At 39.9% G+C, this 144,179-nt stretch overlaps 2 protein-coding genes across 15 annotated transcripts in view; one reads left to right on the top strand and one right to left on the bottom strand.

The window, feature by feature from the left end:
* Pde1a (phosphodiesterase 1A) overlaps nucleotides 1-2,073 on the top strand; it is a 256,187-nt gene extending 254,114 nt beyond the window's left edge. For all 14 annotated transcript variants that reach the window (XM_085680911.2, XM_085680915.2, XM_048425914.3 and 11 more), the window contains one exon: nucleotides 1-2,073. This exon is cut by the window's left edge and continues 423 nt beyond it. The gene's annotated coding sequence lies outside the window, so the exon portion shown is untranslated.
* Nucleotides 2,074-24,199: 22,126 nt separating this feature from the next.
* Ppp1r1c (protein phosphatase 1 regulatory inhibitor subunit 1C) lies at nucleotides 24,200-130,610 on the bottom strand. The gene is made up of 5 exons (XM_048426028.3): nucleotides 130,132-130,610; nucleotides 128,324-128,384; nucleotides 77,782-77,816; nucleotides 72,357-72,417; nucleotides 24,200-25,224 (listed from the first exon to the last, which is right to left on the bottom strand). The coding sequence occupies exons 1-5, from the start codon at nucleotides 130,210-130,212 to the stop codon at nucleotides 25,136-25,138; spliced, it is 327 nt and encodes a 108-aa protein (XP_048281985.3). The 5' UTR covers nucleotides 130,213-130,610; the 3' UTR covers nucleotides 24,200-25,135.
* Between the last annotated feature and the right edge of the window lie 13,569 nt (nucleotides 130,611-144,179).

Genomic DNA, 144,179 nt, shown 5'->3' with positions numbered 1-144,179 from the left:
GGTGTGGTAGGACTGTCTTCTTTGAAAGGCATGGGAACAGGAGAATCGAGGTTGCTTGGTTGTTTGTGAAGTCCCAGCAGCAACTGACCATGACAGCTGCCACACAGTGACTGGATGTACACCGCACTGTATCTCTGGATGGGAAGCCACAGTGCTGTCTTCCCCTGAAGACAGAAGATCTTCCTGTTACCATCCCTGTGGTTTTAAAGCACTAATGTGTACCCCATGTGTGCGGTCACATGGCAGGTCACAGCTTGCTCTCGGTCCACAGTAACAAGGAGCATTAGTCATGGCGGAACACAGGCGCTTGAAGGGAAAACAGTGTTTCCCTTCTGGGATTTGATCCCATTAGAATATAAAAATACATTACAGGCCAATGGATAAGGAGAGAGAGAGAGAGAAAGAGAGAGAGAGAGAGAGAGAGAGAGAGAGAGTTTGTGTGTGTGTGTGTGTGTGTAAGCGTGTGCATGTGTGCTGTAGTTGTGTGTACTCATGCTCAGAGGTGTATATGGAAATGGAAACTCATACCTTTCCATATAGCTTACATTATTTGATGTGACTTCTTAATTTTGCTGAACAGAAATGAACTGCAGCCCTCCGTGGCTCTGCTTCTTGGACGTGTTTTGCCTGAGCATGTGTGAAGCCTTTCCTTGCCCTTAAGGGCCTTCACTTGTTTTTGGCTAACAAGAACGGTCAAGCCCGATAGGATGTTGTCGTTTCTCACCATCCATACCTTTCCTGGATTGTGAGCTTCATGAACGGTGGAAATTGGATGGAAAGAAGCCAGAGTAACTGTCAATTAAATGACGTGCGGAAGGGTTTGCCCATCCCAATGAGTTGCTTTTTGCACCGGTGTTCCCCCAGGTTCCACAAGGCTAAGCAATATTTCAGAGAAGGACCTGACCAGAAGCTTCTAGGCCTAAGTAGTGAGGGTGTTTATAACTCACAACCTAGATCTATCTTAATGTGTAAGCCATATTCTCTATGCATATGTAGTATGCATTATTGTAACTTAAGATATATTTGTGTGTAGAGTGTATAAAAAGCTTTTGAATGTTCTGTGAATTAGACTTTTAGTGTTAGTATTGTCCAAATCTTGTGCCGATCACAACTAAATAATTGAATTGTATCATAGGCGTTATAATGTAATGGATATTTTAAATGTCAGCAGTAAAAATCGCTCTATAATAATGTGTTGAGAAGATTTACAGAAAATGTGCATCATGGTAGCCTTTGTCCTTTAAAATGGACTTTTTTATTTCTATTTATGGAGAAACTGTAACTAGTGCTCTTAATGTCTTCTTTTTTAAAAATCGATATATTTGTCACCTAGAAAATATTCTGCTTTTACAGTAGAATCCGAGAGTCTAAGAAATCTAATTACTCTTGTTTCTAATTGAGCCAGTTGTCTTTAGGCAAAGCTAGAATCTCTGGAGGGAAGAATAAATTGTAACCCTACTCCCCTCGTGGCATAGAACACATATCCACTTTCTTTCTTTAATCTCTGTGCTTGGTTAATGTACACAGAAGGATATGCCCATTGGTCAGTGTGTGTGCTACCTGCATTGTCAAAGTGACTTATAGAGAGCACTGTGGCTGACTTGCAGGGGGACCTGGGGAGACTCACTTCTTCAGAGCCCTCACACTGCCTGGCACACTCGCTCTCCTCCCCACTTCCCTGTCTTCCTGTCTCCACCCTCCCCCGTGTTTCCTGTTCCGCCTTTGGCCATCAGCACTTCTTCCACACTCCTTCTCTCTGGAGGACCACTCCTACTGGATGCTAATTAAGCAGGAGTCAGACTGAAGGCCCCACGTGCTGTCCCTCTGCAGACAGGGGTGTGTGAGCCCACACTGTGAGGCAGGACTGTCTCCCTCCATGGGCTGCTGCACCTGCTTTGCATTCTCAGTCACAGCTACCGACCCTACACTCGCAAGTTCATCTGCCTTTTCATTTAGCCAGAACTTTGCATTTTTCACATGACAGCCTACAACTCTTGTGTTTTTATTATGCTGTAACTCTCTGTATTTCCTACTACCCATGATTGCTAAATAAATCATATTTGATGGAAATTACCCTGGGCCATTTGGTATTCAGTTTATTTTCTTTTACTGGATTGTTGAAAGATTGGTGAAACACGGAAGAAACTGGGGGTAAACCAGATGAAGAACCAACCCGAGTGTGTTCTGAGCTGCCTTTGTCCTATGAAGGAAATGATCCTTGATCGTCATATCATTAGATGCAAATGTCTGGCTAAAAGCATTGCTTACATATAGTTATAGAAATGAGAGATTTTTTCTCTAGAAATCTCAAGTTTTATAGGTGAGCCATCCCCACTGCAATTTATATATAGATTCAGAATGCCACATACAAAAGTAATATTTTCATTCTAGGTGCTTCCAAGAAGAGATAAAAGGCAGAATATGAATTGACTAAAGTAATAAATAACGAGAAAATAAAATGATTGCCTGTTTTCCACTTGTGGCTCCCATCTAAGTTATTAACAAATGCTATTTTAATTTGAATAATAATCTAGCAGTGTAGTATGGTTACACTCAAAGAAAGCCAAGTGTCAGAGAAGAATACTTGTCCAAACCCATAGAGTTCAGAGGCTGATGCCATCAGTTTGGTCTGGATAACTGTGGTACCCAAAGACCTATTTTTCCTATTGCATCTTTGTGGAGTGAGCTGGAAGCACTGAGGAGGAGAGTGCCATTTATGTGGAAAGCAGAATGTCAATGTGGCTACTTATCCACCAGTTAGTACAGATTTAAAGCAAAAAAAAATGAATACTTTGGAGTCAAAGGGTAGCAATGACACTATGCATTCCAATCGTATTTTTGTGGAAGAACTCTAAATATTTAACCTGCAAATCCTATACATGCATATCCATGTCCTACTTGGGACATTTTAATTGATTTTTCTGAAGTTGGAAAGCTCTCTATAGCTCAAATGAACATGTTTTTAATCTCAAAGAGCTGAAGATCAAATTTATTTCTTTTTCAGCATTCCTGTATTACATTATTTTCTCTTTTTTATTTTAATAGAGAACTTTTTTCCCCACAAAACACTAAAAGTTTAGGTGAATGGAAAAGAGTTTTAATCAAGGAATTCAACATTTCTCCAGCACATTCTACTTTATTGGAAATGACCTGGTGACCCATTTCACTGTAAGAGAAATCAGATAAATGTTTAGAAGAAAATATTAAAAGTCACTACATTACAAAGGTTAAGGTGAAATGAACTGGTTCTTCAGAAACCCCTACTTGGTGCTTACCATATACAAAATGAGACCAGAACAAAGAACATCCCTGATCACATCTTTCTAAAGACCCACTGGGTGGGGGGCAGAGAGTGGGGGAGCAGAATGAAAGGAGGCACAGAAGGGACTTGATGTTCACACTTGTGATGACATGTTCTTCAGAACAAAATGTCTTGTCTGTGTCATATGTTCCAAACAGAGCTGCCCCCAGGCTCTGCCTTGCCCTGAAATTTAAAAGTACCCTGACAGGGGAATAACACTTTCATCTAAGCTCAATAGGAAGCCATTTTTGCTTCCACGAACCCCTGCTTTGTAGAAGGCTGTTCTGAAATCTTTTTCATGAAAGCATCAAGTGCAGCATCCTTAGTAGATATGAGACAGGGCCCATCTAGCCCGGGGCACAGCAGAACTACATTTTCCTTGGGGGTAGCAGTGGGTCTTTTATTCTCTAGCCCCACTTTCTATGTGGTGGGCAGCAACTAACTGATCTCTGCCATGGATTTAGTGATCTATGGTTTGATAGATACTGATGGTCGCTGTGGCTTTCCCTCAGTGGTGGCTGCACTTGTACCATCTGCCTTGGGACACCGAATCAATTGCTTGGGCGAATGTATAGCTCTGAGCTCAGCCAGGGAACTAAAGGGAGGGAATTAAAAGTGGCAGGTCCAGGGGTCCAAGTGAAGGCACCAGAACTGAGTTCATCTTCCCAGGACAAGGTGAAAAGATAACTGGAAATCTCAGGGGGTATAGCCTTCATGGGGTGCCCAAGGAAGAGTGGGAGGAGGCATAGATGGAGTTAAAGAGGGAGGCAAGGCCAGTGAGGTAAGTCTGGGAGTAGCGCCAGAGGTAGAAGCTATAGTAAAAGGTCTCAGAGTTCTGTCATCCCAGGAGTTCTCAGATATGGAGGAGACACTGGAGATACCCAGGAAGGTCCGTAGGTAGATCAGGGGGTCATAAAGGTAGAGAAAGGATTGATCGGCGACATAGTGGTCCTACTATGAGAAGCGCTTTTGTTGAGGGGGAGGGGAAGGATGGGAGAGACTGCTCCCTCAAACACCAGCAGATGAGTCTTGTAATGGTAAGCCTTTTGACACCAACTTAGACAGCTTTTCTGTTTCAGATCCAGCCTTATCCGCTGCAAGGGCTTCTAGATCCTTTTCTCCTCAGGCACTTCCTAACTTGTCATTCAATGCTCCATGGACCGAAAACAAAACAGCTCCTCCATGACGGCTTCTTCACTTCCCTTTTCTTCTGTGATCTTTCCCAGCATCTTTGTCAACCACACCCTCAGCCCTGATGGGTTTCCTTCAATGTTGCTGTCTGGCACACGCTCACTGCTTGCTCAGACTCATCCACTACTCCCAGCACCAGTAATATTACTATTGTCAGACGGCCGTCATGCTGATCTCGATCCATGTTCTCAGGGTAGCCCTCATCTTCATGGGTACTGAAAACATCATTGCGGCCCCTTTGAGCCAGTTGGGGGTCTATAAAACAATTTCTATCTAGATCTAGAACAAAACCCATTTATGGTGATATGTCTGAACGACTTGGGGAGGAGATGACCCATGGAAAAGTCTGCAAGGGTTTCTGCCACCGGGCAAACATCAAAGAGCGTGCCCAAGGAGAGGAAGGGTAAAAGCAGGTCCAGTTCAAGATTTCGTAAGGAGAGATCTGCTTCAGCGTGGTGAAAACCTGTGTTAGTTTGAACGTGATTGGCCCCCATGATCTCATAGGGAAAGGCACTACTAGGAGGTTTGGTGGGGTGGACGTGGCCTTGGAGGAAGCGTGTCACTGTGAGGGCAGACTTTGAGGTCTCCCATGCTCAGGATATCATCCAGAGTCTCAGCTGACTTCCTGTTGCCTGCAGGATGTGGCACTCTCAGCTCCAGCATCACGTCTCCCGGCAAACCACGTTGCTCTCTGCCATGATACTAAAGGACCAAACTTCTGAAACTGAAAGGCAGCCCCTCTCTCCCCAGTTTTCTTTATTAGATTTGCCGTGGTCATGGTGTCTTGTCGCAGCAATAGAAACCCTAACTAAGACGCCACTCTTCCAAGAACCAAATTATTGACTCAGTTGATCCCCTCCCTGTTATTATTCTACCTCTGGTTTTATTTATTCTTTGTAAACATCTGGGTTTTATTTTTGTTCTAAAGTTGTAGAAAGTGTTCAGATTTTGCACAGTTTTTCACGCCTGCTCTTGGGGTCTTCCTCATTTTCCAGCGGCTGATGCAATGACTTAAACTCAATTTCATTCTGTTTCTCTGTGTCGTGGATAATCTTCCAAGAATCTTTCATCTTCAAACCCACAGCTTTTCTTGGACCTGACCTTGAATGGCTCAGGGATGAAGAACACAGATTGCTCTTGCTGAGGACCTGAGTTCAGTTCCCAGTACTCATGTCAAGAAGCTCATAGCTGCCTCTAACTCCAGCTCTAGCTGATATTGTACCCTCTTCTGGCCTCTGAGAACACTTCCACTCATGTGCGTACACTACCCATTGACACACTTTTACGCATAATTAAAAATCAAATCAAATATCTAAAAACAACAACAAGAGTCCACTATAGTTTATATCCTGTTTGCTGATTTTATTCCTTAGGTCTCTCTTCTGGGTTTACTTTAGAGTTCACAAGATTTCCATGCCTGGTGGCTGATACTGATGCCTGTCTTGTGTTGAGTTGATAATATGTATGGTTTGTTCATTCATTAAGAAGAAGTAAGCAGGTACCACCCACTGCTCAGGACTGAGAGAAGCAGCCACTGTCACTTCACCAGGGCCTTTGTCTTTGCAATCCTATTTTCTAATCCTGCCTATTCCCTGTATCTACTCCTCAAGAAGAAGAGTTCTCATCTAGAATCAGCAAGTGTGACAAAGTATAAAATAATTTGTGTGAAGTCATGTATCTAAGAAGAGCAAGAACCAAGGTTTGATGTCTAGGAAAGTCTGTCTCCAAAGCAGCAGGCAGCAGCCTACCCACCATTTCTATGAGTTTTCCCATTTTGCTAACATTTATTCCTAAAGCAAGTGCTCTAGGTGATTAACAATCAGTGAAGTCTTATACCCCAACACAAGCTGGTTTTGACATTCACAGGTGAGAGGAATGGTTTCCTTTGCTTAGTATGAAGATACTACCTGCAATATCCAGAGAATGTAAGCAAATTCTAAGCGTCTGCTAGGCACTTACATACAAAGATTTTTTTTTCAAATCAGAGGTGATCTATAAGAGTCCTTGACTCTTGTATGTGCCCTCACTTCCATCAACTTATTATGGACCCAAAGCTATGCTGGTTCCTTTAAAGACTTGTATAAGTAAATGTGATTCTTTATATGAGAAACTAGGGAGGACCAGTGAGGATGTTAGAAGAAGTTTGTGTGGCCATTTACTTTCAGAACCATAAATTCTAGAAAGATGGCTTAGCCATTAAGTGTGCATGTGGGTTGCTGACAATCAAGTGTGACTTCTGTCCCTGAGGCTCTGATACTACCCTCTGGCTTCTGCAAGCACAGGACATGCAAGTGGTATACACACAGAGGTGCATACACACATACACATAAAATAAGTTAAATAAACTTTTCTTTTTAAAAAAATCTGGAAATAAAATGAAATTTCCAAAACTAATTACCACCACTTACCTGGCTGCCATTGGCCTACCAACATACTGTACTTGTATTATTGAGTATACAGTGACCAATATGACCTTTCAGAAGTGACAGATGCATTGCAAAACTACTAGCCTCAAATGTGTTTCATTTTTGTCTGCCTGACTTTCTGAGAAACCTTAGAACATAGAGATGTATGCAAAATAGATTTGAAGTGTGCAGGGCAGAATGAAAGTGTATTAAAAGCATCACCCAGAATGAAAGGCAGAGGGCTGTTTTCAAGTTGGAAGAGGTAAATGATCTGAGTTAGGAAACACAAATTACAAGAAGTAAGAAAGAAAAAAAGAAAGAAAGGAAGGAAGGAAGGGAGAAGGAAGGAAGGAAGGGAGAAGGAAGGAAGGAAGGAAGGAAAGGAAGGAAGGAAGGAAGGAAGGAAGGAAGGAAGGAAGGAAGGAAGGAAAGAAGGAAGGAAGGAAGGAAAGAAGTAGGAAAGGACAGAAGGATGGATTAGTGGAAGACAGGGGATCTTGGTGCATCACAAGGTGAATAGTTCAAAAAAGCTCGGGGCTGTGCCTGGCAGACCTTGGCCTGTGATAGACTTAGTGGGACTGTAGACTGACATATAAGGAGGGAAGGATCAGAACTAGTAAATATTAGGGCGTTCTTCAGGAACAAGAGAAGTTGCTATAGACCAACATTTCTTAGGTTTCCAAAGAAAACGTGTTTTGAGGTGCTTGTGTTCAGTTGGGCAATGACTTTTACATGGTGACTACCTTCCTTGTCCCTTCCAGGGTACAGTTTTTTGTCTTTTGATTATATGTCACCCTATAATTCAGCCAAGACTGCAATTACCTCTTGTTTGGGTATGTGTCTTCTATTTTCAATTTCCACCTCGGAACGGTCTGGAGAACTTTTAAATCGCTCTAGTTAAATACAAAATCCATAGTATTAAACATAAAGCAAAGAAAACTAGCCCACAAATCACAATCCCAGAGAACCTAGACAACAATGAGGACCCTACATAGATCTAATCTACATGGGAAGGAGAAAAAGACAAGATCTCCTGAGTAAATTGGGAGCTTGGGGACCTTGGGAAAGGGTAAAAGAGGAGGGGAGAGGCAGAGAGGGGAGCAGTGAAAAATGTTGAGCTCAATAAAATAAATTTAAAAAAAAAAAAGAAATTCTCTAAAGGCAGTGGTGGCGCATGCCTTTAATCCCAGCACTTGGGAAACAGAGGCATGCAGATTAAAACAAACAAACAACCCTCATAGCCTTCTCCTCAAAGTAGAGCTAGGCACAGACAGCCCCATTACCATGACAACACCCCAACCATCCCCGCCAGGTACTTCTGTCTGTCAGATCTCAGAGTTCAGCACATTCTGGCCCATTTGGAAGTCAATATTTCAAAGGTGAAAAGAGCCTAGTCTGGAAGGAGGGATTATGTATGTATGTTCAATCTAAATTTCAAAATAACAGACAAAAAAACAAAGACACATTTTATAAACTCCCAGAGACTAAATAATAGCAACCAATCAGTACTATTGCATCTTGAAACAAATAAAGCCAAGTATGCATATCTTGAGGATGATGTAATATGATGGAGGTTCATAACCAGTAGTAGTTTGTTAGTGCAATGAATTAGAATATCCTTTACCAAAAAGGGTAGTTTACTGCGGATAGCGTTCTCTAGATCTCTGTTAAAGAGTACACAGAGGACCATCCCCTCCCTCTGCCCACAGAGGACCATCCCCTCCCTCTGCCCACAGAGGACCACCCCCCTACCCACAGAGGACCATCCCCTCCTTCTGCCCACAGAGGACCACCCCCCTGCCCACAGAGGACCATCCCCTCCCTCTGCCCACAGAGGACCATCCCCTCCCTCTGCCTGCGGAGGAAAAGGAAGTTACTTCTCTTGTTTCATTTTCAAAGTCTTTGGCTCTGGAAGATGACAGGAAGTTCAGATGTTTTCCCCTTCAACTTATTTGGACAATCTTCATGCTTGTCTAAATTATTATCAGACGCAGAAATGAGTCATCTACAGTTTCTTATATGCTCCTCCTGAATACATTAAACTATACAAGAGCCCATTTGTTAGACATGGCTATTATCATAAATACTGTACACATTTGTAAATCGTTAAGGTAGAGTTCATTTGGAGAGAGGAATCTGCACATTGTGTGTGAATGCATTTTTACTGTAGCGTGTCTTTGTGTAGTGTATATTTGTGTTTGTATGAGTACATGGAGCCTAATGACTAACTAAAATATCAGAGACTTAGAATTTCAGAACTCAGCCTGGGGAGACGGCTCAGTTGGTAAAGTGCTTGCGGTGCAAGCTGAGGACCTGAGTTCAATCCCCAGGACCCAAGTAAAGGAAAAGAGTAATGCTTACACTTGTGATTCCATCACATATACATACATACCATACACCACACACACACACACACACACACACACACACACCACACAACTTACAAACTATGTTTTTCTATCTCCTCCTCCAGTAAATTGGAATCACACCTTCCCTTTTGGAAGATGTCACCATATGAAAGTACTTCCTTTTTCAGGAAAGCTTTTTAGTAAAAACCAAAGTACCTGGAGTTCACTTGCTTTTAAACAAGTTCCATTTTTTTATTATACAGACTATTAATCAAAACAGAATGCTTCACTCTGCCTCCAAGGTAGACTAAACATTCCATGAAAGAGGAGGTTTATTTCTTGTTACTTTCCTCTCCTGTAGTCTAACAAATCTTGCAGATCTTATAGCCTAACTCATTTGGGTTGAACTTGATATGTTGAATTCAACTGTCCTTTTCATGAATGCCTTGAGGACTTATTTCTTAGAGTTGCAGTGAGGATTATAAACACAGATTCAGGTTATGTGTTCACTGGCAGGTGGAAGAATTAATTGTCCTTTTTATATCTTTATCCCCATGTAGGACAATGTAGACTCTGTTGCTTCAATACTAAGAGCATTGGCTATACTATATGCATTTGTAGTAATATTTAGTTATGGTTGTGATGCAAATATATATGAACACATAATATCTTCTATACACTGAGTACATCTGTGAAGTCCTTTTTTTATTGACTTTTATTGAGCTCTACATTTTTCTCTGCTACCCTCCCTGCCTCTTCCCTCTCCTTCAACACTCTCCCAAGGTCCCTATGCTCTAAATGTACTCAGTTCCTTGCCTTTAGCAGCGTATTAATTCCAAAAGAAACTGTAAGCGGTAACTATTATTGTAACACCATATAGAAGTAGAAAAAAACAAACAGCAGAACACTGTGTTCAAGTGTCTTCCATATTGGAAGACCCAGACTTAAAATTCAGGCTCTGGAACAAAAGGCCCGTTAATCTCCCTGCTTTCTCAAGATCAAATCATGTCTGTCTGTAAGCATAGTTCATTGGACAGCATGCATGTAACACACTTGAGGTCTGGGGTTCAATCCCCAGCATCTACTCACAGCTACCTCAAACTAAGCCCTAAAGAAACGGCTGAACTGGGCATGCTCTCTGATTTCTTCAGCTGTTGAGAAGCTTACCACAGTATGGATCACTATAAGGTTAAAAGCTCCCATTGCAGAAGGTTGATAAACTCATATCTTCTCCATTTGAAGACCTTTCCATTTCTTAGGTCTTTATAGCTTAATTGCGGTGGATATTTCATTTCTTCACAGTTTCAGATTCTTTCCCATTCTGTTAATAAATTAAAATCTCCCTACTGTTTCTCTTTTAAAGGTTTTCTCTCTCTCTCTCTCTCTCTCTCTCTCTCTCTCTCTCTGTGTGTATGTGTGCACATGCATATGTGTGTGCACACATGCTTTGTTCATGGAGCCGAAGCTAGCATTGGCTTCACCAGTCTTAAAGTTTTCTGCACTTTTGGGACACGGAATTTTTTGGTGAATGCTGAGATTAAAACTCTGATCCACTGAACCCCTCATTCCTCTTCATAAAAAGTTTCTTCATCAGAAGTTAGCCAATTTTTCTATAAGTAGAGTAAATATTCTAGGCTTTGTAGCTCTAATACCATCACACTACCTTGTCCCATTTCTCCTCCCTCTCCCCACTTCCTCCTACCACATCCCCATCTTTCCCCTCACCTCATATTCTTCCTTTCTTTTTTTTATTAAAGACAATTACAAAGCTAATCCCATTCTTATCTTGGTGGGGTAAGTGTCTAGAAAGTGACATATTGGGTCAATGGAGCACATGGGGCTACTTCAAGACAAAAACCCTGTGCCCTGTGAGACAGGCAAGAAGACTTGCTTAGCTCCCAGGACTCCACTTGGCTTGAGTTACACATGGACCTATTTCCTAACAAAGCACTTAGCAACTTTGGACCCCAACCTGCACATCCTTCTCCAGAGTCACCCGTCCCAGATGAAGATAACATAACCTGAGCTACAGACCGCACCCTGAGCACCCCTGACCGACCCTCGTCACACGCACTGCCCTCGCTGTCTAGGTGAGGCTGTCTTCATTCTGACAACCTCCTCCACACAGTATGCTGCTGTGGGTCTTTGCCAGGCCTTCCTGTGCGGTGTCTCCCTCGCCTGCCCTTGCTCTTCTCTGTGTCATCTTAACCTGGCCTCCCTCTCCTTCCTCCAAAGATGTGCACAGACATGGCTTCCCCACAGAGCTATTCTCATTGCTGGATTTGCGGGTTAGAAAGGGCTGAACATGGTTGGTATTTTGTCAATATTATTAAATAGATAACATTTGCAAAAATGTTTGCAGGCATTCATTCTTATTTTCTGATTGATTTCTGATTAATTCCAAGATTACCTTGCTAGTTGATTCAGTCGAACTGAAGGCTGTTTTAGAAGTCGACAGAGCTACCGATTCCCTAAACATTCTTGTTTTTCTCAGAGCAGACAAATGGGGAGGGCATTAATTCTTAATTCGTAATAGCTTACTAAAAGCGAGCATGAATTATACAGGAGAAGCGTTATGGTTCTATGGTTCCCCTATGGCCCTGTCTACCCTGGGGACACACGCCTGCTGTCCCACATGTGTAGCGGTCACAGCAGATCCTAGAACACTGCTCAGGAGCCAAGCACACATGTCTTAGTCGATGTCTTATAAACTCTGTGATTAAGTATAGGAACCCTATTGGACTGTGAAGCAGAACGACTTTAATTCTCAGTCACTGGTGGCTGCTAGCAATTAACACTGGCATGTCCTAACCTCTAGTCATGAAGATATTGATGAAATGGTAAAATAATAATGAAGAACATTTTCAGGGTCTAAAGAGTGCTCGAAACACTGCTGGCCCACAGTGAACAGAAATTAATATTAATTGGTATTTTTTCAGACACTTATATTTTTGTTGTTTTGAATGGAAGACCCAAGGCAGTAAATTCTTTATCTACTCCTGGAATATGGTACCAGGCTCAATTTTGGGCTTCTAATTTACCTGCTTTGTGATCTTGTCCAAGCTTTTTCTTCTCATTTAAAGATGGAGATAGCAAGAATAGTCCTCTTTTAGGGTTATTGGAACAATTAAATGTAAGGTGCTGAGAATGTTATGTGACATGAAGGAAAACATTGAAACAACAGGATTTGTGAAAGAAGGAACATTCCAGAGGCTGTATCCACTTCCCATAAAGTCACACAATGTTTATAATTTCAAGAATAGAGCCGGGATTTAACTTAGTAGCGATAGTCTAAAAGCCACACGATGTGTGTGTGTGTGTGTGGGGTGTGGGTTGTTTCATGAAATGTGTAGCACAGCCATTCTAAACTCAAGATTGGATTTTCAATAACTCAAAGCATAACAAAAGCATATGTGATATAGATGAAAATGATATGGATGGGTTGGGAGTCAGATACAGGCCGATGTACATGTGCACACAGATAAGTAGAGATGGAAATGTTGATTGATCACCACTTGGTATATCATGCAGACAGTCTAATTACAAATTTTAAAAATGTAATGCACAATTGAAGAGATAGGAAGTAACGTGAAACTAGAATAGCAGAGGTCTTTATAATTCCTTAGAGGATTGTTAAATAATGTATATTATTGGTGATCCAAGCACCCAAGAAGCAACAAAAACTGAAATTTCCCAGATTACAACAACAAAAGCAAAACAAGGCAGCTGAATTGGTGGGTACAGTGGTACACGCCTGTAATCCCAGATTTGGGGTGCAGACACAGAGGAACATTACATGTTAAAACTCAGTCTGATCTACACAGCGGTTACCAGGCCGGACCCTACCTCAGAAGACAAAGAAACAAGTATAGCTGTGGCTCTCAACCTTCTTAATGCTGCGACCCTTTAATACGCTCCTCACGGTGTGACTTCGCAACTATATAATTATTTCATTGTTACTTCATAACTGTAGTTTTTCTGCTATTATGAATCATAAATATCTGATATGCAGGATATCTGATAGGTGACCCCCAAAGGGTTCACAAGTCACAGATTAAGAATGGCTGAACTACAAGTATATACACATGTGCATACACACACACACACACACACACACACACACACACACAAAACACACATACACTCATATCATTGAATCTCATCCCCCAAATTTTTTATTAGCCAAACAAGGAAGCAGAAGGTTCTTTATGATAGTGAAGGTGCCATGCAAGAGAAGCATACACATTGTGAATCATGAGGATGACAGTCTAGAAGCCACAAATGAGTCAATACTGTAATCATAATCTTCAAACCCATCAGAGAGAATGTGTTGTTACAAACATCCAGAGAGCAACAGACTCCCTCACGTGGGGGTAACCTGGGACAGTGGGCAGAACTCTGTCAAGAGGCAGCATGTGTCAAGGGGCCAGCAGAGGGAAATGTGAGCCTTGCCACCCCTCAGTGACTCACGCCATTCTTCTCTGAGCAACTTCAACACAGAAGATTGGAAATATTTGGGGAGTATTTATTAACAAATAAGTACCTCTGTTCTTTACTTAAAAGAGAACAGGTTGTTTCTTTTCTTTCTTTAGAAACATTTTATTTTTATTTCACCACTGTGAACCATTTCACTTATTCATTGGACTTAAATGTATGTGTACATAAATACGATACAGGGACACATTCTACTTGCCAGTAGAGCACATTTAAATTTCACATTATATAAGCAAAGAAGTTGACTTTGTTGACTGTGTTTTCTCTCAAATACTATGATAAATTATTTATGCAGATATAGTTTGGGGTAATTTAATGGCAATGCCTAATCTTTAATATTTCTTTTGTGTATTCAACAAAATATTAAAGATAAGTTTATTTATCATCTATTTCCAATGTGAACTCTAATTTTAACAACCAATCTAAAGCCGACATACAAAAGCAATATTTAGTGGAACAATTCCTGTTTTAATCTCATCGACCTTCATGCCAAGGCTCCTGTTTTTGACCATATTTGATTCTCAAAATCAAATAAGGAGCCTCGTAAATGTTTCAAACACTTGACAAATGCAATAACCAAGTAGCAAATTTAAACTAAGAAATCTATGACCCATTAGGACAAAAGAAGAAGGCAGACAGCAACATATGGTAACATAATTAGTAAGATTAGGGAATCCGATCCACAGAGACCACACTGCAGGGCCACTGAAATAAGAAACCTGCCTGTCTGTGTGATGTCCTGGAAAATGTTTCTCGAAACAATAAGAAAACAAAGAAAAAAAACGACCATTTCAAATAACTGAATTCTTCAGCCGTCCTCCAGCTATGGTGTTTACGGTGTCCTGTTGGTGTCATTCATGTAAAGAAAGCCATACCTTTGTACTTTTGAGCAACTTGGCATCTTGAAACACAAATTCTTAGAGAAGTAAGTGAAAATTATCATGTCTCAAGACCCGGGCAGAGTAGGACTAAAAGCCCTGATGTTTGAAACAATCTTCATGTTTATTTTGTAATTTATAATATATTATCTTCATTACATATAGACACAAACTCAGCAATGTTCTCCTTTTGAGATAGTGTTTTCTTAAAAGTAACTTTATTTTATGTGCATTGGTGTGAGGGTGTCAGATCCCCTGGAACTAGAGTTACAGAGAGTTAGTTGTGAGCTGTCCTGTGGGTGCTGAGAATTGAAGCTGGGTCCTCTGGAAGAGCAGTCAGTGTTCTTAACCAATGAGCCATCTCTCCAGCCCTAGAGATAGTGGCTTATTTTCAAGAATACATTTTGAAATGTGTGTGGGTGTTAGTGTATTAGTGTGTGTGTGTGTGTGTGTGTGTGTGTGTGTGTGTGTGTGTGTTTGGGCAGAGGGTGATGCTCATGGATACACGTGCAGAAGCCAGAAGAAGATCTCAGGTGTTTTCCTCTGTGGCATTCATTTTACTGCTTTGAGACTGGGATTTTCACTGAACTAGAAGCCCGCACTTACTCTAGGCTAGATGGCCACCCACTTTTGAGAATCCACTTGTCTCTGTTCCCCAGTGCTGGAGTTGCAGCTATTCACAGCCATGCTTGACTTTTAACTTGCAGAGTGGGGTTTGAACTCAGGTCTCCATGCTTGCAGAGCAAGGACTATCGCCCACTGACCTATCTCTCCAGCCTTCTGAAAATAGAAAATATTTAAAAATGAAATGCTAAGTAAACATGGTGTGGTACCCAAGTTTAATTTCAGCACTACACTGAGGCAGGAGAATCTCAATGAATTCGAAGCCAGCTTGGTCTATGCAATGAGTTCCAGGGCAACTGAGGCTATGTAGTGAGATCCTGTGTCAAAAGCAAAAAGAAGATAAAGAGGAAGAAGAGGAGAAGGAAAAGAAAGAGTTAAAGGAGAAAGAGGAAGAGGAGAACAAGGAGGAGAGAGAGGAGGAAGAAGGAACTGCCCAGCTAATTAAAAGTTTGCTTTACATGTTTGGTTTTGCACAGATTGCCTTAGTTTAAGTCAATGCTAAAGAATTTAAGAACTGAGAATCTTTTCCCCACCCTAGCCACATGAGGAAGATTATCTTGTGTTTTATCCTTGGGATGTGAGAACTTTAGTTATGAGTCGGTGTAGAGGCCCCGTTGCAGGAAATAAGGGAGCCTGTGGGTCCTAAGGAAGTGGGCTTTTCTGTCCTTACAACTCTGACAGTCTTACACATGGATCATAGCTATGGAAAGACTTGTGGAATTATGAGTTCACTTGAGGTCACTCCTTATCTCTGGAGTTAAGTCTGTATCTACAAAGTGAATCTTACCTTTTATACACATGTGATGGGCTTACTAACTGAGAAACGTTAAGTGAAGCTGCCTTATTAACTGCAAAGAACTGAATCAATATTAAGTAGCATAGTTCACTGGCTATAGTTACAATAAGGGCAATAGGATCCCTTTTCACTTTACAGCCCCAAGCGCTTAATCATGTAAACTTCCAAGAGATCTGTGGAACTAAACTGAATCAAGACCAATGGAATTTGAAAAAGCAACAAGGGGATAAATAAATACAGAGGAATTTGAAACAGAAACAAAGGGATTGTGTTTGAAAGCCTTCCCCGTTATTAGAGGAGTCTCAGTTTTCACAAGTAGAATGAAAATAATTCAGTTAAAATGTATCCAAATTCAAGTTCTCCTAGTTTTTGAGGGAAGCCGGGAAGCAGAGCTGGACAAACAGTTCAGCACAAATAATAATAAACTATTTCTGAAAAACATGTCCACATTATGCATAAAATATCAAAAGCACTCCAGAAGGCCATCCTGTTTGTTGTTGGCATGGGGAGGGGCCGGGGCTGTGGCTTTGTGTTGTACTTTTCCAAGCTCAGGCAGGAGCAGAGCTTTGACAAGATTCTGGTTGTTATCAACTTGCTTTTTGCACCTGGAGGAGGAAAAGAAAATACCCCAGAACACAGTGGAAGCGTTCCAGAAACTTAATACCACACCGCATAAATCTTTGTAAAAGAAAAAACCTGGTACGCGACGCTTTACAGCAACAGTTCACACGCTAGGCAGAGTAAATTATCCAGTCCGGGGTTTGCAGCTGAGTCGTTTTCCTGCAGAAGGTTCCGAAAGAGAAAACAGAAACAAACAAACCAAGCAAACAAACAAAAAACAGATTGCAGTCCTGTAGGTCATTTTCCTAGGACAAATTTTCAAAGATAGAATGCTCAGCTACAGCATTTATGTCATTAGACTCTATGCACTCCTATGCCTCTAAATAACAGTTTTATTCTGTTGACTGTAGCGCAGCCATAGGAAGGTGTCCCTTTTCTGATTCCATCTTCCCCTAATGCAGGCGCCTCTTAGCTATTCCCATCTCTTCTTTTCTCCTTGGTTGCTTGTTCCTGTAAAAGAATTAGAAGTGAGAAATGTCTAACTAAGAGTCAGAAGGAATAGCGCATGGTCATTCATCTCCCAGGTGTAGAGTTCCACGGTGGGTATGGGTCGGCCTGATTCTGCTCTATACAGTTGAAAGACCCCTGCCTGGCTGTTTAGCTGCTGTAACGCCATTATAAGCAAGGCTTGAACCAAAAACTGGGGGTTCATAACAAGATCTTGGGGCTCATAACAAAGGCACAGATGTTATTGTCAAGTCTGCATAACAGGATGCCTATGGTTTGACACCAAGAGCTATGCCACTCGCAAGAACAAGATTAAGGGGGAGGAATGGAGAGTCCCCAAACTGTCAGGCTCCCAGTGGAACGCTGACACCTGTCTTAGACATGACCTCATGGCCTCATTAAAATTGACCAATGAGACCCCTGTAACAATGCATCTGCTTCTGTATGCTCTCTTCTGCCTGCCCCTTCCCTATATAATCTGCCCCAAAACCCAGCCCGGGGTGCTCAGTTCTCCAGGTGACTGCAGCACCCATAGGCCCTATGTGAACAATAAAAAAAATTGCCTCTTACTTTTGCATCCAGTGGCTCGGACTCTGTTCTTGGGCGAGGGTCTCCATGTGGTTAAGACCCTCAGGGTGGTCTTTCACAGTGAAGACATCACCTGTATTTCCTGCAACTTAGCATTACCTGAAATGATGTCTTTTATATATATATAATTGGTATATACATTGATTATCCTAACCACTTAAATATATACCAACATATTAACAAAAACCTAAGCAATATTATTAGTACCTATATCCTGAACATGTAATAAATGTGGAGAATGCCAGAAACATTTATATATATTTATTGAAAGATAAATTTTGGTCACTTGTTCACCAAATATGCTTTTAAAAATTACACTAAGCAATCTTGCGTGAGCAGTATGGAATAATTAAGGTTATCTAAACTGTTTTATCCAGCTATTTATCTAGATTAAGCATTACCTCACTTATACATATTTAATTAACGCAAAGATCTGTTGATTAGTAATGTCTTCCACTCCCCGTCACTCACATGCTTGTGAGCTTTCCAAGCCCCGGGAATGAGGTAAGTCCCAAAGCTCTGTTCATTGGGAACCAGATACAGCTTACTTTTCACCAATAGCAACAAACCACTTATACCATGAGAACCCAAATTTAGTTGGGATGAGGCAAGAAATCCAATAAAGTCCGGTAGTGGGAGCATACATCTAAGAAAGGATTAACCCAGCACTAGAGAGGCAGAGGCAAGTGGATCTCTGTGAGTTCGAGGCCAGCCAGGCTACAGATCTAGTTCCAGGACAGGCAGAGCTGTTACACAAAGAAACCCTATCTCAAAATACCAAAATAAATAAATAAATTTTAAAAAGAGAAAAGAAAAAAGAAGAAATCCAATCAAAAACATTTCCTTTTTGGAACAACTTTCTACCAAGGTCTGCCTTGTGCCGACACTGTTCTGGCAACCAGCCAGTGACTGGGGGCCTCTCCCTCTTCGTGGTCCCACTGCACTCTCTACCTGAACATGATGCGAAGGAAGCCCCCCATTCTATTATCTCCATCCTGGGCATTCCACTGCCTCACAGAATCCAACCTGGGTACCTCTGTGCCGATTTACCCACAAGTGCTTTCTTTCCTGACTTTTTTTTTAATTTCTTGAGTGAGATATATATTTCATAGAAAGTTCTATGCTCAGCTTTTCCCATTGCTTACATGAAGGATGCAAACCAGAACTTGGTAATGTTTTCTAATTCAAAACTTCCCAGGGCCTTGATATTGGCCTTCTCCTGTAATCAGATTGAAGACTGCCTTAATTGTCATCTTAGAACCTTCAACCAGCAACTGATGGAAGCAGAAGCCATAGGTCGATCTACCGGAGACCAGCCCAAAAGAGAGAGGAGCAATAATATGAGCAAAGGGGTCAAGACCATGATAGTGATACCCACAGAAATAGCTGACCTGAGCTAGTGATTGCTCAGGGGAACCTGCATAGGCCCAAACTAGGCCCTCTGAATGTGGGTGACAGTTGTGAGGCTCCAGCAGTCTGTGGGGTCACTGGCAGTGGGACCAGGATTTATTCCTAGTGTTTAAACTGGCATCTAGGAGCACGATCTTTTTGGAGGGATACTTTGCTCAGCCTAGATATGGGGGCGGGGGCAGGGAGGGCCTTGGTCTTGCCTGGAAGTAAAGTCTCAGACTTTGTTGATTTCCTCGTGGGAAACCTCACTGTTCCTGAGGAGTGGATGGGAGGGGGCAGAGGGGAAGGGCGGAGCAGGAGAAGGAAAGGGAGTGGGAATGGGGGTAGCTATGTAAAATGAGAAAAGATTGTATTTAAAAATTCTTAATAAAAAGGAAAAATAATTAAATATTAAAATTAATAAGAAAGAAAAAGCTTCCCAGCGGTGTTACCTCTGGGATACAAAGGCAAGGTCATGTGTCATCCAAGCATTCTGAAAGTTCTTTCTTTCTTTCCTCCCTCCCTCCTCCCACCATTCCTTCCTTCTTTCCTTCCTCCTTCTGGTCTTTCTGTCTTTGTAAGTTAACACCTGTTCCCAAAAGCCATGTGCTGAATGCCCCTACAGTTCTGATATTTGTGAGGATTTTGATATCACAATAACATCACCAAGCTCATCCCTCAAATTAATTATCAACATTATATGTCAAAGAAAGGAAGAAAATGTGGTCTTATTAGAAGAATAAGATTTAAAGATAAAGATGAACCCAATGTCTTTTAAATTATCTTACGATTTGTTCTTCAGGCTTCAAGAACCCGCCTTCATACACTTTTCTTTCTTTAATGTACTTGTGCTATTTCTAGGTCAAATCTCTGTTGTCCATGTAAAACCAGACAGCTAAATACAGTGGGGAAGTGGCTAAGTCCACGTTTGCATGACAAAGCAAATGTCAGAAAAAAGATGCATGGGAAAATGGCAGCCTCTTTCTCAATGTGTTTATTCATTGGTGTAGATGATTTCACTGTGGTCGCTTCCTGTTACGGGGTCGAAAGCTCTATCCCCACAGCTCTCCAGTTATGGGGACATTTGTGGAACTCAGTCCCTTCATTATTTATGATGCCATTTTCATCTAAGCAGAAGAGGGAGTGGGAAGATTGTAGGAGCCGGAGGGAGGGCCGGGAGCTGCTGTAAGTAAAGTAGCCTCATAAAAAAAATAGGAGGGGAGGGAGTGGACCTGGGGAAATTAGAGAAGGAGTGAACTGAGCGTAATCAAGCAGTGTTGTTTGAAATTCTCCGAGTTAATAAAAATATAGTAAAGGAAATTGTCCTTCAGTCTTTTTTTTCCTTTTATTGAAAATAGACTCCCTTCCCATACAATACATCCTGATTAGGTTTTTCCCTTCCTTCTCTCCTCCCAGTTCTTCCCCTCCCTTCCTCTCCCCTCTGCTCCCCTCCCCTCTAACCCACTCCCCTTCTTTCTTTTATTAGAATAGAACAGGCCTCTGAGAGATGACAACCGAACGTGGCAACATAAAATTTAATAAGATCAAGCAAAAACGATCATATCAAAGTCGAACAAGGCAACCCAACAGGAGGAAAAGAGTTGAGAGAGCAGACACAAGAGTCAGAGACCCCCTCTTTCTCACATACCAAGCAAAAAGCTATCGCAGGTACCAAGAGAACCTGATGCAGGATCATGTAGGCACCTGCTGGCTGCCCTGGCTCCTGAGTTCCTAAGAGGCTTCCTTAGCTGATGCAGAGGGCCGTGTTCTCCTGGGGTCCTCCATCCCCTCCGGCTCTAACAGTTTTTTTTCCTACTCTTCCTTGGGGCTCCCTGAGTTCTGAGAGAAAGGATTTAATAGAAACATCCCATCTGGACTCTCTTTTGTTTATATTTAGTTATTCAGGCTGCATAACGTTCTGAAATGTAATCATGTAATTTCTTTAAGATATTTTCCATTTCAGCAACGTATTTATTAACGAATAAACATGATGACTCTGAGGGATTTTCTTTTGGGATCAGTGACTTATAAAAATGATAAAGACAATTTCTTCTTGTATCCACTTTATGCCAAATTGTATAATGGCATAAACACTTTGGTACAAGCAGTATTCATTTGCCTTTCCTAGTATTCATTTTGCACTTCAACTTTGCTTTTAGATGCAGACGAGAAGTGCATAAGGTGTGTGGCTTGTTTATGACTTAGCAAGTCTATATTGCAGTTCGATAGACTCTGAAATGCTTACACTTAAGTTGCTTGTTACGACAGTATCCAAGGCAAATGCTTATTAAACTTCACTCCGTTGTATGCTATCTTATGTTTGTGATTTGGAGTCATACTACAGTCATTGAATGTATTTTTAAGTGGACTTGAAATATACATTTCACTTTAAATTTCTCCATCCTAAACAATATCCACTTAAAAATAATAGATGTGAATATTTTCTACATGTTTTGATCCTATGCATAAAACAAACATAATTTGATCATGACTAGCCTAAAACAATTTACTCCATAATATAGAAAACATGGGAAATTCAAAGTGAAATCATGGAAATTTGTTTAGGAATACAAATTAGTTTAGAATTCTGTTTTGAAGTACAATTCCTTAACTCAAACCACAAATCTATGATCCAGTACTGAGGTCTCTGATTTAGACATCTGAAATATGACATTCTTTGCCCATTTTTTTTCTGTTTGAGATATAAAATATCATCTGTAACCTTTAACCTTTCTTACATCCAGCATAAACAACCAAGCATCCCCAAATGAGCGACAAGGATGCTGCAGACAGTTTGGGGAGAAGTGATGACGTTTTAACTGATAGCTGCATGGTTGACAAGGGAAAGAAGAGAGGAAATGCTGAGTCTTCCATGGTGACAAAGGGGGAACTGCAGGGGTGCAGAGAATGGGGGACTGTGCAGGGGTGCAGAGAATGCTCAGTCTGGCACAGAGGAGCAACGACAATTCTTTGGTCAGTTGGGACATGGTCAGAGTTGTTGGAGAGTGAATGAGAACTGATCACTTTACCCTTTCGTTTAAAAAAAGGGCACACACTAGGAGAGGTTTAGACACTTTCTGGTCCTTTGTACCTGGCAACAGCGCCCACTTGGCTAATCTAGGCATTCCATAGATCTTCCATCACTCAAGTCTCAAGAACAATGTACGTTCAAAATGAATGTTCTTATTTTGCAAATGGAGATTGAATCTGAATCTATGTCAGCGTGATTCAAAACCTATCTACTAACCATAATGTCATCTTATGAATGAGGTTGGGCATAAGGGAGTACTAGGCAGAAACTTTCTTGGCCTATTCAACCAAACTAAAGCCACACTATCTCCTTGAGGATACCAAAAACAACAACAAGGAAAAAAAAAGCTTTCATTGTCGACTATAATTGTTTGAAAAGGAAATAGAAAATCCATTATCTTGGCTCTCGTTTCCTTCAAATCTCTGAGAATGCCACTTGTTTCCCAAGGAAACCTTAAGTTTAAGCTGCTCTTGATTTGTTTGAAAGTGGACAGAAGAACAGAAGGAGACAGCATTCCCAAGGAGAACTGCACCCTAGTGTTCCATACCTGTTCTAAGAACAGAGAGTGAGAGGAAGTGATTCAAAAGTCATGCTGCTTGGCTCCAAAGCTGAGGGCGCATAATCAAGAAGGAATTTGGATCCTTCTTGTTTGCCTGTGTGTGTGTGTGTGTGTGTGTGTGCACGCACGCATTTGTGTGCACGTGTGTGTGTTGCTTTTATAAAAGTCTCTAGCCAGCTAAAAGGAAAGGGTGGCTTTTATTTTGTTAGTACAGCAAGGAGTCACAAACCCTCTCAACGGGTGTAACCGATGTTTTGAAACATAAATAGCTCAAAAGCATTTACAAGAAATATGAACCTCAATGATGTTTTCAGTAGAGAGAAACTTAGGAAGACAAATAGTCATGGAAGGTGATTAAAAAAAACCTCTAAAGGTCTGGAAAAAATTGATTTAGCGACAATAGAGAGGAGAGAAGGAGAAGGAGGAGGCAGAAAGGAAGGAAAAGAGAAGGGGGAAGGAAAGAGATAAAAAGGGAAAGGAAGGGGAAGGAAAGGAAGAGAAGGGAAGGGGAGGGAAGAGGAAAGGAGGGAAAGAGAGAGGAGGGAAGAGAAGGGAAGGGGAGAGGAGGAGAGGGAATGGAAGGGAAAGGAAACAGGACAGAGGACAGTATGGAAGCCGAATAGTACTCATAGTCTTGGGATGCCTCTCACTGAGGGACACTGTTGGTTTCACTGCATTTATGAATACTTTCACATAGTTCTCTTAATTGCTAGATTATAAAATTTATATTCGAACTAAAACTCATTTTATCCCTTTGTATTTGCATTTAAGATTTTTAGTAAATTGTACATTTTATTTTTCTCTTTTTCTCAATTTCCCCTTAATAATATTTTATGGTTATGTAGGGTGTGTGTGTGTGTCCCCGTCCATCCCACATGCCAAGGTGTGTGTGTTTGTGAAGGAACAATACCTCTCACAAAGCGGGGGACAGTTGGCTCTCTCCTCCTGCCCTGTAGATTTCAGGGCTTTGCCACCAAGGAGAGGTAGGGTGGCAGGGTCAGCAGGTGATCTTGATCTTACCCCCTGCCCTATGCCACCAGAGCTCCCTTCAATGGCTCCCAAAAAATCTTCTTTACATTCATGAAGTATTTGACCCTCATTAAAACCAACAGTGTAGAAACAAAACTACCTATCCTCACTAAATTGTGCATTCATATATCATAAATAATTAAAATTGGTCAAAGGTTAGAACTCTGAGTGAAAGTCATGCTTGCAAATGCCCACTGTCTTCCAAAAGCTAGCAGTATTTCAACTCCAGAGAAGAAATGAGTTTTCCTTTCCCTTCATAACTTCCAAAAGAGTAATATTCTGGGAAAGAACTCAATTAAAAATAGCTGTTAGTAACCATGTGACAACAACTAATGAAAAAGGGGACCACGAATTTGAAAGGGAGGGAGGGCTGGTGTATGGGAGGACTTAGAGGGAGGAAAGCGGAGAGGGAGATGGTGTAACCATAATCTAGAAAGTAACAGAAAAAAGTTAAGTATCCACAAAAAGCAGTTGTCGAATTAATGGGCGAGTCTACGCTGAATTGATGAGAGTTTCTTTTTATTCTGTCACAGAGAGGAATAATAAAACACTAAGGATTTATTAAAATGCAATATGACTGAGGGCATAGCCTAGTGGGTGAATATTTGCATATACAAAGCCCTGGCTTCATTCTCAGCACCAAGGAAAGTAAAAGAGACAATCAAACCCCCCAGACAAACAAAACGAATGCATAACAGATGGCTTAACTTCACATCGTTAGAAAGGAAAGCACAGAAGAGATCGGCCATGTTTTATTAGAAATTTAGCATTTCCTTCTCGATGATTAGATGGTGCCAAGAAGCCAACATTGCAGAGCTGAGGGAATGAAGAGACATTTGTTTCTTTAAGTAACCATTAATGCACTGCGGGAGGAGAAACGTTTCATATCTGGTGTGCTGTTCTGAATCAAGATAACTGACATCTACCTATTGTTGTCTCCTTGAAGTAAACTCTGGTCTGATCTATACACAGAAGCAGGCTAAACGCAGGTACTATCTCAGAAGCTTCCACAGACATTCCTCTTCCGTTAATCCCCACACATTCATTCCAAGTGCATTTGATATCTAGTTTGTACTCTTCGAGTACTGCCCTCTACATTGACTTTGGAAAGTAAATCGTATTTGCAGGCCAGGGGGAGTTCAGCTTTGGTAGTATCAAAGGGAGAACATATACACGGTAGCAGATTCCCAGGTATTGTTAGTTTAAAAGAAAAATTGTTGTACAACAAGTGCCCATTCTTTGCTGCGAATGGTACACTACAATCCGCACTAGGCTTCCCGGTTCGGTCATGGAGTCCTCCGGGGGGGACCATAACTGCTGCGGGTGTGGGGATGAGGCAAAAGAGCCTGCGGAGGTGGGGCTTGGGAGAACCGCCGGATATTCAGAAGAGCATTCAGTCCAGCTAACCCCACGGAGTCCTCTTGCGGTGGGTAACTAGTGGGCCCACTTGTCTTCTCTTTCGCTGGCACTTTCTTCTTCTTCAGGGAATGCCGATCCATTCTGGCCTTTCAGATGCTTAACCCCTGAAATTATAGAAATGGTGCAAAATTCAAGTGAATTTTATTTCTGGTAGATCCACTGCTGAAAGAGTTAATGAAAATGTGGAATGGAAAACTTTTCGTTGTGTGTGTTTTTTTCTCCGAGAATCTCAACCACGTGGCCTATATAAATCTTTTCATTCACTGAGCAGTAAAAATACACCCAGACAAATTTCCATTAGAGACAGGGTATCTTTTATAATTGCATCTTCTCCATTAAGGACTGCATCACAGTCTATTAAAACCCTGTTGACTAAAGATCTGCTCAGAGGCCCTTATTATTATTCTGATGTATCATTTAGTGAAAATATTGCTTTTGGCATCACCGAACTCAATTACAAGGAAGGCCTTTCAAAGTCATAATACCAAAAAGGATGTGTGCCATTTCTGTAATGTATAAACAAAAAAGTAACAGTCACGACATTGTTACCCATATGCTTGGACCCACAATGTACCCACTGGCTTATGGAATTCTCTTATTCAAAATCCTTCACTAAGAATGCCTACAGAGCAGAGAAATGTATAAGCATACTTTTGCCGATAGCTGCAACTCAGATGGCCTGGCTTTTCTTTGCCTGGTGGTATTCATTTTTCACAGGGTTTTATTTCCATTTTCCACAGTAATTCTGCTCTAAGTGTGCTCTAACCCCCCCCCCAGGCTCACTTACGCCTCTAAATTTTTCTTGTTCTGTAGCCAGCACCAACAATCTTTCTCCTCCTCACACATCTGATCATCTTCCACTCACTCTTCAGGTATCAGCTTGTCTCTCCTGAAGGAGAGCACACTCCATGTGGAGTTAGAAAGTGGCTTCTCATAGCAACCTGCTGCTCTTGATCCTTTCTTGTGTCTGTTCCCTTATAGAGCTTCCTTCACTGTTCTCACTACACAAAACTCGCTGATGTCAGAGAATATGTCATTTCATTTTGGAATCCCAGATAGAATGTCTACCCAGTAATAAGTGTTCATTAATAAATAGTCTAATCCAATTGACTGAACTAATGCAGAAACAGTTTAGTACGTCTCCTGCCAATTTCACAATAATTTAACTTCAGATTTCTTCCGTTATTCCAAATCTTAAGTACAATATTAGAAGATTACCACTACATCCACATTTAACCTGAAGACTTATCTTCAAGATAACTTGTGTGCATTTTTATATTTTAGATAACTGGTTTATGAGATTTTCTTAAGAATTATGAAAAACATTCAAGTTAGAATTGAAAAATAAAAGTAAGGCTTGGCTTGTGTTTTCAGTAAAACCAAGACTCAAGCACTATGTGAGTTTGTACGCCCTGCTACCCCCAGGCTTAGTGTACAATTTGGCAAGAAATGATATCTGGACTTGGTGCATTATCTTGCAACAATATTTGAGCAGGAGTAATAATATTTAAATATTTTAATATGCCTATGCAGATCCCGCACAACTTCTGTTGACACAAGTCTGTAGGGAGAAACTTATTATTAGAAACTGAAAATTACTTCAGGTTGCAATAAGTTACATAGAAAAGAGGGATAATTTCTGAGGGGAAGGAAGGGAGCACACTGACTCCAAGCAGAATTTCTGCGGGAGTTTTGCACACAGAGCTCAAAAGCCTCAGAAGTACATGATGTAAACACCTGAATAGGGTGTTGAGATTCTGAGAACACAAGTGATTGGCTGTGCACTTTAAGGGTCCTTAGGTGACTTCTAGCACATCCTAGTGTGTGAGTTGGGTGTATAAAATGCAGGGTGCCACTGTCAAGGCATCTCAGCCGAATTTCAACTTTAACTTTTAAGATGCCAATCCATACTCTCTGGCCATTCTCTAAGACAGGTCCTAGGTTTACAGTACCAATACTGCCCTGGTGCAGAAGGCTCTAAGCGTCCTTTTGACATTGTTGGGTTCATGTTGCCACCCAACACTCATTTTCCTGAGCAGAGGTTGACGGTCCCTTCCCAAGTGTGCTGAAGCCCCATTGACTCCAGCATGCTTTCCATTCAACTACAAGGTAATGAAAATGTGTTTGGGAATTTAAATGAGGAATGCCAATATTAATTTGGGTAGGAATAATAGAAAGAAAAATGTCAATACTTATACATTATCCAATCTATCCTCACATTTGAGTACATATCTGTTTCTTAACGTGATTTTAATTCTGTTAGTTTTTATAATAACAGTTACCATAAATTTACATGAAACACACATTTTCTGAAATGAAACCACTTCGAAATGAAATATTTTCAAGGGAAAAGCTTTAATGAGGCAGAGCTGGTAACACGTTACCACAAAGGTGTCCTGTAGAACACTTACCACAAATCCTCTAGTTTCTAAAGTGGATTGCCCTAAAGCCTCTTTCAGTTGAAGAATGTATAGTTGATTAATTTCTGTATTGAAACCCTTTTGAGCCACTATTTTCCCTTTTCCCATCAGCAATATTCATTTGGTTATAGGTCCAATGATGTTGAAATTAAAGTATACAGTCATTTGGTATATATTTTATGTCTTTCTCTACATAGTTTTAATTTATGTTTCATACTGCAATTTTCTTTAAATTTATATGCAATACTTGATGAACCCCTACTTGAGATTAGTCTTAGATAGAGACTAAGCTATTCTGGAGGTATTCGTGCAATTCCAAGACTCCATGCTGACAGATGTATGACGAAAGTATCCCCTGTACACAGCCTACAATGACTCACATCTCCGTCAGAATCCAGTACAAATGTGGACTCGGTCATTACTGCACACAGGCAGGAGACAAAGGAACCCCAGAAAGCACAATGGAGAAGCCTTTTCTACAATAACGTGAACACACAGAAAAGGGGTCATACAGAAGACTAGGCTGTATAGCATGTATCTGTAAAATTATGAAAAAAATGGAGTTGAAGGTAGACAAAGTAAACTGAGTCAAAGAAGAAAACAGAAGGAAAGAAAGGAAGAGAGGGAGGGAGGGAGGAAGAAAGAGGGAAAAACAACACCCACAGGCAGAGCTCTGTGTGTGCTCCCCCTTTACTCTGTAAAGCAGGTGGTTTGGCAGGCCAAGACTGGAGCTGCCAGTTTATTCTCAGGATGGTCTACAAAGTGAGTTCCAGGCTAACTAAGGACACATAGCTAGATGACCTCTCTCTCTCTCTCTCTCTCTCTCTCTCTCTCTCTCTCTCTCTCTCTCACACACACACACACACACACACACACACACACACACACACTTATGAAGCCACTTTGGTTGTTTGTAACTAAGTGACAAGTTTCCACATGACACTATGGGAGCTTCTGTTGCCAGGAGCTGAGCATGTGGTTTTATGTGCCATGGCCCCAATGACAGAGTCAGCAGCAACTTAGGAAAGAGACTTTACCTCTCACTTGAAGGCTGTATGTATCAGAAGAACTATTCTATAGGAACTGTACATGAAAACAGAAAGTTTGGGAAATAGAAAATTGAGAAAAGATACCAGAGACTCTGACTTCATGAAGATGTGGAGGAAAGTTGAAAACAGATCTGTATAGCTCCCATGAACATAAACAGGGCCAGTGACTGACAGTGAGGTAAGGAGTGGGGTGTGTTCAACACTGGAAAGGTAGTTTCCAAATCTCCTGCTTCTGCAGCAAGAAATATACATGATTTTTTCCTATTTGCTTGTTTTGTTTTTTGAGCAAGAGCAACACATTATATGTAGTCCAAGCTGGTCTGGAACTCATTGTGTAGCCCAAGATGACTTTGAGTTCATGGAATTTTTCTACCTTGACCTCCTGAAGACTGCTGAGCTTGCAGACTTGAGCTAGCATGCTTGGCTCAAATACATGTTTTAAAAACAGAGTCACAAATTCACTGGGCAAATGTAAAATTAGATTCTTTTTTTTTCTTGGTAAAAGCACATTCTTTAGGTGTTAGCAATCACTTTACGGTCCTAAGGGAATCTGTGGACATATTGTGAAACATCCATCACCCCCGTAGAAGTCTATTTTTTTAAAAAAATATTGCATTTGTGCCTTTTCTAGGAAAAAGTCCCCACAATATATATCCAGCAGATCTTGGCCAGGTCTCTTATCTCCAAATAATTATAAATATGAATATTAAGCAATAAAATCCCTCCAGCTTAAATAAGAAAGTGAAGTTTCTTTTTGTGTTCACTGAGACACTGTTGAATGACCATGGCGCAAACTTTAGGCCTTTGCTCTTGCTGGGAGCTCTTTGCCTGGGCAACAAGGCTATCATCCTCCGCTATCAATGATTTTTACAAAGTGAGAACCACAAGGAACATAGAGTGACTCAAGATCATGGGTTTTTTTTTTTTCCCCAACAAACAAATGTATTTGAATGTAACCTATCCCATTCTGCTGGTTTTAGCGGAATCAAGAAGATGTTGAGTTTACTCCAACTTGTAGACACTCTTTAAACATAACCCTAGGTCACAAATAGTCATGAAGTAAAAGGAAAGAGGAAGCTTTCTGTCTGTTGTATACAAAACTTTGGACTGGACTCTAGACATGAAAAATGTGGTCATTTAATCTTCATAGACAGAACCAAGCAGTTTGATTTAAATATAATAAGCCTCATCTGGGAAAGAGACAAAACTAGAGATCAGACAGGATGGGGGATTAGAAGTGATGATGTGCACATGATTTAATTTAGTGAAAAGTATTACAGATGAGTATAACAAGCCATGCTGATGAGTATAACAGTGCTCCGATTCGAGGAGCAGCAATTTAGACAGCCATTTATAGAGCAATAAGCTGGTTAACAGCGAGCTTGATGTCAAGGCAAACACTACTTGCAAAATATGTTGAACAATCCTTAGTTTTCTGAAAGCCTTCTGTGTACAAATGAATGATTTCTGTGGTCTTAGCAAGACCACCTACTAATGGTTCATCTTATTTAAAATGTAATGTTAGATAAAGTCCATTTAATCTCTAATGTGGTACTCAGAATGGCCTCTCAATAAAACACTACCGTTTTTAGATGAGAAATGTGTTTTGCATTTTATAATATATTTTCATATATTAAATATTGTTTAATACTTTACCATTCCCTTATAATAGGCATATATTAATATACTTAAATCACAGAGATCAAGTGATATATCGATACTATTCCCCCAAAAGGTATATGTATCATGCCTTAGACAAATCATAAATCTGTATTCTCCCACTTTATTTGAAGTAAACTTGGTGTAGGTGACACAGTCCACCACTGCTTTAGTACAGGAAAGCAACATAGTCAACCTACACTCTAAAACAATGAGCACTCCACAGCATGAACTCCTGGTCAGTGCATGGCCATTTTATTTAACTCTCCATCACTTAAAAACACACTTCTCTGCATAGTAAATGTGGAAAATGGTTCTGCATGCCACATGGGGGCAGGGGCATAGTTATATATTCGTGCGCATTTTTATCTATCATGTACTTTGCCAAAGCCGTTGGACAAAAGTGAAGTCAAGAAAAGGGTAATAGGAGGCGATAGAAAACCATTGAAGAGCACACTTCAAAAACAATGTCAGATGTGAGCCCAGGTAACACCTTTGGACAACCCAGTGTCACATGGTAAACTGTGAAGAGTCACAAGTTCATCAGCAAGTCTGAGGCTTGGGTTAGGCAATACAAAAATGAACATCTCTATGTGTTTTGGAGAGCCTAAGACCCTCTTAGAATCATATATATATATATATATACATATATATATATATGTATATATATATACATATATATATTGTCTCAGTTAAGAGAAAAATAACCAAAACAGAGATATAAAATATTATATATTTATATATTTAATTGTGTGAGGATTTTGCTGTCCAGTCTAGAGAGAAAACCACCTTGATAGGCCAAAACTTTTTGTGCCTTCCATAGTTTAGCTTTCATCTGATACCCTTTTCCTTTGAAGCTAATGGATTTCCCCATGAATTGTAAAGTAGACATAAATTTTTAAGCCTTCATATAATGGTGCCGAAAAGTATCAGGCAATTTTACTTGAGAAAGAGATAAAATAGCTCCCTTTTCCGTAAGCCTTCCTTGGGATTGGTTGTCTGCAATAAGATGCCTCCAATTAAAAACAAATGAGTCCGAGACCAGCGGTAGTTAGCCTCCACAGCCTTATAAGCAAAACAGAAAAAGAGCTTCATTTAGAGCCACAAATGCAACGGTGTTCAGGGGAGAACTTCTAATGCCAGCAGCGTAGAGAGTTTTATCTTCCAGGCAAGGTGTTTTCTACTGGGGCGGTACTTACCACAGCTTCGTGTCAGTGGGTCCTCTGGTTGAGTCAGATCACCAAGCTCTGAACGCAGCTTGCTCAGAGAGTCCCTTGGTAACCTCATCTCAAGGAGGGAAGGCACTGAGTAGTTTAGATGTCTTCATCCAATGGTAAATTTTCTGATTTTGAATTAATATTTTTTCATTCTAGTGTTAAAAAACCAGTCCTTGGTGTACTTTTTATTGAGTTTTAATATTTCGAGTTCAGCTGACTCAGACACCATGGAGAAGAGGCATTTTGAGAACCTGTCTATCTCAAAGGATGGTTTTTTTTTTCTTTTCATCTGGAATTTGTCAATGTAACAATGTGGCGAGATAGATCTCTGGAATGAGAAAGTAAATATTACCTGACTCAAAGCTTCTGTAAATCTATAGCAACCAAGATTGTATGACATTGTTGAAAACTAGCACATCCAAATGTGGAACAGAAAAAACTCTATGTATGGTGTGGGAGGTCCTTCTGTCTGTGTGGTGCTTTGATTGGTTAATGAGTAAGGAACTGTTTTGAGCCTATGTCAGGGAAGAACAGAGCTAGGTGGGAAAAGCTAGGCTGTATGCTGGGAGAAAGAGGGCGGAGTCAGAGAGAAGCCATGGAGCCATCAGAGACAGACATAGGTTGGAATCTTGCCGGTAAGCCACAGCCACATGACAATACACAGATAAATAGAAATGGGTTAAATTAATATGTAAGAACTAGCCAATAAGAAGCTAGAGGTAATGGGCTAAGCAGTGATTTAAATAATACAGTTTCTGTGTGATTATTTCAGGACTAAGCCATCTGGGTGTCCAAGAACCAATATGACAAAGGAAGAAAAGAAACAAAATGCAGCAAAGATAGTTTTTCCAACAGATCACCCAGAAAAACTCAACATTAATATGCAAATTATTCCAAACTTAATATGAAATGCAAATTTTAAAACTCCTAGAAAACCACACAGGAACAAATCTTCAGTCTGGCAACGACTTTAGACACAGTAACAGAGACATGGTCTTAGAGGAAATCACTGGATAATCTGGTCTTTTTCACAATTAGGAAATTCTGCTTTGTAGATCCAAAGTCCAGGAAAAGAAGACAAGCTACAGACTGTAAATAGGAACTCTAACAAAAGACACGTCTGTCAAAAGTCTGTTGTGTACATACCCAAAGACCCCTGAACCCCAACAACAAGACACAGAACAACATAACTGAAAATAGGTAAATACATAAATGGCCTTTACAAAAGAAAATATACAAATAGCTCATGAGCATACCCAAAGATAATTCCATATTACATACCAGTAGGAAACTTCAGATTAAAACAATGAGATGCCACTATGCATACACAAGACTGGGAACCACTGAAATTACTAATAATGATGGAGAAGACAGAAGAACATTTACTCTGCACTGGAAGAAATGAAAACTGGTATACACATTGCAAGACATTTTAAATGACATGTTTCAGGAACTAATCACACTTTTGGGGCTGGAGATATGGCTTATCCTTTAAGAGTACGTACTGAGCTTCCAAAAGACAAGTGTTCAACTCCAAGCATGCAAATGGATGCTCACAACTGTCTTTAACTTCGATTCCAGGGGATTCAAAGTCTTCTGACCTCAGCATGCACCAGGCACACATGTGATATACAGACATGTGTACTGACAAAACAGCTATACAAGTAAAATAATAATTTTAAAATAATCAATAAAATAAAAACTAATCGTACTCTTACCCTATCATGCAAACATTTCTCTGAGGTATTTACTAAAATGGATTAAAAAACTTGTGCCCAGAAACACACAAAATATAGTCCAAATATGGGATTATCAAGAGCTCTTTTGGTAGATAAAGAATCTGTGATATATTCAGGGAATAGAACATTATGCAGTGCTAAAAAAGAGAAAGAATAAAAAAAAGTCACAAAAAGACAAAGCATGAATTTGTAAGGGTATTACTAGATGAAAGAATCCAATATGAAAATATGACACACTATAACTTCAACTATGTGACCTTCTGGAAATAAACAAGAATATAGAGACAGGTTAGTGATTCCTAGGGCTACATAAGAAGGGATGGACAGACAAAGCCTTTTATGACAGTGAAGCTGGCCTGTACTACATCACACTAGTAGATACACATAGCATGCATTGTTCCAGATTCATTGCATGCACACAGGAGTAGCCCCGATAAGTCCATGGGCTGGATGCAGTGAGGCTGTCAGTGTCAGCGCATCAACTGTAACTGAGATCTCCCTGTCTGCGGGATGTGGATAAAAGGATATGGTCCAGGTGTAGGAACATAGGTTATGAGGGACTCCATAGTTTCTGCTCATTTATTTCTGGAAGCCTAAACCTACTCTAAAATTAGTTTAGTGATTTAAAAACTGCAGTAGATTTGATGCTAAGAATAGTGTGCTCTGAGGCCAAGGTTTGAGAGTCTACTGCAGGAGGAACGTGAGGGCGGGCGCTGAGCTTCAGTTCCCACGGAGGTCTCTCTTTGGTGTGAGGTCACTCACTACTAGCTCAGTCATTCTACTTTCCCCATATTTTTCATATTTTTGTAATCCAGTCGTGACCATCTGTATATTTCTAGAACTTTAATCTTCTTAATCATATAACCTGTAGCTATTCTATTTTGATCTGCTGCATTTGTACAGTACTATTTGTCATGTCTCCTTTTGGATTTTTATTTTTATCTGTGTGAGTCCTGTTGCTTTTAATCTGAGTTAATATAAAAATATTCTCAAAAGCCAACACTTCATTCTGCGGATCTTGACTGCTGTGTGTAAAGTCTTGATTGTGTCTCTTTATGCTTTGATCTTTACTAATTCCTTCATTCTGTTTGCTTTAGATTTAGTTTGTTTTTTATTTTTATTTTTCTAGTTATTTGAAGTGCACCATCGGGCTGTCTATTTGGACTCCCCTTTTCCTTAATGTAGGCTTTTATCCCTAAAACTCCCCTTTTATCATTATTTTTCAGTATTCCACATATTTGCTAACTTTCCACAATTTCTTTAATTACTGATTTCCATTTTCTAATACTATGGTATGAAAAGATACTTCATGTTGAAGAAAACTCTGGATGAATTCTTGTTATCTTGCAAATTAGAATCAGACTTCTTTATCAGACCCTTGAAGAATCTTCATAATTCGGCTCTGGCTCCTGACTCATCTACCTCCACTCGGTGAGATACTGCCTCTACACACACTCTACACTGACCTTCTCCAATCTTGGGGCTGTGTTCCTCTGTGCCCTCTCCACTGAGTTCCTCATCTTTCGAGGCATCCATATGGTGTGCTCCTTTACTGCATCCAAGTAGGCAGCTTATCATTTCAGAGTGGCCTCCCTCAATAGCTCACCTAAACACTCGTTTTGTTCTGTGGGGGTCATTGAGACCACTGCAGCCAGCGTAGTAATGATCTGTTTAGTTCAGTGTGATTCAGTAGCCAGTGTTGGTTCAATCTCTGATAGCCAGACCCAGAATTGTCTATTTTAGGCATATTTAAACACGAACACACATTTCCTGGTGATAACTCAATCCTGTGTACACAACAAAGCTTAAGACATGACTACATCAAGATTCTTTGTAAACCACGAGTGATGTTTTCCATAAAGATAGGTGGTATAGATTGACTGAGACGAACAAGCTCAAGATTGCTGTGTGATATTTTGAATGGGTTCTGACAAATAAAGCTTGCTTGAAGTCAGGAGGTGGAGCCAGCCAATAGCTCACCAAAATTAGCCATAGAGACTTGGAGGACTATAGAAGGAGGTGACAGGAAGTGGTCAGGCGGGGCAGAGAGAGAATCTTGGCCCATTTTGAACTGGAAAGGTCAGAAGCGACCACGACTGCTCCCCTGCTCCTCTGATCTTTCAGGCTTTTACCCAATACCTGACTCATGAGTTTTTCATTCTTAAGATTAATTAAGTTAACACTTCACAAGATCTCCTGGGAGAGGGTCCGGTATGATCATGGATGAACACACAGTGCAAAGGTCACTGGGCTATTAACCGCCTCCATTTTCAGCTCTTTGGGAAGACAACAGGTTATGCATTTTTCTCTTTGAAGAGATAAGCCTGTGTTTTTAACATTCTTGGTTCCCCGAGTCCGTGAGCACAAAGGCTTACATACCTCCTTCGCTGCTCTTTCCATCTCGGGATAGCGTATCTGTTTGTTTGGGCGCCCGGGGAACCCGCTTTCCTCCCTCAGAGTGTCATCAAGGTGCGATCAGAACCAAGGCATTCCTTCATTCACCAGCTAATGAGGTAGAGTCTAGATGAAGCACTGAAGATGCCACACACCCAAGGTGTCCTCACTGATGAAGTGAGTAGCTTTGGTTTTACTTTCACGGAGACCCTTTCCTATTTGGGGTATGAACAGATTTAAATGGAAGATTTTTTTTTTTGAATGAGTAAGCTTGTTTCCAATTAATTTAATCTTGATCAACTAATCATCTGTATATAGAACACGATAGATTATCTGGTCTGTATTTAGTTTGTTCATCTTGACCTACCCCCTAACCTCAGTTCACCAATCCAGACCTTCTCTGCACTTCTATTTGGTGGCAAAGAACCTTCAAAAAGAAAGAAAAAGAAGGAAATAAAGAAAAATAAAGAAAAAGAGAGAGAGAGACTCATAAAGCTGTAGACAAGAAATAATACATTCTCTGTATTTATTATTGCCTTGATCAGTAAGCACAATTAATCTCATTGTATATATGGCTTTTTTCCAGAGAAGCAGTGTAAATGAATCTAAGCATTTTGGTCACCTCCGCAATTCTTCCATTACTAAAAGCTCTTTCATTGGAAAGCTAACGCTGATGTAGTGATTCAGTGTCTCCCCAGCTCTCTCCATACCCCGAGGCTGTTTTCCTCCTCTCTCTGTGGCTGCTTCAGCTCAACTGATCTCTCATTCCCCAGCCTGCTGACCCCCAGGAAACTTCTGAATGAGCAGATTGTTATGTTTTTTGTCCTCTGTTTGACCGATGGATCCACAGGTCAGGCAGCTGCTTGGTTGACCTGGCTCTCCTGCCAGATTTACAGCTGTTCCCAGGCAGGCTGCTCCCTGACTGCCCTCTCAATAACAGGAATTCACTGTTCTTGCCACAGAGCTCCCTGACCCACTTCCCCCTCTGGTTTGCCGCCCTTCGTTGGCCTGGTTCCTCATTGACCTCCATCCAGAAAAGCACAGCCCTCCTTCCTTTCAGAAAGATCGTAAACTAGCTCCCATGAGCCAGGGCCTTTATTTTATTTTATTTTATTTTGTAAGATTTAAGCATATTTGATACAGAGGAACATTTATTACTCAAGTTTTCTGAGGGATAGTAGGTTTACACTGACTTCATGAAGACAAAAATTAACAGAATCTTTGCTTAAAAGATAGTTTCCTGTTTTTTAATGGTAGTAACTAGAAAAGACAGTGTTCACTCACCTCATTTACTTGATCTTCCAATACTATCATATTTTATTTGGGATTGATTTTTTCAATCATTCATTTATCCATTTAGATCTTTTGACAGAGTCTTATATAGCCCAGGCTGGCCTCCAATTTACTATGTAGGCAAGGATGACCATGACCTCTTGACCCTTACTCTACCTCTTAAGTGCTGGGATGATAGGTATGGACAAATATACCCAGCAGGGATTTTTTTTTTAAAATAACAAAATAGGAACCATTCCCCACCTCACTCACAAGCATTATCCTAATAAATTTATGGTTTTAAAATAAATATTTTTGAATTCCAAACTACTTATGGAAAAGAAGACTGTGTTGCTTTCATTGTAGATGTGCTGCTTTGTTGGGAAAATTTTACCATCGCCCATAGGTGGTTTGGAAAATCTCAGACGATATCAAGAATATTGGTGTCTTTTCAAAGCCCAGGCAGAATTTCACTTAAACTCCAACTGGAAGAAGAGATCTCCTCTAGCAAGCTTGTCAGTTATTACTCCCTAGGTAATCCAAGTCATTACAATTCATTCCTCACACTTCCTATGCGCCTAATCTATTTGCCTCGATTTGGAAATTTATTCTTAGTTTGCAACGTCTGGAGGATGACCTTGAACTTTGTCCTTCCTCCTCCTGAGCCTACCTGCCAAGGGCTGCGGTTAGAGGCTGGTCACTGCAATGTGGGGCTGTGAGATACTGGCGATGTATCGAAGTGGTAGAGCGCTTGCTGAACATGCACAAAATCAAAGCCCGTGACTCGCCAGCATCCACTGCCTGGCTCTTCTGTTGTCTTGCTCTGACCACAGGGTGAGTCCTTGTCTTTCCCCGTGACCTTGCTGAAGCACTTCACCATTGCAGAATATTGAATTATAGGAGTAAGACGTCACTTGTTTTTGATTTAAGGAGAGAGCCAAGGACTAGTGACGAGGTTAAACTGGCAAACAAAGATGAGAGAGAGAGAAAGGGGCAGGCTTTGAGTCTTTTTCCTGAGGCTCAGTTTTTTTCTCTAGCAGTTTTATTTCCTTTAATAACATAAAAAAACTGTGTATTTTTTAATCATCTCACTTTGGCCTAAGCTAATTTTGTTAGGTTGTTGACATGTGAAACCCATCCATCTAATACTTTCCCGTTACTTTCTATGTTCATTGGAGTCTCCTTCTGAGGTGGAAAGGGAAAAGGAAAGGCAAAGTTTGTGTGTGTGTGTATGTGTGTGTGTGTGTGTGTGTGTGTCTACAAAGATGGAGGCCACAGGACAACTTCTACCCAATGGGGCATCAAAATTGATTTTGAGACAAGGTCTCTTGCTTGGCCTGGAAACCCTCTATTTGATTTCACTGTCTTGCCTCACCAAGTCCCAGAGATTCATTCATCTGCACTTCTTCAGTGCTGGGATATGACTATGTGACATCATACCTAATTTTTTGCATGAGTTCATATACTCATTCTTATGTAGTAAACTTTTACCAACTAAGACATCTCTCCAGCCCATGAATATTTTATGTTTTCTTCTTTATATCCAGCTTTGAATAAAACTTTATTTTGAGATAGAAATCAAAGATATAAATGGCTGTGTTATAAATCAGAAATATCTGCCAACTCACATGGAAACTTCTAACTTGTGAGTAAAAGTAAAGTATCAGCTTGGTGTAAAAGGAATGTGTTTGGCATTGTTGAAATTTGCTTGATAGTGGAAGGAATTCTTAATAAATGAGTACGTTATGCATCATTTATTGTGAATTTCTCACTTTAGTTTTTGCTAATGATTTGTTGGGGTTTATTTTCTACTATGGAAATTGTGTAAGACAAGAAGCAAATTTCAGCAATTTAATTATTTGAGTTTATAATGGGTCATAAAGCAGGAGAGATAGCTCCCTTAGTTGGTAAGTCATTTGGCCCCAAAACTGATGAAGAGCGTACAGTGTGGTGGTAGTTCGGTAGGCACTGTGAGGGCGAGGAGAGCTCGGGCATGAGGATGTGATGACCTGGCATTGGAAGCTGACAAGGACCAGTGGAGAGCAAGGGTCAAAACTGACCCACTTACAGCTACCTACCTGAGAAGTTTGCAAAGGATGCACTGCAGAACTTTAAATGCTCAGAGGATGCTTGAAGCAACCCGAAAAGCTGGAAAAGCTCAAATAAAGGAGCATCCATTCACGGGTTGATTAAGTTTTTTATAAAGTATTGTTTTGGATCGTTATCCTCTCTTAGTCAATGGAACAAACCATTTCCTGATAAGACTGTGACATGCCACGAGTTGACTGTATATGACAACCAGAGAGGACCCACTCAGTGACTGAATGAGGACGTTACAAAGCCAAACTTGCACCAGTGTGTTTGTGTGTGGCGGGGAGGGGGGCGGTGTCTAGATGGTTGTGAGTCATTTTGTGATTGCTGGGAATTGGACTCAGGACCTCTGGAAGAACAGTCAGTGCTCTTAACCGCTGAGCCACCTCTCCAGCCTCTCCAAATGTCATTGGCTATAGAGATGAAGATCCCACCACTGTGCTTGTTCTTACAGAAAATCCCCATGGCAGATCACAATCATCTGTGACTTCAGTTTTAGGGGATCTGTCACTGTCATCTGGCCTCCATGGGCACTGCACACAAACGGAACACACATGAACACAAAACACTCATACACATAAAAGTAAACAAATCTGGTGTGGGAGGTCCTTCTGTCTATGTGTTGCTTTTATTGGTTAATGAATTTAAAAAAAACTGGATTGGACTAAAGCATGGGAGAAAAAGGGCAGAGTCAGGGAGAAGCCATGGAGCCTCTGGAGATAGACACTGGGAACTTTACCTGGTAAGCCACAGCCACGTGGTAATATACAGATTAATAGAAATGGGTTAAGTTAATATAAGAGTTAGCCAATAAGAAGTTAGAGCTAATAGGCCAAGCAGTGATTTAATTAATCAAACAGTTTCTGTGTGATTATTTTGGATCTAAGCTAGCTGGGCAACTAGGAATGAACAAGCAGCCTTCTCCAACACAAATCTTTACAAAACAAACTATAACCTCCTTGATATAAGAGTGAAACTTGACCTTAAGCCAGGCTTACCTCAGTCTACCCACAGGCAGCCAATTTTCATGGAAGAATAAGGGCTAATTTGGAAATTTCATTTTTTTTCTTTTTAATTTTATTTTTATTTTGTTTATTTTTTGAGACAGTGTCTCACGTGTCCCAGGCTAGCATCAGATTTGGTGTACAGCTGAGGATGGCCTTGAACTTCTGATCCTCTTGCCTCTCCCCCTCGTATTGATATTACAGGCATAAGCCACCATGCCTGGTGTATGCAATGCTTGAGACTGAACCCTGAACTGCATACATGGTAGGCAAGCATTCCACCAGTTAACTGAGCTACATTCATAACTCTTAATACTATTATTTTACACTGTCATTTATGGTTAGCATCATCCAATTTAAATCAGGTTTCCTTCTTTTTTATCTAATTATAGAATTTTTAAAAATTTATCAATGCAAAAATATATTATCAGTTTATGTATAGTGTCACCCTGTAAACTCTGAGGGCTACAGCTACCCAGTCCATTTCACAGCTGGAGACATCGTGGCTGCAGAAGAGTAAGTGAATTAATTGATCAGGACCCCTCAGCAAGCAAACATCATGGTGAGTACTGGAATCCACAGTTCCCGAATCCTAATTCATTTTCTCAGTCACGACAGCATCCATGTCTTTAGGGTCAGAATCCCATCTGAGTCACAAGTTACTTCTAGGTGATTGTATCCATTCCTTCTGCTCTATCTCAGGATTAATGAACCTTCTCGTAACTTTTCTTTCCTGAAGAGTACGAATTCCTTTCTGAGACCCCAAAAGAAAAGGTCAGATAACAACAGTGTTAGACTGGGTATCCAGAAAGTCCTTGGAAGACCCAAATGGCTCAGGATCTTAACACTTCACACTGCCTTCCATCATAGCTGATGGCCGTACCCTCTCTGACTATGTGTGGATAACTTGTTACTTAGGAGAAAAACCAGGCATTTTCTAGGATAGTACTAATTTAAAATACTAAGAAATGTTTTCCCATAAGTAGGGAAATGTCTCAGGAATTCCAACATCTCTTGAACTAGTTCCTCTCCAAGACTGTTACAAAATTGCAAATGTTCCTAATCCTTATTTTTTTTTCTTCTAGAAAACATGGTCACCGATGGATCATGGGGAGACAGAGTACATATGTTTATAAACTTCCTGGAATCATTCTTTTCCCCCACAAAGTTATTTTTGGGAGATTATTGTGCTCTCTGTTATTTTTAGCTCTTTATTTTTAAGTCAATACTTTCTATGTAAGTGGCAGTGTCCCAACGGTGTGTGTTGGGACAAAACAGCTTGTACCTTTTTGTTACATACCACATGCTGCTGTAAGAAGCTACATCCATCCATCATATGTGAAAAAAACTCCAAAAGTTCCCTCAAATGAGAATGGGAGATTCTGCTTTCTGTTTCCATTCTTCAATAAAACTCTTAAGAAGTAGTTATGTCCCCAGTGTATGCACGGTGTTTGAAAATCAATTTGCATTTCCATGTGTACGGATTCTACAATGGAGGGGATTGTGTTCGTGTTATCTGATACAATACAAAGCTTTCAAAAGCAAAGACTCACATTTGCTATTATATTGTTCTCAGCGGAGTCGGCCTTTTTTAATCCCCTGCATGCTGGGGCTCTGGAGACCCTGCTATCAACTAGTATCTGGTATTAAAAGAGAGCATTAGAATACCCTGTATTATAATCCAGTATTAAGCAATATTATGGATGTTAAGGAGAAGCACACTTTTCCTGAGAGGAGAGAAGGTGGGGCACAAGTAGCAATAGAGCTTTGTCTGAGAGGAGGAAAGATGGCGAGAGCTCTGGTTTCATAATGTGGGAGGTAGAAGTAACCTTGAAATGGAAGACAACTCAAGGGCTTTATGAATTTGTTTAGGGGCACCTGACACCAAACCTCAACCTGAGCTACGATTTTGTCAGTCATGTCTGCACTGCTCCCTCACATTAGTGCACAGTGATTTAGTCACAGAACTCAAAGAGGAAAATGGAGACAGGAACATAAGCTGAGCTTGTGATGGCTATTTTGGAGAACTCTCCAGTGCCTCTCAACACATTGTGATCCGGGGACTCAGCTCAAGCCCCAGCAAGGCTGTCCTCGTTTCTGTGACCAAACATGTCGCAAGTGAGAGGCATACAAACAGTAACCATTTTCTCAGGTCTCCCTATTGCCAAGGAAAAGATTAAAGAACGTCCTTCAAAGTCCTAGTAACAGAGCAACTTTTTATTCCCACGTCAACACACTACGGACCAATACGTGTGGTGGAGAAGAATCTCAAGTCACTTGTTCTCTGTATGAGGGATTCATACCATTATGTTTCTATGTTGACATCTGGGCACAGAATGTTACATAGTGAATGAACCTTTTCAGAAATGAAGTGTTTTGGGGGGGCTGCTTAACTGCATTCCAAAGGTAGTTAGTGTGTGGATGAGTCTAGTACAAAGCCTCTTTCAGAAAACCACTCCTTATGTCTCCAATCAACACCAGAAGTTCACTAGTTAAAATACATTGCACTAAAATACATTAAAAGTATTTTCTTCTGAGAAATGAGAGGTATTTAAGAAATGTCTGTTTATTCGATGTACTGAACTGGCACCTTTGCTCTTGCAAAGATAGTGTTCAAAAAATCTAGCAATATCTTGTCTTCCTCAGAGTAGAGTTCAATCTCTTTTGTGCAAGCATTTCACGGACTCTGGATGTCTCTTGACCTATTAAGGAAGAGGGATGACATCATCGAAACAGAAAAATAGGAGTTTGTATAAAGTCACATGCTTAATTACAAAGACAAGTCAGGTTGCCCAGAAGTAGTCCTGGGATTCTCACCCCCAGAGGTGCCTGCCCTGGACCTGGAGACCAATGGAGTCTGAACAAATAAGGACTGGCCAGTTCCTGTCAGTTTGTTACAATTACGTTACACACACAATTGTCTTTTTTTGTCCCCACAGACTTCACATAAAGTCACCTTTCCCCAGGCCTACGGTTCCTCTTTCCTGCAGCCTGCTTGCTCACAGGGTGCTGTCGTTGAATGAGTTTGTTCTGAATTCCTCTCGTTGCCCCATCTTTGGTCACAGGAGCGCCAGCTGTGAACCTTGGGATGAGTGAAGGGAAGACGTTATTTATTCCCCTCTGTGCCTACACAGAGACACAACTGACTCACAAGCTGAGTACCATCAGCCTCATGACTTCTGCGCACTACCAGCTAACATGGCCAAGCCAGTATCCTAAGTGGGTGAACTAGCTATAGTATAGAATATGGTAGCTAGAACAGAAAAAGCAGCTGTCCTCACAGATTTGAGGATACAACAGCAAGCAGTGGGAACATTGCAATAAAAACCCTCTGCTTTCTTTTAGTGAAATTGTGCCTGAGAGGTGCTGGGGAATGCTTCAACTCAAAGACAAGAAAACCACATCATGCTTTCCAAGTTGCACCTATCATTTTGTGTTAAATCTAATGTTTAATAATGGCAACTACTTAAATATAAAATACTGCATACCGTAAATAAATCATGGCATTCTTTAAGTGAAGGTGTGACTTCCCACAAATGTCCATTGATCTAGGTTGTGAATAAGAAATTTTCAGTATATTTGGAGTCTCTCTTTGCACACTCTTCTTTACAGTTCAACTATTTCTATTTTGTGTAAAAATTAAGACGTTTGGTAGTCTGGTGGTACAGTGTTTGTCTAGAAGGTTTGAGGCCATGCATGAAGTCAGCCAAGAGTAAGCTAAATATTTCATTTCAATTTAAGAAGTATTTGTTGAATGCCACTATGCATGCTAGGAGCTTGGAATTTATGAACAAACTAAGATGAAAATCTCTTCCTTCTGAATTTCCCAAAGCCTTGGTGAGCACTTGTATCTAGACAGTGAGCAGTCATCCTGGAAAATGGAAGGATGCCAAGAAGAATGAGAGTGGAAAAGAAAGAAAGAGGAGAAGAAAGAAAACCATCTAACTCACACGGGGGCCACACAACCTTTTCACCCATGCTATTAAGCCAGGAGGAAGTGGAGTAGAGGAGGGGCAAACGGAGTGTGACAGGCATCTGGAGGGTGTCCACACATCTCCAACTTTTGTCATCTCTTCTGTCTAGAACTAAACTCTATTCTATTCTATTTTTCCTCTGTTTATGAAATATATTCAAGTATCTTCTAGCCTAAAGACAGGAAGGCAAACGAAAGCTCAGAAAGTTTTCTTTAAGGCTACATATTTTAAGTTTGACCCTTTAAAAAAAAAGAAGTTGCCACCACTACCTCCACCCTCTTGTGTCTTCTAACCCACCCCCCATATATTTCAGTGTGGCTCCGCCCCTTGCCAAACCCCACCTATACCCAACCGCCTACCTCGTGATCATTTTACATTCTTTACTGAAGGTACAACTGCTCTTGTTTTCTAAGATATACTTGTCCAGGCGGTTTTCCCTACAGCATTGAATGACTCACTAGTTACCCATATACCCTTTCCCTGCATTACCTATGCAGCTGTTGAATGGGAGAATTCTCCCAAGTGCAAATCATCACGACTTTTGGGTTGGAAAAGTGCCCTTGACCAGTATAGAAACTATAAACTCAACATGTCAGAAACTATGCACTCCTTCGCTCCCTTTTAATCCTGGTAGTGGTTAGCTGCTTTCAGCATTTCTGGAAAAAGAAGATAGAACTTTGGAGAACTTCCCCTGCCCTTGGAAGCAGGATGCCTATTTTTACTTTGAAATCCAAAAGGCTTTTTATTTTAAATAATGCTTTGTCTCCTCATCCCACTGGGAAGACTGTGCACGTATGGACAGAGACCTTTTATTTTAATATTTTAGATGGAAGTATCAAATGTTTAGGGAAACATAAACTTATTAGCTATCCTCTGAAAATACTTGACTTTGAACTGGCATGCTATTTAAATTTATTCTTGAGGAAATTAAGATTACAGTGTCATTGGTGGAAGATTGTATCTGGAATGTTTTATTTAGACGTTCTGACTAACTTTTCAAATAAGAGTCAGCATAAATATTAAGCACAGTATTTAAGGAGACTGAGCTTATCTGTTCATCAGAGGCTTCGAATGCTCGACTCAGAAAGTTACAACAGAAAGAAATCTCATCTGGTCTCCATCTGCTATAAATAGAAAATGTCATCCAACGTCCTACTTGTTTAAGGTTGGGAAAACATTCCTTACCAATTAACTTCTCACAGCCTTGTTTTAAAAGAGAATATTGAACTACATAAGTCTAGCTTTCTCCTTCAAAATTTATAGCTGGAGAGAATTGTTTAACAGGAATTTGACATAATATTAGGTGGCAAAATGAATTTGGGCTCCAAACTTCTACCCAATCATAAACAGTATTCATTTTCATACCAAGTCATTTTATCAGACAGATTTGTTAAGTCTACATGGATAAGAATGTCCCAGTCAAATGTATGGCACGTATACTTGGGGAAATTAATCCATATCTTCTTAAGAGACTATTTATGTTTGAAATAAGTTGCCTTTGGCTAGGCTTTCAAATGAAAACTAGGTTCAAATATATAATTTATGAATATGTGAATATGAAAAGAGAATACATTAAAACCACGTAAAATTGTAATATATTTAAATGAATAAAAATCACTATGTTGGGAGATAATGCTAGAACAGAATTAAAACATCGAAGACTTTGGACCCAGAGAATAAAAATCATTAAATCTAATTTTCAGAAATTGACCTGCACTATTATTCATTATATTAATAAAGAAGTGGGTGACTAAGACAGAATACTACAGGTTAATTAACAAGGTGGAGAAGATTATCAACAGTAAAGGAAGCAATCCTGGGTGTATCTACCATTTCTTCTCTGCATGTTTATAAGTTCACAGAGCTTGCTTTGCGCAGTGCAATGCAATCTAGCTACCAAAATCAAATGTGGAAAATCTAAATAGGAGGGAAAATACTCCTTGGGGTAGTTAATCTTGATTGTCAATTTCAGAGGAGTCAGGCACATTCAGGAGGTAAACCTCCAGGGTACGCCTGTCCTGTCCAAGTGTTTCCAAGCAGTTTGAGTGACCAAACAGGACCCACCCTGAATCCTGAACTAGGGAGCATTTGTGAGTGGGCTTAAGGCTCAGGCAGAATAAAAAGAAAGGAAGGGAGAAATCAAGAAACTCAGCGGATCCCCAGCCTTTTCTCACAGCTTCCTGATTACAGAAACAACGTGATGAGCCCTGTTGCTCCTGCCTCCTATCTCCCCTGTAATGACAGACTTGATCCTTTAGGACTGTGAGTCAAAGCAAACCTTCCTTCCTTCCTTCCTAAGCTGCTTTTGTCAGGTATTTATCATCCCACTGAGTAAAGTAACAAGTGCCTTCAAGCTCAACTTGGATGCTAATGAAATACACAAGGCATTTTTTTCCTAAAGGTGGAAAACGTAAGGATTTCCCACAAAGTCGCTGGCTTCTGCTTACTTGGAAATGGGAACATCTGGCAAAGTGTGCCTAGACTTAAATTGGTTTGAAATTCCAAGTGGTAGATGTGGGGACAGCCGAAACCACAAGTAACAGTTAATCCGCTCCTCCCACCAGGCTTTCCAAGTTCCTGCTTCATGGGGTGGTCTGTAAGGATTTTACTCACTCGCTACCTACAACTTCAAACTGGAATTTACTAGCAATAGCACTTTCTGGGGGTGTCTTTTCGTTGTTCTCGGGTTGAGACAATCTGAACAGCTGGAATCTATTTCGGTCCTTTCTGGCTCCAGCTGGACTTGCCTTTGAAAGATTCGTCTTCAGAGTAGGGTTCTGAGTGTGATCGCAGAATTTAGTTTACAAAATCAAGACAGAAATGGTGGTCTGCGCCTGACCCGGCTGTCTAAATAAAAAGAAATCCAGCTGTTTCTGCGATCTTCTCCTCCAGCACCCGAGACTGTGAGAGTCTCCTGAGAGGATCCGGGGGTCTAGTTCCTTTGGAGTTTTATTAAGACAGTATAAATGGATTTGGACAAGGCGTGTTTTGTCTACTAAGAGAAAAGTAATGTGATTCACCCAAGCCAGGCATGTTTACTGCAGGCTTTCTCCGTATAACCCTATTAGCAAATTTGTTTATCTTGGTCTTGATTACATTAAACCAAACACAGGTCTGAAGCCAGAATGCCTCACTAGGTAGTAGAGAAAAATAAACAACCAGTGGCATTGGGAGACTCATGCCACTTCCCAGGGCCAAGGGAATCAGGAGATAAAAAAGCTGCCTGAATCGGTGTGCCAAATTGTCGTGACATACTTCCCTTGGTTAGCTCAGTCTCTGTTTTCATCACCTTGACTGCTGTCTGTGAACTCTGATGTACAAGTTGATCAACTCCAAACTCCATGGGCCTGCTGTGGATGAACACCAACAGCCTCGAAATTGATCCAAGAGTTGTCCTTATAGCAAATATTTTGTCTTTGGAAATTTAAATGAAGATGGAGCTCTACGGTAAGTTTCCTGAGCACATTTTCTAAGTGTCTGCTGTTAATGCTCAAGGCACCAGGGTTGAAATTCACTGACAGCAAAGCCTCTGAGCAGGAAGCGGTAAGATGCACGCCCTTTCAATTTGCTCTCCTGCAAGCAATTGCCTACAAGACCACTTACAACATTTAAAATCGATCTCAGGATGCCTGTCTGCAGTTAGTGAATATATACCTAGGCTTTTAATTTTTCAGAACAAAAAGCTTTTAAAAATCCCATGAAAGTTAAAATAGAAAACTACTGAAAACTACAAAATAACCCTTATTTTGAACAGGCATCTAACGGGAGATGGATGACTGCACACCTTAGGGATGGTGCCACATTTGGACCAAGCCATTTTCATAGTAGCATTTGCTACACCAGATAACAAATATCTTTTAGTCTATGGTTGATCTCCACAAGAGCTCACTAACAATTACTACGCTTGTGTGGCTTATAAAGTCTTTAAACGCTATACAAAGCAGCCTAAAAAGCTACACGGGCATCAAAATTAAACCTGCATAATTCTGACCACCAAAGGAAAACATATAGTACTGTAAACTACAGATGTGCGTTCAGAGGTACATAAGTCACAATAGATAAACCCACCTTTAACCTTACCTTTCTGTTAGTACCCACTGAGTGTTAGTTGGATATGCTTACTATTTTGTAGAGCTTACAGATACTCAGAATCCATTCACTGCTTTAACAGATATTTTAGTGTATGCATGTATATGTGGAGGTATTCATGTGTATGTATGTATATTCATATGTGTGTAGGCATGTGTGAGTTTGCCAATGAAAGATGAAAGGGATGTAGAGTATCTTCCTCTCAGCTCTCCAGGTTATTTACTAAGGCAGGGTCTCTCATGGAACCTGTACCTTGCTGGTTGGGCAACTCTGGATAACCAGTTTTCTATGGGCATGACCTGCCTCTCTATACCATATTTGCACACAAGTGGGCAAGTGGCCACACCCTAGCATTTTCATGGGTGTTGGGGATCCAAACTCTGGTTCAAGTGCTTGCACAACACTCATTTTGCCCTCTGAGCTATCTCCTCGGCTCATCTCAGCTGATATTTTGGAGGACACACTCTTTGTTTGTCTGTCTAAGACAAACAAATAAAAAAAGAAACAAACAAACAAAAAACCCTGAGCTTATGAAATTTATCCCAGCAGGGAGTCTAGATAATAAAAATCTAGCATGAGCTACCACTGAAGAAAAGAATACACTACAGAAGTGAAAGTATTTGGGGGGAATGTGAAGCAGGGGATCCGTCTCAAGAGTTTACTCTGAATTGGGATGGCTTGAAATCTTCATCACGGCAATGATGATGCCGAGCTGGTAAGTATCTCAGTTGGTAGAGTGCATGATTTATCTGCATGAGGCCCCAAGTTTGTAGCATGTCATAAACCTTAGCTTCGTGGTACATGCCAGTAATCCCAGAGGTGGGAGGTATCGGCAGGATCAGACATTTAAGATCGTCTGCAGCTTTGTGGCAAGTTCAAGGATATCCTGGACCACATGGAATATTGTCCTCCCAAAAGAAGGGCTGCATCTGAGAAAAGCATGAGAAGAACTGGAGGTTGGGGCTGTCACGTAGATATTGAGGAAAGAAAGGATGAAGGAGGACAGACAGTACAGAGGCCCCAAAGAAAGAGGAGACTGGAATTTTTTTAAGAAACAGCAAGGAAGTCACTGAGCTTTAAACAGAGTAAGCTAGTGAGAGAAGATAAGAAAAGGAATCGTACTCAGGTCCTGGGTCTTGCATGCTTGCAAAGGAGCACACGGTGATGCAGTTGGTGATTCCAGGGAAATATCGACAGCTCAAACACCAGTGGCAACTGTAGGTGTTGGGTGAAGTGGTTGAGGGGAGGGCCAGTGGGACACCTTAGTAGACAGATAGAGTGAACTCAGAAAGACCACTGCTTTTCTGCAAGCAGGATGAACCTGACATTAGCTGTGGAAAAGAAAACTTCATAACAAGTGTGGTTTGGGGGATTTGTTTGTCTTTCTTTTATAACAATAAATCTGATAGAGAACGGAGGATGGTGTCTGTTAGAGACCCGTTCAGTTTAAGGTGATTAAGAGATACAAAAGTGACTCTCTTGGAATCCCTTAGAAATCTGATATGAGTATATGGAATTTCAGTGAGAAAAATTTGGCTTCATGTGTGTACCGTGATATTTGAAATCTCTGGATTAGAGGCTCCTGGCAAAGGCAGCAATGTAGATTGAGGATCCAGGCTAATCCGCAGATCACAGCAACATCTGGAGGTCTGAACAGTGAGGAGATGGGAGGGAAAACTCACTAAGAGTGGTGCCAAGAGGGAGCCAAGAACGGTTCTCATGAAAGATGAAGAAATAAATCATGTCAATACCAACTGAATAAGAACAAGACTGATAATCCCCACAAAATTTAGTTAAGTATGGAAACAATCAAAAAATATTAACAGTATGATTAAAGATAAAAAGACCCTTCTCAATAAGCTACCTCAGTTGGTAAAGCATTACTGTGGGACAATGGTCTTGTACCCTGTAAAGATTTGTCACTTGTATTAGTTTTAATAAAACACTGATTGGCCAGTAGTCAGGCAGGAAGTATAGGTGGGGTGACCAGAACAGGAGAATTCAGGGATGAGGAAAGGCTCGGTCTGCAGTTGTCTCCCAGATGCAGAGGAAGCAAGATGAGAATGCCTCACTGATAAAAGGTACCAAGCTATGTGGCTAACACAGACAAGAATTATGGATTAATTTAAGATGTAAGAGTAAGTTAATAAGAAGCGTGAGCTAATAGGCCAGCCAGTTTATAATTAATGTCAGCCTCTGAGTGTTTCTTTGGGACTGAACGGCTGCGGGACCAGGCAGGACAGAAACCTCTGTCAACAAACTGCCAGTCGAGCATGAGAGTATTAATCTCTGTGTGGGTCATGAATTTAAGCCTAACATTTGGTGCTAAAATAACCGGGCTTTTTTTTGGGGGGGGGCATCAACCTGTTTCCAAATCATGATACAGAGACTTATTTATAAGTTTTGAATGCTTGGGCTAACTTAGGCATGTTTCTGGATAGCTCTTTTAACTTAAATTATTCTGTTTCTCTTTTTCTACTTTTTGCCTCAGGGCTGTTTACCTTTCTTACTCCTTTACCTTACTTTCACTGCTTTTCTATGTCTACTGGCTAGTGTCTGCCTGGCTTCTTGCCTTGAGTTTGTCCCTCGATCTCTCCTTTCTTCTTCTCTCAAACTTACACTTTCCCTTCTCTTGAGCCTAGATTTCTCCTCCTATTTATTCTCTCTGACTACTAGCCTCACCTGTCCTTTCTCTGCCTACCTATTGGTCGTTCTGGTGCTGTATTAGACTAATAAGGTGCCTTAGGTAGGTAAGGTGACACAGATACAACACATCTTTACATAAACAAACACACATCCTTACATAGCTAAATAAACGCAGCACAAACAGAAGTACCACATCTTTGCCCAATAACATTTCACAGCAGTCTTCTCAGTCAGCCTCACTGAAGCTGCTTCCTGCCAATTCCACAGCAGTCTTCTCAGTCAGCCTCACTGAAGCTGCTTCCTGCCAGTTCCACAGCAGTCTTCTCAGTCAGCCTCACTGAAGCTGCTTCCTGCCAGTTCCACAAATACAAACTTCAGTTCCTAGTCACCTCATAGTCTCTGTCTTTCTCTGGCTTGTGCATTAATGTTAAAAGCAATGTTTATTTCAAAAAATATTAATAATAGTGATATATTATTGACTTAGTACTGACTTTTTACCTGGATAGTAAAAGGAAGACATTCTTTATATAATTTTAATACCATAAATTTCCAATATGCTTGAAGAACATTTTCATTCCTTTTATAGCAAGAAAAATGGAGAAAACCTTATTTCTTAAAGAAATTCCATCCCTCACAGACTGTTTCAGTCACAGAAGGGACCTTACATGGAAATACTGTGTTGATTAGTGAATTTGAGTTTGTGTGAGCTCGTGGGCACATGTTGTGTGTGTTTTTTGGTATAGTGTATACATAAAGACTTGCCATTCCGATTCTTCAGTTTCTGTCTTGATTGAAGACAGTGTCTCATACCAGTAACTATTATGAACATTTTTACTCTATTTCCTTCACAAAACTAATTTCACGTAGCAGAGAAGAATAGTCATAAATTTATATTTTTCCCTTAATATTTCATGGTACTCAATGAATATTCCATTCTATGTTTATGACAGATTCAAAATGAAATCTAAGTAGGAAGAGATAACACATTTTTTACTTTCTCAAGAAAGTTGCAGCAAGTCACGTTTCGATGGTAGGGCCTCTTTTCCCACAAACTCATAAAGAAAAGGAAAAGGAAAATCTTAGGGGCAAAGATCCCCAGACTAAAGCTTGTGACAAGCCTGACATTCTGAGATCAATGTTGGAGGGAGAAAACTGACTCCCCAAAGTTGTTTCTGACCTCCACATTGATGCCACTGTATGTGTACTTAAATGTGTGCTCCCATGTACACACACACACACACACACACACACACCACTAAAACATAAAATGTTTAAAGATATACATTCAAGGACTGCTTGATTTTCATTTTTCACTTATGAATGAGACGTAGCTTATTGTGTGTTGAGAACCACTAATATGAATTTTTAGAAATATCAGCTTCTATTTGCCTGTATTTAAAAGTATCAACAGTTTTTCTTGCCTGTGAGAGCTCTCTGTGCACAGATTTCACAAGGTGTTTGCTTACTTTCCACTTTGCCACTTACATTTGGTTTTCAGAATTGTTTTATTCCATTGTTTCCTACGGCACCTTTCCCATTTTTCCCTTTATAAAGTCTTACCTAACTTTTCAATTATATTTTAAATATATCTCATAAATATAGGTGCACTCCAAAGCCCAACTGTAAGCACATTACTTTTTAGATTGATATAATTTGAAAATTTTCAGTCTGCAATTTGTTTGAACTTATAGTGTTTTGTTGTTGTTGTTTGCTTATCTTTGTGTGTGCTTTGTATGTATATATGTATGTATGTATGTGTGTGCATGTATGTGTGTATGTATATGTGTATGTGTGTATGTATGTATGTGTGTGTATGTGTATGTATGTGTGTATGTATGTATGTATGTATGTATGTATGTATGTATGTATGTGTGTGCATGTGTACTTATTGTATTTCATTTCACCAGAAACCTAAAATATCTTGGAAGGCAAAGAAGAGCAAACATGCCTGCCATATGATCAGCCTTCTTCTCTGTCCTTTGCCTGTATTAAACACTACCTTCCCTTGTGGCATGTTGTGGGGCCATGTACTCACTGGAAGTAAATGACAAACATCAGAACTTCCACAAACATACTGGGGGTTGTCATACAGTCAGAGCAGACAGTAGCTGCAGGCAGAAGGAACATGCACAGCAAATTCTTAAGGGATTGTTTCAGTGTGAGAACCCAGAGGCAATGGAAGACAATGCATTTCCCACCTTGTCTAGGGTGAATTACACAAGAATTTATCTTGTAGAAGAAAGCATCCTTGTCACCCAGATGCATTCTTTTTTATAAACTTCAGGGTGTGGCTGAAGAGTAAAGTTTCACAAAGCACTGACGAGTGTTTCGGGAGAAGAATCACAGTTCCCTGTGTCCTACTGCTCCAGGGCCCATCTTCAGAATAAGCGGTTCTCCTGGAAAGCAGTGTGTGTTTGTGTGTGGGGACAGGTGTGCATAACAGAAATCTTGCAAAAACACGTGTGTGGAAAAGTCAATTTCCCTTTAATTGTTCATTTCCTCTGTGCCTCACACCAAGACCCTATTAATATTTGAAAAGTAGGAACATCACGATTTTTCTTCACAATTTTGCTTTTTCTGTACTTTCATGACATGAAAAAATCCAGAGATTCTTAGTATTACAGATGCTTCGATCTCTGTTCTAGATTCTTAGTCCCAAATCAGGTCCCCTTGGAACCAGTCATTCTCTGGCTTTCTCCCAAGGCATCCATGAATTTTCAAGGTATGTTAGGAACTGTGGTCACAGATAAGTATATGTTGGGACCAATTGGAGTCCTGGCCTTCAGCTGCTCTTCCCTGCTAGAGCCTTCTAATTGGAGTTACTAAAAGCTGTGCCTTACCTAGAGGATCAGAGGATGGGTTTTTCACCTGTTGGCCATTGACTGCTGGGTATTTAAGCCTCCATGGTGCTATTAAAGAAGGGTCTTTGTACCAGCGATTGGAGGTCCGTGTGTCTGTCTGTCTCTGTGTGTGTTTCCTCAACCTCCAGCCCCTTGCCCAAAGCTCGAGAACTGGATTCTTGCGCTTAGAGCGCAGACAGGTGTGTGTGTGTGTGTATGTGTGTGTGTGTGTGTGTGTGTGTGTGTGTGTGTGTGTGAGTATATTCAGCCTTCATGTGTTACCTTTGTCCAACCAGGCCTTGTGTGCTCCTCCACAGGTGCTACCAGACTTGATGGAATGCTCACCTCAGCAACTGCATCCTTGCTCCGTAAGACATCAACTGTGGTTCTTCTGTCCCTGAGGGAGAGGGGTTCTGGGACTACCCAGAAAGAATGCCTTTTCTCCTTGTACGCTACAGTTGATTAGGGAAGTTCTCTGCTAATAATGCTGAGGCCTTCAATACTTGACATAGATTTTTGCTATATGGACACTAGAGGGTGCTACAACCGGAAAGAACACATTCCTTCCAATTTTCTCAATGACAGTTAATAGTTCAAACCAAATTCTGCACTCAAATGGTCACAGTCTTGATAAAAATTCAACAGGATATGTAAATATACTTAAAATGAAACGAACCATCAAAAATCATAAGCCAAATAGATTTTCAGAGTGTTTTTGTCAATATGATCCTTAAATTCTGTAATAACTAATGGCAATATTTTAAGGATTCAGTACAGTGCAGAAGCGGCTTACACAACACTCCTCACTTCACTTTGTGAGAACCCTTTGGACAGAGACAACTTCAATTTAAAGATGATAGAAATCAGCTTTCCACCCAAATCTCTTTTCGACAATAGAGGCAGTCTATGTGCAAACCCAGTAAATAGTTACCTTGTTATATATTCATAGCATATGTTCATATATAATACACTCATGCTACCTCCACTCACCCTTGGGAAGGCCCTTTCCTTTCCTCTTCTGTCTTCCAGTGGAATATATTCAACATTTTCATCAAATCATGAGAATTATATAAAATCATCTGAATTAAAAAAAACCATTTTACCTACATTTTTGCTATAACTCATGGTGCCTGTGTGTGTGTGTGTGTGTGTGTGTGTGTGTGTGTGTGTGTGTGTGTGTGTGAATAGGTCAGTTGGGTGAATGTTGAGAGAGGCCTGAGCTGGTACATATTAATAATATAACAGGAAGGTACACTTCCACTCAGGGTACCCTCTAAAGATCAATGTGACAGATGGATGTTGTCAAGCAGGATCACTCAAGTCTTGCTTGGGTTGGACAACAAACACAGAGTAGTTAAAATGATGCTGAGGGTTTGGAGGTTTGGGTCTGAGCAGAGGGAACAGTGGTAGCATTCACAAAAACTAGTTTCACAAAAACTTGTTTACGGGAATGAAAATGAAATCCTTTAGATGGCCCAAGTTTAGCCAGCCCGTGAGAAGTTCTATTGAGCCAACAAGCCTGCACACACCAAGGGCAAACATGGGCCTCCTATCCCTAACAATTAGGACTTAGTATGTGGATATAGGAAATTAGTCATAAACAGAATAAGAAAATCTGCGATGGGGCTGGAGAGCTGGCTCAGTGCTGAACAGTGTATATTTCTCTTTCAGAGGATTAAGTTCAATTCCTAGCATCCGTGCCACGGGGCTCACAATCACCTATAACTCCAGCTCCAGGGCTCACTTGCAGATACCACACCTATGTGGCATACACACATATATGCATGCAATTAAGAACAGAGTAAATCTTAGGAAATGACCCCAAATTATAGCATTTTTTAAGATGAAAATTTGTAACTTCTGCATCAGAGAGATGGGAGAGAGAATGTTTAGGATGAATTTTCTTGTTTCTTAGGCCAGTCTTGAATTCATAAATAGAAGAGATCCCCCTCAGCTTCCCACATTGTTGGGACTATCGGCATGCAATCCCAGCAGCCCACTGTACATGCAATTAGCACGGAATTCTGTTAAATGAGTTATCCAGTGTCCTAGATCCAATGACTGGCGTCTCATAGAAGAGGAACTCACTCAGAGACTCGGAAGTGTCTGCAGGCGTGTGAATAAAGATGCAGGGACTAGGTTAAAGCTCAAAGAGCAGATGGAGTCGCATCAGAAAATACGTTTGGCCACGGAAGCTGGAAGAGGCAGGGAAGAAGTCTTCCCATAGGCTGGTGGGGGTAACATGACCCTAACCCCTTGATTTTAGATTTCAAACCTCTCAAGGTCTAAGAGAATAAACTTGTCTTTTAAGTCATGGATATGTGACAACTCTTAATGCAGCCCAAGGAAGCTCATAAAAAGTATTGCTTTTGTTGATGTTTCTTACAGACCAAGACAGTGAAACCAGACAGGACAACAACCGTGTTCTCAAGGCCAGAGAGATAAGTGAGGCTAGAACTCAGACACAGATTTTCCAGCTTTAGGGACCAGATTTGCCCTCTACTGACACTGTCTCTATGATATATTTTATTGCCTGATAATAAAAAGGGACTTAACCTGTGTATGGGGAACCCACAAGCACAGTATCACCTGGAAACCAATTGTTCCTCTAAACATATACAAAATTAGGTTTTCCCTAGCTAGCCATTTGATAATAAAACCACTGTGCACTATCTTGAAAAAAAACCTAGGATGATAAAACCAACATTTGCTATCTAAGTAGTAACAGAGAACTGACAGAGACATGGGTTTATCTGTAATAATTTATAGTGTCTACCCATATTATCTTAATCTTGCTCCCCAGAGTAAACCGCTTACCTATCTTCATTTATGGCTGCATGTAATGATTTGAGACTTCACCATTATTTAAGAGGGGTTTACTATATTTTGGATCATTTTTAAAAATGAGATTTATTCATTTTTATTTTATGTGTATGGGTTTTTTATCTGCATGTATGTCTGTGCAACACATGTATGAAGTGCACGCAGAAGCCAGAAGAAGGTGTTGGGTCCCTTGGAAGTGGAGTTAGAGAAGGTTTGAAGATGTCACAGGGGTGCTGGGAATCAAGCCCAGGTACTCTGTAAGAGCAGTCAGTGCTCTTAACCACTGAGCCATCTCTCTAGCCCCCTACACCTCAGATATTTTCTTTGTATCAAAAATAAATATTTTTTTGATTGTATAACTATGGTAGTCTATTATGGAATATTACTTTAATTACATAAAGATGTGTTGCATTTGTTTATGCTGTATTTGTTTAATGATCTAAAGATGTATTGTTTTGCCTGCCTAGGGTATTGATTGGTCTAATAAAAAATCTGAATAGCCAATAGCTAAGTAATAGAGGAATAGGAGGAGCTGGCAGGTAGAGAGAATAAGTAGGAGGAGGAATCTAGGCTTGAAAGAGAACAAGAAGAGACAATAAGGGAGAAATGGAGGGAGATGTGCAGGACCAGCCAGCCAGGCAGACATCAGTCAGCCATACATGGAATAGGACATACAGAATGAAGGAAAGGTAGAAAACCCCAAGGAAGAATGTAGATGAAGAGAAACAGACTAAATTAAGTTATAGGAGCTAGTAGGACAAGCATAAGACAAGGCGGAGCATTCATAACTAATAATAAGTCTCTGTGTCATAATTTGGGAGATGGTTGGAGACCCTAAAGAAAGCCTGCTACAGTAGCCATATACTCACTTTTAAAAGTACGAGTCACCATGTTGCATGGCCCTGCCGAATGCTTAGAGGGGAAATTAGTTCTTGGTCTGAATCTTTGCTAATCTCTACCCTTCTTAGGAATGGCATTAAGTCAAGTTCGTGTGTACCAGCTGCTTGTTTAACATGTCATTTTATTTAATCTTCATAATGTTTTGTTAAGCTATAATCTCCTAGTTATAGAAATGAATGAGAAACTGGGGAAGCAGGTAGCTTGGTGACCACACACCTTGGAACTATCAAGGCTCCAGTTTCTTCTACTCTCGGCCTCTTTTGTGCCCTCCCCAAATGAAGGCTGCCATCAACATCTTAGAGAAGAGATGGGAGGGTTTAGTTGGTTGGAAAGAGACGGTCCCAGGCTTACATCTTTTGGGTGCCACCTCTTGGTAGTGTACTACCTCCTGAGAGCAATGTCCTGGCATGCCACGGTTCAGAGTTTCTCAGGGGTAGAAATCTGATGGAGAAGTTCCCTTTGGTTAGAGTTATCCAGAAAAAAAATACCTGCCTACCATTTGTTAAACCTGATGTGTTTTGTTTTACTATACAAAGCAATATCCAATTGGCATACATACTTGTTGAACGGTTAAAGGCACAAGAATTGTGTGTTTCTCAATTTAGGAACAATAAAAGTAGGAACTCCTTCTGTTGACTATTCATTAGAAGAAGCCTGTTTTGTATTGAAAAGGATACATTTTTCTCTGAATCACAAGCACTGCCTTCTGTATGGATTTTTGAAATTTTATGAACCAGCAGAGGGCGCTCCCCTCACAAGTTGCTCATTCTCTTTCACAGGCTGTTACCAGAACTGTGCAAAACCCTTCAGGTCTCCTTGCCAGTGGAGAGAACACCAAGTCAAGGCTCCTTGCTCCTGAAGTGTTTGTATAAGGGATCAAAACATTCCTGGGGGATCTGCTGGCCGATTCCCAGAGGTGGAGGGGAACAGTATTTATCCAACACACGCTGGAATAGCTCCAAGGGATCTGTTCAAGTCTGTTGAGTAATCACACAATTATGTGAAAAATATATATCTATTTATCTCAGAGATCAGAAGGGATTAAAATGCCTGTCTAGAAAACTAAGGATGCTGATACAAAAAGCAAAGAAGATTTTTTAGTCTGGCCTTATAAGTAAAACTTCAGACCTGCAGACATTGGGCAATTACTCCATATTAACAAAACAAAAGCAAAGCTTTTGGAGTTGACAGTGAAGCTCTGTTTTTTAAAATACTGAATATATATATATAATAAATATATCTATTTACATATGTAAATTGAATATATTTATTAATTAATATATGTAATTCAACATATTGATAACTCAAAGTAATCCTTGTTAAAATCGAAACCTTCCAAGCTTTCTCCTTGCTGTCTTTAAGCTGAGAACATGTATCCTTAATTTTTAAAAGTCAGTTAAGTACTTGAAATCTTATGATACTAAAAAGCAGATGGCTTGGGGCTGTGGAGATGAAACAGCTGATAGAATGATTGCCACACAAGTGTAATCATCTGAGCTTGATCCCAAAACACACATAAAAAATGCCAGGCATGGTGGAACACAGGTGTAATCCCAGTTTGAAGAGGGGGAGGTCTGAATTCCTTGGTCAGCCAATCTAGTTTAGTAAATGAGCTCCAGGCCAATGAGAGATTCTGTCTTCAAAAGCGAGGTCCACACAGACCTACAGGAACACATACTTAGGTACGTAGACACAGACAGACACACACATGCGCACAATGTAGCATAATATCTAAACTACCTAAAACTTGAAGAATCATTCCCTGATTTTGGACTCCTTTGCTGTCAGCAGTCATGAAAGAGAATCTCTGTTCTTACACTGAGGGTTTGGACTTCTTCCAGTTTGACTTCAAATTAGAAGATTTTCTTACGTTTGCATTACATCTAAGACACAAAGCTCGTGCTACGGCAGGAAACTGAAGTGTTCCCCATAAGTCCATGTGTTTAAGCTCTTGATTCCTGGCTGGTGGTATAACTTTGGAAGGTCATAGAGTCTTTGGCTTCTTGAGACCTGGGTGATGAACACAGGTCACTAGCAGGGCAGGGGTGGGGTGTCTTGAAGGTTGTAGCTCTGTCCTGTTTCTGTCTTTCTCTGTCTGATACGGTGGAAGAATCATCTGAAGCTCATTACTGCCATTGTGGACAGAAACACTCCAGCTGCCAGGCCTTCCCGGTTGAGGTGACTGCTACCCTCAAAACTGGGAACCACTAAGCTGCTTTTGCCAGGCTTTTGGTCATGGCGATGAGAAAAATTACTAATACTAAGTAATTATAGCAGAGTAATTAATTCATAACTAAATGGCCTATCTTCCGTCTTTTAAGAAAACCTAAAAAAATGTTTATTGTTTTCACAATTTTTAGAATGAATAGCATTGGTAAAAAGGAATCTATAATAGACTAATAGGCCAAGAATCTTTGCCAAATGAATCTTTCTCCCACATTTCTCCATGCTAGTATTTACAGGTGTGTTATTTAAAACCCACCAGAGTTGCCTAATAACAGGGGGATAATGGAATGTTGAAGCAAATATCATAAGCAAGATGCTACAGGCATACACAATTGTGAAAGATCAATAGAGAAGTATTTTGAAAGAAATGATCTCACAGGTGCTAATTAATTTATTGTGTAGAGGGGCAATTACCTCCGGGAATAATGGCAGGATTAGCAGATGTGAGTTGACCTCATTAAACATCAGGACCCAAAGCAAGAAAGAGAATCCTTGTTGGAAATTGCAGACCCAAGCTTTCTCCCTTCCAATCCCTTGTCATGTTTTCTATATATTGTGTCTTCAATAGCATCAAAGGCTTTGATTGGTACTATTGTGATTTTGAGGAGGATAGCAAGTTCAGTCTTGCTCCATAGTCAAAGCTAATCTTGGGAGGTGTAAATAGGCAAGCAGAAAGGAAGGAACAAAGAAAGAGGGGAGGGAGGAAGGTACTGAGGAGAGAGGAGATAGGAAGCAGACAGACAGAGGGGGAAGATATTTGCTATCTCATTTTTTTCCTAGATCAAAATCCATGATTTATAGAAAAATTTAGAGATAGTGGGAACTTTCTCGAAAGATTCATATGAATTTATCCTACAATGGTAGGATAAATCTGTGCAAGTCAAATATCAATAAAATAAATAATATAAATTTAAAAGTAGGTGACAAGCTATCCCAAACATCAGAAGTAAAGGAATTACCGCTATACTCGCTGTTAGGACAGCCATAAGAAAACAGCAGTGTGGCTGTGTGTGCAGTAAACACCTACGGTGTTGTGATTTGGCTGGAGGTCTCACCAACTCAAAGGAAAAGGCATCAACAGCATAATGCTAATCCTTCAGGCTTTTAAACTCGCTGAACTTCTTCCTAAGGATTCGAAGTACCCATTCTTTACATTTCAAGGCGTTTAAGGGAAACTTCTGTGTGTAAGGAGTAAAGAAAAGTGCAGGAAAACATTGGTATGTAGGGCCGGTGAGTTCTACCACGCCCGTAATGTCTCTAACCGGTGTGGGACACCAGTGCATTAACAGAGCTGTGGCTGCTGTTTCTTGCCATTTCTCACCTTTTCCCAGTGACTGCTGTAAAAGATCAAGAGAAGGCTTTAAACCTTCAGAAATACAGAAAGAACTCAAGGAAGGGATGGAGAAGTGACTCAGAAGTTAAGAGTGCTTCTTGCTTTCTTAGGGAACCAAAGTTTAGTTCCCAGCATCCATGTGGGGAAGCTAACACACACACACACACACACAGATATACACACATACACACAGATACACACACACAAATAAAATAAAATCCTTTTTAATAAAAGGAATGCAGGGACAAGAGAGTTACCTTTTAATAGGATGTTGAATCACATTTTGAGTTTAAAAGTTTGCAAAGAAACAATAGGTGAATATTTAACTCTTTCTGTATTTATTGCTTTTAAAAAACATAGTGGATATAGTGGCTACTTTCAGGAAGTCTGGGCCAGAGCTTGGATCACAATTGTTCTCCTCAATGACGTCATGCTTCTGAGTGTTTCCTTATGGCGCCAGCTCCTACAGCTGGCCTGTTCACTTCCTGGCTCTTTGCCAGCCACACTACCAGAACAGGAGAACCAATAATCTGCCAAAATGAATATGAGGACTGAGAAACAGCTTCACAGCCAGAAAGAAGGAGACAACAGCCCTCTGACATTCTCAAAGGCCTATGCACATTCTAGCTCCTGCTGAATTTAAAGCTGAACTGTCTTTGGGGTGTTACTTTGAGGGAATGCTGTTGAAAGCCAATAAAATCATTTAAGCTTGGATTTTGTCATAAGGTAGAACAGTGGCACTCCAAAGAGGTGTGTGTCACATGATCCAGTGAACAGAGAGGCTTGGCATATTTGCCAAGGGCACAGAAGTGCAGTGTAGCCCTCACTGGTAATCAGAGCAGCAGGCACTCAACGTAGACTACAAATTAATGTAAACTTTGATGCTTATTGTCCGTGCTTGTGATGCACACCTATTTCCCTGAAACCGTGGCCTTGGACACCTCACTTCTGCTTGGTATTTTACCTCTTAGGGAAAGAATCACAACTGGAAACTTTTTCAAAATTTGACGGACAGTGTTTACCACTGATCATTCACCCAGTCCAGAACTCTGCAGAATTCAAGTGTAAGAAACATGCATCCGTATCATCAGCAATACTGATGTCCATGTTGCCATTCAGTGTTCCCTTCAAAACAAATGGCCTGCTCAGTTTTGCCACATCTGGCATGTAGGTTTGACCCAGAGGATCCGCTGAGCAAGGAAGTAATGAAACTGTTCGTGAACTTATCTTCCAGATCAGCCTGGGTTTTGAAGTTCAGACAAGAATGTTACGGTTTTAAGAGGGACCATGTTTAGACAAGTTTTACAGAGCAGCACGTGTTTGCAAGGAACGGAATCCTATCCTAAATCTGCACCACCAAGAACCAATCCCTTAAAATTTATTATGATGGTTTTCTATCATAACACACGTTGACTTGGATTTCCATGAATTTATGTGGAAGATAACGTTATGAGTAGTTCCGCTCCTCCTACGTCACAGCTGTTATTTAGGAAACAAACGCCAGGTTGGCTCTGTCGGTCAATCTTCCTTCCACAGGCAGCAATACTGGAGAAAAGCAGGTAAACTGAGGCAGCTATCGTAATCAAACGTAGTCTTACTGAAAGAACAATTACCTTTTGGGAATCAATTCCTATGTCCCTCTCCCCCACCCCCATATTTCCAATCACTGGGAGACTAGGTAACATAATAATCTTTAAAGTCGATTTGAGAGCTGGGGAGATGACCCAGCCGATAAAGCCACGCAAACCGGAGATTCTAAATTCAATACGCAGGTAAAATGCCGCCAGGACAGCCTTGTGCTCCTGTCATCCCAGCACTGGGGAAGGAAGGATGGATTCCTGAAGCTCATTAGCATGCCAGCTAGCCAAGTCGATGAACTTCAGTTTCTGTGGGAGACCCTGTCTCAAGCAAAGAAGGCGGAGAGAGAACAAGGAAAGACATTTGATGTTGAAAACACACACACACATACACTCGCACACACTCACACATATGTTATCCGAAAGTGTATTATTTCTTTCAAATGTGGAATCTACATAGGGTGTGTGTGTGTGTGTATGTATGTGTGTGTGTGTGTATATATGTGTGTGTGTGTGTGTGTGTGTGTGTGTATGTATGTGTGTGTGTGTGTATATATGTGTGTGTGTGTGTGTGTGTGTGTGTGTGTGTGTGTATGACAGAGAGCAAGAGAAAGATGAAAGCCCAGAAAGAATTAAATGGATGCAGGGTGGAGGCCAAGGTCTAAAAGGAGGTGGGGGTCGGGGGAAGAGCAAGACAAGGAAATGGAGGAAAGTATGGCAAACAGTGCATGATGATTCTCTAACATGTAGACTCTGTCCTTCGACCGCTCTCTGTTGGCATGAGAGCAGAAGGGGATGTCATTGGAGAGGAGCAGGCACAAAGGACTGGAAGGTGGCAAGGGAGGGGGGACAAGCACAAAGTACAACCACATCCATGTCTACAACGCTACAGTGTAACCCATTACTTTCTATTCTCAGAAAATGATCTCTAATAGAACATGCCATTGTCTCAGAATACAGCCCAGCTCCTGAGCACAGGCCTCAGAAGACCCTCAGCAGCTCACAGTGTTTGGAAAAGATTCTTTCACATTCTGTCTGCCCAGTTCTGTCAAATCATCGGCCTGGAATCTCCCCTCCACTCCTCTCGAGAGCTTTCTCCTCCCACCTCTGAAAGAAGCAGTCCTGTGTCTACTGTGAAGCCTCCCTTGAATGTGGCAGGCAGAGCCAGGGACTTTCTCCTCAACCTTCTATTGCTGCTATCCAAATCCCATCTCGGCCAGCCAGTAATTAGCTTCCACACAGCTCACAGTCTCATCTGACATTTTTTTTTCTGTAGACAGAGATGACGTTTAGTTCATCTCAACTCCAGAGCTTAATTTGTGACCTGGCAGACAGGAGGCATTTTATAAATGTTGGCAGCGTGAAGGAGCAATCGAGTCAATGACTAAAACACACACAAGAAATTGATAGCTGTTTTCTTCAATACGGACAAAATTAAGCCGTTATTATAATTTCTAAATCAGAAAGATTACTTACCCACAGATTCAGCATTTATTATGGGCTCTTGCAATACAAATGGAAAATGAAACAGAATACACCTGCCATGGTTCCTGTCCTGGAGGGAGTCAGTTTAGTTCATGGGGAATCACAGATACAACATGGAGGCATGTGTAGAATTCACCGCCAATCTCAAAGGATTTAGAATGGGATCGAGGAGAAACTTTCTACAGAAGTGAGGCTGGGGTACAAAGTACGAAGAGCAACAGCCTCGTATATTTTCATAGAACTAAGTGAAGCTCAACATAGCTGCAGTGGGAGTGAGAGGGTGAACAGAAAACTAAAAGAGGGGGTGAGATTGGTCTGTAATTTTCTTAGTAACGTCTTTATGTGGTTTGTGTTTCAGGGTGATTGTAGTCTTATAAAAAGAGTTTGGCAATGTTCCTTCTGTTCCTATTGTGTGGAACAATTTGAGAAGTATTGATATTAGTTCTTTGAAAATCTTATAGAACTCTGAGCTGAAGCCATCTGGTCCTGGGCTTTTCTATGGTTGGGAGATTTTGACGACTCTTTCTATTTCTTTAGCAGTTATAGGTCGGTTTAATTTGCTTATCTGGTCTTGATTTATTACACAGCCGAAAAAAAAATGATGACATCTTGAAATTTGAAGGCAAATAGACGGATCTAGAAAACATCATTTTGAGTGAGGTAACCTAGACCCAGAAAGACAACTATCATATGTACTCACTCATAAGTGGCTTTTAGACTTAAAGCAAAGCAAACAGCCTACAAATCACAATCCCAGAGAGCCTAGATAACAATGCGGACCCTAAGAGAGACATACATGGATCTAATCTACATGAAAAGTAGAAAAAGACAAGATCTCCTGAGTAAATTGGGAGCATGTAGACCATGGGAAAGGGAGAGCCAGGGAAGGGAGGAGAGAGAAATGTAGAGCTCAATAAAAGATTATGCATGAAAAAAAAGAAAAGGGGGGGGAGGCTGTGGCAGACAGAGAGGCTAGTCAGGTGAGAAAGTGCAAGATATACTTAAGGTCCTTACTTGGAAATACCTAGAGGAATGAGAAGCAAGACTAGGATTTGTGTGGCCAGTGATCTAGGTGGAATTGTGCCTTGGAGAGAGGTTAGTGTCAAACTTAGTTTGAGGACAGTGCTGTTATTGTAGGAGGATCTACAGCATATTTGCATTTTAAAACTAAATCTGTGTTTTAAACTAATTACAGAGATTATTTTTTAAGAAAACCTGAATAGCAACCAGAATGAAAAGATCGTATAAGAAGATTCCCATTAATAACCAATGTTCGAGTTCTAGAACTCACAGTGCACTAACACCTGTGATTCCCGGTCCAGGGGATACAGTGCCCTCTTCTGGCTTCTGTGGGCACTGTACGCTTGTGATGCAGACATTCTGATGAGTAAACCATCCACACGCATACATTGTAAATAAATAATTTTAAAATCCCCTGAAGTTACAAGGTTGCAGGATCTTTGGCTATTCATTGGAGCAATCAGAATAAATCTAAAAATTGGAAAAAACCAAACCCTTAGAAGCCCAACCCTGGGCAGGGGATGAGCTATGCTAATAGTCCATAGCCTTGACATCATGGGGGACAATTTCTTTATCTTGTGAGCTTTCTTCCCAAAATCCATTACCCCAGTCTCCTCGTGAGAAAATTATCATAAAAACCCAAAATGTTTGCCCTAGAAAAAGAGGCAACCAATGTAATCAAAAATTTCAAGGCTATCACACCAAGAGAAGTCTGAGAAACTGTGAAGTCACAGACGAGAAAAACATAGGGAGATAATAACTGCACACGGTGTGGTCTGTATGTGGCCTCACCCCTGAATAGCTTGCAGGAAGAGGACAAAAATGTTGAACGACACAGCGCAAGTACAAAGAAAGCCTCTGTGTCGGTTTATGGTGTGTAATAAATGTTATGCGTAAGACTTAGCAGAGATGACAGGTGTACAGTCTATGGAAACAGATGCGCTATCTGCCCAGTATTTCTGTGATTCTACTTCAAAATATATAATTCATGATTTTAGTGTGTGACTTCAGCTGGAGAGTGCTCTGGCTGAAAAGCAGTGTTAATAAGAAAGGCAGATAGGAACCAGAACTTTCCAAAGGGATCCAAAGCATGACGATTTCCCCATTGGCTAAAAGGTGATTGTCTATTTAAACCTATTAGTGGCAGCCGCTTGGACGGTAACAAAAGCAGCTGGAATGGTCACAAAGATGGATACCAGATGGCCCAATTGACTTTATTTTTGCTCCTCTCTTTAACTTTTTGTTCTCTAGAGTCACCCTGGTGCGGGAGAATTGTCTGTATTCTGTCAATCATGTTTTAAATAAACGCTGATTGGCCAGGCAGGAGGTGTAGGTGGGAAAACCAGACAGGAAGTAGAAATGATGCAAGGAGAGCAGGAGAATTCTAGGGAGGAGGAAGTTGATTCCTCCCACTCCTGCCCAGATCACCAAAGCAGCAGGATGTGAGCTGCCCCACTGATAAAGGTACTGAGACACATAGCTAAAATAGATCAGAAAAATGGGTTAATCAAGATGTGAGCATTAGCTAATAAGAAGCCTCACCTAAAGGGCCAATCAACTTTATAACTTATAGAAATTTCTGTGTGATTTTTCTCTGGGACTAAACAGCTGGGGGGTTGGGCAGGACAAAAAACACAAACAAGCAGCCGGCCCTCATGTTACATCACCCTCTTCTGAAGTTCCTTGGATTTTAGGGATGACAGGATTGACGGATATTATCATAGCAAAGGGCCATAACTACTCCTAATAACAGTGAGCCTTGCTGGACAGACACACCGTGACAAACTCACACGGCACAGGAGTATTCCTCATGGAATCCCTGCCCAGGGAAGGGGTGGCAGCTGAAAGCCCTTCCCCAGAACCATCTTCACAACTGGAAGCGGGCTAACAATCAATCAGACCTCCGGGGGGTCAGCTTTGCAAACTCCACCGTCTCCTTTACCGTCCTGTCTGTGAGATCTCAAGGCTCTTTCTAATCCCCCGGAGTCTTTCTCAGGCTCCCTGACCTGCTTTCCCTCTTCTTCAGGACACGCTACGCCATTAAATGGTGTCCTCACTTTCAAATGCTTTAAGTGACATCATGAAGTTGATTAAAGTACTCATCTCAATTTTCAATTTTGAGGTTTCATTTGTCTCCCAATTCCTTAATCCTCTTAAGTTAGTAGTCTATGTTAGAAGTCCGTGTCTGTGGTCCCTTACTTTGCTCTACTCTCTCTCAATGTTGATCTTAGAAAGAAAAAAAAGGCATCTACCACGTCTGAGCAGGGTACATTCTTAGTTCCCCAACCTGAATCCACCCTCCGTTTTCAGATATGAGGGAAGATAAACTTAAAACTAGAGGAAGTAATTAGAGAGCAGTGGAGGAAGTGGGTGTGGAAAGAGAGCCGCATTTTTTTAAGGAGCAAGATTTGTGTATATTTAGAATGTGCCTTGTTACCTAGAAACCGTGCATTGAACAAGTGAACCCTACCCTGCATAGTAAATAAACTAAACCAGTATACACACACACACACACACACCAAACCCCTCAAAAACAAAACAAACAAAAATCTTGCAACAAAGCAAAACAAGAATGAAAAAAACCCTCCAAATTTAGAACGGCAGATATAATGAGAACCTGCCGAGGAGCTGGGGAAAGCCAGAAAGGCTCTAAGGCAGGAGTTTACACCCTGAGGGTCACAATACCTTGGGGTCACATGTCAGATATTTACACTACAATTCATAACAGTAGCAAAGTTATGAAGTAGCAATGAAGATTTTATGGTTGGGGGTCACCACAACACAAGGGGCTGTATTAAAGGGTCGTGACATTAGGAATGTTGAGAATCAATTTTCTCAGGAGATAGATGGGGTGGAAACGCCCTAGTAAGCAGCTCCAATGCCTCATCCCTCTCTTTTTGCTTTCCGTTTCCATACAGTACTCAGTAAAGGCAGGAGAGTGTGGAGCTGACTGATTCCTTCCTGGACTACTTGCTTCTGGGAACCCAAGACACAGCCACAGTACAATCCCTGTTAATTTACCTGCGCTGACTTTGATCTGTGTGTCCATAGTGCACTCAGCCCCGAGACAAGACACATTTACTGTACTCTTTCGGTCTGCATCCAAATTCACCATAGCCAAGACCCCGCTCTTCCACTTTCTGGAAACTATGTCTGATTGCACTGTTCATCTACTTGGGAAAGCAGGACACGGCATCTGTGAGGAGCCGCTGGGTGAAATGAAGCCGCAACCAGACTGTGTTGAAAGGGAACCAGAACGCCAAAGAATACTTTCTAAGTCTGCCTGTAGCTGAGCTGAGTAAAATCATAGTCTCTCTTGCAAGATGCAGTGAAGCCACATGTAGGACCAGGTACCCTTAGAGCTGACTTCATTCCCATTGGGCCAGGTCAGATCTGCAGCATTTTCATCCTTTTCCCAGCCACAGCGACGCTTTCCGCATTTTCTCATTGCTGAACTCCGAAGACCTCGATGGAAATGGGCGTGGCTGTGCCTCATTCTCCATCGAGGGTCCAAATAACTACTTAAAACGGACCCACAAATGACAGACCTATTTTAAGCTTTTTCCTCTCACGTTCTGCTTACTTCCCAATGATCTCCATGGCGTCAGCGAGAGAAGACAAACAGACTGACTCTGAGTTTCTGAAGGTGGCACAGCTCAAAAATGGAGATGTCAAGCTAGAGAACCTGATGAGAGGTCCCTCAAAATCCACGTTCTTCCATGTTGGTTCCCCTGAAGCCAGCATGACCTCCCCTGCAGATAAGACGGCTTCAGTCATATCCCGCCCGCTTTGCCCCAGTCTGAGGCCCCGCTCCTTAGAACCGTGTTAGCCTTCCTACCAGGTTGTTCGATTTCTACGCTGAGTTGCTCCTTATTTTCATCTGTTGCTCAATTTATGAGAGGAGGCTAAATTAAGATTAAAAATTTATGATTGCATCCATCTTTGGAGAAATTAAAAATAAGAGGCTGGAGTGAAAACGCCTTCTCCATCTGAAGATCGACCTGACCCTTCAGCTCAGAAGAGCACGCGCAGGGCGCTGGAGCAGCTAAAACTTCCTTCACAGGAAATCAGAGAGAAGATGTTTGTGAAGTAAGGGAAGCATACGGCTTGCTGTACATTAAGAACAGAAATATAATACTAATGGGCTCTGCACACTAAGTGAGTTTCCTCTCTGCTCCTTTGTTTAATGTTCAGGTTCCATTGAAATCAATAGCACTTTGCAGTAAATCACATTTGAATTCCAGTAGAACACACACACACACACACACACACACACGTACACACATGGCGAGGAAATGAGTCAGCCATTTTCGGTGCCAGGATTCAAATTCACTTTGCTTTCCTGAAAACAAGACTCAAGCGATCCAACAATAATTTAATCGACTGTTCTGTAAACTGCAGGCTGACAACCACACAAATAAACCCCAAGAGAATTCACAGGGACCTCCAGCCATCCGCTGTCATCTTTATGATAACCTTTGGAATGTTCTACTTATCTGATCAAAAGGCACTAGATGATAGTGGCAGGGAAAAGTCAGTGTTTCTGATGAAAATGTCAACGTCTGTCATTTTGAAGTACAATATGTATCTTAAATTTATGGTTGATCTGTATATTATAAAAAGTGTGGTGAGCACAGGACATCTGAAGCAACTCAGCCTGTCAAAGAAGAGTGCCTCTAAGGACCTCGGATGCAAAGGGAGAGCCTTCTGTTCTGTCTGGTGGATAATTGCTAAATCGTGGCAGTCAAAGTGAGCGTGAACCTGAGGGAGACCCAAGTGCTCCTGGGCACTCTCTTTTTCTGTCTGCATTTTGTTCCGTTTGACAGAATTGTAATAGATTTGGATTAAGAATATGAAAGAGGAATTTATTTTCTCTGTAGATGGCACACCATTGAGATCATTGAAATCATAATGGATGATAGAATCAGGAGACAAACTATGATCCATCAATTCCACAGCCCAGCTCATGTAACATGAGGGCCGGCTTGTTGGGGTATCTGTCCCGCCCAGTACCTCATAGCAGGCAGGCCCCAAAGAAAATCACACACAGGATTCCATAAGATTATAAACTGATTGACCCATTAGGTCAGGCTACTTATTAGCTCTTATAACTTATGTTACCCCATTATCCTTATCTACGTTAGCACATGGCTCAGTACCTTTTCCAGCGGGGCAGCTTACATCTTTCCTCTCCGGTGGTCTGGGCAGAACTGCAGAGGGAGCTTCCTGCTTTCCAGAATGCTCCCAGTCTCTTTGCTCCACCCCTACTTCCTGTCTGGCTTTCCTGTCTTTACTGCCTGCCTGGCCAATCAGCGTTTTATTAAAATATGATTGACAGAATACAGACAATTCTCCCACACCAAGCTCTAGATGTAGAAAAACCTATTGAGATGACAGACTTCCATTTTGCTAGAGCAAAAAAAAAAAAAAAAAAAAAAGGCTTATAGCTTGACAGCGAGAAATGATAGGTGAATATGAAAATCAGTAGAAACGGAGGTGAAGAAACCTTAGATTCACAGTCAGTTTGCTATCTGTCAACAATACATATGGGTGCCAGCAAGAACTAATTCGACATTGCTTGCACAAAGCATTAAGTTGACGGTGGAAGAGTATTTCAGGCACAATTGCCTCCTAGTTTTGTTGTTGTTTGGTTTGTTTGCTCGTTTCACAACTGTTCATTGCCTCTGTGGGTGCCTTGCCCCCCCCCCCCCAGCAAACCATTTTACTCCCACTTTTCGCACTGTTCCCCTGCAATCCCAAGAGCTTCCCATCTGGGACAACTGCATTAATGTCTTTACCATCTCAACAACACTCCCTTTGTTCAGCCATCCGTCTTATGATTACAGCTACTCTCCTTACTCAAAATAGACCATATGTTACCATTGGTTCAATTGGTCTTCAGACACCCATTTCCAGCTCTTAGAAACAGAGAGGTGGAGGGAATCATTTAGACTTGCCTTTCTCTTCTGTCCTAAGCTGAAAACTAACAGAGATATTCCCGAAGTGACAGGTACCAAAACCCAGATCCCTCCGTGAAAGCATGGCTGTGCTCCCTTAAGGCTTTACCTCAGTATGGTAGATGGTGGTGGTTGAAGAACAATCTCTCGGCTCCACAGTGTAAAGTTATATTTAAAATACTTCAGTTGAACTAGCTTCCTTAAATGCTAGAATCCCACATTCTTAAGATATTTGAGAGCTAAAAATAATGAGCACCATGGTCCCTTAGGCTTTGGAGTTTAAGATTTTCCTTTCAAAATCATATAGTTATTCTCTGAGGACTTGAGGACTACTTTATTTAGCTTAAGCTATCCCAAAATAAAACAGAGGAAAGAACTGGGCAATTACACATTTATCATTCATTGCTGTTCATTCATGCCAAAACCGATATGTCTTAGAGAATACAAATCACTTACAATGAAGAAATATCCTTAAAATGCCACACTAATCTTTAGACAAGGATGCCTAGGAATTTCAGAAATTGCTTTGGGAAAAACTACAATGCAGACAAATACATTATGTACTCATCCTTGTACAAATAGACACACCCTTTTATAATTGCATGGAACTGAGATTTGCTGAGATTTGCTGAGAGTAGCTATGGGTCATATCCCACTTTCCCCAAAAGAAGATAAAAAGTGGAAACTCTCACTCCCGGTTTCGCCTGTTAAGCTTCCCCGCTGGCTTCTGCGGCACGGATCAGAGCTGGAGGACTCTGGGTAATGAACTCAGAGCCAAGAGCCAGGGAGCCAAGCTGGAAGGCAAGACACTGGCCTGGAGAGACGCTGCCTGTGTCAGGAACATTTGTGTGTGAAAAAGAAAAGAAGCCTTCCTTGGAACTAGGAATAGTCAAAATACTGATGCACTTAGATGTTGCTTGGCAATTCCATGCTGAAGAGAAATTCTGGGGAAACGCCAACATCTGAGCTAGCATTCTCTGCTGTGATTGGGCAGCTGGCAGGCGCACAGCAAATTGGTGCTGGGTGGGGTTCGGCAGAGTGGCTCCTGGCACAAGGCAGCGAGGAAACCCTTGGCATTCCATTTCCACCTAGCTCAGACTCCTCTGCTTTCCTTGAGTTGAGGAGGGGGAGAAACAACAACAACAAAATGAAAAACAAACCCACAAAAACCCAAACTCCTGATAGTCACGTGCCAATCAGCAAGCATAATTAGAGATTATGGAAAAATTCACAGAAAAGATACAAAGAAAGGTGAAAGAAAACAATCTTTGTCATTATTTTGAAAATTTGTTTTCCCATTCTAAGATTCTGGGACTCCGAAGTCATCAATTCCTCAACTGCCTGCCTCACCCATAACCAAACAATGCTTCTGAGATGTAAACGCCTTCCCCATCACCATCCCGTCGAGAGTGTCAGTGTTGAGACAAGCCAGCAATCTACAGAACAGTCTACGGGACAAACAGCTTGCCAGTCCTGACAATCACCGTTCATGACACCCCAAAAATGGTACCTGAACAGTACCTTTCATGGCAGGCGGCGTGTACACACTCTGCTTCCTTTGCTTAGGGGATGCGTTCTGCGTCTGTGGACAAAGGAAAGGAAAGCATTAGACATTTGTCAAAAGTACATTGCTGTCTGACAAGTGAGGAAGATAATGTGGTACTGTATCTCAAAGGGCTTTCTGATGTCTCCCTGTCAAGAAGTAGAGCTGTAATCAGCTATAGACACGCTCAGGGGTACCACAGACCTCCAAGACCCAAAGCTCTGTTTTATCCTAAAATTCTCACGCTTTTATATTTCCATTGCTAACATAAGTTAAACAGTACTGTTTGTAATTTTATTGTACTTATCATTTTTCATTAGTTGGATTGTTTGTTCATTGTGTGTGGATATGTGTAGATGTGCAGATACCATAAGGCATGTGTTGAGGTCAGAGGACAGTTTGCAGAATTGTTTCTCTCTTTTCATGGCGTTCATGTGGAAGATCAAACTTGGGTGTCAGATTCAGTGGTCAGTGCCACGGCCTTCACCTATTAAGCCATCTTGCCTGCCCTCAGATTAGTTCATTTTAAGAAAATAAAAGAATATTAATTCAATTGCAGGAAAAACATAGTATACAAAGTATACTTCAAAAAGTCTGCCAGTGGTGTAGATATAGACATACACAGTGTGTGTGTGTGTGTGTGTGTGTGTGTGTGTGTGTGTGTGTGTGTGTCCTGCCTCTGTAATTAATGAGAGTTCCAAAGGGAAAATTTGAGTTCTTTATTCATAAAAGAAATTCCAAACCTTCTTGAATTCCCACTTTCAATCTAAGCCTTGCTTTTACTCAGAATGAAATGTCAAGGTGATACCTTCTGTTTGTCCAAGAGGCAAGTCCTTCCTTACCAAAACCGCTACACTGAACTGTTACCTAAATACCCCAGATCAGGATAAGGTTGCTAAGAGACTTCACATTTTAAAAATGATAGAAACAAGAATATACTTCATGGTCAAAACCAGTATCCTTTAATGACATCGAATCATCTCTAATATTATAGATATTATTTATTATTACTATTATTATTTATATAGTTCATTCACCAATCAGATTGTGTCAAAATAACTTTTTAAACAATGTATATTTATTGATATACTATAATAATGCAATGTAGTATTTATTTATATTTTTACAATACTATATATTGAAAGGATAGAAACGTAATGTGGCTTAGCATGGACACAGCATCGTGTTTGCTAATCAGTTCACAAAGCCTAGCTGTGTATGTCTGTAATTCTAGCACTAGAGAAGTGGAATAGGGCGCATCAGAAGGTCAAGGTCAGCCACCACCACCCAGTGACACTGAAGCTACATGAGACTTGGAAAACGTTTTTTAACTGACATTAACATATCTTTTAATGTGATGAAGGGAAGGTTCCTAATTAATGATTTCTAGTGTCTGCAGTGATCTTTGTTGGGAAAACCATAAGTATAAACAGTTATAAGATGTATTTGATGGCTGGTTTTATACTTTCCATGTATTTAAGAAAAATGCAAGGTGTAGCGTTTGAAAGAAAGCAGAAACAATTTTGTAAAGCTTTAACTTCAATTGAGGCACATTTATGCAAATTAAATTGTCCTCAAAATCGTCATCCTTGCGTCATTGTTCACTGATTCAAAATACATCTATCAAAAAGTGAAGGTAAGAAAACTGAAACAAACACTGGCCAAATCCTTAGCAAATGAACAAGCTGTCCAAGAGGTTGCTTTTCTTCTTATACTGAGGATCAAACCCCGGTCTCACATAGGCACACTCTCCACCAAGCCAAGCCCCAGCCCAGCATATACTTTGTAACAGGGTTCTCTGGTACTGGTCTCCATTAGTGTTGACAGGGTGGGTGATTGATGATTCTGGGGAACCGCTCTTGCTTCAGTCATATCAGACTGATCTTGAACAGCTACTACCTCTGGGATTCCTTGTATCTTTTTCCATATACACATTCTTAGATACACAGAAAGTTAATTCTATGGAAGTGCTTTGTGGTCTTTTAGTAGGGTCATAACAAAGTATAATGAAGCCTACTTTACATAAGTGCTTAGTTTTCAAAGTATTTTTGCATTTACTGTCTCAGTAAATTATTCAAATTGGCACTCTAACATGTGTTAGTTAAATCCACATAAAACTTGGGAGGGCTTGGAAAGAAATTCTAGACACTAAAATACAAAGTTTAACCACATTTTTTTCCGGATGGGCTCTGCTTGCTGGCGACATGCCGCAGCTACTTTAATAGAGGTCTTCCTAATTCAGGGGCAGCAAAACAAACAAACAAACAAACAAACTGCTTCCCCCCCCCCTTTTTTTTTAAAGCAATGGCTTCCAGGTTCACCAGCACAAATGGCTCTAAGTCTGTCGGGAGGGCCAATACAGAGCATTTAAATGGGGTTTGCGAGCAGAGTGCTACAAATTGCTTAATGGCAACATAGACCTGCTGTGTGCCTAAAAATGGGACAATATACATGGCTCTCAGGGGCAGCGAACATATCTCCGCGATTTGAACCGGGCAGAGCAAGTAGGCAGGGCTGTGTTGGCCCAGGCCACACTGGTTTAGCATTTTAAGAAGCCGTCCTGGCCAGAAAAGAATTACAGATACACAATAAAGACAGATTCAAATGAAAAAGACCTCTAAGTGGGTCACAGTGATGGATAAATGTATATAGGCTGTGGAGAGAGAAGAAAAAAGAGTATAGAGAATTATAAAAGGAACTAAACTGTTTTTTAAAAAAATAAAACAGAGTCTTTAAAGAGAGAGAGTTCAACAGTAATAGATTAAAGAAAAAAAGAGAAACAAGCCACGTAAAGATGTAAAATACAAAGAGTCTGGATTATGTATATTATTGTGTTTTCTTTGAATTTCTTGACTGTGAAGGAGCTAAGTACAGAGAGACATTTCATTGTACAGACTGCTAAACTAAACCAACATATATACTCTAAAGGTATCTTGATTTCAGAATCTGGGTCTAAGGGTATGTTGTTTTGGAGAAGAGATTCTTCCTGTGTTTCCACAGAAGATGAAAACCTGTGGAATCTTTATAGACTAATGTGGTTTGATGGACCATAATCCTCCACAAAAATCACTGTGAACACTGCCCAAGAACTACTTTGCCCAATAAAAAGCAGAAAGCACTTTGGAAAAAACTACATCCAAATTCCCAAATATTGTTTATAAATATTTGTTTATATTTAAAGAGGGATATGATATAGATCTAAATAATTTGCATTGGTATAAATCTTGGTTTATTGGTACAAATTTAAGGTCAATTTGTTATATGTATATTTCTGCTCATGATTAAGGTATCGTGCTTGTGCTCATTTAAAAATGCAATGTATAATTAAGAAATATAGGTTAATAAATAATCATCTATAATAGTCAAGCTTGTAGTCATTTTAATAAGATTTTCTAGATGTACAGAGATGTATTTCAGATGGACAGGCATTCTTCAAACCTTTCGAAGACTACAGAATATGGCATTTAAAATGCTTAAGAACTTAGGACTTTACATGACATGAGGTACATCTGATCCTGGCAGCACCATTCAGCTTCAAGAGGTTGATAGACATTGAAGAGACTCCTCATAAAGTTGGTTAGCCATTTGGACAAGAAACTGCTCTTGGATTGCTTCATGGTATGTTGTGTGAACTGGACATGTAGGACCCACAGAGAAATGACTGCTAAATTTGCCTAAAGGTGAGACCATCTTTTGGGGTTCCTGCTTTATGAAAAAGTCTGCCATATAATCTACTGGACACAGAAGAAAGTGACTGACAAACTGCCAATATAAGCAGAATTTTGTTTGATATTTCTTGCTTCAGGGGAAAGTCTGCCAGATACTATGGGCCTGTAGGCTGACGATAGATGCCCCAATGGTACAGAAGAACTTTGGGTGACTATCCAGGCAGTGAGAAGTCTCTGTCAATTCTAGAGTTTTGGAAGTTGCTTACAATGCACTTCTTGTTTACTTAGGTAATATTATATTCTTCTGGGGTCTTTGATGGAGTTGAAGAATAGATAGTTATAATTATAGTTTTCCTTAGTTATGATAAAAGGTAAAGTAGATACAAATATTGTAACTGTAATTCTTGCTTAATACCTGCTTTGTTATATGTAATTTTACTATGTTAAAATTAAAACCTTCCATTTTATTTAAACAGAAAAGGGGAAATGGTATTGGGAAGTCTTTCTGTGTATGTGTTGCTTTTATTGGTTAATGAATAAAGAAGCTGTTTAGGACAGTGGCTTAGCAGATTAGAGCTAGATAGGGAAAACTAAACTGAATCCTGGGAGAAAGAAGGAGGAGTCAGAGAGAAGCCATGTAGCCCTGACAGAGACAAATGTTGAACGGAACTTTACCAGGTAAAGCACAGACGTGTGACAATACACAGATTAATAGAAAATGGATTAATTCTAGATGTAAGAGCTAGCCAATAAGAAACTAGAGCTAATAGGCCAATCAATGATTTAATTAATAGCTTCTGAGTGATTATTTCAGGTCTAAGTAGCCACGGGGCTCCTACAACAAAGCTGTACAAAATGTTATTTGGTATTTAACACTTTCTAGAATTTCCTCTTTGGGTGTGGTGTGGTTACTCATGATCATAGAAACTGCTTACATCCACAGTCCATCCATTCTCTCTTTGTTTCATTACTAGGAATACATAACTTCTTCATATTTTATATATGCTATCAGGTCCCCAAGACTCCCCAGGCTCCGACTTCCTTTCTGAGTTCTTCCTTTAGATACGGGTGCTGAGTTTGCATTTGAACACGTTACTTGGTGACCCCATTCGTCCTGGTTACCAAGGCTCTGGATTCTAGAGGAAGTTGTTCTCCCCAGACTTGGACTATGGGGCTGACTTTGGCTCTGAACAGCTGAAGCGCTTTTGACATGTGCCTGGCACGCCTCCATCTCCTTACTCTTTAATTCCAATGTTATCTAGCCCTGTTTGTTGTGTTTCTATACAATCACACAGGAAATTAAAATTACCAGTTGCATATCTCACAACCAAAATCAAAACTTTAATTTAGAAGTCTTTGCAGGGCTTAGCATTGTATCAAGAAGAAAAGTAGCCGAGGCAGAGATTTTTATCACACCACATCAAGAAAGTTCCCTGTTCTTTCAGGAAAAGCAACCTGAATACTTTCTATTTCACAGTGATATTTATTTATGTCAACTGCTTATGTTATTGTTGTATTATCAACCACACAGTTAACATTAATGTAGATTGGCACCCATGAACTCTGCTCCAAAAAATATTCGGGGCTGGGCATGTAGCTCTGCAGAGAATATGCCTGTGTGTGAGAGTCTACTTTTGATTTTCAGAATAAGGAGAAAAAAAAACAAAACAAAAACACAGTGATATCATAGTTAATTATGTTTTCACATATTTATACAAAATATAGGAAAACTTACTTCTTGGGTGTTGGTTACCCTCTTCTCATCGATTTCTGAAAGAGAAGTTGATATAACTCATTATAAATGTAATGATCCTCCTTATAATGCTAACATTTTAAAAGGCATAGATAGAAAAATTTTAAACAATTGACATATGCTTATATAACAGCTGTGAGGTGGAGTTGAGAAGAACAGGGAGACAACTGGGCTGTTTCCTTCTGGAAGGAATGAAAAGCTTAAGGAAACACATGGAAAGGCCCTGCACTTGTCAACCCAGATTACCTGCCTTCAGCATCCTGAAAGGAACACCAGGAAAACAGCTCAGCCACAAGTGATGTCATCCATCCCCCAGTGTCAAGGCGTAAGCCTCTTTCTGTGTTAATTGAATTTCCTGCATTTACCAATAACTTTTGGTTATTGCTGCTCAAGGGTCTTAGAGGTTGTGACTGGCAAGCCCTGCTTCACTGTTAGGGTAATCTCTGTGACTACTAAGAGGGCAGCAGCCTCCCTTCCATGAACCTATGTACAGAGCCAGTGGCTGCCAAATCTTTCTTATGCTGGTGCTCAGTGCCTTCTCACAGGCTGTATAAAGGGTTTGGAAGAAGAGGTACTCATGTCTACCACTTCAGAAAAGCCCTTTTGGGGTTGAGAATTTTTCTTTTCTCCTCACTTTGTTTGGTTTCTGTCTCTTGGCTTTCTGATCTGATGCGACTTTCCTATTTCTTAAGTTAGTCACCAAATCAAAAGACTAATACAATAGTCCAAAACTTAATGATAAATTTATCTCTGAATATCGGTAACTGAAGTAGCTGAATACAAAATCAACTCACCGAAAGCAGTAACCTTCATGTATACAAATGACAAATGGGCTGAGAAAGAAATCAGGAAACAACACCTTTACAACGACTTTAAATATGTAAAATATCTTGGGGTAACTCTAACGAAGCAAGTAAAAGACTTGCATGATTAAAAATTTTAAAATATTGAAGAAAGAAATTGAATGAAATATCAGAAGACAGAAAAATATCCCATGTTCATGAATTGGTAGGATTAATATAGTAAAAATGTCCATCCTATCAAAAAGCACTCTACATATTCAATACAGGCACAGGTATAGCAGAATGTACCAGGCAGTTACTCAGAGCTAGTCATTGGTAGCAAACAGGTTTCTTCCTAGACACGAGTACGTATTTTCCATGTACACTTACACATTCTTTGTAAAATAAAATACTGGAAAACTTGGGGATATTAGTGTGTAAATTTTTGCTGTCACATTTTCACTAAATACCACAGTAGCAAAGCCAGCACAATGAGCAGTTGTAATGCTAAATCACCACAGCAACCAACAGTGGGTTTATTCGCTAGAGCTTTTTAATATTTAAGTGAGTTTCTAACCTAACATTTTAAGAGCTGAATGAACTCCAATCATTCACTTTGCACCGTTCTTACTCTCTCACAAGATATACTAAAAGAGTGTCTTTCCAATAAGAACTGTATTCATTCTATAATTAGTTGAAGAAAAATCATTATTGTTTTCGTTGTGTTATATTGACAAAAATTAACTTTGTTACAGAAGCAAAGATGGAGAAAACTCGGTCCTTTATCCTCATCCTGAAAATGAAGAATGAAATTTAAGTAAGCTTCAAATAAAAGTGACTCAGACAGAGGTAGAGATGTCCAAAAACATGTCACAGTTTCCTGAAATTCACTGATAATTTGTTTCCCTTACTGGGTTGTTATTGGTTTTGGGAACAATAATCTTTTCTGCCTCCTAACACCTTATATAAACCCACAGTGCATGCTTGTAAGGCACATTTACAAGAAGAGCAAATGTAAACACAGTGTTCTTAATAATTTGTACCATAGAAGTTGTCACCAGTGAGGGATGCCCATAAAAGCACATTCAAGTCTCACCAGCTCTCGACAGCATCAAATTGTCATTTATTGTGACCACATGTTCTCTCCCAGGCTACAAACTGTAATCCCCATGGCCAACTTAAGCAGGCAGTTTGCAGGAACGCTGGAGCCCCAATGAAATATGAGATGAGATCCTTATATTCAAATACTATTGAACTTTTTCAGTAACCAGAAAAAAAATACCACTTTTGGGTACAACTGAAAAAAATCAATTTGTTAATTGACGAGGAGTTTTCTGGCTGAGTATTCATAATTAAGAGCTACAATGTTTGAGGACGAGAGCTGCTCAGAGCACATGATGCTCTGTTACAAGAATGAGAGCTCATATCCTAGCACTCACGTCAGGTGACTCACAGATTTCTGTAAACAGAGTCTGTGTGGTCATTTCCCCGCTGCCCAGACACGAACAATCACACAGAAACTATAGTAATTACAACACTGTTTGACCAATGACTTGGGTATATTCCTAGTTAACTCTTACATCTCGAATTAACTCATTTCTATTAATCTGTGTATCACCACAAGGTTATGACCTACCAGTAAGGTTCTGGCGACTGTCTCCTCCAGCAGCTACATGGCATTTCTTTGACTCCACCTACTCTCACCAGATATCTCTTCTAGCTAGCTTTATTCTGCCCTTGACTCTCATTTTTATGGGTCTAGAAGCCCTCTCTTTTTTTAAGCTCTCTTAGACTTTGTGTGGATATATGTTGCCAAACATTTGGGTGCCATTTTGTGAACAGAGACTGCTCATTGGTTCTCTGGCCTCTCAGACCCAAATAATCACATAGAAACTATATTAATTACAACAGTGTTTGACCAATGACTTAGGCATATTTCTAGCAACCTCTTACATCTTGAATTAACTCATTTCTACTAATCTGTGTATCATCATGAGGCTATGGCCTTCAGGTAAGATTCCAGTGTCTGTCTTCTTCTGTAGCTACATGGAGGTCTTTTTGAATCTGCCTCCTCTCTCTATATATCTCTTCCAGTCTGGCTATATTCTTCCCTGCCATAGGGCAAAGTAACTTTATCCATTAACCAATAAGCAACACATATACAGAAGGACTTCTCACATCAGATTCCTGTAACTCTAGCTCCAGGTGATTCAATAGGCTGCTCCTTCTGGTGCAGTCACACACTCACATGAACACAGACACAGACATACACAGACACACACACAGAGACACAATTATCCACACAAGTATTAAAAATAAACATAATTCCTTAAATATATATACATACCAAAGTTATACATATTCAGGAAAGATTTACAGAGTTTTGAATTTTAATTTTCTCCTTTCTCGATAGTCATTCATGGTAAAAGAAGAAGTTCCTTGCTTTAGTGTTAGAGATACAGAAGAGTGTCTAGCCTGGCAGGCATGCGGGCCTGGCTTCAGTACTCCAGGAACACACAAACAGGGCCAACAGTAAGGCTCATGCCCATCATCCCAGGGATTAGGAGGTAGAGGCAGGAGGATCAGAATGTCAAGGGCATCCTCAGCTACCAAAGATCGTTTTCTAGTCCATGCAGAACACCTGTAGACCAGTGACAATAGTCCCTCTGTTTAATTCCTCCACTGCTCTTCTGGCAGCAGCACAGAGGACACACAATAGCACCTTGCCAAACAGCGGCACCTAAAGCTAAGGTCTCATGAAAGGAGACCATCTCCTTCTTACAAAATACAGCAGTAAGGCGACTCTGCATCGATAGAAAACATTGAAAAGTTATAAAAAAAATACTTAGCTTGGAAACATGTTAAAGCAAAAATCACACCTTCTGTTTTCAAAAATGGTTTTACTCAGTCCAAGCAAATGCAACAGACACTCAGTGTCCAGAAACATCACCATGCTCAGTAATTCAAAATAGAATCAGGGAAAATCAGGATGTTTGACCTTGCTCTGTGAGTTTCTGCAGATTAAAAAGATACCAACATCGAGGTGTATGTGGGGTATGTGTGTGTACATGTATGTATATAAATGTATATGAGAAATTCATATGAATTCTTATATACATATGAAAATGTTAAGATGGTAAATATTGTGGAATATTAGTTTAAGATGTGTTACATTTCCTTATGTTTTAGAATATTTGTTTAATGATGTAAAGATGTGTTGCATTCTTTCATGTTGCTTTTGTTTAACTCTGAAAAGCCGTGTTACATTGGTCTAATAAAGAGATAATTAAATGGCCAGTAGCTAAGCAGGAGAGAAATAGGCAGGATTAGTAGGCAGAGAGAATAAATAGGGGGAGAAATTTAGTTAAGAGAATGAGGAGCAAGAAAAGAAGAAGAGGATTCTAGGGGCCAGCCACCCATCCACAGTCAGTTATTGAGTAAGAAGAAAAGAAAGGTATATTTAATAAAGGTAAAAAGCCCAGAGGCAAAATGTAGTTAAAGATAAATGAGATAATTTAGATTAGAAAAGCTGGATAGAAACAAGCCAAGCTAATGCTGGGCATTCATAAATAAGAATAGGTCTCCGTGTATTTATTCAGGAGCTGGGTAGCAGGCCTCCAAAGTGTTAAAAAACAGCTACAAGTAAATTCATATTTGATATATTCTTTCCTAGAATTAGCCTCATGAACCAACCAAAGCCAAAGAAATGAATGATTTATTCAGGGCATCTCCTGCAGAACAGCAATAGCTTATAAATAGAAGGCTCTGATGGAGATTCAATTTCTTAGACAAAACTCAAAAGATGCAGGCATCTGATGCATTTAGATAAACAGGGTCACTTGAGCCTTTACTCTAAGCAGCTATTTTGGAAATGTAACAGGAAAAATCAGTTCAGACAAAAATGGAGAACTTCAAGCAGAAACACTATTGCAAATTGATACTCCGAAGACTTGTCTGTTCAAAGGGAAGAGCCGTGATAGGCTAAACATAAAAATAAATGACTAAAACAGTAAAGCCATGGTGAGAAAGGAGTCAAACAGCTAACAGCTCTAGGGACCAGACACATTATAGGTAGGTAGGTAGGTAGGTAGGTAGGTAGGTAGATAGATGATAGATAGATAGATAGATAGATAGATAGATAGATAGATAGATAGATAGATAAATAGATAGATAGATGATGGATAGATGGTAGATAGATAGATAGATGATAAATAGCTGATAGATAGATATTAGATAGATATTAGATAGATAGATAGATAGATAGATAGATAGATAGATAGATAGATGATAGATAGATAGATAGATAGATAGATAGATAGATAGATAGATAGATACGCCTGATGGAATAAGCAGGTGAGGAACTGGGTCCAGAAGGCTTTGGAATCCAGAAGAAGGCAGATGCAACTGGAATTTTCAGTCTATCTGTAAAACAACTGACTCCCTGTGAGAAAGAAACAAAAACTAGACTTGCTGCCTGGATTCAGGAGGGCATAGTTATTACTTATGTTAGAGAAAGACACCCAGGGCAAGACAGCCAGCAAAGGACAAGCTACAGAGGATGACTACCAAGGAACTGAAACAGAAACGACACTCCTAACGGACATGTCGCCCTGTTCAACTGGCACCATGTTGTAGGCTGGTTACACTGACGTGACATTAACAGTCAGGTGGCATGAGACGAGAGGATAACATGACAAATCATCACCCAGAGAGACAGGATTCACTGAAAGAGGACTGAACGTCATACAACCACCACAAGCGTGTGTGTGATCACAGGGTCAACAGATCAAGGTGACAGCCACTGGTCAGGGCATTCCCTAACTGTTATCGAAGCATAACTCACGATAAGGAGATTATTTTCTCCCCATTTCACGGATCCCCTTTTGTTGGATCACTTCTCAAAGGTCTATGCTTTAAAACGAAGCCTACAAAAATGATAAATGAGTTCCTGAAATGAGGGACATCCAGTGGAAATAAAAGCTAAGCTTTTTATTGAAACTGCTAACTTTTCTGTGAGACACAGTGCCACTTAATACCTTTGACATCTGCCAAATTTATCATGAAAATCATAATTTTATAGGAGACGATTTATAGTTGTCTCAAAAACATATGAACATTTATGATATTATTATTATGGTGTCAATATAAAAAAGGGTTTATAAAAATTCAGCCACAAATCTCCACTAAATCGAGAATATCACATTTACATCTTTATAACCCAAACCAAATGGTTTGAACGCCTTTACATCATGATAATGGATTTGGGAATTGTCATTAGCTATCTCGAAGCTATCTGCTCCTGTGAGCAGGTAATATTTAGAGTCAATATACACTGTGAAAGAATTCTACAACTTTAATAACAAAGTTTGAACTAAATTATACAAGTTATGTAGGTCTACAAAGAATAAAGATAATAAATTCTGTTGTTGCTTGTTTTAATTCTTTGCTCTTTGGGGGCCTGCCTCCGGGTCCCAAATAAATGTACACAGAGAGGCTTATTAATTCTTTTGAATGCCTGGCGTTAGTTTGGCTTGGTTCTAGTCAGCTTTTCTTAACTTAAATTATCCTATCTACCTTTTGTCTCTGGGCTTTCACCTTTCTCTATTTCTGTATTTCTTTTCTTTCTTTCTTACTGTTTGGCTGCCTATGTTGCTGGGTGACTGTACCTTCTTTTCTTGTTTTTTGATCTCTCTCCTTCCAGATTTATTCTATATATTCTCTCTGCCCCATCTATTCTTTCTCCTGTCTTGCTATTGGCCATTCACCTCTTTATTAGACCAATCAGGTGTTTTAGACAGGCAAAATAACACAGCTTCACAGAGTTAAACAACTGAAACATAAAGGAATGCAACACATCTTTGCATCGTTAAACAAATATGCCACAGCATAAACAAATCTTAAAATAATATTCCACAACAAATTTATTGCCTGATTATTTTTATGTTTGTCAGTGGCGATTCTTCTACTGGTGTGCTGTTTAACTATGTGTACACTCTAAATGCACACACACACACACACACACACACACACACACATATATATATATATAGTATGTATGTGCTTTATGGTTTGTATATATAATTGTGTATATAGTTATGTGTGTTTAGGTCATAACTGAATTTACAAAATTTCTCAAACATTTTACCTATCCACAAAAATCTGTACTTGTCCTCTAGTGTTGCCCTGAGCTGCAGACAGTTTTTCTTCTGCCTAGAGCAGTGGTTCTCAACCTTCCTAATGGCGGTGTCCCTCTAATACAGCTCCTCATGTCATGGTGAACCCCGATGATAAAATTATTTTCATTGCTACTTATTTCGTAGCTGTAGTTTTGCCGCTGCTATAAATCGTAATATAAATCCTGAGAAACAGGATATTTAATATGGGACTCAAGAGGTGCAGTCCCTTGAGAACCACGGTTGTGGTTCAGATTTAACACGAATGCTACAGAAGCATCAGGACCTGAGTTCAGATCCCCAGTCCCCAGCCAGGGCTCCAGGCACAGCGAAGCACCTCTGTCACCCAGCACTGGGGAGGCAGAGACAAGCAGATCCCAAGAACTCACTACACAGCCAGGTTCACTGAGAAAGTCTGTCTCACAAAAGAGGGCAGAGGGCAACAGAGAAGCAACACACACACACACACACACACACACACACACACACACTGGGGCATGCTATCTGTACTCACTTTGGATCACAGGATAGTTAATAGTCATCCTCTAAGCTAGTTTCTCTCTGAGTGACATGATGGTAACATGTTTCTGAACTATTTCTGATTGGAAAAGCATCATGTAAACTCATTTACATATCTCTAGTAAGAATGCTAAGAACATTTTTCAGATTTATGTTCCTTCCTTCTGTCTAGGAAATGGGGTTACAAAGCCAGCAACAAGCTTGGATGTGACCCTACATCCCAGGATATTTTCAACTCTTTCACTTCTCCTTTTGACCGTTGCCAGCATGATCAAAAATTAGCTTTATTTTATGTAAGAGTAGCAGTTCAGAAAAGTAACTTAGGGTCTTTTTTTTTTCTTTTGGTGCTCTGAAGGAGACCAGTGCTATGTTTGGCAGTCTCTGAAGGAATTTACCATCAGGTCACTAAAAGCAATAGTAGAATTCAAATTGTTGCCTTTTACATGATTCTATATTTCCTTTCACATATTTGAAAATGAGACATTCTTCTAAAAGATCTTAGGAATACATCTAGTGCTTACGCGAACAATTAACCTGTACAACTAAACGATACACGGAGGATCCCACGAAAGGCAGGAACTCCACAGACCTACGAGTTCAACACCATGAAACTCCTGCATTAATTAGGAGTTAACCACGTGCAAATGAGGGCAGTGCTGTATGGCTGAGCACACCTGATGCCTTGAGATTCATCATCTCCTTGTGGTCTTAGTATCCTGGTTTAGCATAAGTGTGCTTAGCACGCTGGGAAAATCTACCCTGTAATTCTTACAAGTGGTAAAGGACTGAAATACTGACTTCTGGATACTTCAGAGCAGGGCTGGGCGGAGTGGGGCTCTGCCTTATGGTGAAGGGTCTCATGCTGGCTTCCCCAATTCTCCCACTTCCCAATGCCAGCTTTAGTTATTAGTCCTTTGACCGGAAGCCGGCCACATTGTGCTGGAGGCCTGTTATTTGGGGCATCAAATTGAGCCACTAGGGAGTGGTCTCTTCTGTGTTCTCCTCTATGCGCTCAGATTTTCTTTTGTCACAGCTAGGTCCAAACTGAAACCACCAGAGCAATGAATCTATGTTCACTGGGAAGGGAGATGTGGAGAAATTAACCCTAACTCGGGCCTCCTTGGCCAAGAGTCATCGAACTGTATTTTCTTTTCAGCATCGTTTTCAGCTTTCCAATTTTTTAATTGAAGATAATCTCATCAACAAATTGATTTTTCTCCAGGGCCCTCTATAAAATATCGCATTTTAGGGGCTATCCAATAAGACCGGGTACATTGCACAGATTGTCTCTGCCAACAGAGAAGAAAATGGCAAGGAAATCCCAAGATGGATGATGTAGCATGCTCAACCACTTCTGTTCTATGACTACAAATGTATTACTGCTCACAGTTCCCAGTTTCTGTGGCTGTTTTCCAAAGAGAGAAAAGGTGCAGAAAAGGCAGAAAAGGCAGAACCTCTGAAGCCCCCAGAGCATGTTTTTCATGAGTCTTCCTAACTTTTAGGAGTTTAGCTTCTCTCATTGGTATTAGCTGTCCTTGCACACACTCTTGCTCCTTAAGGACCTCAAAGCTGTTGTATCCTCCATCTCAATAGGCTTCATTTCCAATTGTTGACAATGTGGGGTTTGGTTAGTTTGTTTCTTTGTTTTGTTTTGCTATTGTTGCTGTTTCTGGCAAGTTTGAGTTTGTCACATTTCTTCCAGGAAAGTAGTTTCATTTGAATACTTTAAGCAGCAACAAGATATGGTTCTATAAAGAGAGAAAAAACTATTTTGGAAAGAATCACACAGGGAATTGATGATAAAATAAAGATTTATACATTAGTTTTATAGGTCAACTTAAAGATAAATCTCTGATGTTCTAGGAAATGTAGAAGAATCAATGAGGTAGCTATTAATAAGCATTCAACATCTTCCAATAATGTGTTTTGTGCCATTTTTGCTGCACTTTCCGCTACATAGTTGTAATTTGAGTAACTTTGGCTTTAGACATTTTGAATCATTACTATTTTATCTGCATTTTACCTAAAATAGCAAATTATTTTTTCTTTAGTTTTTATAAATTTATATTTTTTAAAAAATGTAGTCTTGTCTTATTTTACATACCAGTTTGCACCCCCTCCCCTCGTCCTGTACTCCCCCCTCCCCCACCTCACCCCATCCACTTCTCAGAGCCGGTAAGGCTTCCAAATGGGGTCAACAAACTCTAGCACATCACTTTGACACAGGACCAAGGTCCTCCCCCCTATAGCTAGGCTGAGCAAGGTATCTATATCCAAAGACAATGGATTCCAAAAAGCCGGTTTAAGAAATAAATCCTGGTCCCACTGTAGAGGCTCCACAAACTTCCCAGCCATACAACTGTTATCCACATTCAGAGGGACTAGTTTGATTCTATCCTGGTTCCCTCGTTGTCAGTCCAGAGTCAGTGAGCTCCCATTAGCTCAGATAAGGTGTTTCCGTGGGTGTCCCCATCATGGCCTTGACTCTTTTGTTCATATTATTTCCCCTCCCTCTCTTTGACAGGACTTTGTGGGCTCAGCCCAGTGCTTAGCTATGGATCTCTGCATCTGCTTCCATCAGTTGCTGAATGAAGGTTCTACGATGACAATTAAGATAATTATCAATCTGATTACAGGGGAATCAAGCACCCTCTCCACTATTGCTTAGGATCTTAGCTGGGGTCATCCTTGTGGGTTCTTGGGAATTTCTCTAGTGCCAGGTTTCTTGCTAGCCACATAATGGTTCCCTCAATCAAAATCTCTTTCCTTACTCTCCCTCTCTCCTTCCTCCAACTGGACTATCCTATTCCTTCAAGTTCTACTCTCCCCTTCCCTTCTCCCCTACTCCTCCCCTTCTGTCCTCCTTCCTCCCTCCACCCCCATACTCCCAATATTGTTAGGAGATCTTGTCTATTTTGGCTTTCCAAGTGGATCTATATCTTTTTCCTAGGGTTTACGTTGTTACTTAGCTTCTCTAGGGTTGTGGACTATGGGCTTGTTATCCCTTCTTTTATCCACTTCTGTTCACCTTTCTGGATCTGGGTCACCTCACTCAGGATGATTTTTTTTTATAGTTCCATCCATGTGTAAGCAAATTTCAAGATGTCATTTCTTTTTAACTGCTGAGTAGTACTCCATTATGCAAATGTACCACATTTTCTTTATCCATTCTTCAGTTAAGGGGCATCTAGGATATTCTTTGGAGTTTGCTGGTGTAAGGCGAACTGTTGTCTGTGTTTTTGTGGGTGCAGTTAGCTTCCTTGGGTTGGAGTTTTCCTTCTAGTATTTTCTGTAGGACTGGACTTATATATAGGTTTAAATCTGTTGTTTAAATCTGGTTTTGTCATGGAATATCTTGTTTTCTCCATCGATGTTGATTGAAAGCTTTTCTGGACTTGCATCTGTGGTCTCTTAGTGTCTGCCACACGTCTGTCCAGGACCTTCTGGCTTTCATGGATTTCATTAAGAAGTCGGGCGTTCTTCTGATAGGTTTGCCTTTATATGTAACTCGATCCTTTTCCTTTGCATAGGTTTGCCTTTATATGTAACTCGATCCTTTTCCTTTGCAGCTCTTAATATTTTTTCTTTATTCTGTATGATTTGCATTTTAATTATTATATGGCAAGGGGACATTTTTTTTGGTCCAGACAATTTGATGTTCTGTAAGCTTCTTGTACCTTCATATGAATATCCTTCTTTAGTTTAGAAAAGTTTTCTTCTATGATTTTGAGTATATTTTCTGTGCCTTTGAGTCGGAGTTCTCATTCTTCTATCACTATTATTCTTAAGTTTTGTCTTTTCATGGTGTCCCAGATTTCCTGGATGCTTTGTGTTAAGAATTTGTTGGATTTAATGTTTTCTTTGACCAATGAATATATTTTCTCTACAGTATCTTCAACACCTGAGATTCTAGCTTTATGGGGAAGATACAAGGCAGTGTGTTCAAAGTCTCAACGATTTAGGATGAGTGATTTTAAAGAACTAATGGATAAGCTGGGAAGTGGTGGCCCACACCTTTAATTCCAGCACTTTGGAGGCAGAAGCAGGTAGATCTCTGAGTTCGAGGCCAGCCTAGTCTACAGAGTGAGTTCCAGGACAGCCTGGATAACATGGAGAAACCCTACGTAGAAAAAAACAAAACAAAACACACACACACACACACACACACACACACACGGAACTAAGGTATGACACAGGACCATGGTTAATATTATTATACTGGTAATCTGACAAAAAGAGTAGGGTTTGTTTTTTTTTTGGGGGGGTCCTCTTCTGAAGAGAGAGACAGACAAATGAGGGGAGGAATAGAAAGGGAGTAGGAAGGGATGGAGGAGGGAAAAAAAGAAGGATGCAGGAGAAAACCATCATCAGATCTCTCCTGAGTAGACACTGTGCTGGAGAAATCATCCAGGTGGGATAGGAAGGCAGCGTTCAGACCATGGGTGATGAATCATTGAATCGGGCTGGAGAAGCATTTAGGAGAAAGAGTGGCCGAGCTTTGCACACTGAGTGGATGGTGGGGCTGCAGGGACCAGCAACAAAAGACAAGGGCTTAAAGATCATACTTTAAAGATCAAAACCTGCGGCTAGCTCAGATTTTGAGTGTTCATGAAATTGTTGGTTTTGAGGTGACTACTGATTATATAAAAGTGGAGGAAGTCTAGAAATAGCCGTGCTTAGTGGTGTAAGCCCAGTTGAAGACACAGATCTGGGAGTAGCCAGGTCAATGAGGCTATGAAAAGATTTCTATCTTTCTAGACAGGGTTTGATGGAAATCCTGCCTGGTAACCACACAGTTCAGGGAGAAACTGCAGAAGATTGGTCCATAAAGAGACAACAGAGTAGCCGCGAGGAATATTGGAAACTTCACTGATGACCTAGCATTTCCCAGAGTCTTGGGTCAGCCACTCTCTTTTTTGAATATGCGGTACATGCACAAAACATTTATGTGGCATCTGCTGTCTACACAGACCAGAGGTACTGTATCTTGACCTGTAAGTCATAAGAAATATGGGCCCTATTGAGACATTTACTCTTAACATTTTCCCCCTTTTTGTGCTTAATGGTCACAGGAATGATACTGTAGCATGTTAATCAACATTTTAGCTTGTTTTCTTGCTTACTTTGTGGTTCGGCACATAATAGCCCTGCTTCAGATCTTTGAAGCGAGTTTGGCAGAAGGTCAAGGCTGTCATGAGACTCTTTGGAAGTCAGTTCTTACTAAGTACAGTGTTAGTGGTTTAAGAAAATAATTTAAGAACAGATGGACCAAATTTACTTCCACACACATGAATCTGAACATGAAGTGGTTGACCAAACACACTTCACATTCCTCCAAATATAACTCTATGAATACTAAATTGAAAGCAAAATGCTGAGTGCTGTGTTCTGCTTTTCCAGCAGTTGGCCACTATCCCTAAATCTTTTTTTTTTTATTTCAGTTTTTCTATTCATTGTTTAGAATTGCCTACATACACTTAAGGTAAAAAAGAATGAATGTTTTAAGATCAATATTTTTGTTTTCATTTCTTAAAGAGTATTTATTGTAGCTCATATCTTTCATTCCTCCCCAAATTGTTATCATGGCTAAAATAAATAGTTGCAAAAAACCCTCTGATTTTTTTCTTTCTTCACCCAACACATTCGGTGTCCTCAGTGTTGTTGAGGTTGCTTGCCATTCCATTTGTTTGATGCCCTATCTTAACAGCTAGCATGAACTGAAAGTTCTCAGGAAAAAAAAAAGCCACATCCATTTTAAAGATTCTGCAAAGTTGATTGGCTGAGCAAAACTCTGGCTTGTAGAGTCAGGATGTTGCAGATCCAGAACAAAATAATATAGGCGTTTCTTTAATCTTGTTAATAGTTGTTCTCTGTGCAGGTGTGCTGTTCTCAGTCCGCTCTAACACCCCCCACTACCGTGTGAAACCTGATGTTACAGATCTAGTTTCCACCAATGAAAAGGCTCCGAGAGCCACCCGGCAGCATCTGAAACCTAGAGATTTCCCACTGTGCTGCAATCTATCTACTTAATCCCTCCCACACACACATTTTAAAAATGCCTTTATTTGTGGCTTTCCCCCTCTCTGTGTAACTATAGAAACTTCGCAAAACTGTTTCCAAAATAAAATGTGGCATTTGGGGCAATTTGAATAAGCCATGTTCCTGAGAAGCAATCACTCATATTTGACTTCTCTTTCTTTTTTTTTTTTTTCACTTAGAGTGAGAGCTGTTCTCCACTGATACTGAAAAGAACTGAGTGCCTTCCAGATCAAGGCACAGGCACTGTAAGTCTGTTAGTGAAGCAAAAGAATCCAAGCACTTATTCATGTCAACCCCATGAATCTTTCCCTGCCTTAAAAAAAAATGCAGGTGGGGTAGATGCTCTTGGAGCCAGGAGAAGACTGGCGCTAACAGACCCAAAAGACAGGAACTTCAAGCACCTGTCCTTCAGGCAGAAGCCAGTGGAGCGCTGTTCGCCCTCCATTTCTCCGGCTGGATAACTCTGGTAAGACATCCTGTCCTTTCTCGAGGTATCTTCACTCAATAAAGCCTTCAGTCCGCACAAATGAAGTTGCGACAGTGTCTTTCCCATATCGGCCTTGCTCTCTCTTGTTTTCCAGAATTACATCTCAAATAAATAACTTTCATACAAGTCCTTTTCTCCAACTCACCAGTTCAGAGGGTTCAAAGCAAATAGTTGATAACTAAAGATTTGATCTGGAACCTGGAAGAGTGTATGTTTCAATTTCATGAAACTATTACCAAAAACTACTCAATTCTATCTTTCATTGATATTCCACAAAATTATTGATCATTAATATTTTTTATTCTAGTTCTACAAATCCTTTCCAGTGGCTATGACTATAGTTTGTCCAAATATCACAGGTGAACATGAACATAGGTGCTGAGTACTAGGTGCTGAGTATTAAGCACATCCGGTGCTGCTGCTGGGTAGAAGACAAGGATTCACATGCCCAGGAGAGGAAACGGCAGCCGTGACTGAGACTACCAAAAGTTCATAGCTGGGAACTATGGACTGGAAACACATTAAAAACCACACATCCTATCAAAAGGACACAGGTGAGTACCCTGCCAGCTAAATCCTAAGTATCATGAAACTGTCAAATACAGATTAACCTTAATCAGATATTATCAGGAAATAGGGTCAAATGTGAAGATATACAGACCCTGGGAGGCTGGCCGGTTAGTATTAATACCTGGGAAAACATGTTGGGTCAGCTCCCAGTACTCTGCCACCCAGATGAGGTATATAGCTCTGTTGCCACCCAGGAAGGGTGAGTCAGAAGCCATTTCTCCTTCAGCTAGAGCAACCAGCTATTCCTTTAAGTCCCTGGGATTAACTCTTACCTGCATGCATTCAGCCTTAGGCAGTTAAACACATGACTTTATCTTTTTCCCTTATATAATTATCTTCCAGGATTTCAGCCTATGTCAATGGGTGGCGAGTTTTTGCTTTGCTTCTGAGTCTGTCTAAATAGCCTTCAACCTACAATTTGTCCTGCGTCCAAGATGTGCTTGGGTAAAGTTGGCACAGAATTCTGGGAGTGGCCAACCAATGACTGGTCCAACTTGAGATCCACACCACAAGACAGCCCATGCCTGATACTACCTGAGTGGCCAGAGAGACTGGATAGCTCAGAGACCTAGGACACAACCAAACACTGCTGTCCAAAAGAAGAAAAAATAATAATAGTAATAAAAATAGTGCTATTCTGCTACACGCGCAGACCAGAGTCCAGCATAGTCGTCATCAGAGAGGCTTCATCCAGCAACTGATAAGAGCAGATACAAAGACCCCCTAATCAAACACTAGCACAGCTAAGAAAATCTGTGGAAGATTGGATGGAAGACTCTAGGAGTCAAAGGGGTCAAGTACATCCAGAGAACACAGTCTACAGAATCAACTCACCAGGCCTCTTAGGGACTCACGAGACTGAAGCATCAATCAGAGAGCCTATACAGGTCTGAAATAGGTCCTCTGCATTATGTTATGGTTGTGTAGCTTGGTGTTCGTTTGGGACTCCTAAAAGTGGGAGATGGAGGCCATCTCTATTCATTTGCCACTTTTTTAAGGACCTTTCTCTGACTACTGGGCTGACTTGTCCGGTTGTGAGATGAGGTTTGAGCCTAGACTTCTTGTAACTTGTCATGCCACGTTTGGGTGATCTGTTTTTTTGTTTTTTTGTTTTTTTTTTTTTTTGAAAGCAGAGACATGGATCTGAGGGAAAGAGGGGAGATGAAGGAGAAAGGGCAGGGAAACAGTGGTTGGGATGAAATATATGAGAGAAGAAAAAATAAATAAACTTTTAAAAATACCTTTAAAAATCTAGAGAAGAAAACATTGAGAAAAGAACAGAATAGTAAGGGGATTACCATGGACTCCTACTGGTGCTCTGGTGTGGTTAGGAACTGATGAACTGCAGAATGCATTCTAATCAGAATTATCTTCCTTCCTTCTTTCTTCCTTTCTTTCTTCCTTTCTTCCTTTCTTCCTTTCTTTCTTTCTTTCTTTCTTTCTTTCTTTCTTTCTTTTTGTCTTGTTTTGTTTTGTTTCAAGACAGGGTTCCTCTGTGTAGCTTTGGTGCCTGTCCTAGAACTCACTCTGTAGACCAGGCTGGCCTCAAACTCACAGAGATCTACCTGCTTCCCGAGTGCTAGAATTAAAGATAGGTGTGCACCACTGCTGCCCAGGAACACTGTTTTCTATTTTAAAGTTACAGACCTTGTATGTGGTTGCCTCTCTCATCCCTAAACGGGAAAATAGATCAAAGGTGTAATAAAATGAGAGAATATATTATAGATTCCTACAGTGAAACCATTCTGTACTTGGAAACAAACTAAACTCTCTTCCCCCTAGGGGATTTAGAATTGACAGTAAGAATGCCAGGAAGTAGTTTTTGCAGAAAAATAATTACATAAATTCCTTACAGCATTTTTTTTTAATACTGGGGCACTCACATGACTAACTAGAAGCTTATTCTTTGAAAAAAAAAGTTACTAAGGGTTTCTGAAATAAAAACAAATTTTTACTTAATCACTTAAATAGAAAATCTAGCCTTGTACAGTAACAGCCATCTTATCGTTCAAGTATCCATTCATGTGGACAATAAATGTAGGCCTATTGGGAAGAAATGCGGTGGTGTGACTCTAGATTCCCAGCACACAGATGTGGACACGGGCATACAGCCTCTCTCTCCCTTCGCATAGAAACAAGACTAGACACCAAACTCTGTGCTTGGTCATAGGACTTTAAGGCCAAATCAGGCACAGTCTGTTCTTTCAGTGAAAGGCTAGAACTGCCCTGGAAAAAAGCCAAGAAGAAAGACAGAAAGACAGACAATCACAATGCAGTGTGAGAAAAGTCTAACGAGTGAGCTTGCATTCCAGTCCTCACATGTGCAAGCAGCTATAGTAAGTGCATGAGTGCTTCTAATTTTGGTGGCCTAAAAATCTCATTTTCTTTAGTAATAAAGCTAGCAAGTTGGAGAAATTATAACTTTTCCTGTTTGGGAAAGTTTGAGCACACTACGCTCTGCCTCTGGGCATCTAGATATACTTGAATCCTACGCTTTCGTTGCCATCGTTGGAGTATGTGTGCCTTTCTTAAATTCTCCACTTGAAGACTCTCCTTTAAGTCTGTTGGAATTAGCTTATATTGCCCAGAATTTAAGTATGAATGGTCAACCAGACCAACATTGCCCTCAAAGAGGCATCCGTATGTGATGTCAGCTCAATATGCTCAACACTTTGTCTCATCCACTTCTGCTTTCTAGTCTCAGTGACCATTTTCAGTTCCTCAAAAGCAGCATCCTGCTTCCTACTCAAGGCTCATCTCTGCATAAATCTCCCCTCTTTCTGCCTTGAAGCTTTACATATTAACTGCATTAAAGCCCCCTTTTGACCTTCAGACTAGGTTACATCTGTCTAGTGATATAGTCTAACGGCAACTGTGAAACCTTTGTGGAGTTTATTGTGATTACAGTAAACTAATCATTTTGTTTATCATCTGTCTCTTAGGTTCTTTTGCTATGAAAAAAGCACCATGAACAAGACAGCTTCTAAAATAAAGCATTTAAGTGGGGCTCATGGTTCTGGGGGGTCGAGTCCATGACCATGAGGGCAGAAAGCATGGCACTGGAGCAGTGGCTGGGAGCCGACATGTTGATACAGCAGTGAGGCAGAGGAAGACAAACTGGCAATAGCTGGACTTCTTAAACCTCAAGCCCAACCCCAGGAACACACCTCCTCTGACAAAGCCATGCCTCCTCCTAATCCTTCTCAAATAGTTCCACCAACCATGGAACAGGCAACTGAACTCTGAAGAAGGTTGCTTCTGAAGAGCAGAAGATTATATGATGTCTAGAGTGCTCAAGAGAAGCTTTGATTTTAAAATAAAAGGCCTACAAAACATGGATAGCAAGGACAGAACTTTAGTGTTACTGGGTACTTTATTCATCCCACCATGCCATGCTAACCCTCATAATAGGCACGGCTTTATCAAGACTTTTATAGAGGCCACTGCTTTGTGCAGCTGTTGATGGTTCAACTCAGTTGGTAAGGACGCTCTTGAGTCAGAATACAAAGCTAGGCAGTCGACTTCTGAACCCACCAAGTATACATTTTAACTATATACTGTTCTGTGCAAAGTAGAGACACCAAATATAGTGGTAATCAACTTACTTAATTTTTAACAAAGCATTTCGGTGGAGCCCTTCTGTATACCACAAACTGTTGTAGATCACTGAACAAGACTGACGAAAATTTGTCTACTCACAGGTTTTTAAATTTTTCTGTATCAATGGAAACATAAAATAACAGGCAACAAAACTTAACCTATAAGCTATGCTATGTAGTAACACTGGTGAAAGGAACCAGCAGAGTGAGTAAGCTCATAAATTTATATACGGTGATCAGGGTGGAACCTTGGGAGATTGACATTTGACCAGCACCTTGAAAGAGCTTAAGAGATGATCAAGATAGCATCCTGGAAACAAATATGCCAGTTGATGTTCAGCAATAGTTAAACTCGAATGTTATTGTCTCTTGACACAAAAGTTGCTCAGATGAACGAGGCATCTTCTTGCATTTTGAGCTGAACTATGAACATTTTAGGACAGTTTTCATACATATCTCCAATGACAGATCAGGGTTACATCACTTACACCAGAGATTTAAGTGCACACCAATAATGTGCCTTCAGTCAATGGGGAAAAAGAACTCCAAATTTTAAACTGATAGCCAAAGGGGCTCCTCAGGTCAGGAAAGAAAAGCCGTCTACTGTCACCTCCAGTCCCTCAGTCTGAGATACATAACGTCGGAGGACAATGTGTGTTGTCAAGGAACTGGTTTCAGGTTGCAGGAAGCCTAAAGTGTGATTATTTTACAATAAAAGGAGAGATCCTGCTGTAACATGAATTGTTTCTAAGCAAGTGTGGCTAATTTTTGGATTTCTGTACTAATGTTTTGATAAATTCTTTAAAATTATATTTGAAACCATGTTCCTATCCTATGCTGTATGAGTCCTTCTGAGTATAACTAAAGCTGTGTAAACATTTTCTGATTTTATAGTTTATTTTTTTTCTCCTTAATGTGTCTGGTCTTGTTATTGAGCAAATTAAAGACTTTCTTCCACAGAAAAATAATCTAGGCTTGCTAAAAATCAACACACCCCAACTACAATGAAGAAAGGGTGTGGATGTACTCTAGTGCATGTTACCCTGAGTGTTATTCTTTGCAGAAATGCATCTGTAAGAAAAGAGGAATGTACTCCTGTTACAGGAAGTTCTGGGTATTGAAGCCAGGACTGACCCAAGCAAGGGTTTCACCACCTCATACACCATGGCTCCAGCCCTGGTTGCCTTCCACAGAATAGATATTTCTAATACTTAAAAAGGTTTTCAATATCAAAATATACTCGGCTTCTTTCATTTAGTGGGAGAAAGATAATGAGAAAAATTTTAGAAGTTGGTAAAGTTCAAATAATTCTTCACCAGAAGTCATAGCATTTAAAGATTTACAAAATTCTAACAAAAAATAGCAGAGAACATGGCCTTAAGAAATAATATTTTGAGAGTAAGTTTTATCAGTTTGATTTTGCTTTTGATTCCTGTATTTCAGGATTGACGTTCTCTTATGAAATGCAGCTGTGTGGATGGACAGACGATCATGGATGATCTTTGGATGGTGGACGGACAGACGATCATGGATGATCTTTGGATGGTGGACGGACAGACGATCATGGATGATCTTTGGATGGTGGACGGACAGACGATCATGGATGATCTTTGTATCGTGGACGGACAGACAATCATTGATGATCTTTGGATCATGGATGGACAGACGATCATGGATGATCTTTGGATCATGGATGGACAGACAATCATGAACGATCTTTGTATCGTGGATGAGTAGATGATCATGGATGATCTTTGTATCATGGATGGACAGACGATCATGGATGATCTTTGGATCGTGGATGGACAGACGATCATGAACGATCTTTGTATCGTGGATGGGTAGATGATCATGGATGATCTTTGTATCATGGATGGACAGACGATCATGGATGATCTTTGGATCGTGGATGGACAGAAGATCATGAACGATCTTTGTAGCACGCTTCCCTCATGCTATCTTTCTGCTTTAATTAAGTTGGCTGGTTTCATTCATTTTATCACTGAACTTGTAGAACACTTCAGAGAAATTCTGTTCAACATTCTTTCATGCTTAAGGATACTTGTATTTTCATGTATGAAAAGAGCATGCCTCACAGAGATCACAATCTCTTTAATTCTATTGATCTATGGCCCAACCATCCACTATAATTTATCTATTATCAGAAGGAGAAACTTGCTTTTGCTAGTGCATCTGAAGAACTATTATTGAATTTAATTTATACAGTGTTAAACCTATATTATTAAACCTTTAACAATAATTTAGTTACTATAACTTATAACTGTTAATATAACTAATTATAATGATAATTTAATGCACACATTTTTACTAAATCATTAGATTCTATTCTAATCCCCTACCCTTTTCTCATTATTTATATTAATATATTTTAAGGTATTTTTCATTTTCTTCTTTCTTCTCTCTCTCTCTCTCTCTCTCTCTCTCTCTCTCTCTCTCTCTCTTTCTCTCTCTCTCTCTGAGTAGGATCAGGCCAATAATCCTTCTGTGGAATTGCCTTTGTCTGCTCCAGTCTGTCTTATCCCCCGTATTGGCCCTAATCTTCCCAAAGTCTTCTATCATGCCATCAATCCTACTTTTAGCTGACCCAGTTTGCTTCCATCTGTTTGAAATGCATCTCTCAGTTCTCTAGTGTTTTCCCTCAGTCTGTGGGCTCCCCCATTGCTCCTCTCTTCTCGTACTCACCTGTGTGACTGTGATACTGTGTTCCTAAGTGTTTATGTATCATTAAACACTGATAAGGCTTTTTCTCCTATTCCATGCGCCATTATTTGCTTCTTCATTTCTTTTCAGTAAGGCTGCACAGTAGATTTTATCCCTAGGTAACATATTCACGAAGTCGGCATGGTGTTTTTCTAGTTTAATAGAATAAGCTCTGGATCACTCTTCATTGTACCCTCATTATCCTGACTTATTTACCTTCGTGCCCAGTTACAATTAAAAACAAGATATTATTGTAGCTACCTCTGCACAACTTTAGCAGTTGAAGAATGAGAAAGAAGAGTTAAGTGGTTTTCACGGTAGAATTTCTGCATATTATCAGTTCCTTACATTAGGGTCCATGGCCTATATTGACAACATATTTTGCTCATAGGGAAAACTTATGTGTTCTTCCCACTGAGTAGAGGGCCTGCTTAGGAAGATCTCTAACGGATTCTTAGTATTTCCTGAGGGCACAGTGCAGAGATGACAGCCCAGACTTTCCGAGGTCTCACTTCCCCTCCACGATGTCTACTGACTTTTTCTTAATAGAATTCTTTCCACAGCGGCTGTTTTAAATAATAGTTTACAGGATTGTGCTGTACTACTTAGAAGTCCAGATATGGAGTTGGAATGAGTTACTGATTTGGGAGTGAATCACCTATTTCCGGCCGTGTGACTTTTCAAAGTTTCTGAAATGTTTTCTCTAGTCGTGTTTGTGCTGCTACCTTTATAATACCATGTTCTTGATGGTCTTTATAATATCATGTTCTTGATGGTCTTTATAATACAATGTTCTTGATGGTCTTTATAATATCATGTTCTTGATGGTCTTTATAATACAATGTTCTTGATGGTCTTTATAATACAATGTTCTTGATGGTCTTTATAATACAATGTTCTTGATGGTCTTTATAATACAATGTTCTTGATGGTCTTTATAATTTAATGTTCTTGATGGTCTTTATAATACAATGTTCTTGATGGTCTTTATAATATCATGTTCTTGATGGTCTTTATAATACAATGTTCTTGATGGTCTTTATAATACAATGTTCTTGATGGTCTTTATAATATCATGTCCTTGATGGTCTTTATAATTTAATGTTCTTGATGGTCTTTATAATATAATGTTCTTGATGGTCTTTATAATATCATGTTCTTGATGGTCTTTATAATACAATGTTCTTGATGGTCTTTATAATACAATGTTCTTGATGGTCTTTATAATATCATGTCCTTGATGGTCTTTATAATTTAATGTTCTTGATGGTCTTTATAATACCATGTTCTTGATGGTCTTTATAATATCATGTTCTTGATGGTCTTTATAATACAATGTACTTGATGGTCTTTATAATACAATGTTCTTGATGGTCTTTATAATATCATGTCCTTGATGGTCTTTATAATTTAATGTTCTTGATGGTCTTTATAATACAATGTTCTTGATGGTCTTTATAATATCATGTTCTTGATGGTCTTTATAATTTAATGTTCTTGATGGTCTTTATAATACAATGTTCTTGATGGTCTTTATAATATCATGTTCTTGATGGTCTTTATAATACAATGTTCTTGATGGTCTTTATAATACAATGTTCTTGATGGTCTTTATAATATCATGTTCTTGATGGTCTTTATAATTTAATGTTCTTGATGGTCTTTATAATATCATGTTCTTGATGGTCTTTATAATATCATGTTCTTGATGGTCTTTATAATACAATGTTCTTGATGGTCTTTATAATATCATGTTCTTGATGGTCTTTATAATATCATGTTCTTGATGGTCTTTATAATACAATGTTCTTGATGGTCTTTATAATATAATGTTCTTGATGATCTCACTGGCTTAAAAGTGATGGCAACAACTGAGCAAGGAGAATTTTCTACACCAGACTCAGGAGCATTTCTGTCTGTGCCTCTGATGCTCTCCGCCGCCAGCCCAGCACAGTGTTTAGCCTGTGCTCTATGATTACCTTCTGAGTTTAATTGAATGTAAATTGGCTTAAGTGTGAAGACAGCCTTAACTTAAATATGTTCCTCAATTTGTTTTCTGCAGCCCGTGGAGAAGAGTTCTTTAATTAAATTATTTGTTTAATATAAATAATAGCACCAATTAACTAAATAGTTCTGTTCAACACTGCTTAAGAAAACAGTTTCAAACAAGAGTGTAAGAAGCACCCACCTGTAAGTTATTCATTAACAGGTCCTGTTAGGGTGTGTCTCGCTGTCTAATTCTTTGTTAACTTAAGGTTTTTAACTGTGATTTCTGCTCTGCTTACTGTTTCTTATTGAGAGATAATTACTGAGCATTTATGATATAATGATAGTAGCTCTCCTGTCTGCAGTGACTGTCCTTTGTTTTTAACAGCTGCTGTTTTGGCTGGGAGTGGGAAAGTGGCCCCTTGATAGTTTCCAGAACTTACCTACTGCCTCTTTATCTAACTTCCCTCCGCTCAGTAGATCCCTTCTTTCTGTTATTTCTTACTTTGAAGAGTAGTTCTTAAGGGGCAGAAATGGCCAACATCTTTCTTACAATTTCTAAAATCTTCAGGGAACAAAAATTTGTTCAATAAACAAGATTTGATGACATGGACCATGTCACTAGATTCTTACCCTTCTTTGGTAGAAACCTCCACTCTGTCCACACCATCCACATCTACAAGAGCCATGTATCTGGAGTCTTCCTAAATTGTAGCAGAAACATTCCACACCACCTCATTGTTTCCCATTACAGACTTTGAATTTTGACTATAGCAATATAATTCATAGTATATTAAAATATCTGACATTATAACTTCAAGTCATGTATCCTCATAAACATATTTGCTCTAATATAAAGTATATACTCTAAATTGTAACAAAATTGCAACTTTAAAAATTTATTTCTTTTGCCTTTCCAGATCTACTGTTGCATTTTCCTGAGCCATTTCTGACAGTTACTTGACTTTTTCCATTAGAAAATTAAGAGACTGTGTTGATCTTATTATAACAAAATATGTACTGCTGTGCCATATGGTTGTCAAAATAAAAGTGTTTCATTATGGTTATGATACAAATGTATTCAGGAGGCAAATTTAAAATTTTAATTTCAAAACTATCTTGCACTTATGAATTTCTGGACAGCATTCAAGCTAGAGTGTTTGAACATCATTAGAAGTTTTTAAAACAATTAAATTATAAATATTAATTCACAAAACTCTAAATTAAATTTGTTTTATAAACCTGTATGATAAGAGCTCTAAGACTTTTGAAGAAAGAAATTGAAGAATTCAGAAAATGGGAAGATCTCCATGCTCATGGATTGGTAGGACTAAATAGTAAAAATGATAATCTTACCAAAAGCAATCTACAGTTTCAATACAATCCCCAATAAAATTACAACATAATTCTTCACAGACCATGAAAGAATAATACTCAATCTCATATGGAAAAACAAAACCCCAGGATAGTTAAAACAACACTGTACAATAAAACTACTTCTGGAGTTAGCACCATCCCTGACTTCAAACTCTACTACAAATCTAAAGTAATAAAAACACCTTGGTGTTGAAATAAAAACCAGACACGTGGACCAATAGAATCAAATCGAATCGAAGACCTGGACATAAATCCACACACCTATGAACACTTGACTTTTGACAAAGTAGTCAAAATTATAGAACTGAAAAAAAGAAAGTATCTTCAACATATGGTGCTAGTCTACCTGGATGTGGGCATGTCGGAGAATGCGAAGATTCATATCTATCACCCTGTGTAAAATTCAAGTCCAAGTAGATCAAGACCTCAACATAAATCAAGTTGTTCTGAACCTTATAGAAGAGAAACTAGAAAATAGCCTTGAACACATTGGCACAGGAGACCACTTCCTAAATAAAACACCAGTAACACAGACACTGATTGACAATTAATAAATGATATCTTCTGAAACTGAAAAGCTTCTGTAAGGTAAAGGACATTCTGAATAGGACAAACAATAGCCTAGAGAATGGGAAAAGATCTTCACCAGCCACACATCTGACCAGGGTTGATCTTCAAAATATACAACTCAAAAAACTAGACATCAAAAATACAAAATATCTTAATTAAAAATTGGGTACAGATTTAAATAGAGAATTCTCAACAGAAGAATCTCAAATGGCCAGGATATATATAAAGAATTGTTCAACATCCTTAGTCATCAGGGACATGCAAATCAAAACAACTCTAAGGTACCATCTTATACCTGTTAGACTGGCTAAGATAAAAAACACTAATGACAGTTTATGTTGGAGAAGATGTGGAGTAGGGAGAGCACTCCTCCATTGCTAGTGGGAGTACAAACTTGTACAGTAACTTTGGAAATTGACATGGTTGTTTCTCAGAAAATTGGGAATCTGTCTACCTCAAGACCCAACTATATCAACCTCAGGAATATACCCAAAGAATGCTCAATCATACTACAAGGACATTTGCTCAACTATATTCATAGCAGCATTATTTGCAGTAGCCAGAACTTAGAAACAACCAAGATGCCTCTCAATCAAAGAATGATAAAGAAAATGTGATATATTTACACAATGGAGTTTTACTCACCTGAAAAAAAAGACATCATGAAACTTGCAGTCAAATGAATGGAGCTAGAAAATATCATTTTGAGAGAAGTAACCCAGACTCAGAAAGACAAAAATGGTATGTACTTACTCATAAGTTGATATTAGGTATCATGTAAAGAAAGGAAAACCAGGTTACAAATCACAGCCCTGGAAAGGCTAGGTAACAAGGAGTGCTCAGACAGGGACACATAGATTTCCCTGAGAAGGGGAAATAGAAGATATCTCCTGGGTAACCTGGGGTTAGGAGGGAGTGGGAACATGGGAATATGAAGGATGGGGCTGGGCAGGTTGAGGGTACGGTGGAGAGGAAGAACAATGAAAGAGATGTCTTGATAGAGGTAGGGGGTATTTCAGCTTTAGAAGGAAGCCTGGTGTCAGGGAAACTACCAGGAATCCACAAGGACGTCTCAGTTAAGACTCCTATCAATAGTGAAGAAGGTGCCTGAACTGATCATCTACTGTAATCGGATTGGTGACTTCCCTAGTTGTCAGAGAGTCGTTATCACGTAACTGATGGAGGTGGATGCAGAGGTCCATAGCCAAGCACTGGGCTGAGCTCCTGGAGTCCTGTTAAAGAGAGGGAGGAGGGCTTGTATGGTCATGGAGTGGGGGCAAGGTCATGACAGGGGAACCCACAGAGACAGCTGACCTGAGCACATGGTAGCTCAAGGACTCTGGACCAACAGTTGGGGAGCCTGCGTGGGACCAATGTAGGCCCCCTGCATGTGGGTGACAGCTGTGTAGCTTTGTCTGTTTGTAGGACACCTAGCAGTGGGTTCAAGACCTGTTCCTGACACTTGAGCTGGCTTTTGGGAACCCATTCTCCATGCTGGGTTGCCTTGCCCAGCCTTGATGCAGGGCGAGGAGCTTGATTCTGCCTCAACTTGATGTGCCATGCTTTGTTGATGCCCATCAGAAGCCTGCCTCTTTCTGAACGGACAAGGTAGAGGAGTGAATGGGAAGGGGGAGATAGATGTGAGGCAGGGTGGCAAGAGGAGAGCAGGGAGGGAGACTGTTGCCAGTATGTAAAATAAATGAAACAATTTAATTAATAAAAAAGTAAAGAAAAAGTAAAAAGCATGTTTCATAAAGTCTTTGTTTCTCAATAGCTGGAGGCATTTTCAGCAGTGGTTCTCAAGCTTCCGAATGCTGCGATGCTTTAATACATAAAATTATCTCATTGCTACTTCATAACTGTAATTTTCCTGTGGTTATAAATTGTAATGTAAATATCTGATATTCAGGGTATCTGATATGTGACTACAGAGGGGTGACGACCCACAGGTTGAGAACCACTGGGCTATGGCAAACTCATCATCACGAGCAATTGTAAAGCAGCCTATCTACATTCCAGAACAGTAAATAGAAGCAGATGGTACCAATACTGTATCAGTCTGGTGTCTACCAGCAAGGAAATTCAATTAGACCTCTACAAATAAGTTTTTCTTTAAGATAAAAATTAAAGTCACCTATGTTCTGTGCGGTTCACAGCACCGTGGAAAAACACAAATGTGATAATGTGTACAGGAGTGGTTTGCATGAAAATTCAAACACAATTAAGACAGGCGTACGATGTCAAAGCTTGTGCTCGCAAACTGGACATATTATAAGCTTCAGTAATAGAGTTTGCAAAACATATAAATAACCAAAGTAATTGCAATAAGTTAAATACACAAAAACATATAGATGTTTATATTATAATATGAGATAATCTTTTGAATTTGTAGAGATGTGGAGAACGAAGGGTCAACTCCAAAGAGGTGGCTAATATAATTTATCGTACTAACCCGGCAGTTTCGGGAATAAATGAAATCTGTAACCCAAGAAAGCATCACTTGGAAAGGGTTGAGGAACAGAGGCCCAAGCTCACAATTCTGAGGGAGGTAAGTCACACAACCTGTGAGAAAAAAGAAGGCGGGGAATCACAAAAGCCAGAGATGGCAAGAATTCATAGAAAGGAATTCCTAACATTTCCAACAGGGGCTAAGGGAACAAGACAGAGGGACTTAGACAAAGGACAGATGCAGTGGATAAGGTGACCACGGAGATTAGTAAGAACCAAATTGAAGTGTCTGCAGTGACTCTAAAGCAAGGTCAGACCAACCTTTATGAAACCGAGTCGTAAACAGCCGAGATGAAAACAGTATCATGTGGCAGTGGGTGGTGAAGGTCGGGACACCAGGTCTCTCATCAGAAGATATGAAAAGGCAGAAGGCAGAGAGGAGAAGGGGAAGTATCAGAGAGGGTGCAGAGAAGGCGCTCTTAATGGAAAGAGAGAAAATGAATTGAAGACCAAGGGAGGAGCTCTATGGGAAGAGCTGTGGCTCCCCACTGTGCATCAGGAGCACAGCATGAGGTTCCAGAGAAAGCATTCCCATGGGACAACATTTTCTGCCTTCATTTTGTTGTTGTTTTTTCATCATTTGTTATCACTCTTCGGCCCATTGTGGTCGAGAACAATCCTCATGTGGTCGTCAGAGAGAGAAAGAGGTATTAAGTGCATGGGTTGTTCAGTCATCCTCAGTTTTTCTCCCTACGTCTTCCCAATGCAGAAATTATAAACATACCCAGCAATTCTCTGCTATTTAAGAGTCTTCTCCCTTCTGATTCTATGCAATGATGAAATGGAAATGAAAATGTGTTCTCTGTTTACCTCCCTGCCAAGAGTCCCACTGTAAATATTTATGACTGTTTTAGATAATTTTCCAAATCAAACATTGAAATAATGTATCTTAAATATGCCTCTGTTGAGGTGGGCATGCAAATTTGTTCTTACATTGCCTATGATCTCATGCTTTCATTTGAAAAATACTATGTTTCTGATGAGGCTTCAGTATTAGTTATCAGATAGCTGACTTGTTTAAGCCAGTTGCAGATGCTTATATTTTCAAGGAAATGTGTCTTCAGCGTGTCACTTCTTTAGAACACCTGATGTCTTCCAACTGATGTCACAGAGATGGATTTAGAAGTCACTATTTTATTGAGGATCACCAAATTAGCCAGTAAATCTGACTAAAGTTCCAGTATTCCCATTTAACTTGTTTTTCTGAATTAAGAAAACTGTAAGAGCTTATTTCAAAAGTGTCTTAATGAAAACCTGGAAACAACCTAAATTCCCCTTGACTGAAGAATGTACAAAGAAAATGTGGTACATTTACACAATAGAGTACTACACAGCAGAAAAAAAAACAATGATATCTTAAAATTTGAAGGGAAATTGATGGATCTAGAAAACATCATATTGAGTGAGGTAACCCAGACCCAGAAAGACAAATATCATTTGTACTCATGCATAAGTGACTTTTAGACATAAAGCAAAGAAAAACCAGCCTATAATTCACAGCCCCAGAGAGAAGGCAGAAGGGGAAGAGGGTGGAAGGGAGGGGAGCAGAGAAAAATATGTAGCTCAATAAAAGCAATAAAAAAGAATTTAAAAAAAGAAAACTGAGTGTCACTTATAAAAATTCTGGCTGAAGAACATGGGACTTGTGAGTGGGTGGATTCAAGCTCATTTCCAAGTCTACTTCTCATGTGCTCTGACACTAGGTACCGTATGCCAATGAGTACTCATATGCCAATCACTACTCACAGTCCCTGAATCCATATTCCCAGGAGAAATCAGATGAAAGCTCTCCAATGGAAAACGTAGGTGTTTTGCCATACTGTCAGTAAGTTTGCCAGTATTTTGAGGCCCATCTGAAACATTAAAACCTACGAGTCAATTTTGTCTAAATTACATGGTACCTGAGAGCCATCTGGAGACTCAATTCCTGAAACACACCATAGCTAAGATAATCTTTATTCTTTTCATTCTATGCAATGGTAATATGGAAATCAAAATGTGTACTCCGATACCCACATGCACCTGCATGGATTGGTAAAGCTATGCCCAGTGGAGCAGTAGGAAGAGCAGAAAGTGGTCCATGTGTGATACAATGTTCACTGTGTCCCAGAAACAGTTCATGAGAGACAACTGATCACATGGTATGGAGGGTTGATCCTACCAAGAAATGGCTAACACACAGGGGGATGACAGGAATTCTTGTAAATGAGGTTTATAAGATAAAAGAAACCTCAGGCTGACATTGTGATGATATCAAATTTATTTTTTCAAGAAGTCTCAGTCATGATTGTAACAGGAAGGCCACTTGTTTGTCCCAGCTGCCCAGAACTGAAATAATCACACAGAAACCATATTTAATAAAACATTGCTTGACCCATTAACTCTAGCTTCTTATTGCCTAACTCTTATAATAATTCAGCCCATTTCTATTAGTCTGTATATAACCATGTGGCAGTGGCTTACCAGCAAAGACTCGGCATATCTTTAATGGTGGCTCCACGGTGTCTCTCTGACTCCATCCTTCTTTCTCCCCGCATTCTGTTCCATCTTCCCTGGCTACCTAAGTTCTGCCCTATCAGCAGGCCAAGGTAGTTTCTTTATTAATTAATGGTAATGACGGCACACAGAGGGGACTCCCACATCACATGATGGTTTGGATCTGCAATCCCACCATATATAAGGCAGAGGCAGGAGAACTATTGGTATGGGAAGTCCTTCTGTATATGTGTTGCTTTTATTGGTTAATGAATAAGGAAGCTGCTTTCGGCCAATGGTTTAACAGATAATTAACAGGCTGGAAGAGATGGATAGATAGATGATAGACAGACAGACAGATAGATAAGGTGGAGTGAAAGAGACGCAAATGCCATGGAGCCTTCAGACAAGAAAGACACTAGCCTTCCAACTGAATCCTTGCCAGTAGGTCATGAGCCTCATGGCAAAATATAAAATAATAGAAATGGGTTAAATTAAGATGTAAGAGCTAGTCAATAAGAAGCTAGAGCTAATAGGCCAAGCAGTGATTTAATTAATACAGTTTCTGAGTGATTATTTTCGTTCTGGGCAACTGGGAACAAACAAGTGGCCTCCTACAAAAACTATAATTTTTAGGTCAACCTGAGTTACACAGTTAAAGTATGTCTCAAAAAATAAAAACAAAATCAAATCAATACATAAAAATATCTATCATTTTATGTTTACTTGAAGTTGAGATTTTATATATAAGCATTTTGTCCCAGCATATAGTCATAAGAATATTCCATATATATATATATATATATATATATATATATATATATATATCACATATAGTTATTAGATATGTCATCTGGTCCCAAAACTATTATATTTATGTATATGACTATCACTTTTAGGTTACAAAATTCTTTTCCTCCACCAAGTTTCTAAATTCCCCAATTACACACATTTGTATTTGTGTCTTCCTGGCCTGTCATCTTCAGCTCATATCCATCCAGGCAATCAAACAAGCAAGCAAGCCGGCTGATCATGCTGTTCAATGTCTCATGAGTTAATTCTGCTTTGGGGGTGTTAGGGGTATGGTTTCTCTGTATAACCATGGCTGTCCTGGAACTTACTCTATCGACCAAGCTGGCCTTGGACTCAGAGATCTGCCCACCTCTGTCTCCCGAATGCTGAGTAAAGGCATTTGCCCCGGTGACTGGCCCAGGTGAATCCTTACAGTCCATTGTTCTGGCCTGCCAAGCTTAGATATGTATTGTTCATTCATGTATGATCCTCTTAGCATTTATCAAGACATAAGGCTTGATGCTCAATATCCACTAACTGATGGCATGAGTGAGACAATTAAAATATAGTTTCAATTAAATCCTGAGTACTTGAAATGTTAGCATCCCAAAGTACAAGGCAGTGCTGTGTTCCCTGAGGAACAGTCACACAGAGGAATGAGACACATATGCGCTTACATTTAAAAAGTAAAAAGATTTGTTTTCACTGTGTGGTGTGTGTATGTCTGTGTGTGTGCGTGCGTGAGTGTGTGTATATATGTGTGTATGCATGTGTGTGTGTGTATATGTTTGTGTGTGTGTGTGTGTGTGTGTGTGTGTGTGTGTTTGCAGTGTGAGTACAGAGCCCAAGGAAGCCAGGAGAGGTCATCAGATGTCCTGGACTAGAACTACCTGACCAGGGTACTGGGAAGCAAACCTGTATCCTCTGCAAGAGCGGTAGCAAGTACTCTATCCTCTGAGAACATCTCCCTAGCCCCACAAACCCAAAAGTTTACCCTCAAGTTTAACTCACCAACACCCATTCTGGAATCGTGCGGTTGGGAAAATGTTTACTTTACCTTCTTACTATTTTTATTGTGTGTGGTTTATTTTATTCAGCACTGGTGATCCAACCCAGAGCCTTGGACATATTAGGCAAACCTCCTTGCACTGAGCTCCATCCTCAAAGTTCTCTGGTTCACCATAAGAGATAAAAGCAGGTAGAAATGAATACACAACTCAAGTGTATTTTTAATTTGATAACATTATTCATTTATTTGTGTGCATTCACGTGTGTGTTTGTGTGTGTGTGTGTGTGTGTGTGTGTGTGTGTGTGTGTGTGTGCAATAGCATGCCAAGGAACAAATGTAGTTAGAGGACAACTTGCAGGAATTGGTCCTCTCCTTCCACCACATGAGTCTCTGGGATTGAGCTCAGTTTTTTGGGCCTGTTAGCAAATTTATTTACCCACTGAGTCATCTTCCAGGCACATTCAGTATAGAGTTTTTATTAGACTATACGAAATTCACAGTGAATTGGGGGAAAAACGTTCTTCTGACAAAGAGATCCAATAATATGGAAACATTGGCTAAACAACGGTTAGATGGCTAACAGAACAGACTTCCAAATACAAGTATTAGCTTCAACACATATGTATATATTCATATACAGTGACTACATGAATTATATTCATGTATCTGTTCCTAATGAGATTGTCTTATTCAGTTTGTTGATTTATGGCTAAGCCGACACTCAGTAAGTATACAAATTAATTGCTGCTGGAGATGCTGTTGACCCAAATGGAATGCCTGCCTTTAGTGGAAGTTATAAAACCTGTTGACGTCTCAGGAACTTGGCAAAGACTTCAATGATGGCTCACATGCCTCAGGGATGGGTAAACTATTTGCTATCAGGTATTTGTGATGACGAAGAATTATTCCCCTTGGATTCTGGATGAAAGCAACATTAAAACATTAGCTCTGTAGCTGGGCACGAGGCTATGAATCATACAGACTTAATATTTAAGTGCCTCACTTATAAAATCAACATGGAACTTGTCTAGCAGATGTCTAGCCACTGGTAGCTCGTTACTGGTGGGTGAGGACAGATGACCCTGTAAGTGGGAACACTATCAGAAACAAGGCCAAAGGAGGTACGTTGCCTGGCTAAATGATACCCGTGGCTTCCAACTGTGGAAGACAACCAATCAGTTCCCCTTTAAAACTCATATATAATTGTCTCCATAAGAATTCCAGCTCAACTTGTTTTTATGTATAAGATGAAAAAGAAAAACAGAAACCGTCTTGCTAGATAATTATGATGCAGTCATGCCCACGTCATTATTTTTCACAAACTTCTTTTAATGATCACATTTAAAAAGTATCTATACAGGTTTCAGACAGAAAAACTATATTTCAAAGAAATTGTACCCACCAAAGGTGACAAGATATTTTGTACAGCTAGATAATAGCGGACTTCAAATTAAAATCCTAATTTCCTGACTTTCTGCCGGCTGCTTATTGTTGTTTTAATGATACCCTCAATGCCACTTCACAAATAAGTAACAAAGGTAAACAGTTATTACAACTGAATCAAGAGAAAATAAGTAATAACTTAATCAAATACTCATTCTGAAGACCAACTCAGTGTGGCGCTGAAAGCTGTTACCAAACCAGAAGGAGCTAGGGTAAGCCCCTTGAATCCCGACACTATCTGGCCCTTGCGTTCCTCTTTGAACATAGCTCAAGAGATTAAGCATCTTGGTCTGTGTAGTATGTCGAATGTCTCTACAATGGTGTATGTGTAGACTGGGGTTTCAACTTTTTTATACTTCAGTTCTGATGGCACAGGACTTCACACAGGTTTCAACACATCTGCCTTTTGAGAGCAAGTAGCAGAAAACCCAAGGCCATTGCTAATCAAAGAACAGCTCAACCAGAGACGATATCTGAACACTGTAAATGGAAGTTTCCAGTTGGTGCCTATGACCTTGCTCCTCGCTGTAATCACATTAAAAATAACACTTACTTGTCAGTCCTGAGAAACCATGCCTTATGTATTGGCTAGTTACATGCCACTGTTTGGCTCTTGTTTAATTTTAAAATAGCATGCTTTATGTAGCCCTTGCTAGTCTTGAACTTACTATTCTCTGGTCTCAGCCTCCTGAGTTCTGTGGATTTCAGAGGGGTGCTGTCATGACAGGCATCTTTTTTGGTTCTGTATTTTTAAAGAAATCCATTCCACTGACACTCCACATTGCTTACAATGACCTGATCAACTGTAAATGTATTTTGTGTATCTTTCATTGAACCATTTTGATCTAAGAAATTACATACAACATTTTAAAGAGATTTTAAAGGTTACAATGAAGATCAAAGTATATGCCTTTGATTTCTTACTATAAAAGACAGACTTAAGACGTCATAGAGAAGAGATTTAGCTAAGTAAAATCATAAGCAGTAACATGTGTTAATCCAAACTCCCTTTGAGCATACTTCTTCCCTCAAGCCATAAAATTTCCACCAAACAAATCAGTAAGTTCAATAACTAGTCCGGCAGATTTTCTTGATGAGGGGGGAAAAAAGAACATTTTCTTTATTTCAAAATTGTCCAAAATTTCTTTTTTTTCAAAGAATAAATAAAAATGTTAAAAATAAGACAAAATTTCAATGTTGTATTTGTAACAAATATTCTGGGCTCTACTACTGTCAGGTGACATTGCTACACAGCTCATTCATCTCTTTCCTGTTCAAAACTGCGCTGGGAAGTAGATATCCTAAATTTTACTTTCTTCAGGAGACAACTGAAACTCAAGAGAGCTGGAGTGACTGGCCCGACATGGCAGAGCTGCTCAGTGGCCATCAGCCTTTATTTTGGTCCTAAAGTTTATATTCTGTGAAGGTGCCACACTCTTACTAGGTACATAGTTTTTCTAAGATTAAGGTTGAGAGGCCAAGAACAAGACAATGACAAAATAAATAGTATAAGATGAATATGCTAGAAAAACTGAAAATGGTCATATGGCTAACATACATGTTATGAAAAGTATATGTTTGTGGTGTGAAAGTTGATGTTGACTGCAAGGTTGGATGAGATACAACAACTAGGAAGCAGGCTCCCGGGGAATACCTGTGAATGATTGTCTAGGTTAAGTTAACCTCGGCTGACATCACTGATGGATTACCAGGGTTAGGTTAACTGAGGCGGGAAGACCCAACACCCCTTGGGCTGGGGTCCCAGCAGCATAAAAAGTAGAAAGCTGGCTAAGAATCAGTGTTCACTGCTCTCTGCTACCTGACTGAAGAGAGGGTGGGACCAGCTGTTCACACTCCTCTTAAATGCTTTCCCAGCCTGTACTCCCAAAACAGGAGGCAAAACACGCCCTCTCTTGAACAGGTTTTGGTGGGTATTTTGTTGAAGTAGTGAAGCAAATAACTACCGCTAATGCATGAGTATAGTAAATGTCCCTATTATAAATTGCGACAGCATCCTTCTTCTGACTTAGAAATCTCCAAAACTACCAGAGCTCACACTTAAATACTTGGGATAAGAGCAGGCAATTCAAGCTCACTTCGCTATGAGACGCAGTGAGCTAGCTGGCAATAAAGATACTTATTACATAAGGCTGGTACCCGAGTTCAGTCTTCGGAAACCATGTAAAATGGATGCAGAGAACTGACTCCACAAGCTTGTCATGTGACCTTCATATGTGTGCTGAGGCATACTCATCCCCACACACATATCATAAATAAACACACACTCTAATAATAACAAACAAATAAGTAATGAAGACACTATAAAACTCATCAAAAAAGGACTAAAAATAATTGCTTCCATTGGGGTTTGCAAATGATCAGTTGTATTGAACTGAGGTTGTGCAATTAGGTCTAACCATACCCCAGAGCTTTCATCAATACATCAGCTGTGCAAGACAGAAAAACACCCCATACCCCAGAAAGTCAGCAACACATCAGTGACTCAGATATCAGCAGATGGGAGTAGCTAATCTTACTTGCTTGATTAGTGATATATGCCTGATTATAGTTCTCTTAATGATTAAGAGGTCTAATTGTTTCAGGTAATTATATTGAGCCTCTAATAGATACATTGCCAACATTATCTATGTCATAATTACTAAGCAAACATCCCTTTTAGAAATAAGTATGTTGAGCTTACTCTTAAAAGGATCTAGTAAATTGGGTTTTAATACCTTTAATACCTGTGACTCTATTATTGATGCATTACTTCCAGGATAGCTATGAATATTTCACAGGAAATTAGAATAAAAACTATTCTATCCTCAACAGCTAGAGTATTGTGTTGTTTCTGACCCCACCATCCCACCCACCTCTCCCCAGACACTCAGAGTCTACAACAGTAGCTCAATCTTATTGTAACTTCTCTTTTTCCATCCAACAAACAATCAATTTGACCAATGTTCCAACTACGCAGACTTTCTCATTTCTATCCAGTGTGTGTGTGTGTGTGTGTGTGAGAGAGAGAGAGAGAGAGAGAGAGAGAGAAACAGAGTGAGACACACAGATTAACAAAGACAGAGAAACGGGGGGAAGGAAGACAGGGTACCTACGTTCATGTGTAGGTATACCCAGCCAATGGAGCCCAAATGTCTATGTCAGGTGTCTTCCTCATTCACTTTCCATTTTAATTTTTGAGACAGATTCTCTCATTGAACCTGGAGCTCATTGACTCAGCAAAGTTGACTGTCCCATGAACTACAAGGACCTTCATGTTTCTGCCTCCTGCCACTGCACCCCCGGCCGAGCCAGTTTGGATAACATATGCATGCTCCTCGACCTGTCATGTGCATGGAGGAGATTTAAATTAAGGTAATCATGCTTGCGTAATAAGCATGTTATCAGCTGAACCTTCTTCCAAATTCCCACAATATATTCTCTGTCTGCATCTACAGAAACATTTTTAGAACAAAGTTTCATCATTTTGTATTCCTTCATCAAATATTCACCAAGCTCATTAATAAGAGATATCAAAGCCAGTGCCTACCTCAAACACAGGGAATGTTGTTCATTATTGCATAGTAATTATTGTCAATAGAACAGAAATTAGAATTTAGGTTTAGAAAATTGCTTGTGTTCTGTTTTGTTTTATTGACAGCTCTTTAGCGAAACCATTTGGGGTAGGCAATTATATTGTATTTTTTTCCAGATTACTGTATGTCATGGTCTGAAATCACTTGTCTAAGGAAGTAGTTTTCTTATAAAGAATTCAACTACTGTTTTTTAGCTTTCTCATGATGCAATATACTGAGTTATAGTTCTAAGGACAACGAAGAAATTCCAGACTCTTGCTGCCACACAGAAAAAGATTCAAATTAATTCTGAAACAATTTTCTTGATAGAAAGCAGGTTGTACTATGTATGGGAAAAGAATTACAGGAAGAATGTCAAACTAATTTAGGATCAAGAAAATGGAACAGATGCCCGCCATGAAGTCATTACTGTGCCCTCTGACAGCAGGATGCCTGCACTGATAGGCATGTGAATAATTGCACAGCTATCAGGAATATGTGGTGCATAATCTTATCAGACTTATTCAAAGAATTACACAACAGCTGGAATTCTATTAAAGGAAACTGTGCATTTGTGTGTTTGCCAACAATTCATGGGGTCCAGAATTAGTTCTTTCTGCAGTTTGTATGCACTAAAGGGTGAACCAAAGAGACAGTGTGAGATCCACTCTAAAGTAATTTCTCACACAACCATTAAGATATATTTCCATAAGAATCTTACCTGAAAGCCAATCAAAGGGACTACTTGACAAAGCTGTGTAATTGTAAATGCTTTTTGTTTGAAACAAATGTGTTAGGTTTTCAGTTTTAACTTCCAAGTTGCTATCAATGTTCTGATAAATTATGGGGGTGGACCAGAATAGTTTAGAAGAATTACTGGATTAAATGTTTATTTTATAATTCAAGTTTCATGAATAGTTCCTGTGTGCCTCATCATAACTAATTAAAAGTTGGAATGGGCAAATGATGGGACATAAATTAGAGCTTGTGACAGCTGAATTATTAAAGTAGTCACCACAGTCAATCACTGTTATGTAATTACGTCTTCCAGAGCTTCACAAAACCATAGCAGAAAAGGAAGAATGAGCCTGGGATCTGTAGGTGTAAAACTTTCTAGCTGATGTGGTCCACACACCTTTCTAGAGGAAGAGGGTGTGCTCTGAGTCTTAAGGCAAGAACAATAAAGGATGGGAAAAGAAGATGACTTTAATATATGCACAAATCATTACCATTCTGCCTAAACAAAATCCAAAAAAATCGTTGCCTTCCTATTTATAATGTTTAAGCCAAGACAATGATTTTTCAAAGGTCTTTAGATATGTAGGTTCTGAACAGATGAGTAGCTATCAAGGTTCCACTCTAAGAATGGACAATGAACAGAATTTATTTTTTTTGTTTATCTGATTGTGGGGTTTTTATCATATAGTGAAATTTCCACTGTTAATAATCTTTAAGACCTCATTTTATTAATAGTCACAAAAAAGGTATAAAATCCTACTTCAAAATAAATTCTGATTGAAACAAATAAGTACAGTTTTGAAACACTATATGAAAATAAATTTCACGCAGCCAAGGTACAATGGGGAATTTACTACTATTGCAGGAGGATAACAAATAAAATAACAAGAGTCTTTGGATGTTGCATATTTATGTAAGGTAAAAATGCTACGGGAAAAGCCATGACCTTGACTCGAGGTCTCTGTTTACTCTTCAGACGTACTAACTCCCCAGCTCTCCGGCCTTCAATTGCTCACCGCTGCAGAGTCCATCCCTTCAGTGGAGCCAGGGCGCACAGAGCTGTTGAGGGGAAGGACCACAACACAAGTAGCTTTGCAAGTCGTAAAAACCGACAGCAAGAGACATCCCTAGAAGACCTTTTAAATTCACCTTTGAACGTAGGCGGTTTTCTTTTTAAACTAGCTTGTTCGTGTCTTGTCCTTTATGTCCTAAATGTGCTTCAAACTACAGTCTTCCTATGTTCCTTATCCTGCCGCTGTGTCTGTAAAGAGTGCAGCTGGCACGCACTTGGAATCAATGGCTTCGACTGTGGACCGAGACTGAAAGTGTTTCCAGCCAGCCCTAGGCTCCAGGGCCCTTTCTGGGCTGAGTGAAACAGGAACTCTGGGATCGTTACCAAGTGAAATTACCTGTGGTAGAATCTGAGATGAGCTACTTCAGCCCAGCCATTTGTGCTGTTCTCCTTCACTGAAATGTGATGGTCACGGGGTCGCTGGCGTTATTTCTTGAAAACCCTTAATCACCAAGGGCAAGTGGGTAATGGCGAGAGTCGATAATGGAGAAAGAGCGGATAGTCTAAGTGGGCATTAGGAAGCACAGCCAGCCCCAGCCTGTCCCTACTGGACCTAACGTCGGTGTACATACTGAAATTTATTTTCAGTAGCAATTGCTATGTGGAAAATGATCAGACTTCTTATATTCTTCCAACACCCAAAATGGAAAAGAAAATAAAGTAGAATATTAAGCATAAGCATAATTGAACATATTTATTTTTCCTCCTTTTTTGTTTTTTTTCTTTAAAATCATGTTTCAGCTTTAACATAATTGTCAACAATTTATGAAACAAAGATTCTATAGACTAGGGAAGAAAAGACTGACTCATTTAATAGTCAAAATTAGGACGATGTGCAGGTGCTGATGAAATATGTCAGCTTTTCACGAGCAGTTCCTGTATACCTTATCATAACTAATTAAAAGCTAGGATGGTAATTGATGGGATATAAATTAGAGCTTGTGACAGCTGAATTATGAAAGTAGTCACCACAGTCAATCACCTATTATGTAATTATGTCTTCCAGAACCTCACAGAGCAGAAGGAAGGAGCCGAGGATCCGGAGTGTTACTTTGAAGCTTCTCATTGATTCCAGCAATGAAGCCAGAGGCATGACTATCGTTGTGTGTGCTTCAAGGGAGTGTAAGACTGAGGACCGCTTTTAGGAGGCCTGAACTTTCCATATACTGTTATAATTATGTCCACCAATCAAGAAAATGGGAATTTGAGAACCATTAAAATGAGACACATAATTCTAAAACAGTACTGATTCACAAAGAACACAGCTTATTTTTCAATTCTTTTTTTACATTTTTCCATTATTGTGTGTGTGGTATATGTGGGGTTTTGGTGTATGCATGTGTGGTGCATGTTTATGCTGGCACAGTAGACTCGGCATGATGTGCATAGGACAAAAGATGTCAGATGTCCTGCCTGCCATGCATACTCTGATTTGTTCCCTTGAGACAGAGTCTCTTACTGACCTTGGTTTGGTGACACAGTTCTGCAATCTCAGTACTTGTGAACCTGACCCTGGAATTAGTCTGACAACCAGCAAGCCTCGAGGGTCCTTCTGTCTCCAACTCTCACAGTGCTGGGGTTACAGAAGCATGCAAACCTACACTTGGTTTTGCATGGGGATGCTGAGGATTCAGTTGAATAAATTGTTGGTAGCCTGAGTAACTGAGTTTGGATCCCCAGAACCCAACATAAAACCATGATTCTTGGAGTGTAGGAGATAGAGACAGGCACCTCCTTGGGCACAGTGGCCCAGCTAATAAATGGGTGAATTTCAACTTTTGAGACCCTGACTCAAACAATATGGTGGAAAATGAATGACAAAAACATCTATATTACTAAGAATAATTATTTTAAAACTGGGTTTCATTTTAACTGTCCTAATTCTTCTCATTTGTATAGTCAATACATGCATACATACATATATATACACACACATATATATAGCCTTCTTGTTTATTTTTGAGACTGTATTTTAATTACAGCATTTCCCCCTTCTCTTTCCTTTCTCCAAGCCCTCACATATGCAAACAAGGCAATACACCTTCATATATGGAGAATAAGATTCTGAAAACTATTTCCCATAATGATAAGAAATTGCTACCAGAGAATAGAGGAAATAGAAAGTGCTAATTTCCTGTTTTATCTCCAGCGGTAATTTCTTTTAGTATTATTGCTAAGTCTATTGTAATCATATTAAATCAGATTTTCAATACATTGCCCTTGGAAGATTGGGGTAATTTCATTTCAAGATAGCATTGTTTGTCCCTCATTGTTCCTGATTCAACTTATTCTGAATAATATAAAGTCTCATACAGCTATGTAAATGATACAGAAAAACGTGCAGATAGAGATATAGCATTCTAGAGTATGCTGAGATCCCCTGAAGGTTAGGGAAGATCTAAAGGGACAATGTATAGACTGGGAGGAATCAGTGAAGTTGTCACAGTTTGGACACATGCTTTGGGACTGGCTTTCACTGGTCACTTCCCGAGCCCTTGCAGAATGCGTCTCCAAGATCTCAAAAGAATGTGTGTTGCTAGAATATTGTGTCTCAGGAGATAGAGCAGCAACTTCAATGCAATGCAGACTATAAAGGAAGGCATCTTCTAGTGACTCTAAAATTTGTATTTATTTCATTTCCCTTGTAGGCTGATCTGATTTAAAAGACTTGAAAGGATCTTATGTTCTTCAGGTAAACTACAGTTCTCATTTCAACCTAAAATAAAGTAAAAAATAAAATTCTTCAGTTTTAGCCCCTGGTACTCTCTGCTGCTAAACTATGGCTGGAGTTTATTCCTGCGCCTCTCTAAGATCCCTATGTAGAAACAGATAAAAAGTTAGAAAAATCTCAAGCCTTGAAGGCTGGTTTCTGAGCAATCTCCCGCAAAGACATTGAAAGTCATACTTTTCAATAAACTTTCCAGCTTGGCTAGATCCCAACCCCACGTCAACCCCCAAGACCCTGTCACCATCATAGGTCCACTAGTTCTATAATTTGTTGGACTTGACCATCAACTTGAAGCAATTTAAATGATCTGTTAGCAATTTAAGTCTTAAGTCTTCCAACCAAAAAAAGCCCAGGCAGGAGCAGATGGTTTCAGTTCAGAATTCTACAGGATTTTCAAAGAACTAATACCAATACTCCTCAAATTGTTCCACAAAATTGAAGCAGAAGGAACATTACCAAACTCTTTTTTTGAGGCTATCATTACCCTGATACCCAAACCACATAAAGACATTACTAAGAAAGAGAATTACAGACCAATCTCATCCATGAACATTGATGCAAAAATACTAAATAAAATACTGGCAAATCGAATCCAAGAGCACATCAGAACCATCATTCACTATGATCAAGTCGGCTTCATTCTAGAGATTCAGGAATGGTTCAACATACAAAAATCTGTCAATGTAAACTTGAACCTGAATATGAAATTTTAAGTATACTGGAACCTGACAATGGTGTCATTCATGCCTACAACTAGACAAACACAAAAATGGATGTCTATTTATTTAATTGACTCACACCAGCATTTCTCTAAATGACTATCTGCAATACTTAGTAAAATACAATGGTATTGAAGGAAATTAAGTGTTTTGAAGGTTCTTTCTCAGAACCTTCTGAGAAAGGTTCCTTGTAGTTACCCAGCAAGCTAGCTTCCATCGGAGATTCGTACTCTATTTCAGCCTTTGCTCCTACCTCTGCCCATTTGCATCATCAAAATAATGGTTACTATGAGTTGAGCACCTCTTATGAGAACCATAGATTATTTGCAACTTAAAATTCAGTCCAAAAAGTTCCTATTGTAGACATTTCTGTACCAAGGTGAAATATTGCAGTTTTTGCATCCATGCGTTCCTTGGTCCTGTACTGTCTCCTTCACTGTCAAAATGTGTGATGTCAAATTGTGACTATGTCTCACGCAAGTTTCCCCATGAGCATATGATGGAGACAAGTCTATTTTTCCACCTAGAGAGTAACGTGTTCTCTAAAATGTGGAAACGGTTTGTAACAAATTTGAGGATTTTCAGAGGGCGATGCAAATTTACTAGCTTGTCAGCATTTAACATCTACTGTATAAGTGATTTAGAATGAACAATAAAGTTTAGTTTCAGCCTCATCCTTAAACATTTAAAACTAGATGACTAAAAGAAATCAAGCATATGCTTCCCAGAAAAAAATGGATATAACAAATAAATGCTTCTATTCCATAGCCAGAACTCATTTTATCACAGTTTCAGCAATTTTGGCTTTTATTCTTGTAACTAATTTTTTTTCCACCCAAACACACTTGCCTCTGCTATCCAGACTACATGTCCTCAGAGGATTTGAAACTAGAGACTGAGTGATGAATATTTACTGAATTAGGTATATAGTATAAGTATAAGTATAGTATATATAGAATCGTAAAAGGTTCTATAGTGGGTGGGAGGAAGGTGTTAAAATAACATGACAAATAATAGACCCAATTGGACAGGTGAACTTTTGAAATGTAAGTGAGTCTTGTGTTGAAGTTTAAATAGGAGAAATTGGCGGAAATGATGGAGAATGATTTATACAATTGAGTCAGTCAGGCTGGAGGAATGGCTCAGTGGTTAAGAGCACTGACTGCTTTTCTAGAGGACCTGGGTTCAGTTCTGAGCACCCACATGACAGCTCACAACGGTCTGCAATTCCAATATCTGACATCATCACACAGACATAGATGCAGGGAAAACACCCATCATATAAAATAAAAATAGAGTAATAAAAAAGAATATATTAAAGAAGATGAAGTTTGGTTTACTCTTTGGCTACATCATGAGTTTGAGGACAGCCTGGGCTGTTTGCGATCCAGTCTCCAAAGGAAAGAAATGAGTCAGTCTAGATTCATTCTTAAAAAGTTGGCTTAGAGGAATCACTTTAAGGAATCTAAGAAAAAACGCTGTCACACTATAGGCAGTGGATGATCTATGAAGGGAAGTCAGAACAAATGGAATTAAATTACAATGAGCCAGCAGAGGCTTTCAGAGATGTCTTTAAAGAACTTTTTATAATTAACACTTGATTCCCTTTTTTCATTCTATTAAAGTACATAGTTCATTTAGGGTTAAACAAAAATCTGTTAGAAATATGATTATTGCTTCTAACCATTTTGATATTGTTATAGACAACAGTAGACAGCTTATTTTAAAAAAAAAACAGTTCTTAAGAACTCAAATTCTATTCTGTGCGACTTATATTTGCCAACAAAGACACACACAGTTGAGGCAATACGGCAATATAGTGATCTAACAATTCTACGGCTATGTACACGTCTGGTAGAATTTGAGGCATTCGATTTCTCTTCTGCAGGAGATACTATCTTTGGGGACTGTTTCTGACTGCCTAAGAGGACTCACAACAGCAGTCATTCTTTACTAACGACCACGACACCTCAAGCTTTCTCAGCAGTGACCAGTGAAGCAGCACTGGAAATCTGACAATGCTGAAACTCAAGCCAGGCCCACTCCAAGGCCAGGCATCTCTAAGATGTGTAGTCTCTTCTATAGGTGTTTTCATCTGCTTCAAGCCACAAGTAGAGAAATAGACACCAGAACAGAGATATCAATCCAGCCAATAGTCATTATCATATTTCACTAATTATATTTTAAACTCCATGTAAAAGATAAATGTGTGTGCTCTTCAAAATCAGTAAAAAGCATCATTCTGTCAAAATAAAGTTGAAATATTTCTTTTTATTACTTATAATTTCATTTTATTTTTGTTTGAGTATTATATTTATCTGAACACTTACACTGTAATACACCCTGTTATTATGAGGAGTAAGAGTCTGCCTTTGACTCAGCCTTTCCCTTTGAGTGTGCAATTTGGCTGTGCGGGCTGAATAATGACGCCCATGGAAGTCAATCAGCTGCACGCCGGATGATCCTGAAATCAACAGACATCATTTGTCTTTAAATCTTTCCACGTGGCGTGACACCCAGTAGTGCATAAAAATAAATGTTGAAGAAAGGAAAAAAAACATGGACTTTTCTGACATTTCCTTAGGAATTAGTATCAGGTAACTCTTGAGTGGTCTTCAAACATCGGGTTTGGGCTCTTGGCTGGAGTCAATTGTGATACGGCACAGTAATTTCTGAGCAATCAGTGGAGATTATGGATCAGGATAAAATCGCATTGCCGAAGAAGGTGAGAAAATTTAGAACGGAAGCTCCCGTGTGTGCCGTGGAGATAACTGTGTTTGAACACAGCTGGCGCGAAGGCCTTGGAGATGAATGTCACCTCTGAACCTGGTATTAGATCTTGCTCAGATAGCTAAGTTCCTAGGAAAACCCTCGTTGTCTCGCTGGAGCACCCAGTCATGGTGTGGTCTTCTGACTACACAGCCGTTCATTTTGAAGAAACAGCAGGGTTGCCATGGAAAGCTTCACTCGTGTGACTCGTGACACAGAGAATAACTACAACGTTCAGGTGATGCTGCGAAGCTTTCCGTTCATTCTGAACACGGAGGCTCATGAGAAATCATCCGAAATTCCTAGGAGTCCTTTGTATTTGGATGACAGCGTGTTTTCTAGCTAAGGATTCTACGTATGGAACTTTTCAAAGTCTCAGTATGGAAACAACCTAAATGTCCCTTGACCGAAGAATGGATAAAGAAAATGTGGTACATTTACAAAATGGAGTACTACACAGCAGAAGAAATAATGACATCTTGAATTTTGCAGGCAAATGGATGGAGCTAGAAAACATCATTTTGAGTGAGGTAACCCAGGCCCAGAAAAAAAAATTATCACATGTACTCACTCATAAGTGGTTTTTAAACATAAAGCAAAGAAAACCAGCATACAATTCACAATTCCATAGAACCTAGACAACAATGAGGACACTAAGAGTGACTTACATAGATCTAATCTACATGGGAAGTAGAAAAAGACAAGCTCTCCTGAGTAAATTGGAAGCATGGGGGCCTTGAGAGAGGGTTGAAGGGGAGGGGAGAGGCAGGGAAGGGAGCAGAGGAAAAGGTAGAGCTCAATAAAAAATCAATAATAATAATAAAAATCTCATTACATAACAGTTTCAGAACCATAAAACGTGTGTCCTGTTTGCAAGCCACCTTCTAGGGTATACAGAATGCCACGTGTGTCCTGGTTGCAAGCCACCTTCTGGGGTATACAGAATGCCACGTGTGTCCTGGTTGCAAGCCACCTTCTGGGGTACACAGAATGCCACGTGTGTCCTGGTTGCAAGCCACCTTTCGTGGTATACAGAGTGCCACTGGCTTTCTTTGCAGCTTGCAGATTTCTCAACTTACACTCAAGATTGAAAGGAGATGACGTGATCGTGAATACGGCAGCTCAAGAGTTTCATATTAACTAATGTTTAGGATCCTAAGGCAGATGATAATATCTTTTCATGTTAGTTCCTATTTCTAAGATTCCTTTGGGGGGTAAAGAGAAAGCCAACTGCTCTCAAATTTGACTTGGTAGTAATTCAATAAATACCCTTCCAAATCATTTTACGCTGTACATCCAGTCAGGGTTTTAGATGTAGTATAACCTTTTAGAGACTTGGGTCCTTACCTAAAGCTGCACTTAGCTTCAGACTGCTTATAGCTCAATCATGTTTAATAGGCCCAAGGTCCATTAAATATAATTGTAACCATACAGCCTGTGCTTAACAGTAAGTGGAAAAGAATGGGTGCCACAAACCTTAATATGCATGGAGCCTGCACGGTGCCTGGTCTAGACTGGCTTTTTACTGGAAGACGATGTCCAGCTCTGGGCTCAAAATGCAGAGATTGAGGAGAATTTGGAAAGAGTTCACTAAAGCCCTCAGTGGTTCTGGGAAATGGATTTTGGATGTAGAAAATAACAATAAAGAATTGTTTTATATATTTAAATAGGTGAAAGCAACTTGCATTGAAAAGAATAAGTGAAGATTTATTGTCAGTTAGAGAAATTACATCCAACTTTGGCATAAGAAGCTACTTTTTTAACCTCTAAAATTATTAGACTTGAATCTGAAATCCAGATATAATTGTGTAGTTTTCTCTGAGGTGCATAAAGTGGAGCCCGTCTCGGGGAGCTGAGATGATTTATGTCCTTCTGGAATGAGAGGTGAGGATAGAAGCATTTTCTCGGTTTCTCTTTTCCTGACTCTCAAATTCTAATTTTGTGTATTAATCAGTTTTCTGTTGCTGTGAGTAGAGATTCATTTTCATCCAGAGCTTTAACATGATTTTGAGTTTCTGTTAGGGTAAGACATCATAGTAAGGACTTGCCATTGCCTCTTACCCCTGCTTTTTGCCAGGAGACCCTACTTTCAAAAGATTCCACCATAACTCAGCAATGCCACAGGCTAATGGTCAAGATTTAAGTATGTTAGGACATTAGGGAAATTTAACATCCAAATCATAACATTCCCATAGCCAAAAATTTAAACAGTTTTATGTCTGTTTAAAGACATGAAATGTTCAAGAAAAATCCACATATGGGATGGAATAAATTTAAAAAGGCAGCTGTCAATTATTGCTGCATTAAGATACTTTATGTGTGGATCAAGATAGAGCTCTAAGGACCCGACCAGTTGACTGCAGATTACAGAAGAGTAAAAGCTAACTGCATTTGCTGTAAGAACAGATGGTGAGACCCTAAGATACAACTTCAGAGAGACTGGTGAGCTCAAACAGGAGAGGAACAGAAACTAAAGAGAGAGAAGCAGTTTCTTCCGAAGGTATTCAAGCTTCTGGCCCGAGACGGCAGGGAAAAGGAGACATTCGTCCTTGATGATTCCCTAAGCCCAGATCTTATGCTTCTGGTATCTTGTTACTACCTCCTGACTGCTCACAGTTCTTTCTGGATGCAAGCACTTTGGATTCTTCCTTTTCTACAATAAAGACACTTTTACTATGAGCCTGTCTCATTCCTGTGATTTTGAGTTATTTGCTGATCAATGTTAAAGGGTAATATAGCCTTAAGAGCTGTGTGCCTATTTCATAGAGTTTCTGCTGGGGGCAATTCTAGCTTATTTGTTAGGGAAGAACTGAAGGTATAGTGTGCTGCCCTGGCAGTTGACCAACTGGGTGTCTGTCTTCTCTGTGTAGCTAGAACGTCACATGCAGAGCAGGGAGCAAAGGAAACAACTGGTCCAACGCCCAGATAAAGTATCATAAGCTCTACTCTCCGGTTCTGATGAAGGTCAGTGCAAAGAATAAGTACGTATGCGGAAATCTAAAATTAAGCTATTCTTTTAAATACTCTTTCATAATTTAGTAATTGTGTTAATACCTAAAATGTGAAATAACAATACCAACAGAAAACTTTGTCTTTTCTTTAATCCTGGTTGCAAGTCAATAATGTCACACTGTTAAAAGTTTTGTTCTGGTCTTAAAGACAACTTTTTCTTACTATAACTGAGGTTGGCCAGGGACACCTTACGTAGCTCAAGACAGCAGTGACTTGAGGCAATCCTATCCAGCTTCCTAAGTGCTAGGATTTCCACACCCAGATAAAACAACTATAAATAATTAAAAATTAACTTTCTTTGTTTTATTTATTTATCATAAAGAAACATTTTCAAGGGATTTGAATCTTAAGCAGTATTAATGGTATATGATTCTACAACTCTCCAATGGGCTACTTCAGCAAATTGAGAATGGTTAAGTCTTTCCCCCGACTGCCAGTATTTAAAGTTGCACCAGAAGAAGCTGCTGCTTTGCAAAGGTAGAAGCTCTTAGGAAATACTTTGCCAGTAGCCAGATGTGTGTAACGAAGAATTGTTGAATAAGACAGAAATTCTCAGGGAAGATGTGAGCATTAAACTTGTGTGCTTGTTGTAATGAATCTTAAGTATGGCATACAAACTATGAGTTCTAGAATACATCAGTTAACAGTGATCCTTACTTAATATTTGTTTTGCAGTTTTTAATGTACATCCATGTTAAGTCATCTGGTCATTAAAAAAGCTCATGAAGTGTAAGAAATGGGCATTATCATATGTGTCTGATCCACGACAAAATAAAGCTTGGAGATGTCCTTACCCGGCATTATAGAGCTAATGAAGACCAGAAGTCAAGTTCGGTTGCATTTCATCATCTGTCTGGGGAATCTGACTTCAAGTTCTTTCCTCAGTACATACAGATATTGGATTATATCATTTCTACTAGGAAACGTCTTAGATCTATGGCTTTTTCTGCAGAATCCATCACCCACTCTAAACATGGTTCACATGCACATTGATGCCAGTACTACACACAGCCAGGCTTTCCACAAGGAAGGATGAAGATACAGGTAGATAATGTCTCCAAGATGACACAGCTCCGTGTTAGAATCTGTTCACAGCTAGTTTCTCTCCATTGGTACTCACAACCACAAAGAGGGCAAGGCCAACAAGGGAGATAGGGAATTGCTGGTTGTCTCCTAAGAACAAGCTTACTAGGTCAAAACAAAGTCCTCCCCTGAGATAACAAATATGGTTTTTCATCTGCTGAAGTAAGCACTCCAGACTAAGTCGCATAAATGCTGGGCTTGCCCTGTTGTAGGACCTGAAAGAGTCTGTTCTGTGCAATGGGAAACCAATGCTCACGGCAAGTGTCAGGCTATAGGGAAGGCGTGAGCTCTGGGGTCAGAACTGCCTGAGTTTGTCTTTGCAGCTGGCCATTTCTAGTGGACTAATGTTACAAAAGCCACTTCACCTCTCTCACATCTCCTATTATGTAAAATGGTTCCTAGTTAGCGTTCAAGACTTATCAGTTGCTGTGTCCAGTTTTAAATGAGAGCTACAAAGGCCAGTAGCATGACCTTACTATGTAGAGATGGTTAGAACAGCTAAAGAACTCCGATAGCTAATATCTAGTAGTTCGAAGAATACCTACGAGCCAAGCTGGTCATTATTCTATCAGGAGGCAAATCCCAGGGTATTATGGAAATGTTTGCCATTATGAGCAAGGTATGGATTGAAAATTGCTGTAACATCACTTAAACATTGAAAAGATGTAGTCATCGAATTTACAAACGTGTTTATTTGTAAGCTATAAACATGCCCATACACATCATTTGAACCTCTTATTCACCTACATGTAAGTTAGCACTCATTAACTGAGGTGATATATCTGATAATGATTTTAAGATGCCGTGCATTCAGTGGTTAATGACCGAATTATAACGCTTTGTTCTCAGCGGAAACAACTTATTTCTATTGAGCTGCTAATTTCCCTGTCTGTAGGCACAATAATAAATATCCTATGAGAATTTTTCTTTGCTTTTGTGTGTTTCTCTAATTAGGAAGATTCCAGAAAAGTCAAGGACTATTTCATTGTGCCATTCCTAGAGCAAATCATTCAGGACTCATAAACAGACATACTGTGTTTCCATTATTCAAACTTTTAGGCCTCCTTTGTTTACAGCAACAACCAAACAAACGAATGAGCGAACAACAACAACAACAACAATGTGATCTGCTGGGTTACGTATTAATGACCTCTCCCGGTCTGCTTGTATTTCCAGGGGCTGCCAGTAAATGAAGGGGAAAGTCACTCCACGCAGGAAGTGAACTTCTGTTCGTGTATCGCAGATCATGGCTCTTTATCGAAACCAATAATGCAGTTTTACTTTTTACAGGAAATGGAAACTAAAACCTCGACAAATGGCTGCAAGCATCCAGAATGGCTCTCAAATGGGCAGTGCTGAAAACTGATCCGGTTGCTTGTCAATTGCAGCATTCAGAGATGACGTCAGCAGCGAGGCTGCAGTCAATGCTGGCATGTCACCCTTCCCGTACCACAAGTAAAATCACACTCTGCAAAAATATAATCATTTCCAAGGCTTGAACCTTGAAACCTAATTAAGCAACATTTTATCAGCTTCATTAATAAGACCTGGACCAGGTTCCATATAAACTCGCAGCAACCAATGCTGATAAAACATGTTGTTACCAGTGTATCATTCTGGAAGAAAGGTAGGCTGATGATGTTTATTTCTGATTTTGTTTATGATCCCTTTTATCTAACTGCAACCCTAAACTGGAGCTTATCACCAGGGCCATGCCCTTTGGTCCTCCTTAGACAGTCCTGTTCCATCTCATCAATAGTAAAGACATCATGCCTGCTTACCTGGGGGATTATGTTCATTGAGTATCACAAGGGATGCTGGTGTGGGTCTTCTTTTCCTGATCTGTAAACAACAAAGACACAGCTGATGTCAGTGTGAGAATCAGACACTTCTCTTCATTGATTCTACAGCTTGCAAGCCTGCCTGCCCTCCTCTTTCCCCAGCACACATGAAGAAACTTCTAGAAAGAACATAGCATATAATCACTATATATTTCAGAGCACAGAAAGCAAGTTAGAACTGCCAGATATTACTGATACCTTTTTTGACCAAAAAGTTACATTTTCAAAGGAAATAATAATAATAATAGTTGTATATCATCAAACTATGCAGCTGAGATTAATATACTGTAAAGTCCAGAAATGACTTACGATTTAAGTGACTAGTAAAGCCACCGTGACAAGGGCAATGACATCATCATCCCTTGCTCTTATCGAAATGAGGCAAAAGAAACTCAGAAGCCTCAAATTTCTCTTACGGGCTGTAATTAAATTGACAATGTAAGTTTTAGATTTCAATTTGTCTGATTAACTTTCTACTTTCTAACTTAATATTTAGATCAAATTGGCAGGTCAACCAAAAATAAGGATCTCATAAGAATACGTGTTTTAATTCCTTTAGGCAGTGCTAACTGGAATCAGTGGGTTAGAAAGAATAAAAGGGAGAGAATACGAAAGTGAGAGGGCGTGCAATCGGTGTTAAAGAAACAGGAGGGGAGAGCTGAGGTAGATATGGCTAGGATATATCATATATTGTGTACTATTGTAGATAAATAAGTAAAGGTACTAAAAAAAAGTGTAGAAGAAGAAAAGAGAATATATATACTCAACTGAAACTAAGACCGGGCAGATTTGCCCCCTTGTGATAGGAATCATAGGAACATAGTATGACTAGACTCTCTTGCTTCAGATAGTCTTTATTCATGCAGTATGAGCTCATTGTTAAACTCCCAGAATACTTGTCAGTAGGATAAAGGATAAAGTATACAAATGGTGTTGTTCAAGATGGAAGCCATGTTCAGTTCAGTAAACAGATCTGCCAGGTTATGTGTATCTGGTCTGAATCTGGGTGGGTCTATTGTGGAAGCATCATATAAAGTAAGACTCCAGAGGCAGTACGTATTGTAGGACTTTGTACCAACTATTTGGGAGAGGATTCAGGGGTCCTCTGGGTTCTAAGTGACTAATGAATTAGATCGGCGTTCCCATTATTTTCTTTGCCACAGAATATCTTTTAAGTGGGTCCATTGCACCCAGAGTCTAAGTAAACATGAACATGGTACAGTTAGAAACCAATGTCAGACATAAAAAAGGAACCTAGGAAAAAGTAATAGAGCATTTTTCATATCCATGGCTCATATACAACACACAACTATGACTGGGGATACACAATAAAAACTCATAAAATGCAGCCTGCAATATTAAATTAGTCTAGGATTTATTACTTTAATTTCTACATTACTTCTTATTTTCTAAGTAACAAAATAAAAGAGTGCTAAGTTTTGGTAATGTTTTCAAAGTTTCTCTAAATGTTGAAACTGTTACTTTAAGAAGAAAAGCCAGCACATATTGCTTCAGACCAGAATGTCTAACACATGGATGTTTATTTTATATAGAATGAAGTGATGCTAAAATCTTAGCCAGACATTCCCCAGTACAACCCAAACACAAGTACAAGAGCAGACCCACTTCCTCTCTCTGAAAGTCACAAAATTAGGCAAATGCAGAAAGCAGAGACCCTTTCACCTAGTAAGAATGCTTGCCCTTCCTGCCCATCACCCTGGAACCATTCCCGTTCCACTCCCCCTTACCTGTTCTGCTGCCTCTGGAGCAATCTGACTCTGGAATAAAGGCACAGCAAACTGTATCTTTTTGGGGCTGTTGGGCTCCATGTTAGCGATGAGAATAAGACAGGGTGGTGAAGCACTCACAAAGACAAAACCCAAGTGGGATCCGGAGTGTTCCTGGGGCACGCTTCACCTAGCCACACACACGGTGCTTGGTAATAAATCTCTGTAATTCCAGCCTGCGCAAGTGAAGATGTCGAGATTTGAGCAACTCCCTTCTTCAATATCCAGTGATGCCTGGCTTGCCTGATCCCCCACCAATCTTCTGAATCCTCTCAACACAATTGGGAAAGGAAGAATAAGCTAATTGTGTCCCTGCTCACTAATACACATGCCAAGCTTTCACTCAGCGGCTAATTGAAATTGCAGTGCCAGCCTTGAAGGACCCGCTGCCCTGGGATTTAAAAGAAAGGCTCTATCCACTGTACATTACTAACCGGCCGCTCAAAAGTGCAGCCTAAGCTCCCTTGAGCATTACAGGGATGGGTCATTCATTATTGATTAACATAAAGCAGGAAGTTTTTAGAGCAGGGGGGTGGGGCAGGGCCTGCTTATAGAATCATGTCATTTCTTTGTAGCAACTTACAAGTCAGACACCTCTGCTACTTCACACTCGACCACCACATCGATGAACGGCTATCAACAGTAAACCACAGCCAGTAAAATCAGCTGTATTTGTGCTTCAAGATCTGGTTAGGCTAGCCCTGCCACAGGGCTGAGCAGATCTTAGCTCAAGTTCCACTGTTAATAAGCATTGTGGCCTGAAGGAGATCACAGCATATGTCTAGGCCCCCACACTTTCAGTGGGAAAATGGGGGGTGGTTAGATTAGATGACCTTTATGGTCCCATTCTGTTCTAACATACCGTAATTAGAGTTCATGGTTTTAAAATGAGTAGAAAGCACTGGGCAGCTAAATTTAGCAAACAGCTTGGAAGTCACTGCTATTTCAGTGGCCTTTATTTTATTTCTGAAGGAGTCAGTTACATCCTCTTTCTTGGAAGAATCCAGGAATGAGTGGAAAACACTAGTGAAAAGCCAGTAATGTCTGACACTATGGCTTGTTGTCAATTATGGGACTGGATGCAAAGATGAAGATTTGAGGATCATCTTCAGAAAGATGATGAGTCAGGTGACTAGGATCACAGAAGACACTGACCTGGTCATCTCAGTAATTCAGTAATATCAACAGTAGGCAACCATAATTCAGCTTCACAGAATTCATTCTTTTCTGTTTGTTTTATTTTTTTGCTCTATTTTGCTTTTATTGCTGTTGTTTGTTTTTCGAGACAGGGTTTTTCTGTGAAAACAGTGGTTGACCTGGAACTCACTATGTAGACCAGACTGACCTCGACCTCACAGAGATCCGCCTGCCTCTGCCTCCTGAGTGCTGGGATTAAAGGCGTGCGCCACCACCACCCAGCCAGCCACTGCTTATTGAAGGAAGCCTGGAAATGAGCCTACCGCGATGGAAAAAGGAACTTCGGTTCTTTACTTTTCTGTTTGAAAGGTGTGATTTGGTGACTACTTCCTTTAAGAATGTAGCTTTCAGATTCATCAAATGCATTTTGATACTGTATAAAATTGTAGGTATTTAAAAATGAAGTTCCCTTTATTTTGAAGGTCTGTTTTCTAAAACAGAAACACACATCAATGATTTAATCATACAGCTGTTCTGTAAAGTGTATAAAAAGTAATATACATTATTCAAGTCATTCCCTATATGCGCTAGAGAAAAAGCAAATGGAGATACTGATGGGAAAGTCATTTTAAAGGGGAAAAATGCTGACAGCAAGAAATCTTGTAAAGGACTCATCTCTCAGAGGAGAAAGGAAACTCACCATTCAAAATAGCCTATGGCAGAAGTTACAGAAGACCTGAGAAGGAAACCTTTGTAGATCAATACCGTTCCTGAAGTCACCTCTCTGGATATCACTTTAGAGCCTGTGGGAAAGCAGACAGCCTTTTTAGTGAGGAATGAGTCCAGAACTTGCTGGGTAATCATCGAGAACGTGTACTTGGCAGCCCCAAACCTGCACCCTCGCTCTGCTTTACCAAGATGAACAATGCAGCCCACGAGAGAACGTTTTTTTCTGTGAAGTTCAGTTGATCTCAGCCCTAAGAGGAGCTGCTCATAGCAGCAGGCTCTAGCCACTCTGTGGCAGATAGCAACTACATGCTTATTAGACTGTTCAAAGTGCTCAATGATACATGTTTTTAGCATGACGTATTAATAGTCTCTTTCTATTGGAAAATTTAATGCCAATAAGAGGAACAGTTGATAAAGGCAAATTCTATGTGTGTACTATAGGAAGAAGACCAGAAAGTGTGCATGAATGTTCATATGTATATGGGCAGACAGTGTGTGTGTGTGTGTACAAATGTGTGTGCATATGTGCGCATATGCATATGGGATGCAGGATAGCACTGGGTGTCTTCCTAAACCACGATCCACTTTACATGTTGAGACAGTCTCCCACATGAGCCTGAACCGGTATGCTCCAGCTAGTCTAACTAGCCAGCCTGTTCCAAGGATTCCCGTCTTTGCATTCCACAGTCTGAGAGCACAGGCCCACACCACGCCCACAAAGACACATGGGAGTTAGAGATCTGAACTCTTGTCCTCGGGATCGCTCAGCAAGCCCTTTATCTTGAGGAGCCATCTCCTCGGGTTTAATGCCCCCTTTTAGTTAATAGTTTGACCGGAGATAGTACCTACAGAATCTTCCTGAACCCTTCATGAGTTTTCTTCATCAGTGCAACCAGCTTCTGGGTGCTTGTCAGGGTTCGGTGGTATGGCCTTGCTTTTAGGAAAATGATATAGATTTGTTTCTACCCAAACAGAGGTTGTTGGGGCACAGGAAAGGGAGTCCAACAATCTCTGCTGCCAACAGAGAGCACAGTATACCTCCACTTAGCACAATAGCAACCTGTCTCTCTCTCTTAATTATTTAACATCTTGAAAACCTCTTCACACAGCAATTCAACACACTTATGGCCAGGCTTTTTGCTATGGTCTTACAGGAGAAGCTGTGCTAAAAGTCTCATCTGAAATCCTTTTAAAACTAAACTGTTAGTCCTGGAGACATGACTAAGCAGGTATGAGAACTTAGAACTGGGCTCTAGCACAAATATGGGGACTTTTAATAGCCTCTAACTCCAGTTCCTGAGGACCCGATGCCCTCTTCAAGCCTTTGAAAGTACCACACATGGGCTTGTCGTGAACTGATTCACATACAGGCAAAATACCCATCCATATAAAATAAAAATAAATAGATCTTTAAAGCTAAATTGTTAACCTAAGGATCATATAATGTCACTAAATCTAAAACAATTCAAAAAATAAACATTATAACATTTACCCTCACAATCCAGAGTCTCTGATGATATGAAATGGCTATGGATGCATTCATTTTTGGAGATAATAATGATGATGATAATGACAAAGCAATGGCTACCCATGTACGGCTGGTTCTTTATCCGTGGAGTATTCTAAGTGCTATTCCTGTATTAATACTGGCAATGCCCACTTACAGTTTGCCCTGTTGCCATCTATGCCTCTCACTTCTATTGAGAACATTGTGAAGCAAAGAGTTTAGGTGATCTGCTTAAATTCTTCCAGTTAATGAGTGGCAAATCCATTTCTAACCCAGGCCTTGGCTTTTTATCACTAAGTTGCAGCTACTCTAATGCACAGGCCTTTAGACCAGTTGTTGGAAACCCTGAGAATGTCCACAGCCACCTTGCATTCTAATTCATAAACTCCATGGCATGTGAGCTAAGAGAGGAAAGCAGCATGGTTGCAGGTTATTGATCGTCATGACAATCATCTAGAGAGTTGGGCATTGCGTGCCAAGCTGGCTTAGAGGCAAATTTTATTCTTTCTCTTTTTAAATGAGACAGATTCTATAAATAGAGATATGAAAAATGTCTAATATAATAAAAAACTATATTGTCTTTTCCAAGTAACTATTACTGTGCATACAAACAGAAAATGAAACGTGGGTCTTACTCGTTTTACTTCATGTTTTCCTATCCTGCCTTCTCCAGTTCTTTAAGATCCTCATACTAGCTAATCACTGGTCCTTACGTGCCCTCCCCTCTTGCTGGAAGACTTCCTACCCTGCCTGCTTTGTTTGTGTCAAATTAGATTTATCCTCCAATTCTACCTACTCAGAGAGGGCTCTTCAGAATCACAAAATGAAAGGAATCTCTCAGTTTACTTTCTCTCTTAGTAACTAATTGTGTCCATTTTATGTCCAATTTTATTACTGTACGCTTCCCCCCTCATATTATAAATCCCATGCTTAAATATAAACACAGTCAAGATGTCAGTTTCCTCATACATAAGATCAGTTAGGCTCCACCTTTATTATAATGTAGGCAAATATAAAATATTTCAATAAAATGAATTCTCCCAAAGTCTTTGGTCCTTATTTTAAGTACTAGGTTTTTACAATTCTTATATCTAATGGGCACTTAAATATATTTAAAATGTCAGGACCTTTCAAACAGAGAACATCAACCTACCCTTTATTACTACTTTCTAACTATGCATACAAACACTGACATACTGTCATATGCACAGTGGGCCCAGATGCTGTTACTGCTTCTTATTATCCTGAGTGCTCTCCAAACACAACAGATATATAGCTACTACGGGTAGCTATTTAATTTATCACTTGACATATAGTAAGTGCTTTATCTGTGAAAAGAAGAAAAGGAAAAAAGTTGGAGAGAAGGGGAGAAAAGAATGGAACAGAGGGAGAAGGAATTAACAGAAGGAGAAGGAATTGTACCTTACAGTTTATTTTTTATAATTTTCTCTATTCTTGAAAATTTTCACACATGTATGTGATGGAAGATGATCATATATGCCCCACTGCTTCTCTCCAATTTCCTCCATAACTCTCTAATACATTTCCTCCTCAAATTCTTGTCTTCATCTTCCTTATATGTGCAATATAGTTCACAGAAACTACAATAATAACTGGAAACCTTCCAAGGGGGAGTTATATTTTCTTCAAGGTCCTTTTTTTAGGTAAATTATTTATTCTAGTTCACAATTCCAGAGGGTTTTTAATCCATCATGGCCAGAAAGACAGTAATAGAGTTTACTTCATGATAGCTGTAGATGCTTGTGGCAGAGGCTTCTCACATCAGAAATCAGAATAAGACAGGAATTTGAGAGAAATAATCTACCCACAGGATCTGCCCCACTGGCATAATTTCTCCTTCTGGGTCTCATGTTTTAAGATTCCAGAACCTCTCAACATAGCACCATCTGCTCGAACAAAACATTGAAAACAAGGCTGTGTATCTGTGGAGGACTATATATCTAAACTATAACGTGCTACTGCTGGTCCCCACTTCTTTGTGCACAATTTTTTTTAGGATTTTTTTAAAAATTGTTTTTCTTGAATTATATATTTTCTCTGCTCCTCTCTTTCCCTCTCCCCTCCCCTTCTACCCTCTCCCATCTTCTTCATGCTCCCAATTTACTCAGGAGATCTTGTCTTTTTCTACTTCCCATGTAGATTAGATCTATGTAAGTCTCTCTTAAGGTCCTCTTTGTCGTCTAGGTGTCTGTGATTGTGAATTGTAGGCTGGTTTGTCATTGTTTTATGTATTAAAGCCACTTATGAGTGAGTATATATTATATTTGTCTTTATTTCTGGGTCCGGGTTACCTCATTCAATATGATGCTTTCTAGATCCATCAATTTGCCTGCAAATTTCAAGATGTCATTACTTTTTTCTGTTGTGTAGTACTTCACTGTGTAAATGTACCACATTTTCCTTTTCCATGAGGGGCATTTAAGTTGTTTCCAGGTTCTGCCTATGACAAATAATGCTGCTGTGAACATAGCTGAGCACATGTCCTTGTGGTAAGATTGAGCATCTTTTTGGTATATACCCAAAAGTGATATTGTTGGCTCTTGAGATAGGTTGTTCCCTAATTTTCTGAGAAATAGTCATACTGATATCCAAAGGGCTGTACCAGCTTGCATTCCCACCACCAATGCAGGAGTTCCCTTTCCCCACATCCTCTCCAGCATAATTTGTCATCAGTGTTTTTGATCTTGGCCATTCTTACAGGTGTAAGATGGAATCTCAGAGTTGTTTTAATTTGCATTTTTCTGATGGTTAAGGATGTTGAGCATTTTCTTAAGTGTCTTTCAGCCATTTTAGATTCCTCTGTTAAGAATTCTCTGCTTAGGTCTATACTCCATTTTTTGTTGGATTATTTGTTATTTTGATGACCAATTTCTTGAGTTCTTTGTATATTTTGGAGACCAGCCCTCTGTCAGATGTGGGATTGGTGAAGATTTTTTCCCATTCTGTAGGCTTTCATTTTGTCTTGTTGACTGTGTCCTTTGCTTTACAGAAGTTTATCAGTTTCAGGAGGTCTCATTTATTAATTGTTTCTCTCTGTGTCTGTGTGCTAGGGTTATATTCAGGAAGTGGTCTCCTGTGCTAATGTGTTCAAGTATACTTCACACTTTCTTTTCTATGAGGTTCAGTGTGTCTGGCTTTATGTTGAGGTCTTTGATCCATTTGGACTTGATTTTGGGGCATGGCAATATAGATATGGATATGGATCTCTTTTTATTCTTCTACATGTTGATATCCAGTTATGACAGCACCATTTGTCGAGTATGCTTTCTTTTTTTTTCCTTTTTATATTTTTTGTTCTTTGTCAAAAATCAGGTGTTCGTAGGTATGTGGCTTGATACCCATGACTTAGATTCAGTTCCATTTGTTTTCCTGTTTCTTTTTATGGCAATACCATGTTGTTTTCAGTACTGTAGCTCAGTAGCAGAGTTTAAAGTCAGGGAGTGTGATGCCTCCAGAAGTTTCTTCATTGCACAGGATTGTTTTGACTATCCTGTGTTTTTTCCTTTTTCATACGAAGTTGAGGATCGTTTTTTCGAGGTCTGTGGAGAATTTTTCTGGGATTTTGATGGGCATTGCATTAAATCTGAAGATTGCTTTTGGTAAGATTGCCATTTTTACTATGTTAATTCTATCTACCCAAGAGCATAAGAGATCTTTCCATTTTCTGGTGTATTCTTCAATTTTTTTCTTCAAATATTTAAAGTTTTTGTCATACAGGTCGTTCACTTGTTTGGTTAGAGTTACTCCAAGATATTTTGTTATTTGTGGCTATTGTGAAGGGTGATGTTTCTCTGATTTTTTTTTTCTGAGACCATTTATCATCTGGGTAAAGGAAGTCTACTGAATTTTTTGAGTTAATCGTGTATCCTACTACATTACTAAAGGTGTTAATGAGTTGTAGAAGTTCCTTGGTAGAGTTTTTGGTGTCACTTATGTAAACTATCACATCATCAGCCAGCAGTGAGAGCTTGAGTTCTTCTTTCCTCATTTGTATCCCCTTGATCTCCCGTTGGTGTCTCATTGCTCTAGCTAGAACCTCAAGTACTATATTGAATAGATATGGAGTGGATAACCTTGTCTTGTTCCTGATTTCAGTGGGATCACTTTTAGTTTCTCTCCGTTTAATTTGATGTTGGCTGTTGGCTTATTGTATATTGCCTTTATTATGTCTACATGTGTTCCTTGTATCCCTGCTCTCTCCAAGATGTTTATCATGAAGGGATGTATTTTGTTGAAGGCTTTTTCAGCATTTAATGAGATGATCATGTGGGTTTTTTTTTTCAGTTTGTTCATATGGTGGATTACATTGACAGATTTCCGTATGTTGAAGCATTCCTGCATCTCTAGGATGAAGCCTACTTAGTAACGGTGGATGATTTTTCTGATGTGCTCTTGGATTCGGTTTGCTGGCCTAACCTGTTTTGGCAGAGGTCGCTGGCTCTGACCTGTTCTGTGGATGTCCCTGGCTCGGGCCTGCTCTCACAGAGGTCCCTGGCTTGAGCCTGGTCCTGCAGAGGTCACTTGCTTGGGCCTGCTGGCTCAGAGATTTTTGACTCATGCCTGCTCCCTCAGCAGTCACTCCCTTGAATATGAAGCATGTTTACCCTGACTTAAATAGGCACCACATCTTTGCCCTTCAACAGTGTTAAAAGTTCCAACATGTAAACATTCTTCTAAAACTCAAGCAAATACTTAATGTGAGCCCCTATATAATAAAAATGAAAGTTGGGTATTTTTAAATACATAATGATACAGTATATATAGCTTCATTCCACAAAGTAAAAATAGAAGAATATTAATGAAAGTTGGAAGCAGGGTAAGATCAAGCTTCTATTATGCAAACACTAACGTCAGTATCTCTATGTCCAGTATTTGTATTTGGGGAACATGGTGGCATCATTTGACGCTAACAAATTGTGGATCCTCACTCCATTGGTCTTACTATTTTCAGACAATGTGGCATCTCTCTTGAGATGTAACCATTTAAGTGCCAGGGTTTTCTTTGGCAGATTATATGTTCCTGCCATCTCTAGCATCCTGGGGTTTCACCCTCGTGGCTTGATGTTTTTTTTTTTTTTACCTTAATCAGGAGAGCCCGGCAGGAAATTCAACTTTGCTACATATAACCTCCATTCCCAGGCTTTTCAGTTCTGGACTTCATGACTCTTGCATTTCACATGCCTGCAAAACGGGAGCCATGTGGACAATGCAAATTTTCATTGCTGGCTCATTCAGTAGATAGGATCTTTGAGTCACTGCTGCAGCAGCCTCTGAGTTCAATACGTACAGTACCTCGATGAACAGCCACAGGGGTAGTCTCCTCAAGGACAGTCTTCTAAATGAACTTGGAAGCTTAGTTACCTGGAGTCATCAATGAGTGTCAGTTCCTGAAAATCCATCATCATCATCATCTCTCTCTCTCTTTTGCTTGTTTTTTTTTTATTGCTCCAGTGAAAACAACTTGGCTTTTTTTTTAAAATCTCGGTAATAACAATAGCTTTTTTTTGTCCTCAGCTTTAAACTCATCTCTTTTCTTTACAAGTGCTGTATGTCTGACATCTTTTTCTTCCACTTTTTTCTCCTGATTCTCACTGTAACCCTTGTCCAAAGCAGCCAACCATAACAATTCTACAGCCTGAAAGCTATGCTGTCTTAAATTTTTTGACAAATCAACCAGTCCACTTCTTTTTAACTCGGCCTTAGTCATATCTTAGCACGGATAATCTGTAAAAGAGTTTTGCACCCTTCTGAAATATTATCAGTCTATCCTTCACTACCTGCATTTCTGCCAGCACAGTTTTCTTGGACTTCATTCAGCTCTGCTTACAGACTTTTCAGCTTCCTCTAGCCTGCAAACCCAAACGCGTTCCAATTTCTCCCACAAATCAGTTGCAAAGTCCTGAGGGTCACGTGTCCTGGTTAGATCGCAGTCACGTCCCCACATCTATGACACCAATATTTTTTATCAATTAATTTTGTATTGCTATGACCATAGTACCAAATAGAGATAACTTAAAGGAGAAATTTATTTTCAGCTTATGATTTTAGGGGGTTCTATCTACCAGAGCAAGGAAAGCAAGACAGAGAAGTTTAGCTAATGGCACTGGGAGCCTGTTGCAGAGGCCAATCTCATTATGGCAGACAAGGAAGCCTGTGGTTTCCTTTTAAATGGCCATTCTTTTATTTATTTAGTGTTTTGGTACTTTTCTATGCTCTGATAGAAAGTTAAACATATTCTTTCTATCTTTTTGTTTACATAATTACATAAGTTACATAATTGAAGCTAAACCAAAGACAGGGGAATAAAAGCAGATGAAAGATGAAGTTCCTTCACTCATTATTTTTAAAAAATTATTATTCTCAAAAAGTCAGTACGTGCAGACGAAACAAGTCCCAGTGCCATTATCAATGGCTTCTCAGACAGCCCCCATATCAGCCACATTCAGAGAATCTGGTTTGATCACATGCTCGTTCAGTCCCAGTCCAGCTGGTCTTGGTGAGCTCTCATTAGATCAGTCCCCTTGTATCAGTGGGTGATTGCCCTCCTCGCGGTCCTGGCTTCCTTGTTCATGTTCTCCCTCCTTCTGCTCCTCATTTGGACCTTGAGGGCTCAGTCCAGTGACTTTTTGGGATCCTAGTCTGATTGGATGCTTACCTTCCTAGACCTGGAGGGAGAGGGGAGGAACTTGAACTTCCCACAGGGCAGGAAACGCTGACTGCTCTTAGGACTGAAGAGGGAGGAGGATAGGGAGTGGGTGGAGTGGGAGGGTATTGGGAGGAGAGGAGGAAATGGAAATTTTCACAAATTATTAATAAGAAAAAGAAAAAAATTATTATTCTCTCATACATTGCATCGCAACCTCAGTTTCCCTTCCCTCCATTCCTCCCAGTTTCCCCACTACTTCCTCTGTCCCCCAGATTCACTCCTTCTTTGTTTCCCTTCAGAAAAGAGCAAACCTTCATGGTTATTAACTGAACACAGCATAACCAAAGACTCACATAAACCCTCATCTCACGGTTGGATGAGGTCACCCAGTAGGAGGAAAATGGTTCCAAGAGTAGGCAAACAGCCAGAGACACCCCACACTTCCACTGTTAGGACTCCCACAAGACTGCAACTATAACATACATGCAGAAGACCTAGGTCAGACCCGTAGAGACTCTGTGAATGTAGCTTCAGTTTCTGCGAGGCCCTCTGAGACCTGCTTAGGTGATTCAGTGGGTTGTGTTTACATGGTCTTAACCCTTCTTGCTCTTACAATCCTGTTTCTCCCTTTTCCCTGGGGTTCCCGAAGTTTACCTAATGTTTGGCTGTGAGTCTCTGCATCTTCTCCTATCAGTTGCTGGGTGAAGCCTCTCTGGCGACAACTGGACTAGGTACCAACCTATGAGTATAGCAGAATATCATTAGTGATCATTTCATTGACTTTTTTGTTCATATTTGGTCCTATCCTAGGCCTCCTTCAATTCTTCTACTCAGAAGATATTCTGAAAATATCACCATGCATCATCTAGCGACTGTGACAAGCTGAGCCATATGTTAGTAACCCCAATAAAAAAGACTTCAAAGACCAAGCCTTGTTAAGTTGTTCTCAGTCTCACCATCTTAGATAACTTTCAAAAAGCCTATAGTAGACAAAACATCATAGGAAAAATGAAAAGAACATTAATTAATGTCCTAGCTAATATACTATCTCCAGATCAGTTCCTCAAAGAACTCCCTCAAATCCCTGTACCTCCTTTATTCCATGCAAGACTTCTGACTCGTTGTTTGTCGAAGCACAGTATTGTAAGCCATTTGAAGTCGGTTACCGCTTATGTTGTATGACAGATGCCTGGCACAATATGACAGCCATCAAACTTTTGAGAGGCTTTTAAGCCCTCTCATTAATTCTTGCAGGTATCGGTAAAAACATTTTTGGATCTATCCTCAGACAAGAACGTTTTAAATGATTTAAGAAGACAGAAAAGCACTGCCCTCCTAATAATGTGAAGAATGTTTTTTTTTAAAATACATTTCACATTTTAGTGTGTGTGTGTGTGTGTGTGTGTGTGTGTGTGTGTGTGTGTTTACTGAGCAAATTGCATTATGGATATACAAATAAATCATTTGTATATACCTAAATACGACTCACTTGGTTTATATGCTACCTGTATGTCTTTTTAAATTATCATTATTAAGTATTCTTCTATCTGACTCAGTTCATTTACTCCCACATCTGCTTTGTGCAGGATGTATCCTCCTTCTTGTTACTGTGTTTAAACAAATGAGTCCTTTGACAGTGACAAAACCAGACCAAAAGTCAAGGCTCTAGAAAAGCCACAAGTTTGGGGCTGAGAGGGAGATAATAAAGGGAGGGAACAGATTACTGTCTAGAATGCATGATATACTTGCATGGAATTGTTAAAGAACTAGCTTCATTAACAAATAGGAACATTGGTTGTAATGATTACATACCATTTGGTGAAATAAAATAATTTTTCAAGTACATTTCAAAACTCTGAAATAAACTTTGAATGATTAAAATATGGTTGCTACTTTTGGCTTCATGTTGCCATTCAGCAGTTTCTGGCTCTGAGTAAATGCTGAAAAGAACTATGGTTGGGCATGCGTCTGTTTCCATACACCAGATAGGTTTATTGACATCTACAAGTGAGCTTAAGTAACGGAATGCTAAAATGTAGAATAATTTGCTGATTAGGATGACTCATTTCTAGCAAAAGCAAATGTCTTCCTCAAAGGCATGAAAGCAGTATTGGATGTCTGAGGGCGTTTGCGTGTATCTCGTGCAGTTGGTTTATCATGACTCTGGTCTGGCCGATAAGCCAAAACCACACACACTTCCTAGCAACCTGCTATCGGGATCCCTAGTGGCATCTCATAATGTCTGTCGTGATATTTTAAAATATTCATCCCTTTATGATTTTTTCCAGCCACCTAATTTTAAAATGTGCAAATTAACATATGACTCATTGTACCCTTATGTAATATATGCATGAGGATCTTGGACGCAGAGACAACTTCTCAATATAGAAATAGTAGGAAACTTCGAACAGGTCAGAATGTGCTTGAATCTTCTTCTCCAGGAGACAAAAGAGCTGGGAGGTGCAGGTACCTAAGAAAACATGCTAAGAAAATCAGCAGACATTCTCCCCTGACGCTTTGCAGAAAATAAAGATAAAATTTTGTTTTGTAGGTGCATCTCAGTTCTTGCACCCCTCAGCCACTACTGAACTTTGTTTTGAATAACTCAAGATATTTCACAATTCTGTAACATCGAGACATTCGTTTGGAGAATCCTATATCACTCCTCTCATGCATTTCACCACACGCCTCTCCTTTTAGGTATGGGTTCAGATGGTCCTTCTTCTAAACTGCAGTCTCAGAATTCTCCAGCTGGTTTGTCAGGTTGTCTTCTAAGCGTTCACCACACTTTGCCCATAAATGTTTCTGTTTGTTTTGCTTTGCTTTTCCCAGTTGAAAAGTAATTAGGGGGCAGGAGCTATAACTCAGTCAGTAAAACCTTTGGCTCACAAGTGTAAAGACCTGAGTCTGCATGCCCGGGGCCCTGCAGAAAAACCTGGGCCCAGTGCTGCACACTAGCGATCCCAGTGTTGGTGAGATGGGAGGCAGATGAAGGTGGATCCCTGGAATTCAAGGGCTGAGCTAGTCTAGAAGATTTGGTGACGTTAAAGATCAGTGACAGACCAAATCTCAAACCAAAGAAAGAACAAGACCCAAGTAATTGTCGTCTCATCTCTTCATGCATTTGCAAACATGTGCACACATGTACCCACATACATATGTGCACCCCACACACGAACATACGCACATTAAAGTAATTATGATATGTAATGAAGCTGATGGATACACTTTGATGTCTACATCTACCCTCAAGCACACAAGACGCAGAGCGCGTTCTTGTCCTGATACCACACAGTCATTGGTCATAGCAAAGCCTCCCCTTGCTGTGTACATACTGTTGTTTCAATAGGATACCTATTTGTCTTGGATTTATTCTGTCAACCAAAATTCAGCCTTTAGCAAGCTTTTTAGAGATGACTCATAGCTGTTAAACTTTCTAAGATGTTGTGGATCTGAAATGTCTTTTCACCCTTCTACGTGAGTTAACTCGATTGACTAAAATATCATAAATTCCAGAATTTTCTTTCAAAACTTTGATAATCCTCTACTGTTAGAAAACATCCAAGGCTATTGATTTTATTTCAGTGGAAGCCGTCGTGAAAGGTCTGATCTTTCTTCTGGAGTAACGTTCAGTATATTTTCCCGTAACGTTCTTGAGTTACATTAGGGTGTGTATAGATGTGGGTGGAAGTTTTTATTTCTGCCTCTTAAAGACTTTGGGTTTCCCCGATATTTTAGATGACTCATTTTATCCTGAATGTTTTTCAGTAACTTTGTGGTTTGAGATTGTTATTTATATCTATAACTGGCATCCTCATCAACAGATATCGTTAGAATAGATCTCATCGGGCCCAATGAGGCCCTCCTTTACCCAGTGAATATAAACTGCGAATATAGAGACTGTCTTTGGGTATTAGGGGAAAGGGTCAATTTGAAGAAACTCTCCATAAAAATAATTTCATTGAGTAG

This window comes from Myodes glareolus, chromosome 21 (assembly GCF_982192425.1).
Source record: "Myodes glareolus chromosome 21, mMyoGla1.1, whole genome shotgun sequence".
Lineage (NCBI taxonomy): Eukaryota > Metazoa > Chordata > Mammalia > Rodentia > Cricetidae > Myodes > Myodes glareolus.
This window is presented reverse-complemented; position numbering and strand designations above follow the sequence as displayed.

Bases quoted from the DNA above. Each gene is read 5' to 3' on its own strand.
- Ppp1r1c (XM_048426028.3), bottom strand. From the start codon at position 130,212: ATGGAGCCCAACAGCCCCAAAAAGATACAGTTTGCTGTGCCTTTATTC. The intron at 77,817-128,323 runs GTAAGCAGGCAT...CTTCTCTTTCAG, and splicing joins CAATGAACATAATCCCCCAG to AAATCGATGAGAAGAGGGTA. The intron at 72,418-77,781 runs GTAAGTTTTCCT...CTTTGTCCACAG, and splicing joins GGGTAACCAACACCCAAGAA to ACGCAGAACGCATCCCCTAA.